This window comes from Oncorhynchus nerka, linkage group LG24 (assembly GCF_034236695.1).
Source record: "Oncorhynchus nerka isolate Pitt River linkage group LG24, Oner_Uvic_2.0, whole genome shotgun sequence".
Lineage (NCBI taxonomy): Eukaryota > Metazoa > Chordata > Actinopteri > Salmoniformes > Salmonidae > Oncorhynchus > Oncorhynchus nerka.
Window position 1 is genome coordinate 76,133,762 of NC_088419.1, and position 144,179 is coordinate 76,277,940.

Sequence of the window (144,179 nt, forward strand, 5' to 3'; positions counted from 1 at the left end):
ACTGACATGTTGAAAAGGTGGCATCCTATGACGGTGCCACGTTGAAAGTCACTGTGCTTTTAAGTACGTGCCATTCTAATGCCAATGTTTGTCTATGGAGATTGCATGGCTGTGTGCTCGATTTTATAAACCTGTCAGCAGCGGGTGTGGCTGAAATAGCCGAATCCACAAATTTGAAGGGGTGTCCACATAGTTTTGTATATATGGTGTAGCTAGAACTGTCTTTCTCTGTCGTTGAGTCACCAGCACGTCACATTTTATGCACAGCAGTGCTAGCTACCTGTAGCTTATGCTTTCAGTACTAGATTCATTCTCTGATGCTTTGATTGGGTAGACAACATGACAGTTCATGCTGCAAGAGCTCTGATAGGTTGGAGGAAGATCTCCGTAAATTGTCATAATGATTGTGTAAGTCTGTTGAAGGGGGTATAAACCATGAGCGTCCTAGGTTTTGTACTGAAGTCAATGTACCCAGAAAATGCCCTCTGCCTATACCATGGTGCTACCCCAGTTCTGTTGAGGCTACTGTAGAACATCAATGTTTTAATCAATTATTTGGTGAATATATTTAGTATAGTTTAATCTAAAAAATAATAACTTTTTAATGATACACTGAGGAGGATGGTCCTCCACTTCCTACTCTGAAGAGCATCTACTGGTTGACAGGAATAAGAAAATGAGAACATGTATGAGAATAGGAAAAGAGAACACGAAATGGTGATGAGAGAGAGAGAGAGAGAGACCAACACCACAGACTTTACTCTGGATTATCCCTGTGTGTGTAGTCTAAAAATATGACTTGCCAGTAGCTGGCTGGAGGTTGATATGACATTGATCAACAGATACTGGACTGGAGAACAGCCCACACACACACACTCACACACACTGGGGTGAAGTAGAATGGGGGCTGGTACTGTGTATAGTGTAATAATTCAGTGGTGGTTTGTATGCTGCCTAAGGCATTATCAACCTAAACACCAAACCACAGTCACATACTAACTGCATTGGTTCCTCCTGAAACCAGAGGGCGGCAGAGACCGCCCTAGAGACTTTTATTGGACTCAGGTGTGTCTTATTATTTCATGATTGTGTCCCTGCTAAAAGAGGTGTGTTTTCTGTGGTCATTTGAAGAAGCTTGAATTATTTACTGTGTGTTTGTTTCCTGAATAAGTTTGAGACTTAATGGTTTTTTTCAGGTATACTGTGATCCTGCGCCTACCATTTCTTAGTAAAGTATTATGTTTATCCTTAACCACTGATTCCTCTTCTGGTCTCTTCTCTGTACCTGGTTCCAACCTCACCATGTCACAGCAAGCTTCTGCCACAACATGGAGCCAGCAAAGATCACCCAGATCCGGTATGTGGTACCCCAACAAGGAGCACTGTTAGGATGGTAGCAAGAACAGCTCTCCCAAATCTCTGGGACCCTTCGGGCACTTGCCGAGTACCTCCAACCACGGCACGTCCCTAACCCAGGAGGAGCCAATGCCCAGGTCTCATTGCCCAGTGCTACAGACGTCATCGTGGTTCCTCCAGGGAACCTGCACCGGGAATACAAGATCCCAGCCCCCGAGCGGTATGATGGCCGCCCGCGAGGAAGCAAGGGGTTCCTCACTCAGTGTTCTCTGGTGTTTGAGCTATAGTCCTCCTCATTCCACACCGATCGCCTATATCATCTCTTTACTCTCGGGCAAGGCCCTAGCGTGGCCAACGGCGGTGTGGGAACAGCATCCACCATCTTGCAGATCCATAGTAGCCTTCACTGCGATGAGTCGTCGACCACCCAGTTGGTGGACGAGAAGCCGACTGTTCAACCTCTACCAAGGGAATGAGGAAGACTGTAACTCGAACACCAGAGGACTGTAGCTCGAACTTCCTCGAGGGTGGCCATCATACCGCTCGGGGGCTGGGATCTTGCATTCCCGGTGCAGGTTCCCTGGAGGAACCACGATGACGTCTGTAGCACTGGGCAATGAGACCTGGGCGTGCGTGTGTGTGTGTGTGTGTGTGTGGTTTCACTATCCTTGCGGGGAACAAGTCCTCACAAGGATAGTTAAACAAGGCACATTCGGACAAGTGGGGACATTTCGCTGGTCCCCACAAGGAAAAATACTATTTTAGGTTTAGGAGTTAAGGTTAAGTTTAGAGGTTTGGTGTTAGGTTTAGGATTTAGGGGGAAATAGGCATTTGAATGGGAATCAATTGTTTGGACAGAAAAGGACAATAAAACAAACATTGTATGTGTGTGTGTGTGCGTGTGCATGTTTTTGTAAAGATTTTGAATCCTTCTTGTACAATGAAAAGATAAAAACATGCAAAAAACATTTAATCTGTAATCCAAAGTATTCATATACAGGGTTATGGATAGTAGCATGTGTTTCAGAGACCACGCTCAAAAAATAACTACAGAAAATAAGATACAATCTGTACATATTTGTGTTTACAGTGAGTAGCCAATCAGAGATGAGAACCAGAAGAACAATAAGGCAGATGAATGGACAGAATCAACATATTCATCATCATCATCATCATCTTGGTTTAGTCAGAGTTGGGATCAATTCCTTTTTAAATTAGTCAATTCAGGATGTAAACTGAAATTTCAATTTCACATTATTCTCAGAGAAATATTGTGGAAAATTGGATTTGTAATTTCAATTTACTTCCTGAATAGACTGAAAATGAAATGGAATTTATCCCAACTTTTGATCGACTCCCCCGACCAAACCTCAGAGTATCAAAACAATATCTTTGCTACAATATATAGGACTGGTGACTCGTTTTAGTTTGCAACCTGCTGCATAAGTTAGAATGTGACAAAAAGCTTAAAGCAAAACAAAGAAAAAGACGGAAACTATCTAGAGTCTTTTATCATTTACTGTACATGTCTTCACTCAATGCTCTCGATCCAACAATGGGGAGTGTTCATCCTGTGTGTTTCCATGGCAATGATGATAGCATACACACTCAGTGAGGTGTAACCCAAACACACACACTTTCACACACTACACACACACATGGTGAAGCGTGAGTTCCTCATTTGAAACATCCTCTCTCTTACAGCCTGAAATCAGAGAGTCAGGACCTTGAAAGTCATGATGAACAGAAAACAGAAACAGAATCAAACGAATGTACAAAAAGGCACGTTTTACCCCAGTGCTTCTGTACTGTGAGATTCAAGTGTAACTGAGCGTCTTTAGTATCGCTAACCGCTGAGTGAGAGCCCAGGCTCTCTCATTCACTGTTAACCACCAGTCAAAGTACCAACGGTCAGTTTCGTTCCAATGTTGTCCTCTGAGCGTTGTGTCCCTAAGCATGTGGGCGAACACTCTGTTAGCCTCATTTAGCCTGTATACTAACAGGCTAAGTTAGCAGTCACCACACAAACAAACTCGAACTGTTAGCGACCCTTAGCATGTGGTCTAACACCCCACGCTATCCTCAATTATCCTCCATGCTAGCAGGCTAGGCTAGCAGTTGCCACACCAATGTACTCCATTTAGTTTCTGATCCTCTGTTCCAGTCCACCAAAATAAAAGTCCCTTCACAACCAGCACTCCTTCCATGGCAATGACTTAAAAAAGCCCCCCTCCCCGTTCACCCCCATCCCAACCACCAATCGCCCCTTCCCAGACCCCTCTCCGGCCCCAGCGACGGGCTAGTCTTAGTCGTCCCCTCCTCCGTAGAGGTCTGCCAGCTTGCGGAAGCGCGGGCCCCAGTCACTGAGGTAGTCGTAGTCCTGGTCTCCGCCGGAGGAAGACGAGTGAAGGGAGCTGAGGGAGCCGGCGGTGGAGCCGCTGCCCTCATAGTCAAAAACCAGCAGGCTGTCATAGGGGGGCGCCGTCGGGTCGTTATCAGCTGCCTTCAGACCCTGGGGAGGGGGAGAGGGGTGAGGATAGATGAGGGTTGAGAGAGAGAGAGAGAGAGAGAGAGAGACAAAATGAGAGGAGGGAGGAGAGATAGGTAAATAGAGAGAGAGTAAAGGAGAGATAGCATGACAGAGGGGGAGACAAATAGGGAAAAAGAGAAAGAGGTTGAGAGGTAAAGAGAGAGAACAAAGAAGAGACAGAAAGAGAGAAAAAGCAGGAAAAAAGAGGCGGAAGAGAATGAATGAGATTTAGGTAGTAGGAGAGCAAGGGAAGAGGAGAAGAAGGAGTGATTATGGAGGGAGGAGAGAAGAGAGGAAGGAGAGAAGAGAGGAGTATTTAGGTCAGGCTGGACAGATGCTGGGTAGTCTCTCTGAGGAGATTCAGCAGATTACACGCACGCACGCACCCACACGCACACGCGCCCTACTACACCACAACTGACAGAATTTATTATAACTTTGTCATAAAGTGTTATTATTGACTGACGTCTTGTCTCAGTGCTAAAACTAATAAAGCAAATCTGATAAGCTGAAGCTCTAGACATGTTTTGGGGATTTCTGCATGCCATACCCCCAACTGTCTTCTTCATTTGATTGATTTGAGGAGTGAGGCAGTGGAAGAAGCATCGGCATGTCATTTCTGCTAGATTAAGCTGTCTAGATCAGCTCGCCATGTATGACAGCTCGCCTCATTATTCAGAGCTGTGTTAAGCAGAAATCTCTATCCTGCCTGCCTAACCTAGTGACATACACACACTCAGCGTAGGAAGAACAACGTCATCAATTGGAAGACATGTATAAACAGCTCGACAAGCATGAACCTCATCTAGCTATAGACATAAACTCACATACAGTTGAAGTCGGAAGTTTACATACACCTTAGCCAAATACATTTAAACTGACTTTTTGACAATTCCTGACATTTAATCCTAGTAACAATTGCCTGTCTTAGGCCAGTTAGGATCACCACTTTATTTTAAGAATGTGAAATACGAATAATGTGAAATATACTCATTTACTATTTGGTAGCATTGGCTTTAAATGGTTTAACTTGGGTCAAACGTTTCGGGTAGCCTTCCACAAGCTTCCCACAATAAATTGGGTGAATTGTGGCCAATTCCTCCTGACAGAGCTGGTGTCACTGAGTCAGGTTTGTAGGCCTCCTTGCTCGCACACACTTTTTCCAGTTCTGCCCACACATTTTCTATGGGATTGAGGTCAGCGCTCTGTGATGGCCACTCCAATACCTTGACTTTGTTGTCCTTAAACCATTTGCCACAACTTTGGAAGTATGCTTGGGGTCATTGTCCATTTGGAAGACCCATTTCTGACTAAGCTTTAACTTCCTGACTGATGTCTTGAGATGTTGCCTCAATATGTCCACACACTTTTCCTTCCTCATGATGCCATCTATTTTGTGAAGTGCACCAGTCCCTCCTGCAGCAAAGCACCCCCACAACATGATGCTGCTACCCACGTGCATCACGGTTGGGATGGAGTTCTTCAGCTTGCAAGCATCCCCCATTTCCTCCAAACATAACGATGGTCATTATGGCCAAACAGGTCTATTTTTGTTTCATCAGACAGGAGGACATTTCTCAAAAAAGTACGATCTTTTTCCCCATGTGCAGTTGCAAACTATAGTCTGGATTTTTTTATGGCGGTTTTGGAGCAGTGGCTTCTTCCTTGCAGAGTTGTGTTGATATAGGACTCGTTTTACTGTGGATATAGAAAATGTGTACCTGTTCCTCCAGCATCTTCACAAGGTCCTTTGCTGTTGTTCTGGGATTGATTTGCACTTTTCACACCAAAGTACGTTAATCTCTAGGCGACAGAATGCGTCTCCTTCCTGAGCGGTATGACGGCTGCGTGCTCCCATGGTGTTTATATTTGCATACTATTGTTTGTACAGATGAACGTGGTACTTTCAGGCATTTGGAAATTGCTCCCAAGGATGAACCAGACTTGTGGAGGTCTACAATTTTGTTTCTTGGCTGATTTCTTTTGATTTTCCCATGATGTCAAGCAAAGAGGCACTGAGTTTGAAGGTAGGCCTTGAAATACATCCACAGGGACACCTCCAATTGACTCAAATGATGTCAATTAGCCTATCAGAAGCTTCTAAAGCCATGACATCATTTTCTGGAATTTTCCAAGCTGTTTAAAGGCACAGTCAACTTAGTGTATGTAAACTTCTGACCCACTGGAATTGTGATACAGTGAAATATAAGTTAATTATAATCTGTCTGTAAACAATTGTTGGAAAAAGTACTTGTGTCATGCACAAAGTAGATGTCCTAACCGACTTGCCAAAACTATAGTTTGTTAAAATAAATTTGTGGAGTGGTTGAAAAATGAGTTTTAATGACTCCAACCTAAGTGTATGTAAACTTACGACTTCAACTGTAAGTATTCAGACCCTTTACTCAGTACTTTGTTGAAGCACCTTTGGCAGCGATTACAGTCTTCTTGGGTATGACGCTGCAAGCTTGACACACCTGTATTTGGGGAGTTTCTCCCATTGTTCTCTGCAGATCCTCTCAAGCTCTGGTAGGTTGGATGGGGAGCGATGCTGCATAGCTATTTTAAGGTCTTTCCAGAGATGTTGGATCAGGTTCAAGTCTGGGCTCTGGCATGGCCCGTCAAGGGGACATTCAGAGACTTTTCCCAAAGCCACTCTTGTTGTGTCTTGGCTGTGTGCTTAGGGTCGTTGGCCAGTTGTAAGGTAAACCTTTGCCCCAGTCTGAGGTACTGAGAGCTCTGGAGCAGGATTTTATCAAGGATCTCTCTGTACTTTGCTCCGTTCATCTTTCCCTCAATTCTGACTAGTCTCCCAGTCCCTGCCTCTGAAAAACATCCCCACAGCATGATAGTGCCACCACCATGCTTTACTGTAGGGATGGTATTGGGCAGGTGATGAGCAGTGCCTGGTTTCTTCCAGATGTGACGCTTGGCATTCCAGCCAAAGAGTTCAATCTTGGTTTAATCAGACCAGGGAATCTTGATTCCCATGGTCTGAGAGTTCTTTCGGGGCCTTTTGGCAAACTCCAATTGGGCTGTCACGTGCCTTTTACTGAAGAGTGGCTTCCGTCTGGCCACTCTATCACAAAGGCCTGATTGGTGGAGTGGTGCAGAGATGGTTGTCCTTCTGGAAGGTTCTCCCATCTCCAGAAGAACTCTGGAGCTCTGTCACAGTGACCATCGGGTTCTTGGTCACCGCCCTTCTCCCCTGATTGCTCAGTTTGGCCGGGCGGCCAGCTCTAGGAAGAGTTTTGGTGGTTCCAAACTTCTTCCATTTACGAATGATGGAGGCCACTGTGTTCTTGGGGATCTTCAATGCCGCAGAAATGTTTTTGTACCCTTTCCCAGATCTGTGCCTCGACACAATCATGTCTCGGAGCTCTACGGACAATTCCTTCAACCTCATGGCTTGGTTTTTGCTCTGACTTACACTTTCAACTGAGGGATCTTATGTAGACAGGTGTGTGCCTTTCCAAATCATGTCCAATCAATTACATTTACCACAAGTGGACTACAATCAAGTTGCAGAAACATCTCAAGGATGATCAAACGAAACAGGATGCACCTGAGCTCAATTTCGATTGTCATAGCAAAGAGTCTGAATATAATTTAATCAATTTCAGAATAAGGCTGTAACGTAATAAAATGTGGAAAAAGTCAAGGGGTCTGAATACTTTCCGAATGCACTGTATTACTCGCTAATGTTTGGTTCCTGGACAATAAAGTAGACAAGCTTAGGGCGAACATCTCCGTCCAGAGATAATCAGGAATTGTAACATATTCTGTTTCAAGGATTCATACCTCTCTCCGGATATACTGTCCCTGTCCATACAGCCAGCTGGGTTCTCAGTACATCGCACAGACAGGAATAAAGAGCTCTCCCAGGAAAAAGAAAGGTGGAGGTTTCATGATTAACTACTCATGGTGCGATCGCGGTAACGTACAGGAAATCAAGTCCGGCATACACATATTTAGCAGATGTTATTGCGGGTGTAGCTAAATGCTTGTGTTCCTATCTCTGGGATACTAGTCAGGATCGAGGGAAAGATGAACAGAGCAAAGTACAGAAACATCCTTGATGAAAACCTGCTCCAGTTCGCTCAGGACCTCAGACTTCAGCACACAGCCAAAACAATTCAGGAGTGGCTTCGGGAAAAGTCTCTGAATGTCCTTGAGTGGCCCACCCAGATCCCGGACTTGAACCAGATCGAACATCTCTGGAGAGACCTTAAAATAGCTGTGCAGCAACACTCCTCATCCTACCTGACAACTTGAGAGGATCTGCGGGGAAGAATGGGAGAAACTCCTCAAATACAGGGGTGCCAAGCTTGTAGCATCACACCCAAGAAGACTCGCGTCTGTAATCGCTGCCAAAGGTACTTCAACAAAGTACTGATTAAAGGGTCTGAATAGTTATGTAAATGTTATATTTCAGTTTGTTTTGCAAAAATGTTTTTGCTTCGTCAATATGGGGTATTGTGTGTAGATTGATGAGGAGAAAAACACCAATTTAATCAATTTTAGAATACGGCTGTAACGTAACAAAATGTGGGAAAGGTAAAGGGGTCTGAATACTTACACTACAGACATACCCCAGCAGACATGCCACTATGAGTTTCTTCACTGTACCCAGACTAAAAACAGATTTAATACATCGCATTTAGGTAGAGCCATGTCATTATGGGATGCTCTGCCACAAGAGGTTACTCAGGCAAAAAGCAGTGTTTAAATTTGAAAAACAGCTAAAAAAAACATTGTATCACAGCACCTCTCATCTTTTTAAATATCTACTTCAACTGTACTGTATATAAGAATAAGAATATGTATATACGATATGATAGTGTCTAAATAGTCTTTTTTATATGTCTCTTGGTGGCTTTCCAATATATAACTTTTTATTTTATTTTGAATTTAATGTAATAGCTCATGTTCTTGTGTATAGCTGTTCTGTACTTTGTCATGTATATGTATGTTTCATGTGGACCCCAGGAAGAGCAGCTAAACAAAACCTTAAATTAGCCAGCAGGTCTGCCCATGTCTGTACCACGCTAATCTGCACTGTTAGAAAAGCTCATTAAAAATTACACATAGAGACAGGGATGCTCCCTCTCTTTCTGTGTCACACAGTGAGTCACATACACACAAGCATAAACACAATCTCATACACATAGTTTCACACACACAGTTTCACACAATGACACACATGCAAGCAAGCACAATAATGACACACACACACACACACACACACACACACACACACACACCCACCCACCCCAACAGAAAAAACACACACTCTGTAACTACCTCATGGATGAAGTCTCCTATATCTCCTGGGTGTGGTGCAGCAGAGCGGAGGGGGTACAGGTGGTCCTGGTGGAGGGGTCTCTCGTCCATACGCCTGATTCCCACCTTTACCATCTCTGGCTCCAACGCATCGGGCTGCTGCAGCTGGCTCAGGTCATAGTCCTGGAGAGGGGGGGATAGAGAGATGTGGGGAAAATAGAGAGAGAGGGTTGAAGGAGGGAGGGAGGAGAGAGGGGTGGGGAGGAAGAGATATAGAGAGGAAGAGTAGTTCAAGGTGGGTACTACACATGTGGAGGTCATCCATTCCCCTACCATGTGTCTCACAAAGAAATGGCAGTTTTAACCAGAGTGGGTGAGACAGAGTGAGCGAGAGAGAAAGAGAGATAGAAGATTAAGAGATATGTCCTCTGATCCTTTCTACTTTTGAATGGAGTGTCTGATTCATTGATGAATCATCCGGAAACACATGATGAAACATCAATCTCCAGGGGAAATGGACTAAATGACCCTTTTCAGGGATAATAAAACCTGGTCATGTAACCACCTTGGACATTGTTCACTGCAATAGCTAACCACTGAAACGATTTCAGGGGAGAAGTGTGAATGCCACAATAACATGATGGACAGAGAGAACAGGAGAGGAGGAGAGGAAATGGCGGGATAAATACAGATGGGTTTGTCCCTGGCCTTGGTTATATTGTTATTTTCCAGACAGAGGAGAAGAGGACCAGGCTGAGTCCCCAATTGCATTCATTTATTCTGCACTACCTTTGATCAGTGCCCATTGCACTAAAAAGTAGTGCATTGTATATGGAATAGGGTGCCATTTGGGATGTAGCCACAGCCATCTCTACAGCCAGCCAAGGAGCCATTGTAACTGGAGAAAAATAGCTGGGCGTTGTCACTGCTTGCCATGCTCAATCTTTGATACCAGGATGGTAGGTTAGGTTCACAAAAATCTGATGAAATTATATTACCACTTCAAAACGTAACATGTGCAGTGAGGGTGTGTGTTTTATTTGAGAGGCTGTTCTGTAACTGTATGCCTGGCTGTCTTTGTGTCAGAGAGGCCAAATGTCATCCTAATACGTTTATAGTGCACTACTTTGACCAGAACCCATAGGGATGCAACCGCCGCAACTGGCCTCAGTGTAGCACCAGTGAGCAAAGACCGCGTGACTGCTCCTGTAGCTGTCCCCGGCCTAGCCATGCCCCATAACCCCTCCCTACTAGGAGTTCCAGACAGACATTACTAATCCATCCCACAGCAGGGGGGTCTGATCAGGGGGAACTAGCCAATCCACTCTCCAACAGTTAATTTCCCAGCACTGCCGATTCCCCGATGCAACAGCGGAAGGGAGGGGAGTACCATCCACCGCAGTGAAAGATGGCCTCTCGCCCTAACCCCTACCTCCCATGCCAGCACCATGGCGATAAATGTTTATCACCCCCTCTCAGAGCTCAATTAATATCCAATGACTGGTTGGTTTGGTCCTACAACTGCCAATGTTACAGTCCCTCAGTGTATGTGTGTGTGTATCTGTGTGTCTGTGTGGCTATGCTACCATTATGCTAATGCTAGCAGCGTGATTAGCGTGCGTGCGTGTGGTCATACATGTGTGTGTCACTGGTACTTCTGTGTATGTGTGTGTGTCCATTCATCAGTGTGTGCGTCCATCTGTGTTTGTTTGCTTACTCTACCTGGTCCTCCTCTCCTCCTCCCTCTTCGTCGTACTTCAGTATGTTGTCTCTGACATCGTCCTCCGGGTCGATCAGCAGCTGCTTAGCCTGACGTTCCTTATCCCTCCTCTTCATCCACATCACAAAGAACAACACCATCACTACACACACAGAGAGAGAGAGAGAGAGAGAGAGAGAGAGAGAGAGAGAGAGAGGAAGGAACGAGGGGGAAGGAGGTAGGGGCAGGGTAGAAGAAAATAGAAAGAAGGTAAGAATGAATACCTATAAACAGACAATATGCAGCTTTAGTTTTAATTCAACCATATTTCTCTGCCATGTAAAGAGAATCAGGAGAGGAGTTTTAAAGCTTGACGGGAGCTTGATCAGTTTGCCTGGTTTGATCCACATAATCTGGGTGGATTTTCAGAGATTGACTGAGAGGAGGGGGTGGGGAGGCTGGTGGTAGGTGGGCGAGGCTGGGGGAGACTGGTGGAGACTGGTGGAGGGCTGTCAAGAGGCTGTCGTGAGGAGGGTTCTATGCAGTGGAGGAGGGGTACTTATCTCCTAAAGGGGGAGCTTACATTTGGGGAAGGCAGATTTAAGGATAGCTTTTAATGTAGCTACTGTAATCTACTGTAGCTGCTGTCTGGGAGGAGCAGCGAGGATGCCAAACGTTTACAGTACCAGTCAACATTTTGGACACACCAACTCATTCCAGGGTTTTTCTTTATTTTTTACTATTTTCTACATTGTAAACAATAGTGAAAACATCAAAACTATGAAAAAACACATGTAATCATGTAGAAACTAAAAAAGTGTTAAACAAATTAAAATATATTTAATATTTGAGATTCTTCAAAGTAGTAACCCTTTGCCTTGATGACAGCTTGGCACACTCTTGGCATTCTCTCAACTATCTTCATGAGGTAGTCACCTGGAATACTTTTCCAACAGTCTTGAAAGAGTTCCCACATATGCTGAAAATATTTTTTATTTGTTTTACACTTTTTTGGTTTCTACATGATATGTGTGTTATTTCATAGTTTTGATGTCTTCACTATTATTCTACAATGTAGAAAATAGTAAAAATAAAGAAAAACCCTGGAATGAGTAGGTGTGTCCAAACTTTTGACTGGTACTGTACATAGATGATGTTCTGTAGCTATAAGATGTGTGTGTGCCTGCATACAAACTGACTGACCTAGCATTATGATGATACAGATGAGGATGGCGATGATGGCTCCAGTGCCCAGGCCTGCTGCGATGATGCGTTCCATGTCCACACAATCTCCATGGTGATCACACTGACACACCTTGACCCTCAGGTAGGAAGTATTGGACATGGGCAGGTTGCCTGAGTCTGTGATGATGATTGGAACCTCGTAGATACCACTCTCCAGAAAACCTATCCGCAGCCTGATCTGAGCATATTCACCTGGGATTGAGAGAGAGAGAGAGTTAGGCAGGGAGGGGGAGTAAGAGAGAGAGAGAGTTATGGAGGGAGGGAAGGAGGGAGGGGGAGTAAGAGAGAGAGAGAGGGAGGGAGGGGGAGAAAGAGAGAAATAAAGAGACAGGATAGACAGGGAATGAGGGAGAGAGAAAAATAGAGACAGAGAGAGAAGTCAGGTTACCACTAGAAGTCTAGAAGTCAGGTTACCACAAGACGTCTAGAAGTCAGGTTACCACTAGAAGTCTAGAAGTTAGGTTATCACTAGAAGTCAGGTTACCTCTAGACGTCAGGTTACCTCTAGAAGTCAGGTTACCACTGGAAGTCTAGAAGTCAGGTTACCACAAGACGTCTAGAAGTCAGGTTACCACTAGAAGTCTAGAAGTCAGGTTACCACTAGAAGTCAGGTTACCTCTAGAAGTCAGGTTACCTCTAGAAGTCAGGTTACCACTAGAAGTCTAGATGTCAGGTTACCTCTAGAAGTCAGGTTACCACTAGAAGTCAGGTTACCACTAGAAGTCAGTTTACCTCTAGAAGTCAGGTTACCTCTAGAAGTCTAGAAGTCAGGTTACCACTAGAAGTCTAGAAGTCAGGTTACCACTAGTAGTCTAGAACTCAGGTTACCTCTAGAAGTTAGGTTACCACTAGAAGTCAGGTTACCACAAGAAGTCAGGTTACCAAAAGAAGTCTAGAAGTCAGGTTATCTCTAGAAGTCAGGTTACTAGAAGTCAGGTTCTAGAAGTCAGGTTACCACTAGAAGTCAGGTTACCAAAAGAAGTCTAGAAGTCAGGTTACCACCAGAAGTCAGGTTACCACTAGAAGTCTAGAAGTCAGGTTACCACTAGAAGTCAGGTTACCACTAGAAGTCAGGTTGGCTGGATGTCCTTTGGGTGGTGGACCATTCTTGATACACATGGGAAACTGTTGAGCGTGAAAAACCCAGCATCGTTCCAGTTCTTGACACGCTCAAACCGGTGCGCCTGGCGCAACTACCATACCCTGTTCAAAGGCATTCAATCTTTTGTCTTGCCCATTCACCCTCTGAATGGCATACATTCACAAGCCATGTCTCAATTGTCTCAAGGCTTAGAAATACTTCTTTAACCTGTCTCCTCCCCCTCATCTACATTGACTGAAGTGGATTTAAGAAGTGACATCAATAAGGGATCATAGCTTTCAACTGGATTCACCTGGTCAGTCTTTGTCATGGAAAGAGCAGGTGTTCCTAACGTTTTGTACACTCAGCTTAAGTGTTTACTTTGGCAATGTAAGTGTTTTACTTTCCATGTCAATTAAGACTTTACATGTCAGTATATTGAATTGAATTGAGAGAGAGTAATATAGGGAAGGTGAGAGAAAGAAAGAGACAGAGCGAGACGGGGAACAATTTTGAACAAGTTGTTTTGTCATGGCAATAAAGCATTTTTTAATTTCATTGAGGGCAATAGAGAAATGTAGTGACAGGGAGTGGAAGAAAGACAGGAAAGATAAAACACAGACACACACTAACCATTGAGGCGTGTGAGGGTCCAGTTTCGTCGTGCGTCTGCCGGCCGGTTGGCCAGTTCGAAGGCAAAGGGGCCGGCATTAGGGGTCAGATCTGGGTCGCTGGCGGTGATGTTGATGGCGTTGGGCTCAGGCTTCTCACACATCTCCACTTCCGGAGGGAAGACATGAGGAGCATTGTCGTTTATGTCTAAAAGGTACATCTGTAACGTACCCGTACCACTGGCAGGGGGGATGCCTGAGAGAGAGGATGGAGGGATGGAGGAGAGAGAGAAGGAGAGACCAGTGAGATAAGCAAAGAGGAGAAAAAGGCCCCTTAGATAGGAAGGAATATTACAAAAAATGACAAAAAGGCAAACTGTTTGGTGCAACATAGATACTGTACTGAACTATTTATATGTTTAGAGGAGATACCAGGGGTTGGAACCGGTTCAGAGAACAGAACATGAATACCGGAAAAAAACGTACATTTTCAAGGAATGGAAACCGACCCCGGAACGAAAGTGATCCATACTGTTCCGGAACAGAACTGTTATTTTAAATGCATGGGAACTGGCTAATAATGTTATTTTACGTTCCAGCCATCTAGTACAACAACAAAACCAACTAAGCGCCTAGGCAAAACCCTCACTCAAAAATGTATTCCAGTGTCTGCCTGCAAGCAAAAAATCTTTGCATGTTTAGGTTACCTTCCCCTCCCCCCTCTGAAGCATAGCCTACTGACTGTACTAACGTTACATTAATGCTTGATTCAGGAGATAGTGAGGCCAATTTTTTATTAGCTATAGAATAATGGATTCACTTTTTCAATGCTAGTTAAGGATACAACAGGCCTAGTTATCATGTTTCACATTGGATTTATTAACTACAAAAAGGTAAGATGTGTTTTTAATTCTGATACCACTCTGCACACTCAAGCTTGTTAGCTATCTCAAGCTATGTCAAAGGACATTCAAAGTTCCTCGATAGAAGCCACTCCTCCTCGGTATAATTCTGTAGACCTAATTCATATAATGTCGTAACAAGATGTCCATCGTTTCAAGTCTCCTCCTCAACCCTCTCTAACTCTTTCTCCACCTGCACATTTTCAGTCGTATCTTGCGCCATATGCTACACTTGTCTGTCCCTCACGCATGTAAACAACTAGCTTGTCTGCTCTAACCGCACTGATTGGTGAAGTCATTTAATGAGCTAAATGTAAAAACATTTGGTTTCACAGGTTAAAAAAGGAAAAGAAAGGAACAATATAAACAGTATGTTTTTTTGGTTCGAACCGGTTCAGAACTTTATTTTGCTGGTCTGAACAGTGGAACGAAAAACAAACAAAAATAGTGGGTCTGTTCAGAACGAAACGATTGGAAAATTTTGGTTTCAACCACTGCCAGAAACACAGCGTAATAAGAATCTCAAAGGCACATTACAGCATTCAAAACAAACAGGAATCATGCTGTCATACATAATATTACGCCACACCCAAAACCATTGTTCAACAACCAAACTTCTCAAAACAACACCCCATCAACAGCTACATCTGACCTCTTCTAAATAAGAGATGCAATAAGAGAAACATGTGATTCAAGACACTAGGAGAGTGAGTAAGGGAATGAGGAAGAGAGAGATCAGTATGTTAGGGAGGCTGTCTGAGGCACACATCTGTATATATATGTGTGTGTATGTGTGTGTGTGTATGTGTGTGTGTGTATGTGTGTGTGTGTGTGTGTGTATGTGTGTGTGTGTGTGTGTGTGTGTGTGTGTGTGTGTGTGCGCGTGCGTACATGTGTGTGAGCAGGAGGGTGTGCGTGTGTATTTGGCAAAAGCACAATGAAGAGCTCAGTCAGAATAAAGCTAAAACACAGCAGGGGCTCTGTGGTGTGTGTATGTGTGTGTGTGTGCATGTGACCGGGAGAGAGTGTTTTTGGAAAATGTGTATTAGAGCACTAGTTTGTATGCTCATCCGTATACATATCATTTTCAGAAGTAGTCCTGCCATTGTCATATGAGATTGTCTTAGAAGTTTGGGGGGATTTTGGCAACAACATATTTTTTATTATTGTGCCAAGAAAGTGATTCAGACTGAATGGATTGAAATTGAATTTAATGAATGTGAATAGTAAGATTGAGTCCCATCCCCCATCCTCCCAGATTAAACACAACTATAAACACAGGAAGCTCTAAAAACAGTATAGGCACACACACACACACACACACACACACACACACACACACACACACACACACACACACACACACACACACACACAACTCACCATTGTCAGAGGCCATGAAGGTGATGTTGTAGAGGTTATTCTTCACATAGGGAGACTCTCTGTCCAGCACAGCGATGGTGGAGATCCGCCCATTTACAGGGTCTATCTCCAACCAATTAGCAGGGTCAAACAGCTTTGAATACCTGGAAATCAACCAAAAGGATGAGAGAACACAATTACAATAGGAAGTAACATGACACTCTAATGCCTTTGAAACGTACACATTCAACACATATAAAACATATACTCCCCCCCTCTCTCCTCTCCGTACCGTATGTTCTGAAGCATGTATCTGTCAGGGTCCTGTGCTGTGAAGGTGGTGAGTAGCGAGCCGGCTGGTAGCCCCTCCTCCAGTTTGATGGCTTTAGGGTTGGGGGAGAACTCTGGGCTCTCGTTGACATCTGCAATGCGTACAGACACGGTAGCGGTGGACTGACGGGGCAGGTGGATACCACGGGCCAGGGCAACCTCATTCTCAGCCAGCACCGTCAACACAAAGGAGCGACTGACCTCATAGTCTATGGGCTGGAGATGGAGAGACACGTAAACATGCAAATACTCACCAGTTTGCCACGCTCATATATACAGACATACAGTTTGTTGGCCAGATAGACATAGGTTAGCCGCAGTGGAGGCTGCTGATGGGAGGACGGCTCATAATAATGGCTGGAACGGAGCAAAATAAATGGCATCAAACACATTTTTTGTAGTAAAAATAAATAAATAAATAACCTTTATTTAACATTGAAACCACGTGTTTCATGTATTTGATACCATACCACTCATTCCACTCCAGCCATTACCACAAGCCCTTCCTCCCCAATTAAGGTTCCACCAACCTCCTGTGATTAGCCGTTATAATGTGTGTGTTTATCTGTGTGTTGTTTGCATGTGCAGCATCTGTGTCTGTGTGTACATAAATATACAGAGAGGTACATGTTGTGTGCATAGCCCATGCACAACATATGTGTTGTGTGTATCTGTGTGCTGTATGTACAGTCTGTACTGTATGTATATGTGCTGTGTCCTACCTTGACCACAGTGACCAGTCCCTCATTGGTGGTGGGGTCAGTGGGGATGGAGAAGCGTCCAGTGGGGTCTCCAGCGGTGATCCTGTACACAGTCCTCCAGGCTGCAGTATGGGGCTGGTCCTTGTCTGTCACTGTCAGGTTAGCTACGATCACATTCACACGGTTCTCATGCACATCTCCATAAAACTACAGAGGGAGGGGCAGGGAGAGAGTGATGAGGGAGTGAGAGATGAAAAATGTATCAGTCTTTACATGGCGAAAAGACCAGGAATATAACATATACAGTACGTTTACAGGAAACTCACTCTACATCCTTAGATGAAGTTGCGTGGAAAAAGGAATGGGGTGGTGAAATCATTTTCTGTCATGGAAAAAGGCACTCAAAGGGTGTGATGATATTAATTAACAACAATTTCGATCTGAATGTGCAAATAATCAGGAATGATTCACAAGGAAGATGGATCCTTCTGAATATGAAAGTGGACGAAAAAGAGATTTGGCTCATTAATCTATATGGTCCAAATCAGGATGAGCCACACTTTTTCGAAAACATTTATACCAATTTATTGAACTTACAGGCAACAAATGATCTAATCATTATGGTAGGAGACTATAACACAGTGTTAATTACCTCAATAGACCGTAAAGGTAATCACTCTACAAACTATCATCATCGTGCTCTTAAGGTAATCACAAATATTATGGACACATTCTAAATAGTGGATATTTGGAGACTAAAAAACCCCAACCTAGTGAGATTTACATGGAGGAGACCTAATCAAGCTAGTCGTCTTGCCTACTTAGTCTCTTTCTCTCTGGCATCAAAGGTTCAAAAAGTTTTAATAGGAGACAGAATGTGATCGGATCATCATCTAATTGGCATTCACATAACTCATAGATTTTCCATGTGGACGGGGATATTGGAAATGTAATCAAAGTTTACTGGAGGACAACTTATTTTTAAGACAAAACAATTCATAACTGAATTTTTCCAGTATAATATAGGTTCAGCAAATCGCTTTATTGTTTGGAATACCTTTAAATCTACCTTCAGGGGTCATTCAATTCAATATTCATCAATAATTTAAAAAAGCAGTTTCTGGCTAAAGAAACAAAACTAACAAGGGGAATCCATGAACTAATAGTACAGGTAGATAGCAATAAAAACAATACTAAAATATAAAGTCTATCTAAAAAACTGGAGGCCCCTTACACTTCAATGTTGTGGTGCAAAAATACGAGCAAAATGCATAGCACTCAGAATTAAAAGGGTTTTACCAGGTATTGTTCATCCTGATCAGACAGGTTTTTTACATGGATGATACATTGGAGATAATATATGACAACTACTAGAAATAATAGAACATCATGAAACATATAAGAAGCCAGGAATGGTATTTATAGCAGATTTTGAAAGGCATTTGATAAAGTAAGACTGGATTTTATTTATAAATGCCTGGATTTTTTCAATTTTGGTAATTCTCTTATAAAATGGGTCAAAATAATGTATAGCAACCCCAGGTGTAAAATAGTAAATAACGGCTACTTCTCAGAGAGTTTTGAATTGTCAAGAGGAGTTAAACAAGGGTGTCCGCTGTCACCATATCAATTCGTTATGGCCATTGAAATGCTCGCTATTAAAATCAGATCCAATGACAACATTAGAGGATTAGAAAGCCAAGACTTAAAAACAAATGTGTCCATGTATGCCGGTGAGTCAAGTTTTATGTTAAGTCCGCAAGCTAGATCCCTGCAATGTCTCATTAAAGATCTAGATAACTTTTCTTTACTCTCTGGACTAAAACCTAATTATGATAAGTGTACAATATTACGTATTGGATCCTTAAAAAATACAACTTTTACATTACCCTGCAGCTTACCTATCGGTATTCATATCACAAAAGATATAAATAAGCTCTCCACAATGAATTTCAATAGAAAACGTGTAAAAAATAGACAAGATCCTGCAACCATGGAGAGGTAAATACCTGTCTATTTATGGAAAAATTGCCCTGATTAACTCCTTAGTCATATCTCAGTTTTACTCACTTACTTATGGCACTTCCTACTCCTGATGATTCGATTTTCAAATCATATCAGCAAAATATATTTTGCTTTATCTGGGACGCTATACCAGACAAGATAAAAACGAGCCTATCTATATAATGAATATGAATTGGGTGGGTTGAGATGATTAAATATAAAAGCACTAAAGCTCTCTCTAAAAGCTTCACTCCTTCAAAAGTTTTATTTGAACCCTAAATGGTTCTCAAGTAGATTACTAAGAAAAGCTCATCCATTGTTTAAAAATTGCCTTTTTGCCTTTGTGCAGATTGTTTGCCATGTCTCATTTTCGATTAAATTTTTTTTTTTCAAAGAATCTGTCTTTTTCAAACAAGCATTGCAGAGCTGGCTACAATTTCAAATTTCACCGCCCTGAAAAGATAGAACAAATATTACAACAAATATTATGGCTGAACTCAAATGTGCTGGTTGATAAAATACCTGTATTTATGGGAAAGATGTTTGAACAGGGAGTTTTGTTCTGAAATTATATTGCAAATTGTAATGGTAGAGTTATGTTCTTCATGGAGTTATCAGAATTGTACGGGAAGGTCTGCTAAATCCAAGAGTACAATCAATTGATTACAGCATTGCCCCAAAAATGAAGGAGGCGGGTGGCAGCGGAAGGTGGTAGGGAACTGGTCTGTCTGCCCAATATAAAGGATCAAAACTGGTGGAGGAATAAATATAGCATAAATAGGAAAGTTTACCAGTTTCATTTGAGGATCAGGATGTTGACAACTGTGCCATACAGATTGCAAAATAGTTGGGAAGAGATTTTGATGTACCGATTTCATGGTACAGGGTGTATGAGTTGATATACAGTATAAAACAACGCAAGATTCAAGACTTTGTGCTTTTCAGCTAAAATTATTATATACAATTCCTGCCTCCAACAAAATGTTGATTATTTGGGGCATAAAATCATCGAAGCTCTGCAGATTTTGTTGTGAGGTTACAGAATCAATAGACCATTTAGTTTGGTATTGCCCTCAGGTAGCCTGTTTCTGGTCTCAGGTTCAGGAATGGCTGAAAATGCATAGCATTGATCTAAAATTGACCCCAGAAATAGCACTGTTAGGAAATCTGGAGAGACCGGGTCAGTCAATTACTAATATACTAATACTCGTAGTAAAAGTATTTATCTTCAACACGCAATCTGTAGAGTCTATTCGATTAGATAGATTGAAATTGTACGCTAATCATCATAGCATAGTTGAAAGATATGTGTTGCGTAGAAACACGAAGTGGGTGTCCAGCAGAGATAGATGGGAGGGGCTGAGGGAAGCTGAGGGTGACCAGCAGAGATAGATGGGAGGGGCTGAGGGAAGCTGAGGGTGACCAGCAGAGATAGATGGGAGGGGCTGAGGGAAGCTGAGGGTTGGTATGTGGAATTGGAGAAAAGTGGGAGTGGAGTTGCTGTGTAAGAGAGAGAATCATGGTCAAAAGATAAAGGAGAAAAAAAGTCTAAATAAAACATAATAAAGTACATTTGAATGACACTAAGTGGCAGTGTTTTTACAACTAATGCCGGTTTGTGTGAGGCTGATGCCGAGCAGGTGTTTGTACACATGCATATACACACACTCTCATTCGAATAAACCCATACAAGAACACACACATACACACATACATATAATAGTGCCAGACATGCACGCAAACATATACAGTTGGCATTGCTGTTATGATTTCAGTTGTCCTTGATGTCTTTTGTTTTAAATATATTATTTTGTTTTTTTGCATTGTTTGCTGTTTTCTTCTGTCTTTTCCTTTTTTCTCTTTAGTTTATTATCTTGGTTGTTGGTGCATTGGGGGGTTCTTGGGGGTGGGGAATGGAATTAATTGTATTTTTATTTGTTCTCTATTTGGTATTGAATGGTTGAGGGACAGCTATTGGGGAACTGTGGGGGGGATCTTGGAGGGTTCGGGTTTCACAAGATTGTGATCATGAAAAAGGAAACTATGACATATATTTAATATCACTATCATGCACACACACCCTCACACATAAGGATGGCTCTGTTGCAGAAAGACTGATACATGTTTGATAGTGTCTTGATGCTGTATTGTTTGTCCTTTATGTTCTAATACTTTAATGTTACCCCTTCCTTGTGTTTTTTTGTAATAAAAAAAAATATAAAAACATATATATATATATTTGTTTTTGTTGAAAGATTGTTTCTGTGGTGTTCTTTGTGTGAGAAAGAAACTATTGTGTGAGTGTGTATTGTACTGTGTCTGTGTGTCTGTGTCTGTGTGTGTCTGTGTGTGTCTGTCTGTCTGTCTGTCTGTCTGTCTGTCTGTCTGTCTGTCTGTCTGTCTGTCTGTCTGTCTGTCTGTCTGTGACTTACTGTGTCAGCGGTGAACTCTGGGGGGTTATCATTGACGTCAGTGATCCTGATGATAGCTGTAGCTGTGTTAGACAGACCGTAGGTGGGGTTCCCCTCCATGTCAGTAGCCTGGATTATCAGTGTGTACTGAGGAACTTTCTGGAACGAGGAAGAGAAGAGGGGACAGGTTCAGATTACAGAGAATAACATAGACAGTCAGTATGTAAACACAAACTCATACACTATAAAAAATATAAAAAAATGTAAGTCCTGCTAATTTACTGGCAGCCTGTAAGTTACCTGTATATTACTGTAAAATGAGTTACAGTATGTTACCGTTAATTCCAAATAAACTCTGAAGTACAGTATTTTACAGGAGGGTGCCAGTAAGTTATGGTAGAAACAACTGGATTTTTTTTTTTTTACAGTGTACACATTGATACACATCACACGCGCACACACACGCGCACACACAGCCACCCACCTCTCTGTCGAGGCCTGCTGCTACAGTGATGATGCCTCCTGTCTTGTTGTTGATGGTGAACATGTTGGAAGAAGGACTCTCAGGGTTCTGAGATATAATCTTGTATCGGAGCATCCCATTGGCTGTCTTAGGGTCGTCCTTGTCCACTGATGTCACTGTCATCACAAAGGACCCTGGGAACACAAACCAAGCAGTCAAAAAAAAATGTACTGTGTGTTTGTGTGCGTGCATGTGTGTGTGAGTGTGTGCATGTGTATGTGTGTGAGTGTGTGTTGTTACCTGGTTTGGAGCCCTCTGGTACTGATCCGTTGTAGATGGTGTGTGTGAACTCTGGTCTGTTGTCGTTCATGTCTATGACATTGATGACAATGTCTATGGGGTTCTCTATCTGGTTACCATTCAGGTCCACAGCATGGGCTCGCAGCTAAATTGTCAGATAGAAGATCAGGTTTAGGACACAGATAGGGAATGACATGGAATGGGCTCACAGCTACAGTAGATGGTCGGATACAAGATCTGGGTTGGGATACAGTTAGAGAATGACATGGCATGGGCTCACAGCTACATGGTCAGATACAGGATCAGGGTTAGGACACAGTTAGGGAATGGTTGGAGCCAGTTTGCGCTGTTCTGCGAAGGGGGTAGTACACAGCATTGTACGAGATCTTCAGTTTCCTGGCAAAATCTTGTATGGAATAGCCTTCATTTCTCAGAACAAGAATAGACTGACGAGTTTCAGAAGAAAGAACTTTGTTTCTGGCCATTTTTAGCCTGTAATCGAACTCACAAATGCTGATGCTCCAGATACTCAACTAGTCTAAAGAAGGCCAGTTTTATTGCTTCTTTAAACAGCACAACTGTTTTCAGCTGTGCTAACATAATTGCAAAAGGGTTTTCTAATGATCAATTGGCCTTTTAAAATTATAAACTTAGATTAGATTAATACAACGTGCCATTGGAACACAGGAGTGATGGTTGCTGATATTGGGACCTCTGTACGCCTATGTAGATGTTCCATAGAAAATCTGCCGTTTCCAGCTACAATAGTCATTTACAACATTAACAATGTCTACACTGTATTTCTAATTAATTGTATTTAATTTGAATGGACAAAAAAATTGCTTTTCTTTCAAAAACAAGGACATTTCTAAGTGACCCCAAACTTTTGAACGGTAGTGCATATGAATTAACAAAGCTAACCGACTGAATTTCAATTTCTACTCCCCAAGAAATTTGAATTTCTGAGTCTTTCCCCTTTAAATTACCATAGAAACAACCCTTTTCAAGATTGATTGTTCGGGGTTAGAGGAATAGAAAGCCACGGATCTGGAGCTGAAAATGACGAGGTATCAAGTTGATTTGGATTCTGAAGCACAGAAACGCCCCCTAATGTTACCACCTCCCAAAATATGGAAGAGATGCAACCAAGAGCTGCGTTGTCTAAACTAGCAATGGTCACAAACTAACATTCCTATTTAACTTCTTGGATATAGGGGGCGCTCTTTTAATTTATGGATAAAAAACCGTTCCCATTTTAAACAAGATATTTTGTCACGAAAAGATGCTCGACTATGCATATAATTGACAGCTTTGGAAAGAAAACACTCTGACGTTTCCAGAACTGCAAAGATATTATCTGTGAGTGCCACAGAACTGATGCTACAGGCGAAACCAAGATGAAACTTCAAACAGGAAATGAGCAGAATTTTTGAGGCTCTGTTTTCCATTGTCTCCTTATATGGCTGTGAATGTGCCCTGAACGAGCCTACGCTTTCTGCCGTTTACCCAAGGTGTCTGCAGCATTGTGACGTATTTGTAGGCATATCATTGGAAGATTGGCCATAAGAGACTACATTTACCAGGTGTCCGCCCGGTGTCCCTCTAGTGGTGTGGGGGCTGTGCTTTGGCAAAGTGGGTGGGGTTATATCCTTCCTGTTTGGCCCTGTCCGGGGGTGTCCTCGGATGGGGCCACAGTGTCTCCTGACCCCTCCTGTCTCAGCCTCCAGTATTTATGCTGCAGTAGTTTATGTGTCGGGGGGCTAGGGTCAGTTTGTTATATCTGGAGTACTTCTCCTGTCCTATTCGGTGTCCTGTGTGAATCTAAGTGTGCGTTCTCTAATTCTCTCCTTCTCTCTTTCTTTCTCTCTCTCGGAGGACTTGAGCCCTAGGACCATGCCCCAGGACTACCTGACATGATGACTACTTGCTGTCCCCAGTCCACCTGGCCGTGCTGCTGCTCCAGTTTCAACTGACCTGAGCCCTAGGACCATGCCCCAGGACTACCTGACATGATGACTCCTTGCTGTCCCCAGTCCACCTGAACGTGCTGCTACTCCAGTTTCAACTGTTCTGCCTTATTATTATACGACCATGCTGGTCATTTATGAACATTTGAACATCTTGGCCATGTTCTGTTATAATCTCCACCCGGCACAGCCAGAAGAGGACTGGCCACCCCACATAGCCTGGTTCCTCTCTAGGTTTCTTCCTAGGTTTTGGCCTTTCTAGGGAGTTTTTCCTAGCCACCGTGCTTCTACACCTGCATTGCTTGCTGTTTGGGGTTTTAGGCTGGGTTTCTGTACAGCACTTTGAGATATCAGCTGATGTACGAAGGGCTATATAAATAAATGTGATTTGATTTGATTTGTCCTTTGTCGAAATGGGTGCGTAATCTCCAAGCTGCACGCATTCATCCATGTGATTCAGGGGAGAGAGGAGACTTCCACGAACGATATATCATCGAAGAGATATGTGAAAAACACCTTGAGGATTGATTCTAAAACAACGTTTACCATGTTTCAGTCGATATTATGGAGTTCATTTGGAAAAAAGTTCGGCGTTTTGATGACTGAATTTTCGGGGTTTTTTGGTAGCCAAACGTGATGTACAAAACGGAGCGATTTCTCCTACACAAAGAATATTTTTGGACAAACTGAACATTTGCTATCTAACTGAGAGTCTCCTCATTGAAAACATCCGAAGTCCTTCAAAGGTAAATGATTTTATTTGAATGCTTTTCTTGTTTTTGTGAAAATGTTGCCCGCTCAATGCTAACGCTAAATGCTACGCTAGCTATCAATACTGTTACACAAATGCTTGTTTTGCTCTGGTTGAAAAGCATATTTTGAAAATCTGAGATGACAGTGTTGTTAACAAAAGGCTAAGCTTGAGAGCTAGCATATTTATTTCATTTCATTTGCGATTTTCATGAATAGTTAACGTTGCGTTATGGTAATGAGCTTGAGGCTGTATTCACGATCCCAGATCCGGGATGGCTAGAATCAAGAGGTTAATTAACACTGTTATGTACAAGAATATTAAGGTTGTAATATTGTGGAGAACAATCTAATAATTCATTGTATGTGATTCATAATGACATAGGCTAAAGAAAACTAGGTTGAGACATACATTCAGCAGCACCCTGTATTTCGCTACATTCTAGAGCAGTGAGTGAACGCCCTACATATTGCTTACACTTCAGAGGGCAACATTTTGAGGGCAGAGAGAGGGGAAGGGTGCGAGGTATTGAGATTGGAATGGGGCCATTTACTGAGGTTAGTGTACACTTGGCCTCTCAAGGGTGGATCTAAAGACCCTTAAGTGTTTCTCTCCTAGGGCCTTTCAACTACTGCTCTCTAACAAGAGAGCACTACAGGGAAAAAGCAGAGTACCCTCCCCCAGTACCTGTCTCCAAACAGCCATGTTAGAGAAGCCTACCGCTAGGCAAGGAAAAGTAGCTGCCATAACATACTGCTGTTACAGTACCCTCACCCTGTACTCTGTCTCATAGCTGCTATACTGTGTGTGCTGCTCCCTATACCCGGTCTTCAGTAATGCCACGGCAACAGCTCATTAATATATTCATCACAGAGCTTCAGTGACTCTGACAACTACATCACACTATATGAATATTCATGAGGGAGCCCCACCCTTCATGCAAATGTCCTGCCTGCAGATATAGCCAGAGTTGCTTAAGTGTGTCTCTCTGTGTATGTGTGTGTGTGTGTGTGCGTGCGTGTGTGTGTGTGTGTGTGTGTGTGTGAGAGAGAGCCTATTTGTGTACTGCAGATCAAAGGTAACGTTCTCAGACTGATGTTTCCTGTCCAACTACCTCAGGGTGACGTTTCACAAATGTTTTACATACACCAGCAAAGAATGTGGTCAGAGGGATCCTCTATGTAGGATTCCCACCTGATTCAGGGAATCTTCCAACCAGGATTTCTGGAAAACCTGGGAAAGTTAGCAGAATCTTGAAACCCCCTACTACACACTTACATGGAAGTTGGAGATGTGTTCGCGGTCGAGGGGTTTGGTCACAGAGAGCTGACCAGAGATGGGGTTGATGATGAAGATCCCGGTTGGAGGCTGATCAGCACCGGGTCCAGTCACACTGTACCGGAGGAGACGGTTCTTATCACGGTCCGACCGGATCTAGACCACAGAGGGAAAGAGAGAGAGAGGGAGGGAGAGATATTCCCACTTTAGATACAGTTACGCAACAACACTTTTATTTGAAACATCTTCAGCTCCACTCAACACCATACACAGGCTATACAGTACAGACAGAAAGCATGTATACTGTCTCTCCACAGATTCTAATATAAATATCTTACCAGAAGGAGGAAATAGTGAGCACTACACACATACACTGTACATACCGTACATATACACAAAACATTTACACACGCGCGCACACGCACACACACGCGCGCGCGCACGCGCACACACACACACACACACACACACACACACACACACACACACACACACACACACACACACACACACACACACACACACACACACACACACACACACACACACACACACACACACACACACAATAAAACCCTCTGAGCTAGTGACCAAATGACAGACTTTGCATGACAGTGTGTTTGTCTTCTCTTGATTAGCCCCCCTGGGAAATGTGTGTGAAATGTGTCCTCTGAACTGTGTGTGTGTCGTACCCTGACTAGTTCCTCTGGGAACTGTCCTCGTGAGTTCTCAGGGACGTTGATGGGGGGGATGACCCAGTCCCTCTTCACCCGCCTCAGAGATCCATCACCCCTGACGACCACGCTACGCCATGGAAACATGATCACAGCTGCATCACTGGAGTTCACCTGCAGAGAAAAACATGTTACACACCAATATACAGACACAGACAAACAGTTGGATTTCTCAGACAAACCCACCCACATCAAGAAGTTATTCCAGAGAAACACCAGGAAGATATCTCTACCCCTCCATCTCTTTTCCTCCATCTCTTTTCCTCAACCTCTATCCCTCCATCTCTACCCCTCCATCTCTATCCCTCCATCTCTACCCCTCCATCTCTACCCCTCCATCTCTATCCCTCCATCTCTTTTCCTCCATCTCTATCCCTCCATCTCTATCCCTCCATCTATATCCCTCCATTTCTTTTCCTCCATCTCTATCCCTCCATCTATATCCCTCCATCTCTATTCCTCCATCTCTACCCCTCCATCTCTACCCCTCCATCTCTTTTCCTCCCTCTCTTTTTCCTCCATCTCTACCCCTCCATCTCTTTTCCTCCATCTCTACCCCTCCATCTCTTTTCCTCCATCTCTATCCCTCCATCTATATCCCTCCATCTCTTTTCCTCCATCTCTACCCCTCCATCTCTACCCCTCCATCTCTTTTCCTCCATCTCTATCCCTCCATCTCTATCCCTCCATCTCTTTTCCTCCATCTCTTTTCCTCCATCTCTTTCCTCCATCTCTTTTCCTCCATCTCTACCCCTCCATCTCTACCCCTCCATCTCTTTTCCTCCATCTCTACCCCTCCATCTCTTTTCCTCCATCTCTACCCCTCCATCTCTTTTCCTCCATCTCTACCCCTACATCTCAACCCCTCCCATCTCTACCCCTCCATCTCTTTTCCTCCATCTCTACCCCTCCATATCTTTTCCTCCATCTCTACCCCTCCATCTCTTTTCCTCCATCTCTACCCCTCCATCTCAACCCCTCCATCTCTACCCCTCCATCTCTTTTCCTCCATCTCTACCCCCATCTCAACCCCTCCATCTCTATCCCTCCATCTCTATCCCTCCATCTCTATCCCTCAATCTCTACCCCTCCATCTCTATCCCTCCATCTCTATCCCTCCATCTCTACCCCTCCATCTCTATCCCTCCATCTCTATCCCTCCATCTCTACCCCTCCATCTCTTTTCCTCCATCTCTACCCCCCATCTCTTTTCCTCCATCTCTATCCCTCCATCTATATCCCTCCATCTCTACCCCTCCATCTCTATCCCCCATCTCTATCCCTCCATCTTTACCCCTACATCTCAACCCCTCCATCTCTATCTCTCCATCTCTACCCCTCCATCTCTATCCCTCCATCTCTATCCCCCATCTCCATCTCTATCCCTCCATCTCTACCCCTCCATCTCTATCCCCCATCTCCATCTTTACCCCTCCATCTCTATCCCTCCATCTCTACCCCTCCATCTCTATCCCCCCATCTCCATCTCTATCCCTCTCCATCTCTTTTCCTCCATCTCTACCCCTCCATCTCTGTCCCTTCTCTATTTCTCTATACATCTATCCCCATCCTTCTCTCTCTCCTGCTTCCTTCACCCAAATCTCACTCTATCCGTTTTCTCTGCCTCTCACCAAACGCTCCCTCCCTTTTCTCAGAGTTTTCTGCTCCACCTGTCTGTTAAGAGAACTAGCTGACTAATAGCTGGCTAACACTCCACTGGTTACATTTCATCGCTTTTATTCACAGGTTTGATTTTGGTGGTGTTTTAAACAGCTTTTTCTTTTCTCACATTGTTTTCACTGCTCCCACAGAAGGCTGGGAGACTGTAATGGACACAGTAAGTGTATTGCACTGTACTATTTCTGGGACCATTTTTACTGGGAGATGTGAACGGGTCGCTGTAGTGGCTCTTTAATGTCTCCCCTTATAGAGACAACCTCCCTTTTTCTCTAATTTACACACAGCAGGCAGCAGCACCTGATGCTATGGCTGTGTCCCAAACAACACTTTATTCCCTGTATAGTGCACTACTTTTGACCAGGGCACCCATAGCGGTAGTGCACTATATAGGGAATGGGGTGCCATTTGGGATGCATCCTATACTCTAGCGAGCGCTGCCTTGTTTCTGTGGTTATCAGCACTTCACTGGCCATCAAAGGTTAACAGAGTGGGCTGTGAATTTTTATTTAGTACATTTAACATGAATGATTCCTTATAAATAAGTAAGAGTGGTCGTGAAACTTGGTTAATCGACTGGTGATGGATAATGTATTCTTATGATGAACTGCTCCTCTGACTTCCATCTCCACATCATAATTATTCATGTATTTTCTCCATACTTACACTCGTAGAAAAAAGGGTTCCAAAAGGGTTCTTTGACTGTCCCTACAAGAGAACCCTTTTTGGTTCCAGGTAGAACCCTTTAGGGTTCCATGTAGAAACCTCAGTGGAAAGGCTTCTACATGGAACCCAAAATGGTTATACCAGGAATGAGAAGGGTCACCTTGAATAGATAAAAACAACCATATTGTGATATTCTTATTTTATCCATACCTGTTTGTTGTGTTCTGTCGTCACCCCCTGTCCATCTGTCCGGAGGTGGAGGTGAACGCGTGTGTTCCACTCCTCCTTGGTTATCTGATCCCTCGCTCGCACCACCAGGAAGGCTCTCTTCCTGTCCGCAAGACGGAGGGAGTGCCGGGTGTACACCATGCCATCTTCACCCAGCCTGAAGTGCACCGCGTCGCCCACCTCCAACAGAACCCTGTCGCCCAGGCCGCAATCGGCAAACCTCACTGAAGGGAGAGAGAGAGGGGTGAGAGGGGTCAGCATGATATGAAAACATAGGAAGACAACTTAGAACAGGTCTATATATATATATACTGTATATATATATTTCACTCACTCAACCTCACTTGGGTCACTCCAAAGTCAAAGGCCTACACTTCCTAGGTCCTCTTCATATTTTATTGTAATCTCTATGTGACAATCCTTCACCTTATAACCTTATAACCTTGTAAATATTATAACATCAGCCGTCAACCATGTCTGTCTACTAAACAGACTGAATCACTTCTCACATAGTGTTTAGTAGTGTTTGGCTCACTCAGTTACGGCACTATCTTTTCTGTTATTTGAACAGACCGTGCACTCAGGCAGAAAGAGTCTGTCAGCAGGAAAATGTCAGCTCAAATAGCCAAACATTACTACATTACCCCCAACTCAGTGGGCAGGCAATGCAACTCCTCTAGCTACACAGAGAGGGTGTGAGGTAAGGAGAGAGAGAGAGGCAGAAAGAGAGAAAGGCACCGAAAGAGACAGAGACAGAAAAAGAGAGACAGAGAGAGACCATTACCTACAGAGAGATTAACCTAGAGAAGAGTCCCCTAAGCAAGCTGGCCCTAGGGCTCTGTTCACAAACACAAGAAGACCCCACAGAGCTCCAGGAAAGCAAAAAACAGAGCAAACTGGAACGCTATTTGGACCTTAACAGAGAGTAAACAGCGGCAGAATACCTGGCCACTGTGACTGACCCAAAGTTAAGGAAAGAGAGGCCGCTGTAGGCAGACCTGGCTCTCAAGAGAAGACAGGCTACGTGCACACTGCCCACAAAATGAGGTGGAAACTGAGCTGCACTTCCTAACCAACTGCCAAATGTATGACCATATTAGAGACACATATTTCCCTCAGATTACACAAATCCATAAAGAATTTGAAAAAAAATCTAATTTTGATAAACTCCCATATCTATTGGGTGAAATACCACGGTGTGCCATCACAGCAGCAATATTTGTGACCTGTTGGCACAAGAAAAGGGCAACCAGTGAAGAACAAACACCTTTGTAAATACAACCCATACTGATGTTTATTTATTTTTATTATTATCTATTCCACTTGCTTTGGCAATGTAAACATGTGTTTCCCATGCCAATAAAGCCTCTTAAATTGAAATTCAATTGAGAGAGAGAGAGAGAGAGAGAGAGAGAGAGAGAGAGACCGAGGTAAAAAGCCAATGTGAGATAGTGAGTGAAGAGGTAGAGGTAGTGGTAGAGGGATAAGAGCAGCCCACATTTGTGTCTGTGTGTGTGTCTGTGTGCGTGCCTGTGTGTGCGTGTGTCTGTGTGAGAGATGCGAAGGAGGGAGAGTGTAAAGAATGCTACATCTCTTGTATCTTTAAGTCCATGTTTGTCCTGCTGTCTGACCTAAATATGACACATCCTACGTTGGAATTCACTCACACAAAACATGTCTGGTGAAAGGGTGACTGCGTTTGTGAACACACACACACACACACACACACACACACACACACACACACACACACACACACACACACACTTTAGAGAGTATCTCTCTGCAGAGGGACAGGTGTCACTGGCAGGGCTGTGTAAATGTTCATTAATCATACATACAGAGAGAGATGTGCTGAAAGCTACATGGTGCAAAAGCAAAGTGCTCACTGCCATCTTATCCTCTTCTCTTCTCCAATATTCAGAATCTACTGTGGAGGAACTAGGGCAGTGAGTGTGTGTGTGTGTGTGTGTGTGTGTGTGTGTGTGTGTGTGTGTGTGTGTGTGTGTGTGTGTGTGTGTATGTTGTGTAGTGTAGAGTAGAGTACAGATACCAGTTATAAACAACATGGTTATAACAGCAGAAATACACACTCTCTCATATAGGAAGGGACAGTACACATAGAGGGGAGCTAAATGGAGGTGTAGAGTAGAGGGAAGGACTGCTGTTTCAATTAAAAAAGGCTCAGTAGAACTCCAATACACATAATTTTTGTGCCCTTTCTCCTTTGTGTCTGTTCCTCTTCCCCAGTCTGTTCTTCCTCTCCTCTCCTCCCCCTCCCTCTACCCCTCCGGTCTCTCTCACTCCCCCTTCCCCTCCCTTGTTTCCTCCCTCCTCATTTCCTCTCTCCACCAGTGTGATATCAGTGAGTGTCTGCCTCTGTTGTTTCTAAAGGTATTCTTATTTACTGCCGTTCTGGCAGTGAGTGATACACACACACACACACGCACACACAATCTTGTACAGTTCAACTTGTAGGGACAAATCCTATTTTCTCTAACCCCTAACCCTAACCCTAAACCAAAAACATAACTTTATTCCTAAACCTAACCCTAGCTCCTAACCCTGAAGCAAACCCTAGTTCCTAACCCTGACCCTTAACGTAATTCTAACCCTTAACCCTAAACCCCCTAGAAATAACATTTGAACTCGTGGGGACTAACAACATTTTTGTTCATTCACCAATCACAAGAATAGTTAAACACACACACACACACACACACAACAAAAGACACCCAGATACAGAGAGGGAATCAGTTATTATCCAGCCTAGTGGATTACATTATCATTAGATCAGAAGCACAGGACCTAAGGCAGAGACAGAAGTTAAACACTAAGCTAGTGAAACAGCACACTGACAAATGCTTAGGCATAGAAACAGCAGTGTGCTAAGCACTACAGCTACAGAAACAGCAGACTAGTAAGGAGTTTGACATAGAAGAAGCAGTGCACTAAGCACTCAAGAAACGACAACAAGTTGGCAGCTCTGCTTCTTGCTCCTAATGAACTATTTAGTTTTTGTGTGTTATTTCTTACATTATTAGCCCAGAACATGTATTGTGTGTTATTACATAAAGCTGGAAAGAACTTTTGGATATCAGTGTGACGGTAACTCACCAGCATTACGACCAAGAATACGACTTTCCTGAATCGGATCCTTTGTTTGTACCCCCCAGGGCAATTGAACTTATCCCAGAAGCTGCTCCAAGATGCCGCCAGTGGAGAAGATGTATTCAGAGTGGACTTCTAGTCCGACTCAGGATGCGTGCAAACCATCCACCGCTTCCGAGTATATTACTCGCTAATGTTCAGTCTCTGGACAATAAAATAGACAAGCTCAGGGCGAGGATCTCCTTCAAGAGAGACATCAGGGACTGTAACATACTCTGTTTCACGGAATCATGGCTGTCTCGGGATATACTGTCCCCGTGCAGACAGCCAGCTGGGTTCTCAGTACATCGCGCAGGGAAAAATAAAGAACTCTCTGGGAAGAAGAAAGGCGTTGGTGTATGTTTCATGATTAACCACTCATGGTGTGATTGCGATAACATACAGAAACTCAAGTCCTTTTGTTCACCCAACCGATAAAACCTCACAATCAAATGCTGACCGTATTACCTCCCAAGATAATGATCTTCAGTTACAGTCACATCCGTATATATTCATTCCCCCTCAAGCCAATACCAAGATGGACCTCAAGGAACTACACTGGACTTTATGTAAACTGAAAACCACATATCCTGTGGCAGCATTTATTGTAGCTGGGGATTTTAACAAAGCAAACTGAGGAAAACACTACCGAAATTCAATCAACACATTTACAGTAGTACTCGCTCTGGAAAAACATTCAACCACGGCTTCTCCCCTTCTGAGATGCCTACAAGGCCCTCCCACGGCCTCCCGTTGGCAAATCAGATCACAACTCCATTTTGCTCCTCCATTCCTATAGGCAGAAACACAAACAGGAAGTACCCATGTTATGGTCTATTCAATGCTGGTCTGACCAATTGGAATCCATGCTTCAAGATTGTTTTAATCACGCGGACTGGGATATGTTGCGAGTAGCCTCTGATAACAACATTGACGTATACACGGACACGGTGACTGACTTCATCAGGAAGTGTATAGGGGATGTTGTTCCCACTGTGACAATTAATACCTACCCAAACCAGAAATGGTAGATAGATGGCAGCATTTGCGCAAAACTGAAAGAGCGAACCACCACATTTAACCATTGGCAAGGTGACTGGCAATATGGTTCAATAGTGTATTTATTCCCTCCGTAAGGCAATCAAACAGGCAAAACATCAGTACAGAGACAAAGTGGCACAGCCACAAAGTCATAAAATCAGATTTTACACCTAACCCTAACATAACCTTAACCACACTGCTAATCCTAATGCCTATCCCTAACCTTAAATTAAGACCAAATAGCCATTTTTACAATATAGACAATTTTAACTTTGGAGCTGGCCCATTGCTCAGTTTTTCCTAAATGGCAAGATTCATGACAATAGAAATGTCAACCTGCGAGAATAAACTACATGGCAATAGCTTAACAGTGCTAAATAGACTAGGGCTGTGGAGATGCAATGCAGTGCAAAGTTCTACTGCTAGGGTACAGCTAACTGTGTGCTTAGCATGTAGAGACACACATATTTCCCACATTACAAACATACTAAGGGCAGTATAGGACAATAGAAATCTAGAGCAGATAAAGCTGTGTTTCAATCTCCTCTGATTTGTTTTGTTTGTTGCAAAAAATATTTCCATGGAACACATAGCTCAGGTATCTGTGGTAGCTACAGGTCAGGGACAGGGTAACCAGGTCTTAAACCAGGTTTGTTCAATGGATGAGTCATTATAGCAGCACAGCCAGCAGTCATAGTGTTTAGCTGCTCAGTGTTAAACGGCCTGAAGAGCTGCCTTTGATGTGCAGTACAGCAGCTCTGCTCAGAATAGAGCACACAGACACATTCACATTCACACACATGCAGTTGCACACACACACACACACACACACACACACACACACACACACACACACACACACACACACACACACACACACACACACACACACAGACAAACATTCACAATAGCAGACAAGCAACCACACTTGTAGGCTACAATTCAAAGTTTACATAGACATACAACAAACGTATTTAAAAAACAACAACTTATTTTTCGAAAAATAAGTTTAGCCTCTCAAAGCGCTTCAAGATGACATAAGTGAGTGCTACAAGGCGATAGTCATTTAGTCCAGTTACCTTAGCTTTCTTGGGTACAGGAATAATGGTGGACATCTTGAAGCAAGTGAGGACAGCAGACTGGGATAGGGAGAGATTGAATACGTCCGTAAGCACTCCAGCCAGCTGGTCTGAGCATGCTCTGAGGGCGCGGCTAGGGATGCCGTCTGTGCCGGCAGCCTTGCGAGGGTTAACACGTTTAAATGTCTTACTTACGTCGGCCACATGCTAGATTACGGACACATCATTTATAGATGGGCAGGTAAGGGTGCTCTCGAGCGGCTAGATGTTCATTACCATTCGGCCATCAGATGTGCCACCAACGCTCCTTATACGACACATCAAGGCACTCTATACTCCTCTGTAAACTGGCCATCTCTGTATACCCGTTGTATACATGTTATTTATAAAATCCTCTTAGGCCTCACTCCCCCCTATCTGAGATACAGTTGAAGTTGGAAGTTTACATACACCTTAGCCAAATACCTTTAAACTCAGTTTATCAAGAGTCCTGACATTTAATCAGAGTAAAAAATTCCCTGTCTTAGGTCAGTTAGGATCATCAATTTATTTTAAGAATGTGAAATGCCAGAATAATAGCAGAGAGAATGATTTATTGTAGCTTTTATTTCTTTCATCACATTCCCATTGGGTCAGAAGTTTACATACACTCAATTAGTATTTGGTAGCATTGCCTTTAAATTGTTTAACTTGGGTCAAACATTTTGGGTAGCCTTCCACAAGCTTCCCCCATAAGTTGGGTGAATTTTGGCCAATTCCTCCTGACAGAGCTGGTGTAACTGAGTCAGGTTTGAAGGCCTCCTTGCTCGCACACGCTTTTTCAGTTCTGCCCAGAAATGTTTTATAGGGTTGAGGTCAGGGCTTTGTGATGACCACTCCAATACCTTGACTTCTCTGTCCTTAAGCCATTTTGCTACCACACTGGAAGTAGGCTTGGGGTCATTGTCCATTTGGAAGACCCATTTGCGACCAAGCTTTAACTTACTGACTGATGTCTTGGGATGTTGCTTCAATATGTCCACATAATTGTCCTCCCTCATGATGCCATCTATTTTGTGAAGTGCACCAGTCCCTGCTGCAGCAAAGCACCCCCACAACATGATGCAGCCACCCCCGTGCTTCACTGTTGTGATGGTGTTCTTCGGCTTGTAAGCCTCCCCCTTTTTGCTCCAAACATAATGATGGTCATTGTGGCTAAACAGTTCTATTTTTTCTTTCATCAGACCAGAGGACATTTCTCCAAGAAGTATGATATTTGTCCCCAATGTGCAGTTGCAAACTGTAATCTGGCGGTTTTGGAGCAGTGGCTTCTTCCTTGCTGAGTGGCCTTTCAGTTTATGTCGATATGGGACTGGATTTACTGTGGATATAGATGCTTTTGTATCCGTTTCCTCCAGCATCTCCACAAGGTCATTTGCTGTTGTTCTGGGATTGATTTGCACTTTTCGTATCAAAGTACATTAATCTCTAGGAGACAGAACACATCTACTTCCTGAGCAGTATTTTTATTTTTTTAACCTTTATTTAACTAGGCAATTCTTATTATTACAGATTTGTACCTTGTCAGCTCGGGGATTTGAACTTGCAACCTTCCGGTTACTAGTCCAACACTCTAACCACTAGGCTACCCTGACGGCTGCATGGTCCCATGGTGTTTATACTTGTGTACTATTGTTGGTACAGATGAACGTGGTACCTTCAGGCATTTGGAAATTGCACCCAAGTTGCTCCCAAAGACTTGTGGAGGTCTACATTTTTTTTTCTGAGATCTTGGCTGATTTCTTTTGATTTTCCCATGACGTCAAGCAAAGAGGCACTGAGTTTGAAGGTAGGCTTTGAAATACTTCCACAGGTACACCTCCAATTGACTCAAATGATATCAATTAGCCTATCAGAAGCTTCTAAAGCCATGACATAATTTTCTGGAATTTTCCAAGCTTTTTAAAGGCACAGTCAATTTAGTGTATGTGAACTTCTGACCCACTGGAATTGTGATACAGTGAATTATAAGTGAAATAATCTGTCTGTAAACAATTGTTGGAAAAATGACTTGTGCTATGCACAAAGTAAATGTTCTAACCGATTTGCCAAAACTATAGTTTGTTAACAAGAAATTTGTGGATTGGTTGAAAAACGGGTTTTAATGACTCCAACCTAAGTGTAAGTAAACTTCTGACTTCAACTATATCTATTGCAGCCCTCATCCTCCACATACAACACCTGTTCTGCCAGTCACATTCTGTTAAAGGTCCCCAAAGCACACACATCCCTGGGTCGCTCCTCTTTTCAGTTCGCTGCAGCTAGCGACTGGAACGAGCTGCAACAAACACTCAAACTGGACAGTTTTATCTCAATATCTTCATTCAAAGACTCAACCACGGACACTCTTACTGATAGTTGTGGCTTTTTTGTGTGATTGTTGTGTGAGTGTATTGTTGTTTCTACCTTCATGCCCTTTGTGCTGTTGTCTGGGCCCAATAATGTTTGTGCCATGTTTTGTGCTGCTACCATGTTGTTTTGCTACCATGTTGTTGTTATGTTGTGTTGCCATGTCTTGAAGCCTTGCTATGAAGTTGTCTTAGGTCACTCTTTATGTAGTGTTGTGTTGTCTCTCTTGTGGTGATGTGTGTTTTGTCCTATATTGATATTGTATTAATTTTTATATTTAATTCCAGGCCCGTCCCCGCAGGAGACCTTTTGGTAGGCTGTCATTGTAAATAACAATTTGTTCTTAACTGACTTGCCTAGTTAAATAAGGGTTAAATATATATATTTTTTAAATATATCAATAATAATACAAAAACACAAATTAAACACACACACACAAACGGCGATAAAACATACACAGACACATGCCTTTTGGGCCCATGCCACTCCAGTTCACACCAATTAAAAAGCCTGGAATGGTTTTATTTAACACACATTAACAGATATTTCACGCGTCAGAGAGTGAGCATCTGCCAAGCATATACCAGGCACTGTACTGTGCTGCACCTGGTGCACACACACACATACACGCATGCACACGCACACACGTCACACACAAAGTTATTTATACCACTTAGCATGTGTGTGGGAGAGAGAAAGAGACAAAGAGGAAGAAAGAGAAAGAAAGAAAGAAAGAGGAAGAGAGCGAGATAAAGAGAGAGAAGAGTGAGAGATAGAGGACACAATCTGAAACAAAAAACTCACTTGCACACATCAGCCCTCTCTCCTACAGGCGGAGTCAGGAGTTTGGCGAAGACAAAGAGAACTCACTCAGCCCCTCCCTCCTGGGCCGGAGTGGGTAGAGTAGCAGTGTGTGTGGTGTGTGTTCCAGGCAGGCTTGACCCAACAAAAATTTTATATTGGGGAAAAAACCATGCAAACACATACACACACACACGGACAGAGCCCTGCTTTGCGGGCAGCAGCAGGTGGGGTCTTAGTGAGGATTAGACTGAAGCTCAGGGCTGATTGTTTTTCTTTGTTTTATCCAGACAACAGACAGAGCCGTTAGAGCCAGTCAGAAACCAGAGCTGCACGTCTTCTCCATTAGTTTGGCAGCAACTGACTATGGATCACCTCATTCGTCCCTGTCTTACTGTCTTATCTCTGGCTTCACTAATGAGGCACAGCAGAGCCAGAATGGCTGCTGCAGAATGTGTGAATGTGCGTAGTGGTGGAAACTGCCATTTCACACGGTTCTCCATAGAGCCGTATGGCACAAAGGTTTCGTATAATAGTCAAAAAAGCTGCATTTATTGCAGATGGGGATTCTGCCAAGCGAGTTTCTTTGGGTGCATGTTGATCAGGATTAATCTGATACATTTAGTGCTGGGCAGCAACAAAAGCTTGCACATAACCCGTACTGGACAAAATGGTGTGTGTTTTTCAGAGGTTAATAATGACACCGAGTGTCGACAAAAGGAAATTAGGTCAGAAATAGGGAAGTAAGACTGGAAATAGATTTGTGTGTGTGTAGGTGTGTGTATGTGTGTGTTGAATGTGCATGACTGAGCTTGTGTGTGTGTGTGTGTGTGTGAGACAGAATGAATTACATTCTCTAAAGCATAATGAAGTTTGTAGACAGTCTGCACGGCAATTGTTTCCACAGTGAATCTACAGATGACCCTGCTTCTCAATTTGACCCTGCTTCTCAAAGCAGGAAAATAACCCTGCAGCAACAGGGAATGTGAATTATTATATGGATTGTAATTAATATATCTTTTTATAGGGGTTGATACATTTCATGTTAGGGAAAATCAAGTCTGACATTTCTAATAGGACATTACAAACTTTAGATGCCTTTTTAAACCTTGAAACCTTTTAAACCTTTTAAACCTTTTAAACCTTGAATACACAAACATTTTCTGCGATAACAGAGTGATCAAATTAAGATTATACAACATGGTTGCCTACAAATATGCTATCTGTTCAAAAACAGCCTGTGCACTGTCCTCATCCACAAACAAAGATTTAATTTGACATTTTAATAATCTGTCCCCAAACAGAGATTAAAAGACAACAACAAAAGAGATCCACAAACAGGATGAATTACTCTGTTAAACCTCTTGCTTCTACCTGAGACGCTTGCGTCCCAACTAGAGCTCTGGAAATGCAAATGCGCTACGCTAAATGCTAATAGTATTAGTTAAAACTCAAACGTTCATTAAAATACACATGCAGGGTATAGAATTAAAGCTACACTCGTTGTGAATCCAGGCAACAAGTCAGATTTTTAAAATGCTTTTCGGCGAAAGCATGAGAAGCTATTATCTGATAGCATGCACCAATACACTACAACACAAAAGCCACACAGGGGACGTAAACAAAATAATTAGCATTTCGGCGTTACACAAACCGCACAATAAAATAGAAAACAGTCATTACCTTTCACCATCTTCTTTGTTGGCACTCCTAGATGTCCCATAAACACTATTGGGTCTTTATTTCGATTAAATCGGTCCATATAAAGCCAAGATATCGTTATATGTAGACTGTGTGATAAACGAAAAAAACAGCGTTTTCAAAACGTAACGTCATTTTTTAAAATTCAAAAAGAAGACGATAAACTTTCACAAAACACTTCGAAATACGTTTGTAATGCAACTTTAGGTATTAGTAAACGTTAATAAGCGATAAAATTCATCAGGAGGCGATGTAAAGATCATTAGCTGTCCGTCTGGAAAAATGTCCGGCTAGAAACTCAACGAAAATATCCGGTCCTAGACCTGAAGAAATACGGTGCCCTGCATGTGTTTGACCAAGAAAAAACTCGAAGGGAAATGACAAGACTCTAGACACCGTGTGGAAGCTGTAGGTACTGCAACCTCAGTCAATTAATTGTGGTTCACCTTTATCAATGGGTTCAAGTAGCGCATGGATATATTTTCCCATTTTCAGTGATCAGTTTTTCCTGTGCTTTTCGATGTAAATGCCGTTCTGGTAAAGCCACAGCAGTGATTTAACCAGTTTTATAAACGTCTGAGTGTTTTCTATCCACACAGACTAAGCAAATGCATATACTATATTCCTGGCATGAGTAGCAGGGCGCTGAAATGTTGCGCGATTTTTAACAGAATGTTCAAAAAAGTAGAGGGTAGAAGCAACAGGTTAAATCTTAGTGAACAATTTCCTATTTCCTATCAAGCACCTCACATTCTGACCTCAGATATTGCAGTGTGTGTGTGTGTGTGTGTGTGTGTGTACACGTGTGTGTGACTGTGTGTTTCAGCCAGGCGTCATGATGTTGGCCTGGGGGTAGGTTTATGACAGTCATAAATACCTCTTTCCCCCTTTTTCCCCTCTCTACCCTACTGATGTTACATTTGCAAAACCTTTGGTTAACATAGAGATTCTGGGAACATCAGAAGGTGGGGGGAAATTAACTATATTCTGGTACTCCGACCAATTGAACATATGCGGTGGTACTTAATGAATATGATGTCAGTTCGGTTGTCATCTGAGACATTCTCATCAATGATAAGATGACATAAACTCTACAGTGGAAAGTCTACACATCAGAGTTATCGGATTCACATGGAATTTAAATGTTTGAATATGAAATGATTCGTGATGGGATGAAATGTGATTTTAGTTTCTAAGATAGGGCTCTGCTCAATCAGTGGCTCGCCCCTGTGAAGGGACATGGGCTATAAAACTTTTCAAACATGCCCTCCTCTCCCTTCCTATATAAGCCCTTGACGACAATATAACCTCCTGTTCCGAGGATGTGGGGACGACGGTCCGATGTCAGAATGGTTTAGTTAATAACTACAGAACGAAGCCAACATCAGCGTGAGCTTTGGTTGCGAATGGTATGAACTTTGAACTCTTATTCACTACAGAAGTGACACTTCCTAGCCATTGAGTTAGCAACAGCCGCTGCAAACGAGGGTTAGGAAGGAACAGACAGAGTATCCCGTCTATCACACAACGACGTTACTACAACGTATCCAATTAACAACAAGAGACATTCTTCAAAGGACAAAGGACTCGGTTGGACAACACGGCCTTCCATCTACCACCAACCTACCGAAGCGCAGCTCAGAGTAAATATTTATTGCATAAGATACTGTATTTACGATAGGACGTTTTCCTTTATGACGTAATTTGTAATCAAGTTATGATTTAATTATGTGTATGTGTAATTCTGTGTGATTAGTTCGGTATTTAGTAAATAAATAATTAAACCCAATTTTGTATTGCTGATTTATCTTGTTAGCCAGGGTTCGTGGAGATAACCAAGAATTTACAACTTTCAGATGAGACTGAATTAAGATGACGATTAATATTGACTGCTATTGATGTAAAATATTACTAGGTCTTTAAGAGTTTATTCGGAAGATAACAGCACTATAAACATTATTTCGTGGTGCCCCGACTGTCTAGTTAATTACAGTTACATGATTAGCTCAATCAGGTAATATTAATTACAGATACATTATTTTAAGGAATAGCATGTCATATCACTTAATCCGGCATAGCCAAAGACACTACACATGTATTGATCATTGTAATCACTTATAGATCCTGTATATAAATGAATGATGGGTTTGTATAACAACTATATAATGTGTGTGTGTGTGTGTGTGTGTGTGTGTGTGTGTGTGTGTGTGTGCGCGTGTTTATGTACATGTGTGTGTACTTGTGTGTGTGTGACAGCTGGGGGTCAGTGTATGACAGATGAGAGAGCGTGAGCTCAGTGTCTCTAAGGACAAAGAGGACAGTCAACTCCCTCCCTCCCTCCCTCCCTCCCCCTCCCTCCCTCCCGTCAGAATGACTTACACAGCCCAAGTCACTATTCCCTGCCTCATAAACTCCACATTAACAAAACATGTCCAATTCAACTCCCACATACTACACTCTAAATGCTCCAACAACTTCCACTCAGAAAACTAGCTACAGTAGCAAAGCCATCACCAACTTACTTCATGTGTTTGTTGTTAAAAAGACCTCAGTCAGTCATCGCTGTCCCCTGCCACTGCCTGTGCCAAGAACACATAGACAGCATCCCAAATGGCACCCTCTTCACTATTTAGTGCATTGAGCTTAGCCAGGGACTGAGAGGAGCTGGTTGCTTAGTGCTACTTTGAAATGTGATGCCTTTCTCTGGTCCAGGGGGTGGGGCTGGGCATTTAGGGGGACGGGCCATGGCTCCATCATTCACTACCAGCTCCTCTGACACCACAGCACCATGGAAACCATGTCAAATCAATTGGCCACGCCCTGAAAAGCCAATATGGTGACGATAAACATGCCGTTAGGGAGTAGTGACCCATCACACATGCACGTGCACAAAGACTGTAACCACACACACAAACGCATGCACACACACACACCGAGCGCCTAGACCTGAGCTAATGTTGAATTTTTTTGATAATGATTTTTAAACTCATTGGGTAGGGCTTGTAAGCAAGTAAAGTCTACACCTGCCGCATGTGGCAAATAACCTGTAGTTTCCACCCAGCAGCATTACCATGTGAAGAAGCTGAAGAGGAGTCCTGATAAATACATACACCCACAGCTACACACAGCAGATACATCACAGTCAATAGAATAGAATAGCAGGGGATCCACTCAACAGCTAGCCTTCCCTCTATGCACTAGTAATGGTAGGGCCATTAACACTGTTCAAGGCCTAGCCATTTAAACATATATACTGCCTATCCATTTACATATTCAGTATCATAACATCCATCCAACAACCATTTGTGTGTGTGTGTGTGTGTGTGTGTGTGTACGAGTGAGTGAGTGTGAGTGTCTTGACACAGGCTAACATATCAGACAATGTGGGACTTTGTCTGTATCCCAAATGGCACCCTATGCCATATGGGACTCATCCATACATTAAGTCAGTATGGATTATAGTGGGTTTATGGAAGAGCAGCCAGACAATAAAGAAGCACTAGGCATGTGGATCATCAGGCATGTTGTTGTGACTAATGCAGTTTTGACCTTTTCATGTGTGAGTTCCAAATATCTCGAATGGTCACCCCCAGCATGAGTTTTCTAATGCGCATGATGTCAAAATGCACTCACTGGGCCTCCTGAGTGGTGCAGCGGTCTAAGGCACTGCATCCCAGTGCTTGAGGCGTCACTACAGACCCGGGTTCGGTCCCAGACTGTGTCACAACCGGACATGACCGGGAGTCATATCTTTAAAAACAAACATGGCGGCACGCACAAAACTACCCATCGTCAGATTAGTTCCGATTTTTAGAAAGTATTTTACTCAACTATTTCGATCAGTGGTGAGCTCACCCGTGATGTGATGAATTGTTAGTAGTAATTGCTATTAGCTAATTCATATTATAGTTTCTGCTCTCACTGCTCTCATTGAGGACAAAGTTGTAAAGACTGTGTTTGTGCAAAATGTTTCTGTAAAAATACAGTGTGGCCAGTTCAAGCACTGACTGCTGCGTCAATCGAAACTGAATGCTCTAAAAAAGCATTCTAATCTGTTACGCTCATCGTTTGAATGAGGAGACCAAGGTGCAGCGTGGTAGGCGAACATCTTACTTTTATTAAAATGAACACCGAAAACCAACAAAATACAAAACGAACGTAAAGTTCGGCAGGCTACACAGCAACTATACAAAATCAAGATCCCACCAACTAAGGTGGGAAAAAGACTGCCTAAGTATGATCCCCAACGATAGACAGCTGCCTCTGATTGGGAACCATACCAGGCCAAACAAAGAAATAGGAAAACTAGATTGCCCACCCTAGTCACACCCTGACCTAACCAAAATAGAGAATTAAAAGGATCTCTAAGGTCAGGGCGTGACATAATCACACCGGTTTGAGCTGCTGGGACCACTGTAGAATGATCACACCTGTGTGTTCATATGTGTCAAAGGGTTAACTAAACACATCAAGGATGTTTTTCTACATGGATCACTACTGTACTTAACTAAGATTAACTATGTTTTGACACGCAAGGGTATAGAGGGAGGCAGAGCACGCATACACAACCAGATACATCCACCATATCCCATAAACAACAATTATTTTTGCATAATGCTGCAAAACAGGAGCACATGAGACATGAGGAGATGATAGACAGGCTAGATAATACACAAAGAATATCTGCCATACCGTCATTGTAAATACGAATTTGTTAAATAAAGGTGAAATGGATCTAGGACTTTGTCTGTGGAGATGGTTGGAGAGTAGAAGACACTGACGATCCTACATTTCATAACCTGTAGTTTTCCTGTAAGATGTAATTATCACCTTCTGCACTCTGATAACACCCCACCCTACAGAGCACTGCACTCCTCTGCTTCACAAACACACGGACGCCCACACACATACACGTGTACACACTCACACACACAAGTACACGCACGCACACAATCTGCTCTGCTCCTCTCTGTTATGTGTGCCACAGGGAGGGTGTCTGAAAGCAGAGAGAGGAGACCCGGCCAGCCGGCTGGCTGACGTGTTGTTAGTGATGAACTCATCTCTGTTAATGAAGCTATTCACAGGTCCTCTATACAGCAGCACCGAGCTTCCGCGTCCCCAATGGCACCTACTTCTCTATATTGTACACTACTTTTGACTAGAGCCTATAGGGATCTGTTCAAAAGCCGTGCACTATATAGAGAATAGGGTGCAGTTTGGGATGCGGAGCTAAGCCTTTATCCTATTAACAGCCCAGGCCAAGGCCAAGGCATTCAGCCACATGCTAAGTAAAGCATGATAACTGGGTTTCATGCAGAGTTACCACACAAAGGCCATCTCAATGCATCTGAAGATAGCAAACTGACAATGATAAGGGATGCTGTGTGTGTATGTGTGTGTGTGTGTGTGTGTGTGTGTGTGCTTGCGTGTGTGTATGAGTATGTAGTGGACATTCACCAGCAGCAGCATATGGTAGCCTGTCTCTCTGTGTCTCATTATATAAAATGGCTGTGATTTATAACACCATAGTGTATTTTACTACGTCTAAGGTTATTTTATGAGTTAAGGTGGCCTGGTTTATGGGTGGTATGAGGTTGTTTTATGCTTCATGGTTAGGTATATGTTTCATACGGTGTTTGAGGTTGTTTTATGCTTCATGGTTAGGTATATGTTTCATACGGTGTTTGAGGTTGTTTTATGCTTCATGGTTAGGTATATGTTTCATACGGTGTTTGAGGATGTTTTATGCTTCATGGTTAGGTATATGTTTCATACAGTGTTTGAGGTTGTTTTATGCTTCATGGTTAGGTGTATATGTTTCATACGGTGTTTGAGGTTGTTTTATGCTTCATGGTTAGGTATATGTTTCATACGGTGTTTGAGGTTGTTTTATGCTTCATGGTTAGGTATATGTTTCATACGGTGTTTGAGGTTGTTTTATGCTTCATGGTTAGGTATATGTTTCATACGGTGTTTGAAGTTGTTTTATGCTTCATGGTTAGGTATATGTTTCATACAGTGTTTGAGGTTGTTTTATGCTACATGGTTAGGTATATGTTTCATACGGTGTTTGAGGTTGTTTTATGCTTCATGGTTAGGTGTATATGTTTCATACGGTGTTTGAGGTTGTTTTATGCTTCATGGTTAGGCCTATGTTTCATACGGTGATTGAGGTTGTTTTATGCTTCATGGTTAGGTATATGTTTCATACGGTGATTGAGGTTTTTTTATGCTTCATGGTTAGGTATATGTTTCATACGGTGTTTGAGGTTGTTTTATGCTTCATGGTTAGGCCTATGTTTCATACGGTGTTTGAGGTTGTTTTATGCTTCATGGTTAGGTATATGTTTCATACGGTGTTTGAGGTTGTTTTATGCTTCATGGTTAGGTATATGTTTCATACGGTGTTTGAGGTTGTTTTATGCTTCATGGTTAGGTGTATATGTTTCATACGGTGTTTGAGGTTGTTTTATGCTTCATGGTTAGGCCTATGTTTCATACGGTGATTGAGGTTGTTTTATGCTTCATGGTTAGGTATATGTTTCATACGGTGTTTGAGGTTGTTTTATGCTTCATGGTTAGGTATATGTTTCATACGGTGTTTGAGGTTGTTTTATGCTTCATGGTTAGGTATATGTTTCATACAGTGTTTGAAGTTGTTTTATGCTTCATGGTTAGGTATATGTTTCATACAGTGTTTGAGGTTGTTTTATGCTACATGGTTAGGTATATGTTTCATACGGTGTTTGAGGTTGTTTTATGCTTCATGGTTAGGTGTATATGTTTCATACGGTGTTTGAGGTTGTTTTATGCTTCATGGTTAGGTATATGTTTCATACGGTGTTTGAGGTTGTTTTATGCTTCATGGTTAGGTATATGTTTCATACGGTGTTTGAGGTTGTTTTATGCTTCATGGTTAGGTATATGTTTCATACAGTGTTTGAAGTTGTTTTATGCTTCATGGTTAGGTATATGTTTCATACAGTGTTTGAGGTTGTTTTATGCTACATGGTTAGGTATATGTTTCATACGGTGTTTGAGGTTGTTTTATGCTTCATGGTTAGGTGTATATGTTTCATACGGTGTTTGAGGTTGTTTTATGCTTCATGGTTAGGCCTATGTTTCATACGGTGATTGAGGTTGTTTTATGCTTCATGGTTAGGTATATGTTTCATACATTGATTGAGGTTGTTTTATGCTTCATGGTTAGGTATATGTTTCATACGGTGTTTGAGGTTGTTTTATGCTTCATGGTTAGGCCTATGTTTCATACGGTGTTTGAGGTTGTTTTATGCTTCATGGTTAGGTATATGTTTCATACGGTGATTGAGGTTGTTTTATGCTTCATGGTTAGGTATATGTTTCATACGGTGTTTGAGGTTGTTTTATGCTTCATGGTTAGGTATATGTTTCATACAGTGTTTGAGGTTGTTTTATGCTTCATGGTTAGGTATATGTTTCATACGGTGTTTGAGGTTGTTTTATGCTTCATGGTTAGGTGTATATGTTTCATACGGTGTTTGAGGTTGTTTTATGCTTCATGGTTAGGTATATGTTTCATACGGTGTTTGAGGATGTTTTATGCTTCATGGTTAGGCCTATGTTTCATACGGTGTTTGAGGTTGTTTTATGCTTCATGGTTAGGTATATGTTTCATACGGTGTTTGAGGTTGTTTTATGCTTCATGGTTAGGTATATGTTTCATACGGTGTTTGAGGATGTTTTATGCTTCATGGTTAGGTATATGTTTCATACGGTGTTTAGGTTGGCCTATGTTTCATACGGTGTTTGAGGGTTGTTTTATGCTTCATGGTTAGGTATATGTTTCATACGGTGTTTGAGGTTGTTTTATGCTTCATGGTTAGGTATATGTTTCATACGGTGTTTGAGGATGTTTTATGCTTCATGGTTAGGTATATGTTTCATACGGTGTTTGAGGTTGTTTTATGCTTCATGGTTAGGTATATGTTTCATACGGTGTTTGAGGATGTTTTATGCTTCATGGTTAGGCCTATGTTTCATACGGTGTTTGAGGTTGTTTTATGCTTCATGGTTAGGTATATGTTTCATACGGTGTTTGAGGTTGTTTTATGCTTCATGGTTAGGTATATGTTTCATACGGTGTTTGAGGTTGTTTTATGCTTCATGGTTAGGTATATGTTTCATACGGTGTTTGAGGTTGTTTTATGCTTCATGGTTAGGCCTATGTTTCATACGGTGTTTGAGGTTGTTTTATGCTTCATGATTAGGCCTATGTTTCATACGGTGATTGAGGTTGTTTTATGCTTCATGGTTAGGTATATGTTTCATACGGTGTTTGAGGTTGTTTTATGCTTCATGGTTAGGTATATGTTTCGGTGTTTGAGGTTGTTTTATGCTTCATGGTGTTTGAGGTTGTTTTTATGCTTCATGGTTAGGTATATGTTTCATACGGTGTTTGAGGTTGTTTTATGCTTCATGGTTAGGTATATGTTTCATACGGTGTTTGAGGTTGTTTTATGCTTCATGGTTAGGTATATGTTTCATACGGTGTTTGAGGTTGTTTTATGCTTCATGGTTAGGTATATGTTTCATACGGTGTTTGAGGTTGTTTTATGCTTCATGGTTAGGTATATGTTTCATACGGTGTTTGAGGTTGTTTTATGCTTCATGGTTAGGTATATGTTTCATACGGTGTTTGAGGTTGTTTTATGCTTCATGGTTAGGTATATGTTTCATACGGTGTTTGAGGATGTTTTATGCTTCATGGTTAGGCCTATGTTTCATACGGTGTTTGAGGTTGTTTTATGCTTCATGGTTAGGTATATGTTTCATACGGTGTTTGAGGTTGTTTTATGCTTCATGGTTAGGTATATGTTTCATACGGTGTTTGAGGTTGTTTTATGCTTCATGGTTAGGTATATGTTTCATACGGTGTTTGAGGTTGTTTTATGCTTCATGGTTAGGTATATGTTTCATACGGTGTTTGAGGTTGTTTTATGCTTCATGGTTAGGTATATGTTTCATACGGTGTTTGAGGCTTTGTTTTATGTTTCATACGGTGTTTCAGGTTGTTTTATGTTAGGTATATGTTTCAGGTTGTTTTACATGGTTAGGTATATGTGTTTGAGGTTGTTTTATGCTTCATGGTTAGGTATATGGTTGTTTCATACGGTGTTTGAGGTTGTTTTATGCTTCATGGTTAGGTATATGTTTCATACGGTGTTTGAGGTTGTTTTATGCTTCATGGTTAGGTATATGTTTCATACGGTGTTTGAGGTTGTTTTATGCTTCATGGTTAGGTATATGTTTCATACGGTGTTTGAGGACGGTGTTTGTTTTATGCTTCATGGTTAGGTATATGTTTCATACGGTGTTTGAGGTGTTTTATGCTTCATGGTTTTATGTTTCATACGGTGTTTGAGGTTGTTTTATGCTTCATGGTTAGGCCTATGTTTCATACGGTGTTTGAGGTTGTTTTATGCTTCATGGTTAGGTATATGTTTCATACGGTGTTTGAGGTTGTTTTATGCTTCATGGTTGGTTACGGTGTTTATATGTTTCATACGGTGTTTGAGGTTGTTTTATGCTTCATGGTTAGGTATATGTTTCATACGGTGTTTGAGGTTGTTTTATGCTTCATGGTTAGGTATATGTTTCATACGGTGTTTGAGGTTGTTTTATGCTTCATGGTTAGGTATATGTTTCATACGGTGTTTGAGGTTGTTTTATGCTTCATGGTTAGGTATATGTTTCATACGGTGTTTGAGGTTGTTTTATGCTTCATGGTTAGGTATATGTTTCATACGGTGTTTGAGGTTGTTTTATGCTTCATGGTTAGGTATATGTTTCATACGGTGTTTGAGGTTGTTTTATGCTTCATGGTTAGGTATATGTTTCATACGGTGTTTGAGGTTGTTTTATGCTTCATGGTTAGGTATATGTTTCATACGGTGTTTGAGGATGTTTTATGCTTCATGGTTAGGTATATGTTTCATACGGTGTTTGAGGTTGTTTTATGCTTCATGGTTAGGTATATGTTTCATACGGTGTTTGAGGTTGGATGTTTTATGCGGTGTTTCATGTTTGGTTAGGTATATGTTTCATACGGTGTTTGAGGTTGTTTTATGCTTCATGGTTAGGTATATGTTTCATACGGTGTTTGAGGTTGTTTTATGCTTCATGGTTAGGTATATGTTTCATACGGTGTTTGAGGATGTTTTATGCTTCATGGTTAGGTATATGTTTCATACGGTGTTTGAGGTTGTTTTATGCTTCATGGTTAGGTATATGTTTCATACGGTGTTTGAGGTTGTTTTATGCTTCATGGTTAGGTATATGTTTCATACAGTGTTTGAAGTTGTTTTATGCTTCATGGTTAGGTATATGTTTCATACGGTGTTTGAGGATGTTTTATGCTTCATGGTTAGGTATATGTTTCATACGGTGTTTGAGGTTGTTTTATGCTTCATGGTTAGGTGTATATGTTTCATACGGTGTTTGAGGATGTTTTATGCTTCATGGTTAGGTATATGTTTCATACGGTGTTTGAGGATGTTTTATGCTTCATGGTTAGGTATATGTTTCATACGGTGTTTGAGGTTGTTTTATGCTTCATGGTTAGGTATATGTTTCATACGGTGTTTGAGGATGTTTTATGCTTCATGGTTAGGCCTATGTTTCATACGGTGTTTGAGGTTGTTTTATGCTTCATGGTTAGGTATATGTTTCATACGGTGTTTGAGGATGTTTTATGCTTCATGGTTAGGTATATGTTTCATACGGTGTTTGAGGTTGTTTTATGCTTCATGGTTAGGTATATGTTTCATACGGTGTTTGAGGTTGTTTTATGCTTCATGGTTAGGTATATGTTTCATACGGTGTTTGAGGTTGTTTTATGCTTCATGGTTAGGTATATGTTTCATACGGTGTTTGAGGTTGTTTTATGCTTCATGGTTAGGTATATGTTTCATACGGTGTTTGAGGTTGTTTTATGCTTCATGGTTAGGTATATGTTTCATACGGTGTTTGAGGTTGTTTTATGCTTCATGGTTAGGTATATGTTTCATACGGTGTTTGAGGTTGTTTTATGCTTCATGGTTAGGCCTATGTTTCATATGGTGATTGAGGTTGTTTTATGCTTCATGGTTAGGTATATGTTTCATATGGTGATTGAGGTTGTTTTATGCTTCATGGTTAGGTATATGTTTCATACGGTGTTTGAGGTTGTTTTATGCTTCATGATTAGGTATATGTTTCATATGGTGATTGAGGTTGTTTTATGCTTCATGGTTAGGTATATGTTTCATACGGTGTTTGAGGTTGTTTTATGCTTCATGGTTAGGTATATGTTTCATACGGTGTTTGAGGTTGTTTTATGCTTCATGGTTAGGTATATGTTTCATATGGTGATTGAGGTTGTTTTATGCTTCATGGTTAGGTATATGTTTCATACGGTGTTTGAGGTTGTTTTATGCTTCATGGTTAGGTATATGTTTCATATGGTGATTGAGGTTGTTTTATGCTTCATGGTTAGGTATATGTTTCATACGGTGTTTGAGGTTGTTTTATGCTTCATGATTAGGTATATGTTTCATATGGTGATTGAGGTTGTTTTATGCTTCATGGTTAGGTATATGTTTCATACGGTGTTTGAGGTTGTTTTATGCTTCATGGTTAGGTATATGTTTCATACGGTGTTTGAGGTTGTTTTATGCTTCATGGTTAGGTATATGTTTCATACGGTGTTTGAGGTTGTTTTATGCTTCATGATTAGGCCTATGTTTCATACGGTGATTGAGGTTGTTTTATGCTTCATGATTAGGCCTATGTTTCATATGGTGATTGAGGTTGTTTTATGCTTCATGGTTAGGTATATGTTTCATACGGTGATTGAGGTTGTTTTATGCTTCATGGTTAGGTATATGTTTCATACGGTGTTTGAGGTTGTTTTATGCTTCATGATTAGGCCTATGTTTCATACGGTGTTTGAGGTTGTTTTATGCTTCATGATTAGGCCTATGTTTCATACGGTGTTTGAGGTTGTTTTATGCTTCATGATTAGGCCTATGTTTCATTGGGCTCCCGAGTGGCGCAGCGATAAAGGCACTGCATCTCAGAGCTAGAGGTGTCACTACAGACCCTGGTTCGATCCTGTGCTGTATCACAACCTGCTGTGATCAGGAGTCCCCCATAGGGCGGCACACAATTGTTTGGGTTAGGGGAGGGGTAGGCCGTCATTGTTAAAATAAGAATTTGTTCTTAACTGACTTGCCTAGTTAAATACAGGTAAAAAAAATCCACGTTTGAGGTTGTTTTATGCATCATGGTTAGGCCTGTTTCATATAGTGTTTTATGTTGTTTTATGGCCTGGTAAAGGTATGTCATGTCCCTGGCTAGTGGGTAATTCTAAACAGAGCATGTTGGGGAGGGGTAGGGGGATAGGGGGTAGGGGTTTTGAGGGCTAATTCTAAACAGAGAAGGTTGGGAAAGGGGTAAACAGTATAGGTCGGAAAGAGGTTAGGGACTTGACGAAGGGGGTAGGACTTTTGAGGGGTCATTCCAAACAGAGCAGTTTGGATAGTGGGACAGGGGTTAAGGGGCTTTGGGAGGGGGTAGTGGTAGGGGTTAGGGGTTTGAGTGGTAGGGGGGAGGGGTAATTTGGCGGATCTAAACACCAGTCCAGCTGTCAAGCTTGGGGAGCAGACCAAACAGATCAAACATACACAGACAGGAGACATACAGACAGAGCTAATCCTTATAGGACAGCTGTCATGGTACAGACCTCCCCCTGATACTGGCACGGACACACACACAACAACACACAAAGAGACACACACAAACACACAAACATTCCTGACCCTGAAAACGACAATAAGTTATGCCAGATGGGTGGTATAACCTACACACAGACTCAAAAGCATACACACACACACAGAAAGTGGTTTGTCATGCTGATGGGTTGGATTATCACTGACATGGATATAGGTTGTCTAAAAGGTGCCCCCCTAACCGGGTACTCTTACCCTAACCCTAACCTTAACCCAAAAACCTAACCTTAACCCCAACCCTAGCTCCTAACCCTAAAACTAACCCTAGCTCCTAACCCTAATTCTAACCTTAACCCTAAACCCCCTAGAAATAACATTTGACCTTGTGGTGACCAGTTGGTAACATTTACTATTCCTCACAAGAATAGTTAAACACGTCCCCACACACACACGTCCCCACACACACACGTCCCCACACACACACACACACACACACACACACACACACACACACTATAGCCTCCAGCAGCCAAAAACAGCAGGATGAGAGTAGAGAGGGGTAATGTCATGAACAGAGAGGAGTAATGTCATGAACAGAGAGGGTAATGTCATGAACAGAGAGGGGTAATGTCATGAACAGAGAGGGGTAATGTGATGAACAGAGAGGGGTAATGTGATGAACAGAGAGGGGTAATGTGATGAACAGAGAGGGGTAATGGCATGAACAGAGAGGGGTAATGGCATGAACAGAGAGGGGTAATGGCATGAACAGAGAGGGGTAATGTCATGAACAGAGAGGTGTAATGTGATGAATAGAGAGGGGTAATGTGATGAACAGAGAGGGGTAATGTCATGAACAGAGAGGGGTAATGTCATTACAGATCCCTGTGCTGTACTTTCAATGCCACCCACCCCTGAACCCAACACAGAGTCTGTCAGTGACTGTGCTTGTCTGAGGGCCTAGAGAGGCTGTCACTACAGATTAAACCAGAAACTCTCTGTGCCTCTAACAATATCATCTCTCCCTATCTCCTACCCCTGCCATCTCACACTCCCTCCCTCTCCCATTCTTCTCTCCATTCCCTCTCTCTGACAATCTTAACTCAATCGGATTTGCGTGTGCCTGCATTAATTAGCAGGAGAGTCTAGTGAGCGTGTGTGTGTGTGTGTGTGTGTGTGTGGGTGTTGGACCAGTGGGAGCAGTGATGAGGTCGTGACATGGTTGTGTGTGTACATGTTTATGTGTGTGTGCGTGTGTATATGTGTATGAATGTGTGTGTGATGATGATGATGTGGATGGAGGTCTAATAGACCTTGACAGGCCTAAACGCCACTGACATGCCCAACTGATTACATTTCCTCTCCATTAACTTAAGATACAGCCTGCCTCCCGAATGGCACCCTATTCCTTATTTATTGCATTACTTTTGACTAAAAAGTAGTGCATTATATATGGAATAGGGTGCCATTTGGGATGCAGGCACACCAGGATTTCTGTTATGAAAATGTGGCGCTGGACATTTGACTAGCTGCATTTTAATTTACCGGACATTTGCTAAAATTACCGTGCCCTGAGGCCTATGCATTGGGTGCGTAACCTAATTAGGGCATACACCTACGGTGCACAGAAGGAAATAAATCACATTTCGATTATGGTAATCAATTTGAACAGAACATGCAAGTCGAGGATGCAATGACGTGTGTTGTTCTTACCGTGCACTTTGAAGATGTTAGAATAAATGTCCACATTTACTTTTCCTCACAAACAAGATGAGTAACAAACAGCTAAATCACTAGCTTATGCATTGGCGGCTCCTGAGTTTCAAGTTTGGGGAAGCTAATTTTCACCATAAAAAGGCACCTTAGGGCCTCCTGGGTGGCGATGTGGTCTAAGGCACTGCATCGCAGTGCTAGCTGTGCCACAAGAGACTCTGTGTTCAAGCCCAGGCGTACTGTTGTTTGCTAAATTAAGTTGAGGATTGTATAGCTCAAAGACAGATTTGAGACTTGTCATTGTCTTCTCTTTACAGCAATAGCTATTTGCTTTCCAAACTATGTTTTCCTGCTATTTAATTTAGAAATATTGCGATATTCCTGGCTGGGCCTCTTTTCACTGACAGTAACAGCTCAAGCTCATATAATCCCCCATAGTAAAAAAGTATACCTATTCTATTCAAATCAAATCAAATTTTATTTGTCACATACACATGTTTAGCAGATGTTAGTGCGAGTGTAGAGAAATGCTTGTGCTTCTAGTTCCGACAATGCAGTAATAACCAACAAGTAATCTAGCTAACAATTCCAAAACTACTACCTTATAGACACAAGTGTAAGGGGATAAAGAATATGTACATAAAGATATATGAATGAGTGATGGTACAGAGCGGCATAGGCAAGATACAGTAGATGGTATTGAGTGCAGTATATACATATGAGATGAGTCTGTAAACAAAGTGGCATAGTTAAAGTGGCTAGTGATACATGTATTACATAAGGATGCAGTAGATGATATAGAGTACAGTATATACGTATACATATGATATGAATAATGTAGGGTATGTAAACATTATATTAGGTAGCATTGTTTAAAGTGGCTAGTGATATATTTTACATCATTTCCCATCAATTCCCATTATTAAAGTGGCTGGAGTTGAGTCAGTGTGTTGGCAGCAGCCACTCAATGTTAGTGGTAGCTGTTTAACAGTCCGATGGCCTTGAGATAGAAGCTGTTTTTCAGTCTCTCGGTCCCAGCTTTGATGCACCTGTACTGACCTCGCCTTCTGGATGATAGCGGGGTGAACAGGCAGTGGCTCGGGTGGTTGTTGTCCTTGATGATCTTTATGGCCTTCCTGTGACATCGGGTGGTGTAGGTGTCCTGGAGGGCAGGTAGTTTGCCCCCGGTGATGCGTTGTGCAGACCTCACTACCCTCTGGAGAGCCTTACGGTTGTGGGCGGAGCAGTTGCCGTACCAGGCGGTGATACAGCCCGACAGGATGCTCTCGATTGTGCATCTGTAGAAGTTTGTGAGTGCTTTTGGTGACAAGCCAAATTTCTTCAGCCTCCTAAGCATCTTCACGATGCTGTCTGTGTGGGTGGACCAATTCAGTTTGTCTGTGATGTGTACGCCGAGGAACTTAAAACTTACTACCCTCTCCACTACTGTTCCATCGATGTGGATAGGGGGGTGTTCCCTCTGCTGTTTCCTGAAGTCCACAATCATCTCCTTAGTTTTGTTGACGTTGAGTGTGAGGTTATTTTCCTGACACCACACTCCGAGGGCCCTCACCTCCTCCCTGTAGGCCGTCTCGTCGTTGTTGGTAATCAAGCCTACCACTGTTGTGTCGTCCGCAAACTTGATGATTGAGTTGGAGGCGAGCGTGGCCACGCAGTCGTGGGTGAACAGGGAGTACAGGAGAGGGCTCAGAACGCACCCTTGTGGGGCCCCAGTGTTGAGGATCAGTGGGGTGGAGATGTTGTTGCCTACCCTCACCACCTGGGGCGGCCCGTCAGGAAGTCCAGTACCCAGTTGCACAGGGCGGGGTCGAGACCCAGGGTCTCGAGCTTGATGACGAGCTTGGAGGGCACTATGGTGTTAAATGCCGAGCTGTAGTCGATGAACAGCATTCTCACATAGGCATTCCTCTTGTCCAGATGGGTTAGGGCAGTGTGCAGTGTGGTTGAGATTGCATCGTCTGTGGACCTATTTGGGCGGTAAGCAAAATGGAGTGGGTCTAGGGTGTCAGGTAGGGTGGAGTTGATATGGTCCTTGACTAGTCTCTCAAAGCACTTCATGATGACGGAAGTGAGTGCTACGGGGCGGTAGTCGTTTAGCTCAGTTACCTTAGCTTTCTTGGGAACAGGAACAATGGTGGCCCTCTTGAAGCATGTGGGAACAACAGACTGGGATAGGGATTGATTGAATATGTCCGTAAACACACCAGCCAGCTGGTCTGCGCATGCCCTGAGGGCGTGGCTGGGGACTCCGTCTGGGCCTGCAGCCTTGCGAGGGTTGACACGTTTAAATGTTTTCCTCACGTCGGCTGCAGTGAAGGAGAGTCCGCCTGTTTTAGTTGCGGGCCGTGTCAGTGGCACTGTATTGTTCTCAAAGCGGGCAAAAAAGTTATTTAGTCTGCCTGGGAGCAAGACATCCTGGTCTGTGACGGGGCTGTTTTTCTTTTTGTAATCCGTGATTGACTGTAGACCCTGCCACATACCTCTTGTGTCTGAGCCGTTGAATTGAGATTCTACTTTGTCTCTATACTGACGCTTAGCTTGTTTGATAGCCTTGCGGAAGGAATAGTTACACTGTTTGTATTCGGTCATGTTACCAGTCACCTTGCCCTGATTAAAAGCAGTGGTTCGCGCTTTCAGTTTCACGCGATTGCTGCCATCAATCAACGGTTTCTGGTTTGGGAATGTTTTAATCGTTGCTATGGGAACGACATCTTCAATGCACGTTCTAATGAACTCGCACACCGAATTCGTCAATGTTGTTGTCTGACGCAATACGGAACATATCCCAGTCCACGTGATGGAAGCAGTCTTGGAGTGTGGAATCAGAATTGTTCAGCTTGTTGAGAAAGAAATACGATAGATCCCAAATACAACCACTAGGCCTAGGCTACATTAAAATAAAGTTCAAAAGCAAAGAGTCTGATGCAACAGATCAGAACGTTTAGCTTAAAATGTTGAGAAACTATTATTTCTTCACATTATAAGTGCAGCAATGTGCACAAGACAGCAGCTGCACTCAATCATAATATAGTGGCATATCCATTTGTATCTGTCAATCCACTACACTCGCAGTTTTCATCTGTTGAAAGTACTACAATATATCTGCATATTAACATGTTGTTAATGGTAGGAACTAAGAAGCAAAGTAGAGGAAAGGAGAGGGATTAACGCACATCCACATTATTCACATGAGCTGAAGACTTTGAGAGCAGCGAGCGCACATTCCCTTTTCTTTTTCCAACTCTCCCTACTTCTCTCTCAAACACACACACACACACACACACTTCAGAGGGTCCATCACACACATTATGAGTTCAAATAATGATTAGGATAGATAAATGAATAGTGTAAACATGTGGACAGTCAGACAGACAGGCAGCAGCCACGCACCCACACAACAATAACTGCACTGGACGGCTGAGGGAAGGCTTTCAAAATGCTCAAATCAACTGATGATTAACGCACACCAGTGCAAAGGCACACACTCGACACACAAACAGACAAATAGGGAGGTAGAGAGGAAAGGAAGGAAAAACAGGAAGAGAGATAAAATAGAGGAGTAAAAAAGAAGTACACACACAAACAGAGGCATGCAGGGTAATCCTCACTCCCCCTCACTGGCAATCCTTACATATTTGTAGAGGTCTGCATGGCACGGCCTGGTGTTTCTCCTTCAGTCAAACACACAGACATATAATCAGAACCAGACCCAGTCAGAAGGCTAAACCCTTTCTACACACACACACACACACACACACACACACACACACACACACACACACACACACACACACACACACACACACACACACACACACACACACACAAACTCTGAACTGTATCTGGCTCTGCTCTGTGATAGCTCTGCGGTCACTAACCGTCTCCTGCACTCACATCACCTCTCACTGACCGTGAAAAGACCACTGTGACCTTCCTGTTACTCCAGCGCAGTCCAACTGCTGTGATCATACCTCAAAACAGAAACCGCCCAGAGCAGAGAGAGAGAGCATGAAACAGTCTCAGAGGAAAACATAGAGAAAGTATGGAGGGATGTAGAAGGAGAGAGAGGGGTGCTTTATGTTAACGGCTGCTGTCTACTATTAAGCAGTCTCAAAGGAAAAACATAGAAAGTGGAGAGAAAGTATGGAGAGATGAAGTAGAAAACAGGGGGGTGTTTTAGGTCTACTAATCAGACATGTGGAGTGATTGTGTTTGACAGAAGTCCCTCCTCTTTTAGGTAGTTCCCCTGAAGACCTGCACTAGCGCTTCCTTCTACCCACGCCAACATGTGTCACACACTCCCATACTGTACCCCAGATACATTAAACAGAGAGGGGGTGGAGGGAGGTAAGAGAGAAACAAAGAGTGGGAATGGAGACAGAGAGAGAGAGAGAGAGAGAGCGAGAGAGAGCGAGAGAGAGAGAGAGAGGGGGGGGCGAGAGAGAGAGGGGGGGAGCGAGAGAGAGAGTGGGGGAGCGAGAGAGAGAGGGAGCGAGAGAGAGCGAGAGGGAGAGCGAGATCTAAGCAAATCATGAGAAAACAAAAAGATAATTACTTGACACATTGGAAATAGACAGTACACAGTGGCAGAATACCTGACCACTGTGACTGACCAAAACTTAAGGAATGATATGACTATGTACAGATTCAGTAAGCATAGCCTTGCTATTGCCGTAGGCAGACCTGGCACTCAAGAGAAGACAGACTATGTGCACACTGCCCACAAAATGAGGTGGAAACTGAACTGCACTTCCTAACCTCCTGCCAAATGTATGACCATATTAGAGACACACATTTCCCTCAGATTACACAGACCCACAAAACAAATCTAATTTTGATAAACTCCCATATCTATTGTGGGAATACCAGTCTGCAATCACAGCAGCAAGATGTTTCCACAAGAAAAGGGCAACCAGCGAAGAACAAACACCATTGAAAATACAACCTATATTTATGTTTATTTATTTTACCTTTTGTACTTTAACTATTTGCACATCATTACAATGCCGTATATAGACATAATATGACATTTCAAATGTCTTTATTATTTTGGAACTTTTGTGAGTGTAATGTTTACTGTTCATTTTTTACTGTTCGTTTAACTTTTGTTTATTATCTATTTCACTTGCTTTGGCAATGTAAACACATGTTTCCCATGCAAATAAAGCCCTTAATTTGAATTGAAATGAGAGAGAGAGAAACAGAGAAATAGGAAGATTGGAGAGGAAGAGAGAAAGACGAAGATTAGAGAGGAAGAGAGAGAGAATGAAAGAGATAGAGCTCTCTGTCTCCAGTTCCCAAAATATGCAGCAGACAGAGACAGTGATGTATGGGGCAGACAGAGACAGTGATGTATGGGGTTGGGTGTAACTGGGACAGTCCCCCACACAGAGAAAAGAGAGAGAGCAGAGAGAATAAACAGAGAACAGAGAGGAGGGAGATAGTGTGGTCAGGCATGAATAAAATCTGTCTTCTGCTCCCAAGAGTTAGTGCAGTTGTGTGTGGAATTTCCATGTGTGAATGAATGGAAATTATACCATTGCACAACACACTGACTAGTGACCACTATATGACCGTAATACAACCCCTCACTCTATTTCTCTCTCTCTCTCCCCCTCCCTCCCTCTGTCTGTCTGTCTGTCTGTCTGTCTGTCTGTCTGTCTGTCTGTCTGTCTGTCTGTCTGTCTGTCTGTCTGTCTGTCTGTCTGTCTGTCTGTCTGTCTGTCTGTCTGTCTGTCTGTCCATCACCAGGAAGGATGAGCAGGGTTTGAGTCAACCAGCCTTCACTCCACTCCCCTAGTCTCTGTCAGCAGGGTGGTCAGGTGAATCATTGACCATAAATACACAGACACAGGGACAGTCATGACCACACATCAAACAGTCAGTTCCACAATATCTAAAAAAAACAGCCCCAAAACTCCCATGTCTATTTCTAAAGATTGCTGACGTCAACTTCCCCATACAGTGTGGTGAATCAGAAAAAGTCTGCATTGACCGGAGAGTGACCACTGGCTGACCACCATGTCCAAACAAACAAGCTGAGCCAACAGGCGAGCCAATCGCCCATAACCTAGACAGACAGCTCAATCAGCCAATCAGCTAATGCTTAGGTCAGGGTGAGAATAAGAGTACAGTCTATGAGGCAGCGGTGATCATCATGGTTCAGCAAAATAGAGATATAACCTATTCACCAGCCAGGAATGCCAGATCACCACAAGAAACAACAACCACAGAGAAGAACAGGAAAACATGGATACAAAGACCTTAGGATGTGGCCCATATGTGGAGCGTCTATGAACTTTCCCCCACCCTATCCCTGATGCACATCCCTCTCCTTACATCTTTTTAGTCTCTCCATCTCCTAATCCCTCTATTTCTCCCTCACCTAAACTCTACAGCATCCTAGCCCCTCTCTCCTCCCCTAAACCCTTTCATTGCTCCACCCCTCATCCTAGCCCCTCTCCTCTCCTCCCCTAAACCCTTTCATTGCTCCACCCTTCATCCTAGCCCCTCTCTCCTCCCCTTAACCATTTCATTGCTCCACCCCTCATCCTAGCCCCTCTCCTCTCCTCCCCTTAACCCTTTCATTGCTCCACCCCTCATCCTAGCCCCTCTCCTCTCCTCCCCTAAACCCTTTCATTGCTCCACCCCTCATCCTAGCCCCTCTCCTCTCCTCCCTAAACCCTTTCATTGCTCCACCCCTCATCCTAGCCCCTCTCCTCTCCTCCCCTAAACCCTTTCATTGCTCACCCCTCATCCTAGCCCCTCTCCTCTCCTCCCCTAAACCCTTTCATTGCGCCACCCCTCATCATAGCCCGTTCTTCTCCTCCCTAAACCCTTTCATTGCTCCACCCCTCATCCTAGCCTCTCTCTCCTCCCTAAACCCTTTCATTGCTCCGCCCCTCATCCTAGCCCCTCTCCTCTCCTCCCTAAACCCTTTCATTGCTCCACCCCTCATCCTAGCCCCTCTCCTCTCCTCTCCTCCCTAAACCCTTTCATTGCTCCGCCCCTCATCCTAGCCCCTCTCCTCCCTAAACCCTTTCATTGCTCCACCCCTCATCCTAGCCCCTCTCCTCTCCTCCCCTAAACCCTTTCATTGCTCCGCCCCTCATCCTAGCCCCTCTCCTCTCCTCTCCTCCCCTAAACCCTTTCATTGCTCCGCCCCTCATCCTAGCCCCTCTCCTCTCCTCTCCTCCTCCCTAAACCCTTTCATTGCTCCGCCCCTCATCCTAGCCCCTCTCCTCTCCTCCTCCCCTAAACCCTTTCATTGCTCCGCCCCTCATCCTAGCCCCTCTCCTCCTCCCCTAAACCCTTTCATTGCTCCCTCAAACCCTTTCATTGCTCCGCCCCTCATCCTAGCCCCTCTCCTCTCCTCCCTAAACCCTTTCATTGCTCCGCCCCTCATCCTAGCCCCTCCCCTCTCCTCCCCTAAACCCTTTCATTGCTCCGCCCCTCATCCTAGCCCCTCTCCTCTCCTCCCCTAAACCCTTTCATTGCTCCGCCCCTCATCCTAGCCCCTCTCCTCCCCTCTCCTCCCCTAAACCCTTTCATTGCTCCACCCCTCATCCTAGCCCCTCTCCTCTCCTCTCCGCCCCTCATCCTAGCCCCTCTCCTCTCCTCTCCGCCCCTCATCCTAGCCCCTCTCCTCTCCTCCCCTAAACCCTTTCATTGCTCCGCCCCTCATCCTAGCCCCTCTCCTCTCCTCCCCTAAACCCTTTCATTGCTCCGCCCCTCATCCTAGCCCCTCCCTAAACCCTTTCATTGCTCCGCCCCCTCCTAGCCCCTCTCCTCTCCTCCCCTAAACCCTTTCATTGCTCCGCCCCTCATCCTAGCCCCTCTCCTCTCCTCCCTAAACCCTTTCATTGCTCCGCCCCTCATTGCTCCCTCCCCTCATCCTAGCCCCTCATCCTAGCCCCTCTCCTCTCCCTAAACCCTTTCATTGCTCCGCCCCTCATCCTAGCCCCTCCCTCCCCTCTCCTCTAAACCCTTTCATTGCCCCTCATCCTAGCCCCTCTCCTCCTCTCCCTAAACCCTTTCATTGCTCCGCCCCTCATCCTAGCCCCTCTCCTCTCCTCTCCTCCCCTAAACCCTTTCATTGCTGCCCCTCATCCTAGCCCCTCTCCTCTCCTCCCTAAAGCCCCTCTCCTCCTCCTCCTCCCCTAAACCCTTTCATTGCTCCGCCCCTCATCCTAGCCCCTCCCCTCTCCTCTCCTCTCCTCCCCTAAACCCTTTCATTTTCCGCCCCTCATCCTAGCCCCTCCTCTCCTCCCCTAAACCCTTTAGCCCCTCATCTCCTCTCCTCCCCTAAACCCTTTCATTGCTCCGCCCCTCATCCTAGCCCCTCTCCTCCCCTCTCCTCCCTAAACCCTTTCATTCTCCGCCTCCAAGCCCCTCATCCTAGCCCCTAAACCCTCTCCTCTCCGCCCCTCATCCTAGCCCCTCCCCTCTCCTCTCTCCTAAACCCCCTCATCCTAGCCCCTCTCCTCTCCTCCCCTAAACCCTTTCATTGCTCCGCCCCTCATCCTAGCCCCTCCCCTCTCCTCCCCTAAACCCTTTCATTGCTCCGCCCCTCATCCTAGCCCCTCTCCTCTCCTCCCTAAACCCTTTCATTGCCCCTCATCCTAGCCCCTCCCCTCTCTCCTCCCTAAACCCTTTCATTGCTCCGCCCCTCATCCTAGCCCCCCCCCTCCCTCTCTAGCCCCCCTCTCCCTAAACCCTGCTCCGCCCCTCATCCTAGCCCCTCCCCTCCCTCCCCTAAACCCCTAGCTCCGCCCCTCATCCTAGCCCCCCTCCTCTCCTCCCCCTAAACCCTTTCATTGCCCCTCATCCTAGCCCCTCCCCCTCATCCCTAAACCCCTCCGCCCCTCATCCTCCTCCCCCTAAACCCTTTCATTGCTCCGCCCCTCATCCTAGCCCCTCTCTCTCCTCCCTAAACCCTTTCATTGCTCCGCCCCTCATCCTAGCCCCTCTCCTCTCCTCTCCTCCCCTAAACCCTTTCATTGCTCCGCCCCTCATCCTAGCCCCTCCCCTCTCCTCCCCTAAACCCTTTCATTGCTCCGCCCCTCATCCTAGCCCCTCCCCTCTCCTCCCCTAAACCCTTTCATCCCCACTCCTTATGATTTAAATTATGTCTCCTCTCCATCCCGTCATTAATAATTGACTATCTTCCTCCTGCTCCAATTAAATAATTAACTAAGCCTCCAGCTGTCTGTACCCCAGGGCAGTCTGTCTGTGACCCTCTATCTATCTGTTGGTCTCTGTCACTCCCTCTGTGTGTGTGTGAGTGAAATTTATTCCCATATTTTGGACTGGTGTGTGTGTGTGTGTGTGTGTGTGTGTGTGTGTGTGTGTGTGTGTGTGTGTGTGTGTGGATACGGTTTCAAAGCTACCGGTAAGTTACCGAAACATTCAGTCATTTTAGCAATTAACTGAAAATATTTGGCAATATATCATAACTTTGGTAATTTAAACTTGAATAACTTGTTGAAAATGTATTCATATATAGTATTCCTTTTTTATATCTGTGTCCGTATTGTCCATGAGTTTCTAGTAGACAGACCATGGTTAAAGAGAAAATAGCGTAGTTAATGACAAAAGCATAAAATCATCAATGGAATGATTTAACTCAACTCTCCCAACTACTGACTTTTCTTCACAACTGCCACCAGATCCACGTCAAAACATTGACAACAAATACATATTGACATAGTCAAATAAATAAACACCAATGTTATTCACTAAGTTGGCGGTTTATATTTAGGATAATATTTTACAGCTTTTTCATTCTATTTTTTATTTTTATAATTGTATTGAATTATTTCATATATTTGACATGTGATAAGGCCACACAGAGGGCCAGGGATAATTACAGACACCTGTGATAATTTGAAGTACCTAAAAGGGTCACTAGATGTCTTGTGAAAGATTACATAAAATCCATGAAAGATAATAAAATTCTTGCAGTTTACTGGTAAGTTTGAAGTGATATACCCTCCCTTTGCAACCCTATGTGTACAACACCTAATGGCTAATGTCCTGATACAAAGAACAGAGGAAGTGAATCAGCAGGACAATCAAAAGATCCTTACATCGTAACACACACACATATACACACAAACACACATGCACACACACAAATCCACACACACTCACTCACTAAATCCAGTCAGACTGTGGTATGTCATGCTCTGGTGTGAAATTCTTATTGGAGAGATGGGGAAGGGGGATGCTCTCTCTCTCCCTCACTCAGACCCCCTCTGTCTCTCAATTCAATTTCAATTTAAGGGCTTTATTGGCATGGGAAACATGTTTACATTGCCAAAGCACGTGAAATAGATAATAAACAAAAGTGAACTAAAAATATATATTTTTGACTCTCTCTCTCCCTCTCTAGCTCCCTATCCCTCCCTCCCTCCCTACTCCTCCCCCACTCTTTGTGTTTACCATAGCTTCCTGTTAGATCACTACCTTGCAAGAGTTTGACAGCTTCACAGGAGCCAATGAAATGTAAATAAAACAAAAAGTCAACAGACTAGAGACTAGAAAAGGACATCTAGCACAATAAACTGTGAATTAACCATCCTGAACACACAGACTCACAGCTAGGTCTGCCTCGGTATGCATCTGGCACTATCAACCGCACAGTTTAGTAACACTCATTCACACACGCGCACCCCGAGTGGATCACAGACAGAGGTCATTGATCAGAGGATGGATATAGGCTGGCCAGATCAATCTCATTGATCACACACTGTTTCATCAGCATGTGGAGTGTGTGTGTGGGGAAACACCCACTGTCAGTGTTTGCGTGTGTGGGTCAATGAGTGTGTGTGGGGAAACACCCACTGTGTGTGAGACGAGGTAGACGGTTTCAGCCCCTCCCCCACTCTGCCCCCAACCCCCACTCTGTCTCCCTGACACTCACATAATCTTCCCCCTCCCTCAGTGTTCACAAGGAAAAACTCCTCCATACTGTTGTGCAGACTCTACCCACTGACTGAGTGTGTGTGTGCATTCGACGTGTGTATCTGTGTGTGCTTATGTGCTCACACAGACAGGTGTTTGTGTGTGTGACGTACCGGTGAGGAGTGCTTGTCCCTCTCTCAGCTCCTTGTCCACGGCAATACTGTACTCCTCCTGGGAGAACCCTTGTGTGCACGGCAACGACCTCTGCGTCCGTGGCAACGACCCCACGGCCCCTCCGCCATGCACAGCAACCTGGAAAACAGAGAATTAGAACAGAAGGGTGTGATCTACAATAATCAATATAATCCTAGAGGGGTTACACATACTTTCAAATGTACGCACTCACTTCAATATAAACTGCTTTGGAAAAAGTGTCTGCTGAGTAGATTATATTGATAGAGGTAACAACAATGTAATAACCACTAAGAAATATCATGACAGGCAAGAGAAGAGACATTAACCAGCTCCAAATGCAATATAATATAGACTGCAAAAAAGAGACATATTCTAAATGTAATATAACAACATATAGGACTATATCTGTGTCAAATAAGAGCAACAATGATGGCACATTAGGAGGGGCCCTGCTCAGTGGCAGCGACAGAAGGCCACCTCTATATGCTCCCCTCCCTGCCCCCTACCTGATTTCCCCCCCCCCCCCACAGAGCAGCACAATGGCATATGTCACTCAGGCAGGTGATTAGAGTAATAAGGGTAAGGGTTAGCGGGTAGCATGATTAGCCTGTCGACATCCCAAATGGCACCCTATTCCTTATAGCGCTCTACTTTTGACCAGGGTGCCAATTGGGATCCAGACCCTGCTACTACAGAACTTCAGAAAGTAAACACACCCTCAACCTTCACCCTCGTGGTGATCACAGATCTGACATGGCTATATACAGGTGAAAGCTATGTATTAGAACCTATTGCTTTCACCTATAATATGCTTTTCAGTTCAGTCATTAGTTCAGGGGAGATATGAAGGAATAGGGTATTTCAGCAGTATTAAGGCATCGGTGAGGAGACGGAGACGAGACTTCGAATCAATTCTAGTCTGCAAAGTCTCTGCAATCACTCTATTCATTTGCTTCTCAGTTGTTTATCTTACTTTCCAAACATAAAACGTCTCTAGACATGTTTCAAATACCTATACTGTGGTAAATGAATACATGAACACAAGGAATATGCGAAACCAAATGGGTTGGGTAGCCTATAAACATGCTTTGAGGGGATGGGGTAGCTTTCGAGACAAACCCGGTGAATAAATATGAGTTACAATCCCACAATGTTTACTGGCACTGACATAACCGCGAGCTGAAATATAGTAAACTGTAGCCTACTCGATAGGCATTATAAATTTGTTCAGTTAATGTACTCCTCATTTAACAACGAGATAGGCATGAGCAATCTGTCCAGCGTCCTCATTTCACAACGTGTTAGCGAAGCGCACACTAATTCAACATTCAACAACATCCACCCTGATCGGGTGATTGACCAAGGCTTTGTTGTCGGCATGGGACTGACCCTAACCCGTGATTTTGGGGTTCACTCTAGGTCATCTCTGTAATTTTGATATAGGTTAGCAAATGAGGTTATGGTGTAGCCAACGGACTAAAAAACAATAAGATAACCATGTGCGTGTGTGTGTACCGTGCATGTGTTTTCAACCATTAGCATCTCTAAAAAAACATTCATCTGATCTGATTTGTGTTGCGGCAACGGGCGATTGTCCCGCGGCTACATTAATGTCCGTAAATTGTTACAGTTGTTGGTGACCCGTAACCTAAACATCCGATTCAGTTAATGGGTTCAACTTCAGCCTGGTGACGCGTCTACAAAAGTATACAAAAGTTCCAAATAGCCATAATAGCATTCCATATAGTAGCCTATAGATTCTGGATTATGGGAGAATACGGGGCAGACAAATGTGTCCCTCTGGGCAAAAACTGGTTGAATCAACGTCGTTTATACGTCATTTCAACAACAAAAATTAAATGCGATGATGTTGAACGTAGAAAGCTGATTGGATTTGCAAAAAGTCATCAATGTAAGGGAATAGCGTATTTTTTTCACCCAACTTTAAACCTAAATCCAATGGCATGGTGACATTTTTTTGTTGATTTCACGTTGAATATTCACGTTAGTTGACAACCCAACCAAATGTAAATCAAAATTAGACGCCGAACTATGACCTCTGCACAGTGGGGTAGCTCGATTATGAAATTCGGTAAATGCCTACCATCATCAGAGAGCAGTTCAAACTTCAAGTGTAGGCTACTATAACAAATAGGCTACCCTATCACTGCAAGCTCGAGGGCTAGACCACTTTTGTTATCACAAGCACAGATACATTTGAGCATAACGAAATCCTCAAATAGGCAACGTTTGAGCGAGATTCTAATGCATATTCAAAAATCAATATAAGCCAACGACCAAATATCGAGGCAATGTAGAGGGAAATAAATGCAGTCTATCCCCGCAGACAGAGTCAAAGAGAGCCAACTCATCAGACCACGTCCCACCACCACACACACCACTCCGACTACCAACACAGCGGTTTCCTACCTGCACAGCTGCCAGTAGCATCAATAGAGCGCCCGCAGTAAGAAACATGATACAAATTCCTTTTTCGAATGCGTTGTGAAAAGTCCCTCTTTCTTCGCGGTCCAATTTGAGAATGCCCACTAGGAAACGGGCGACAGCGGCATGTAGAAGGCAGCCTCTTAGCTCTCTATTCTCTGTCCCTGCTCTGTTCTGTGGTATGCTGCTGATCGAAGCGCACTCTTGACTGGTACTGAGGCTGAATGACTGACTACCAGTCGGGGCGACCAACAACACGGGCCTCAGTGTCTCCACCTAGCGGACAAGATCAAATATGGAAGGAATCAGACAAAAGGGCATTTCTTTCGCACGTTTTCTTCTCTCCTCTCCCGTTAGAGAATGACAGACCACGCCCCTCCTGTATAACACAATTTGAGTCCTCATCGTTATCCCTACTAGTGTTGTCACAATACCATAACTTTGACTTTGATACCGATACCATATTTACTATCACAATATTTGATACCATCACGATACTCAATAGCACCATACTAAATAGCAAATAAATGGTATATTAGCCAGTGACAGAATGGCACTTGATCCAGAGAGATTAATGCAGCTACTACTCTGTTCAATCAAATCCCCCATCCCCCCATTGGTGTGTACACATATTTTGCATATGTTATCACAGGTGCAGAAAAATGCTTATATTTCTAGCTCCAACAGTCCAGTAATAACAATACAAAACATGTTCAATAGGAGTGACTTATTGAGCTTGACAAACAATCTGTTTCCCTTCAATTTGAGACTTATTTCATTTTACTGATCAACAACATTTGCATAGAAATACCATATTTGATATAAGGTCTGTTTCGTGTAGGCTTATCCTGGCCTGACATTTTGATGGACATGTCATTCTCTCTCGAGCAAGGTGAGTTTTACCAATATATTAGCCTCAATTTAGTCAAATTCAAAATGCTAATTAGTAACAGAGTAGACATCAGCAAGACTACAAATTCCTGCAAGAAGCTCCTGCACGTCATCTCTAGTCGACACTCCCAGCTGCTTTTCACAACCCGAGTGGGGGACTTTGTCCAATTCATTCATTTTTTCCGTCCCCTTTCTCTGTCTTAGCTAGTCACTGACTACACTTTAGTTATCTAGTTAAGCAGAGCAGTAGATACAAAATAATAATTGGTTTTTACTTAGCCTAGATAATTGTTTATACAGTATGTCAACGTTGGTGTCTATTTAAAAAATAGTAAAAATAATAAAAAATTATTTAACCAGGTAGGCTAGTTGAGAACAAGTTCTCATTTGCAACTGTGACCTGGTCAAGATAAAGCACAGCAGTTCAACACATACAACAACACAGAGTTACACATGGAATAAACAAAACATACTGTCAATAATACAGTAGAAAAAAGAAAAATCTATATACAGTGAGTGCAAATGAGGTAAGATACAGGAGGAGGTAAGGCAATAAATAGGCCATGGTGGCGAAGTAATTATAATTTAGCAATTAAACACTGGAATGGTAGATGTGCAGAAGATGAATGTGCAAGTAGAGATACTGGGGTGCAAAGGAGCAAGATAAATAAATAAATACAGTATGGGGATGAGGGTAGTTGGATGGGCTGTTTACAGATGGGCTATGTACAGGTGAAGTGCTCTGTGAGCTGCTCTGACAGCTGGTGCTTAAAGTTAGTGAGGGAGATATAGGTCTCCAGCTTCAGTGATTTTTGCAGTTCGTTCCAGTCATTGGCAGCAGAGAACTGGAAGCAAAGGCGGCCAAAGTGGGTGTTGGCTTTGGGGGTGAACAGTGAGAAATACCTGCTGGAGCGTGTGCTACAGGAGGGTGCTGCTATGGTGACCAGTGAGCTGAGATAAGGCATGGCTTTACCTAGCAGAGACTTGTAGATGACCTGGAGCCAGTGGGTTTGGCAACGAGTATGAAGCGAGGGCCAGCCAACGAGAGCGTACAGGTCGCAGTGGTGGGTAGTGTATGGGGCTTTGGTGATAAAACGGATGGCACTGTGATAGACTGCATCCAATTTATTGAGTAGGGTATTGGAAGCTATTTTGTAAATGACATCGCCGAAGTCGAGAATTGGTAGGAGGGTCAGTTTTACAAGGGTTTGTTTGGCAGCATGAGTGAAGGATGCTTTGTTGCGAAATAGGAAGCTGATTCTAGATTTAACTTTGGATTGGAGATGTTTGATGTGAGTCTGGAAGGAGAGTTTACAGTCTAACCAGATACCTAGGTATTTGTAGTTGTAGTTGTCCACATATTCAGAGCCGTCCAGAGTAGTGATGTTGGACAGGTGGGCAGGTGCAGGCAGCGATCGGTTGAAGAGCATGCATTTATTTATACTTGTATTTAAGAGCAATTGGAGGCCACGGAAGGAGAGTTGTATGGCATTGAAGCTCCCCTGGAGGGTTGTTAACACAGTGTCCAAAGAAGGGTCAGAAGTATACAGAATGGTGTCGTCTGCGTAGAGGTAGATCAGACACTCACCAGCAGCAAGAGCGACATCATTGATATATACAGAGAAGAGAGTCTATCCAAGAATTGAACCCTGTGGCACCCCCATAGAGACTGCCAGAGGCCCGGACAACAGACCCGCCGATTTGACACACTGAACTCTATCAGAGAAGTAGTTAGTGAACCAGGCGAGGCAATCATTTGAGAAACCAAGGCTGTCGAGTCTGCCGATGAGGATGTGGGGATTGACAGAGTCGAAAGCCTTGGCCAGGTCAAAGAATACGGCTGCACAGTATTGTTTCTTACCGATGGAGGTTAAGATATCGTTTAGGACCTTGAGCGTGGCTGAGGTGCTGCCAGCATAGTGGAGAAGGTATGGTGGGGTTCGAAATGGTCGGTAATCTGTTTGTTGACTTGGGTTTCAAAGACCTTAGAAAGGCAGGGTAGGATAGATATAGGTCTGTAGCAGTTTGGGTCAAGAGTGTCCCCCCCCTTTGAAGAGGGGGATGACCGCAGCTGCTTTCCAATCTTTGGGAATCTCAGACGGCACGAAAGAGAGGTTGAAATAGGGGAATAGGGGAATAGGTGACAGGTGTGTGTAATGAAAGTTCCGGAGAGATATGTGACAGTTAAATTAAAAAGTGGTCAGATGAAGCAGATGGTGAATTACAGGACTGTTTTGCTAGCACAGACTGGAATAGGTTATGGGATTCTTCCGATGGCATTGAGCAGTACACCATATCAGACACTGGCTTCATCAATAAGTGCATCGATGACGTCATCCCCACAGTGACTGTACGTACATACCCCAACCAGAAGCCGTGGAATACAGGCAACATCCTCACTGAGCTAAAGGGTGGAGCTGCCGCTTTCAAGGAGCGGGACTCTAATCTGGAAGCTTATAAGAAATCCTACTATGCCCTCCGACAAACCAACAAACAGGCAATGTGTCAATACAGGACTAAGATCGAATCATACTACACCGTCTCCGACACTTGTCGGATGTGGCAGGGCTTGCAAACTAGTACAAACTACAAAGGGAATCACAGCCTGATGTCTGCCCAGTGACACGAGCCTACCAGACAAGCTAAATAACTTTTATGCTCGCTTCGAGGCAACTAACACTGAAACATGCATGAGAACATCTGCTGTTCCAGACGACTGTGTGATCACGCACTCCGCAGCCGATGTGAGTGTTATGTCTCTGACCTCTTTAATATGATGACAAGCTATTTATCAAATCGATTACCTAATGTTTGATTGATTACATGGTTGAATTAAACCATGCAACTATTAACTCGTTAATAACCTGGGTCAACACGGAAGAGTTAGTTTATATGGAGCGGCTATCTCCCTAATCCACTCTTAAAGATCTGAAGATCTTTTAAATCAATTGCAGTCAATCAGTCATTAATTCATCTTTACCTAATATCAGTCTCATCTGAACATCGTAAAATCTTGGTTATCTGCATGAACCCATCCTTTACTATGAATCATCCATACGCAAATTGGCTCAATTATTTATTCACTAACTAATTTAACAATGACAGAATGTACAATACATAATAACATTATACAGTAAATACCATCCCTAGTGGACTAAACAAAAACAGTTTGGTTATACCAAGATAGATTCAGAGAGGAAAGGGGGAAGGGGAGGGGGGTTGGAAGGAAGGAAATCTAAGGAATGGGTCTCTATCGGACATGGGAAGCTATTCTCACATAAATACATATGCCACTAACGATCGCTCGTTCGGAGGAAGGTAATGCATTGAATTTACGTGAAGCTGGCTTCGATAGTTGAGCTGGTGGTGTGAGGCTCTGTTTTACCCAGTCGAGGTCGCCATTGTCATTTGTAGATTCCTCCGGGTCGTCGTGGAGTGAGATGTTGTGGTTTCTGCGTTGGTCAATGTTCTTACTAGATTTGCTACCTTTCCAGTTGCAGTCTGTTAGGCTATAATCTAGGACTCACTTCTTCTTATAGTTTATAGATCAATAGTTCAGAGTTCATACCATTTCACGTGTGGAGCAAGCTCTCACGTTGTCTGGCTGGTAGAGTTGAAATTAGACTTAGCCTTTTTTAAATGTTATGGTATTTGGAACTGCGGTGACTTTTCTTCATGGGGGCCTTTATTCTAGAGTGGAAAAGGTGTTGTGGCGAAATCTGCACAGAGCCTTCACCATGCGCTGCCACTTTAAGAGCGCATGAGCAGTAAGGAAGGAGGAAATAAAGAGCGCTCGTTCAGCTCTTTGGGGAGGGGCTCTTGGGTGGCGCGACAGTTTGATTGTGTGGGCTGTGCTGTAGAAGTTTTGTTTGTTTTCAGCGTGTGTAGTTTATAAAGTATTTAACTCAATCATCGGTGTGATCGCTTTAGGTCGTGGTTGTTTTCGTTTGGGACCGCGCCCGTTATGGATCGCATGGATTAGTAGCAACCTTGTTGCGAAGCTTTAACATACAAACCAACAAACCATCGGAAGGTCAGACAGTACACCGGCAAGCCTGAAGACCACCGCTAAGATCTCTCTTGTTCTCTCTTTCTCTTCCCTCTATCATTCCAGTGCTTTACCCTGCAACAGACTCTCTATTTTTCAAATGCACTCCCCATTGATGTTCCTTAGAGCTGAACTATTATTGCCCTGCCAGAAGTATTTGGGTGGACATTTTAGTTAAAAGGGAGGTTGCTTGCAAGTTGTGTATTGTTATGTGAACTGTATTGAGGTGAGGTGTACTAATGACATGTGGCTGAGAATATTGTGGACATTTTTAAGGCCTTTGTGGTGTCTATGAATACCCCCCACATTCATACCCTCTGCACTCCTCCACTGGAAGATAATACAGATTATTGCAAATCCTATGTTGATGACTGGGTTCTTTCTTGTATGAAGTTGCTGTTAAATTGCTCTGCCATTATTATTATTATTATTATTATTATTATTATTAGTATTATTGTATGAGGTATTCTTGTTGGGGTTACCCCTGTGCTGTGATGTGGGTTTATATGGTGTGTATTCTCTTTTCTCTCCACTGGCTATCTGGTAAACAGGCTACACTCTAGGCAGTCTCTTCTGCTGATGTATGTGGGTCTGGTAGTGGTACTATCTTTATTCTACTATTTTCCTTACGGCATGGTTAATACCTGCCTGGCGCCCAAACAAAATCTTTCTTTACCCCTCTCCAATAAATACCGCTACAGGGTTGGTTCATAATTTCCAACCAATGTCTGTTCACTTGGCCGTGTCCGATGGCTGGACACGAGTTACCACAAAAACAAACACTTTTTAATTTTAGAAGACTTAAATCACATTGTAATCTTTTCTAAAGTATTCTTATACTTAGTCAAACATTTTATCCAACCTTTAGATGCAAGCCTCATAACGGACAACCTTGTATGAACAGAGTTAGGGTAATGTGGCTGTATTGTCTTTCACAAGGTCACAAAAATGAAACAAAACGGACAGGGTCGTAGCTTGTTTCCACATTCTCTATATTAGGAATAATGTTTAATTCTGCAATTCGGGGAGGTAGGAGTATTTTCCTTTGTCTTACAGTGAAACTCTTTCTTTACATACTGCATGGTGAAGGAGAGCAGAGTCTCTGCATGGAATTTATGACGTGGTTGTTAAAGTCATAAAACTGCCCCCTCCTAACAGGAGAGGGGGATTCACATCTCTGCTAGTGGGCTAGCGTCATGACATGAGTAAGACCTTTAAACAGGTCAACATTCACAAGGCTGTAGGGCCAGATGGATTACCAGGACGTGTACTCCAAGCATGCACTGACCAACTGGCAAGTGTCTTCACTGACATTTTCAACCTCTCCCTGTCTGAGTCTGTAATACCAACATGTTTCAAACAGACCACCATAGGCCATGTGCCCAAGAACACCAAGGTAACCTGCCTAAATTACTACCAACCCGTATAGCACTCACATCTGTAGCCATGAAGTGCTTTTAACGGCTGGTCATAGCTCACATCCACAACATTATCCCAGAAACCCTGGACCCAATCCAATTTGCATACCGCTCTAACAGATCCACAGATGATGCAATCTTTATTGAACTCCACACTGCCCTTTCCCACCTGGACAAAAGGAACACCTTTGTGAGAATGCTATTCTTTGACTATAGCTCAGTGTTCAACACCATAGCGCCCTCAAAGCTCATCACTAAACTAAGAACCCTCAGACTAGACACCTCCCTCTGCAACTGGATCCTAGACTTCCTGACGGGCCGCCCCCAGGTGATAAGGGTAGAAAACAACCAGGCTTGCATAGGGTCGGAAACTTTCCGGTAAATTTCTGTAATTTTTCCAGACATTTTCCATGGGAAGTTAAGCCCTGGAATTTGGGGAATTTTGCTTCAATTCATCAAAAAGTTTAGCTTATAACAAACCTTTTTTTGTGGGATACACATAAGGCAATTCTAGTACAAAATATCTCCAATTCAATGGAATTACAACCCTCCACATGCACAGTGTATTCTTCCATCACATGTACAGCTGATTCTCAAGATCTTGCACACTAATCAAATCAAATGTATTTATATAGCCCCTCTTACATCACAGTAGTTGTTGAGGGTGCAACAAGTCAGCACCTCAAGTCAGTTGGCTTTTCAGAGCCGATCATTGAGAGTATCTCTACCACTCCTGCAGTCTTTAGAGAGTTGAAAACAGCAGGTCTGGGATAGGTAGCATGTCCGGTGAACAGGTCAGGGTTCCATAGCCGCAGGCAGAACAGTTGAAACTGGAGCAGCAGCACGGCCAGGTGGACTGGGGACAGCAAGGAGTCATCAGGCCAGGTAGTCCTGAGGCATAGTCCTAGGGCTCAGGTCCTCCGAAAGAAAGAAAGAAAGAGAGAATTAGAGAGAGCATACTTAAATTCACACAGGATACCGGATAAGACAGGAGAAATACTCCAGATATAACAGACTGACCCTAGCCCCACGACACATAAACTACTGCAGAAAAAATACTGGAGGGTGAGACAGGAGGGGTCAGGAGACACTGTGGCCCCATCCGATGATGGAAGGATAAACAAACCGGCAGGATATAACCCCACCCACTTTGCCAAAGCACAGCCCCCACACCACTAGAGGTATATCTTCAACCACCAACTTACCATCCTGAGACAAGGCTGAGTATAGCCCACAAAGATGCTGTTGAGCCCACACTACTACACTGTCTGAGCCAAGGATTACATGCTTTCTGGTAAATTCTGATTACAATAGTGGGTGGGGTGAATATATTTTATAGGACATATATGATTTTTTGTTAACTTGTAAATTGTAGCCAACAGTAAAGTGTGTTTAAATAATTTCTAATTTGTTAACAATTACTGCTATTTACTTTTTGCTACCATGTGGGCTTTAGCTTCCTTGAGCCTGCGAACTGAGGAGTGTTAATTCACCTGTTTCCATACATGTTTCATTTGAAAACATTTATCTCACAAAGGAGTTGTTTAATCGAACTGCTTAACTATTTATCTGTACATGGAATTGCATTTGTAGTTTTTTTTACTCATTTATTTCTAATCTATACAGGAAAATGCCACGGGCACTATCTGATATGTGGAGACATTTCTCTGCAGCTAATGTAGAAGGAAAAGCTGTGTACATTTGCAAATACTGTGCCAAATCATATGTGAAGAATGCAACAAAGATGCAGAATTATCTGGCCACGTGGATAAAGTTCCCTCAGTGCTCACAACAAGCAACCTCTGATGAAAGTCCCTCTACTTCTATTCGAGGTGAAAATTATGAATCAGACACGTTATTGATAACAACAGTTCATGGTCCTCATGGAATCAGAAGTTTTTTTGACTCAATGGAGGAACGTGGTCAGAGAAATGCTGATGAATGTCTTGCTCGAGCTGTGTATGCAACTGGTTCACCTCTGATGCTCACAGGCAATGTGTATTGGGAGAGTTTTCTGAAAGTTTTTCGCCCAGCATACACGCCTCCAACCAGACATGTACAAGTGAAGGTCAAGTAAATCATAGAGAATGCAGACTGTATTGCAATCATCTCTGATGGGTGTTCAAATGTTCGTGGGCAATGAATAATTAACTACGTCATCTCCACACCTCAACCAATACTCTACAAGAGCACAGACACAAGGGACAACAAACACACCGGTCTACATTGCAGATGAGCTGAAGGCAGTCATTAATGACATTGGACTACAGAAGGTATTTGTCATGCTGACAGACAATGCTGTGAACATAAAGGCTGCTCGGTCTAAAGTGGAGGAGTCCTACCCTCACATCACACCCATTGGCTGTGCTGCTCATGCATTAAATCTGCACTGAAAACAATGGATGCACTCCACAAGAGAGCCAAGGAAATTGTTAGGTATGTGAAGGGTCATCATATAGCAGCAATCTACCTCACCAAGCAAAGTGAGAAGAATAAGAGCACCACATTCAGCTGCCCAGCAACACCGTTGGGGTGGTGTTGTCATCATGTTTGACAGTCTCCTGGAGGGGAAGGAGTCTCTCCAAGAAATGGCCAAATCACAGTCTGACGATATCAAGAGGATCCTCCTGGATGATATATTTTGGGAGAGAGTGGTAAGTAGCATGAAACTCCTGAAACTGCTGAAACCTATAGCAGTAGCCATTGCACGGATTGAGGGAGACAATGCCATCCTGTCTGATGTTCAGACTCTGCTTAAGAGAATGTAAGATAATAAATCTGTACTGCCCTGCCCACTTCACTGTTACTCCAAGCAGAAGAAACTGTAGTTCTGAAATACATCGAAAAGCGTGAAAACTTCTGCCTGAAGCCCATATACAGTATGCCAAGTATACTGGCAAGAGCATCCTGTTTGGTACAGAGATCAACAATGCCTATGTTGTCAGCACTACCGTGTCTCGCCACCTTGGCCTGGTTGAGGGCAAGGTTCTTGGCAGTCTGGTGAAGTACACTTCCAAGCAAGGGCTTTGGGATGGAGATGCAATACGGCAGTCGTGCCAACATATCTCATCAGTCACCTGGTGGAAGGGACTTTGTGAATCTGAGGCTCTTTCCCCTGTTGCCTCCATCATCCTCCAAATCCCACCAACATCAGTCACCTCAGAGCGCAACTGGTCCTTGTTTGGGAACACACACCAAAGTATGCAAAAGGCTGACCAATACAAGGTTTGAAAATTTGGTGGCCATCCTGGCAAATGTTTGACTTTTTGAGCCTGACAACGAGCCATCCTCAACAAGGTTGGAAAGTGACAGTGAAGATGAGGCCTCAGAGTGTGATGTTCAAGAGGTGGACATTGAGGAGGTCCAGGGAGAAGACATGGAAGCCTAAGAGGAAGACAAACAAAGCTTTAGTTTCTAGACTATCATTTTACAGATGTACAGTATGTTGAAAACGCTTTTGGGAGATGCGATGGATCATTGGAGATCACTAAATTTTCCCTTTCTTTTGTTGTTCAGTGAAATCATCCCATGTGAAGAGTCAACTCATTTAATTAAAGTTCAATTCGTAACTATTTAAAAAAAAAAACATTTCTATTGGAAGGATTTAATAATTTGTAATTAAGGTGAAAGGTTTATGTTTCTGTCTCCATATGATATCGTAAATATATCTTCTATGCAAAAAACACCTACATTTAAATGGTATTAATATTATTTTGCATATATTTCCATTAATTCCCATGTATTCCCGTTAATTCCCACAGAAAGCTTCCACCTCTGAATATTCCCCAAAATGTGCAACCCTAGTAACAACACATCCACCACGTTGATCCTCAACACGGGGGCCCCTCAGGGGTGCGTGCTCAGTCCCCTCCTGTACTCCCTGTTCACTCATGACTGCACCACCAAGCATGACTCCAACACAATCATTAAGTTTGCCGATGACAAAACAGTAGTAGGCCTGATCACCGACAACGACGCGACAGCCTATAGGGAGGAGGTCAGAGACCTGGCATTGTGGTGCAAGGACAACAACCTCTTCCCTCAACGTGATTAAGACAAAGGAGATGATTGTGGACTGCAGGAAAAGGATGACTGAGCACACCCCCATTCTCATCAACGGGGCTGTAGTGGAGCAGGTTGAGAGCTTCAAGTTCCTTGGCGTCCACATCACCAACAAACTAACACGGTTCAAGCACACCAAGACAGTCTTGAAGAGGGCACGACAAAACCTATTACCACTCAGGAGACTGAAAAGATTTGGCATGGGTCGTGAGATCCTCAAAAGGTTCTACAGCTGCACCATTGAGAGCATCTTGACTGGTTGCATCACTGCCTGGTATGGCAACTGCTCTGCCTCCGACCGCAAGGCACTACAAGGGTAGTGCGTACGGCCCAGTACAACACCAGGGCCAAGCTTCCTGCCATCCATGACCTCTATACCAGGCGGTGTCAGAGGAAGTCCCTAAAAATTGTCAAAGACTCCAGCCACCCTAATCATAGACTGTTCCCTTTGCTACTGCACTACAAGCAATAACGGAGTGCCAAGTCTAGGTCCAAGAGGCTTCCAAACAGCTTCAACCCTCAAGCCATGAGACTCCTGAACATCTAATCAAATGGCTACCCATACCCGACTATTTGCATTGCCCCCCCCCCCCCTTCTACGCTGCTGCTACTCTCTGTTGTTATCCATGCATAGTCACTTTAATCAAATCAAATCAATTTTATTTATATAGCCCTTTGTACATCAGCTGATATCTCAAAGTGCTGTACAGAAACCCAGCCTAAAACCCCAAACAGCATGCAATGCAGGTGAAGAAGCACGGTGGCTAGGAAAAACTCCCTAGAAAGGCCAAAACCTAGGAAGAAACCTAGAGAGGAACCAGGCTATGAGGGGTGGACAGTCCTCTTCTGGCTGTGCTGGCTGGAGATTATAACAGAACATGACCAAAATGTTTCGAATGTTCATAAATGACCAGCATGTTCAAATTAATAATAATCACAGTAGTTGTCGAGGGTGCAGCAAGTCAGCACCTCAGGAGTAAATGTCTGTTGGCTTTTCATAGCCGATCATTAAGAGTATCTCTACCACTCCTGTTGTCTCTAGAGAGTTGAAAACAGCAGGTCTGGGACAGGTAGCACGACCGGTGAACAGGTCAGTCGCAGGCAGAACAGTTGAAACTGGAGGAGCAGCAAGGCCAGGTGGACTGGGATCAGGTCCTCCGAGAGAGAGAAAGAAAGAGAGAGAATTAGAGAGTGCATACTTAAATTCACACAGGACACCGGATAAGACAGGAGAAGTACTCCAGATTTAACAAACTGACCCTAGCCCCCTGACACATAAACTACTGCAGCATAAATACTGGAGGCTGAGACAGGAGGGGTCAGGAGACACTGTGGCACGATACGATGATACCCCCAGAAAGGGTCAAACAGGAAGGATAATAACTCTACCTACATGTACATATTACCGCAATTACCTTGACTAACCGACAACCCCTGTATATAGCCTCGCTATTGTTATTTTACTGCTGCTCTTCAATTATTTGTTACTTTTCATACTTTATTTTCTGAAAACTGCATTGTTGGTTAAGGGCTTGTAAGTAAGCATTTTACTGTAAGATAGGCCTGTTGTATACGGCGCATGTGACAAATAAAGTTTGATTTGTGTAACCAAGAGGCGTAGAAGTTGGACGTGTGTTTGCTTGTCCCGTGTAAATAGTAAATAGTCTGTTTCTTCGTTTTTTTGTATATATTTTAATCTCACTTTCTAACTACGACCTAAATATACTTTCCTGCAACCCACCTCACCCAATGTGGTACGGATCTGACATTTCTATACTTTATAAATGGAACCTACATCAGAAGCTAGCCAGCTAACTAGCCACTAGCCATTAGTTATTGCTAGCCATGGCTATCTGTCTTCACCTTTAGCTCGCACACCTGCCAGTCTGCACAGCGCGATATCAACCCAGAGCATATCAGACTGCTTTTCTCTACCACATCACCGGATTCCTGCCCCAAGCTCTGGACCATTACACCGGATCATCGCAGCTAGCTCGATGCAACCGAGTGGGTATTGTTGGCTAACGCCTCTGTCCCAAAGCAAGCACCAGTTAGCCTTGAGCTAGACTCGAGCTAGGCCCATCTCCGGCTAGCCGATGAAGAATACTAGCTAATTCCTGGGCTACAACACCTCTTTTGCTAATTAGCCTGGACCCTTTATTGTTGAGACGGAGCCCTGCCGATCCATCACGACTGGTCTGGTCGATGTGGTTTCAACAGGCTTTTCCGTTGCGATGTCTCCGAAGACCCATCTGCTCATCCCGGCCCGCTAGCTTTCTGAATGCTGTGTCTCCCACTCGCCTTGCGTAGTAGCAACTACCGAACGACTCCCTAACTCACCTATTACTGCTCATTGCTGCTCATATGATCACTCGGCTACACAGCTAAAGCCTGCTGGACTGGTCACTAACACGGTATCTCATTGTGTTTATCAGTTGGCCCCAGCCTCAAACTCAGGTCCTGTGTGTATCTAACTGACACTCTCTGCCCGTTCATTGCCATTTACCCATTGTTGTCTTAGCTCTCCTGATCAACACCTGTGATTACTTTATGCCTCTCTCTAATGTCAATGTTTATTTTTAAATTTTTATTCGACCTTTATTTAACTAGGCAAGTCAGTTAATAACAAATTCTTATTTTCAATGACGGCCTAGGAACACTGGGTTAACTGCCTTGTTTAGGGGCAGAATGACAGATTTTTACCTTGTCAGCTCAAGAATTCGATAATGCAACCTTTCGGTTACTAGTCCAACGCTCTAACCACTAGGCTACTTGCCACCCCAAACTTCGAAGTTTGTAGAAATGTATGAGACAATAACACAATTGATATAGCAGGTGAAAACCCAACCTGAACTTTTCTTTTTGAGCTTCCAGGCTATGGGTTCTATGTAATTCCAGCTCCCAGATTGCAATTCATATGGCTTCCACTAGGCGGCAACAGTCTTAGTTTATTGTTTCATGCTTGTTTCTTCAAAAATGAGCAAGAATTTTGAGTTTTTGTACAAAGAGTCCCGATACAGTATCAGTCTGTTGGCGCAAGACGAAGAGGATGCGCGCTTACTAATTTTACTTTCTATTGAACATACTTCTTTCCTTATGAAAAATTATAGTTTATTTACATTTTAGGATAACTGATGATTAAATAGAAACGTAGTTTGACTTGTTTGAACAAAGTTTAGTGGTAGCTTTATGGACTCCTTTAACTGCATGTTGAACGAGTGGATTACTGAAATCGATGGCGCCAACTAAACAAACGTTTTGGTATATAAAGAAGGATTTTATATAACAAAACGACCATTCTTCTTGTAGCTGGAACCCTTGGGATTGCAAACATAGGAAGATCTTCAAAGTAAGTAATTATTTAATCGCTATTTGTGATTTTATGAAGCCTGTGCTGCTTGAAAAATATGTTGATGTGGGGGATCATTCTCAAACAATTGCATGGTATGCTTTCGCTGTAAAGCCTATTGTAAATCGGACAATGCAGTTAGATGAACAAGAATTTTAAGCTTTTAAACGATATAAGATACTTGCATGTTCATTAATGTTTAATATTTCGATTATTTATTTGAATTGCGCACCCTCCAATTTCACCGGATGGTGTCCCACTAGAGGGATGCATAGTCTTATACAACCTCTCTTTCGTATCGTCTGAGATTCCTAAAGATTGGAAAGCTGCCGCAGTCATCCCCTCTTCAAAGGGGGAGACACTCTATACCCAAACTGTTACAGACATATATATTTCCTGCCTTTCTAAAGTCTTCGAAAGCCAAGTTAACAAACAGATCACCGACCATTTTGAATCCCACCGTACCTTCTCCAATATGCAATCTGGTCATGGGTGCACCTCAGTCATGCTCAAGGTCCTATACGATATCATAATCGCCATCGATAAAAGACAGTACTGTGCAGCCGTCTTCATTGACCTTGCCAAGGCTTTCGTCTCTGTCAATCATCGCATTCTTATCGGCAGACTCAATAGCCTTGGTTCTCAAATGACTGCCTTGCCTGGTTTACAAACTACTTCTCAGATAGAGTTCAGTGTGTCAAATCGGAGGGCCTGTTGTCAGGACCTCTGGCAGTCTCTATGGGGGTGCCACAGGGTTCAATTCTCGGGCCAACTCTTTTCTCTGTATATATCAATGATGCCGCTCTTGCTGCTGGTGATTCTCTGATCCACCTCTACGCAGACCATTCTCTACGCAGACCACACCATTCTGTATACATCTGGCCCTGTTTTGGACACTGTGTTAACAAACCTCCAAATGAGTTTCAATGCCATACAACTCTCCTTCTGTGACCTCCAACTGCTCTTAAATGCTAGTAAAACTAAATGCACGCTCTTCAACAGATTGCTGCCCGCACCTGCCCGCCCAACTAGCATCACTACTCTGGATGGTTCTTTAGTGAGATACCCAATGGGCTGGATGATTCTCTTTTCATCACTCATCTTGAAAAATGTATACTTAAAAACATGGAAATTAATCATTAATCGGCTATCATTAACACAATGGAAAAATCAAATGATTTATTTTTTAAATATTGAAATAGCATAGGCGACCGAGAAAAACAAATGGATATCATTTAAGGCCAAGTGGCAAACAATTATGCAGGCACTAGGGATGAAATTGTGAGCATGGGGGTCTGGACAGATGAGATGTAGTCTTTGTTTGTGTGCATTTATTTTATTTATTATTTATTTTATGATTTTACAATGAGATTTTATTTCTCCCATTCATTTTAATTTATTGTCAAAATGTTGTTTTAATTTGTCTAAAAGCTGGCTAACGGAACAGCCAGGTCACCCGGGATACAAGTCAGTATTAGACATCCATCCATGTCTGAGGACGTTGGGAGATAACGTGGAAACCGGCCACTAGGGACAGCAGTGAGCGCTGTTACCTTCAAGTAGGTTTCAGCTTTGCTAGGGCGTTGCAGACAGGGTTGGCGGATGGGTGTAAGCATCTGCCTCTGATTCCAAAGTTTGCAAGTCCTGATCTAGCAATAGAAAGTTTTTTTTTTAATGTTTTTATTTTAAGCTTATCCCTAACCTTAACCTTTACCTTAACCATTTGGAGTTAACGCCTAACCTTACAAACTTGGAGTTACGGCCTGAACTTAACCCTAACCATATAAATGCAGAGATAATTCCTAAACTTACCTTTAAACACTTCGAAATTTGACTTTTCAGAAACATGGATGAACGTCTAATTCTGACTGTGAGAGCTTGTTGAACAGAAACTCTGACACACACGCACGCACACACAATAACTTTGTTGGGATTGCAAGGACATTGCAGGTATGTTAATTATAGGCTAATTGTTGATTTGTGTGTGTGTGTTCTCATTAGTATGGCCTGTTGTGTGTGTGTGTGTTCTTGTAGGATGCTCCATGGCACGCTGTGTGTGTGTGTGTGTGTGTGAGTGTGTGTGTGTTTCCATGCGGTGTCTCAGTGAAGCAGAAAGCTTTCAGCAGCTCCACTAAGTGGGGTCACAGCCCCATGCTGATCACTACACTTCTGCATCTCTCTCTCTCTCTCTCTCTCTCTCCCTCTCTCCCTCTCTCCCTCTCCAAGCAAAAGAGAAATTAACAAGGGAAACATTACACTCAAAAGTTTTAAAATAATTTAGTTATTTCAAATGTTATATTATTGGCCATGTACAATGTTGTAACTATGTGCAAATAGTTGAAGTATGAAAGGATAAATATATAAACAGAAAAATAAAGGTTGTATTTACAATGGTGTTTGTTCTCCACTGGTTGCCCTTTTCTTGTGGCAACAGGTCACAAATTTTGCTGCTATGGTGGCACACTGAGATATTTCACCTAGTAGATATGGAAGTTTATCACGATTGGATTTGTTTTCAAATTCTTTGTGGGTCTGTGAAATCTGAGGGAAATATGTGTCTCTAATATGGTCATACGTTTAGCAGGATGTTAGGAAGTGCAGCTCAGTTTCCACTTCATTTTGTGGGCAGTGGGCACATAGCCTGTCTTCTCTTGAGAGCTAGGTCTGCATATGGCGGCCTCTCTTGATTTCAAGGCTACGCTCATGGAGTCTGTACATAAGTCAAAGTAATTTTGTATGTATTCTCTCTTTAGGGCAAAATAGGGCCAAATAACCAAATCATGTTTTCAAATCATGTTTTCTCTCTCTCTCTCTCTCTCTCTCTGAATATTCAATCTCTCTTAATTGCTTTTTTCTGAATTTTAATAATTAGCTGGAATCCTCCGAATTGTGCTCTGCATGCGTTATTTTGTATTTTAGGTTGTACATGGAGGATTTTGTTGGTAGAATTCTGCATGCAGTCTCATTTTGGTGTTTGTCCCATTTTGTGAGTTATTGGTTTGTAAGTGGACCCCAGACCTCACAACCAAAGGGCAATGGGTTCTATACAGTGGGGCAAAAAAGTATTTAGTCAGCCACCAATTGTGTAAGTTCTCCCACTTAAAAATGTGATAGAGGCCTGTAATTTTCATCATAGGTACACTTCAACTATGACAGACAAAATGAGAAGAAAAAAATCCAGAAAATCACATTGTAGGATTTTTTAATGAATTTATTTGCAAATTATGGTGGAAAATACATATTTGGTCACCTACAAACAAGCAAGATTTCTGGCTCTCACAGACCTGTAACTTCTTCTTTAAGAGGCTCCTCTGTCCTCCACTCGTTACCTGTATTAATGGCACCTGTTTGAACTTGTTATCAGTATAAAAGACACCTGTCCACAACCTCAAATGCTCCACGCAAGATCTCACCCCGTGATGTCAAATAGATTACAAGAACCACACGGGGGGACCTAGTGAATGACCTGCAGAGAGCTGGGACCAAAGTAACAAGCCTACCATCAGTAACACACTACGCCGCCAGGGACTCAAATCCTGCAGTGCCAGACGTGTCCCCCTGCTTAAGCAAGTACATGTCCAGGCCCGTCTGAAGTTTGCTGGAGAGCATTTGGATGATCCAGAAGAAGATTGGGAGAATGTCATATGGTCAGATGAAACCAAATTATAACTTTTTGGTAAAAACTCAACTCGTTGTGTTTGGAGGACAAAGAATGCTGAGTTGCATCCAAAGAACACCGTACCTACTGTGAAGCATGGGGGTGGAAACATCATGCTTTGGGGCTGTTTTTCTGCAAAGGGACCAGGACGACTGATCCGTATAAAGGAAAGAATGAATGGGGCCATGTATCGTGGGATTTTGAGTGAAAACCTACTTCCAACAGCAAGGGCATTGAAGATGAAATGTGGCTGGGTCTTTCAGCATGACAATGATCCCAACCACACCACCCGGGCAACGGAGGAGTGGCTTCGTAAGAAGCATTTCAAGGTCCTGGAGTGGCCTAGCCAGTCTCCAGATCTCAACCCCATTGAACATCTTTGGAGGGAGTTGAAAGTCTGTGTTGCCCAGCAACAGCCCCAAAACATCACTGCTCTAGAGGAGATCTATATGGAGGAATGGGCCAAAATACCAGCAACAGTGTGTGAAAACCTTGTGAAGACTTACAGAAAACGTTTGACCTCTGTCATTGCCAACAAAGGGTATATAACAAAGTATTGAGATAAACTTTTGTTATTGACCAAATACTTATTTTCCAACATAATTTGCAAATAAATTCATTAAAAATCCTACAATGTGATTTTCGGGATTTTTTTCTCTCATTTTGTCTGTCATAGTTGAAGTGTACCTATGATGAAAATTACAGGCCTCTATCATCTTTTTAAGTGGGAGACCTTGCACAATTGGTGGCTGACTAAAAACTTTTTTGCCCCACTGTAACTGATTAAAGTATTTTTAACCAGATCCAGATTCAGAACCAGATCCTGTCAAATGTTGTGTTCCTTTTGATAGAATAAAATGTACTTTTTTGCCTTGTCTTTCAGATCATTCACAGCTTTGTGGAAGTTACCTGTGATGCTGATGTTTAAGAACGAGGTAGTTATAGTTTTTTTGTGTGCTGTAAAGCAACAGTGTCTCGGTGGAATTTGTATTTGTGGTCCTGGCAACTGGACCTTTTTTTGAACACTATTATTTTTGTCTTACTGAAATTAACTGTCAGGATCCAAGTGTGACAGAATCTGTCCGGAATATCTAGGTGCTGATGTAGGTCCTCATTGGTTGGGGACAGATGATCTGCAAACAGTAAACATTTGACTTCAGAGTCTACTAGGGTGAGGTCGGGTGCTTCAGACTTTTCTAGAGCCCTCGCCAAATTGTTGATATATCCAGTACCAGTTTGGACACACCTACTCATTCAAGGGTTTTTCTTTATTTGTACTTTTTTCTACCTTGTTTAATAATAGTGAAGACATCAACACTATGACCGTAGCACATATGGAATCATGTAGTAACCAAAAAAGTGTTAGACAAATCCAAATCCATTTTATCTTTTAGATTATTCAAAGTAGCCACCCTTTGCCTTGATGACAACTTTGCACACTCTTGGCATTCTGTCAACCAGCTTCATGAGGCGGCAGGTAGTCTAGTGGTTAGAGCATTGGACGTGTAACTGAAAGGTAAACAGAAGATAGCCCTTTTTTGTAAAAGACCAAGTCCATATTATATCATCAACAGCTCAAATAAGCAAAGAGAAATGACAGTCGCAAAAACCATCAAGCACTATGATGAAACTGGCTCTCATGAGGATCACCACAGGAAAGGGAGACCCAGAGTTACCAGTCTCCGAAATTGCAACCCAAATACATGCTTCACAGAGTTCAAGTAACAGACACATCTCAACATCAATGTTTAGAAGAGACTGCGTGAATCAGGCCTTCATGGTCGAATTGCTGCAAAGAAACCACTGCTAAATGACACCAATAAGGAGAGACTTGTTTGGGCCAAGAAACACAAGCAATGGACATTAGACCAGTGGAAACCTATCCTTTGGTCTGATGTGTCCAAATTTGAGATTTTTGTTTCCAACCGCCATGTCTTTGTGAGACGCAGAGAAGGTGAACGGATGATCTCGGCATATGTGTTTTCCACATGAAGCATGGAGGAGGTGTGATGGTGTGGGGGTGCTTTGCTGATGACACTGTTGGTGATGTATTCACTAAGCACAAATCAGATGGGATGGTAAATCACTGCGGATTGCTGTGGTAGCCATGCTTGTTAAGTGTGCCTTGAATTCTAAATAAATCAAGGACATTGTCTCCACTTTAGTAGATTGGGGTGATCAGTCCTTGGTTCCAATTATTGAGGAAGATGCCAGAGCTGAGGATATAGTTAAACAGATTACGTATAGCCAACTGGTATTTGTGGTCTGTATATTTCATAATTTCATTTAGGATACCTTCAATACCACAGGCTATTTTGGTTTGAAGGGTTTGTATTTTGTCCTGTAATTCATTTCATGAAATTGGAGAATCCAGAAAATATGTGATTCTTGTTGCTAGGCTACCAGTTACAGTGCTGTTAGCTTGCGGTTATGCAGAGGGAATACAAAATTATAGCTATTGTCTGAAAAAATTATATGGATTTAATGTTTGTGAAATTATTAAGCATGTCCTCATAACTCAGAAATGCATCAGAAATAGTCCTTATTTTCAGCATATCAAAAAGCATATCAAGATACTGATATGACCTCCATCAAGACTATATGTATTTATGTGCTGAGAAAATGATGTATAATATGTAGGCCTACAGTTAGTATTTGTCATCATATAGAGAAAATAACATGTCCACATAGGCCTACCTCAGGATATCTAATAAGTCAATATACGGCCATATCATGTATGATATCCAAAAATGATATGTGTATGAAAGAAAAATATGGATTTCATATTTGTCAAATTATTGAGCAGGTGCTGAAAACCCCAAAAATGCATCAGAAATCGTCCTTATTTTCAGCATATTAAGATTTGGATATGGACCTCAGCCAAGAGAAGCCTATCTGGAATGAATATAGCTTAATATAGTGAATGTGCTGAGAAAACACAGATATGCATTGTACACAGTCAGTATTTGTCAACATGAAGAGGGAAAATAGGATGCCACATATCACAGGATACTGAATGAGTCCATATTCAGCCGTAAGTATGTCCATGTGTGACATTCAGAATAATCCCAATATCATGTCTAAAAGACATCTGGATTCAGAATTTGTCAGGATGTGATGCATATCCAGAAAACTCAAAATATGCATTGGAAATGGTCTGTGTTCTCTAAAATATAAGTGTCCCCTGATATAGACCCTTTTCGCTCAGTGTGAGTTCTGGTAATCTTTAATAGCTGACTCTAAGATTTTTAATTGGTCATGTACTGTATATGTTTTTGCTGTTTGTTCTTAGGGCCAAAAAGATTTGAGAAGTGGTTTATCCACACTCTAATTTGGATAGACGGCTCTTATGTTGTTGTATGTTTACTGTGTTCCAATATTCCCAGAAGTGGTTAGATTCCATGGATTCTTCAATTACATTGAGCTGATTTCTGATGTGCTGTTCTTTCTTTTTCCCTTCGTGTATTTCTGTACTGTTTTAGTGTTTCACCATAGTGAAGGTGTAGGCTCAGGTTTTCTGGATCTCCGTGTTTTTGGTTGGATAGGTTCCTCAATTTCTTTCTTAGGTTTTTGCATTCGTCATCACTCTCTCGCTCTCTCTCTCTCTCTCTCTCTCTCTCTCTCTCTCTCTCTCTTGCTCCCTCTGTCCTTCCTTCTATCTCTCTCTGCCTCTTGCTTTCTCTATATGCCTTTACTCTCACTCTCCCCCTGTGCCTCCCTCTCTTCCCCTCTCTCTCTACATCGCTCCTGCCACCTCTCCTCCATTCTTAATCTCTCTTTTTTTCACTTTACCCAGTACTTCTGCACCCACTCCCCACTCCCTTGTCCTTTAAAGATATTCTTCCACCACTCTCTTTCTCTCTCGCAAGGTTAAGTCTACCTCTCTGTCTCTTTGCATTCCTTGCTTACCCTTCTGTCTTGGCAATCCCCTTTTGCTCTCTCTACCTCTTTCTCTCTCTGCATTTACCACCATCTCTTTTTTTCTTTCCCACCTACACTCATGCCCACTTTTTTCCTCTATCCCTCATCTGTCTCTCTGATTACTCCTCTGTCTCATCTTGATTACTATCTGTCTCCTCCAATCACTCCAAGGATCTAACTAAGGTGTTGTGGTGGGTTAGTAAAGTGTGTGTGTGTGTGTGTGTGTGTGTGTGTGTGTGTGTGTGTGTGTGTGTGTGTGTGTGTGTGTGTGTGTGTGTGTGTGTGTGTGTGTGTGTGTGTGTGTGTGTGTGTGTGTGTGTGTGTGTGTCGGAGAGGGGTGCCTGGGGACAGAAGGGTTTTATGATGTTGCTCTGCTATCTCTCATAATTATCTGTCTAATAAAAATGGTTTGATCTGTTTCACTGCTTGTGTAAGATTTTGGCTGTGGTCTCTGTCAGTAGCACTGAAAAAAAAGATGCAAAACCATATTCCTTTCACTCTGAACCCCAGTCTCACGATGTTTGATGATTTTAGCTCCAGTTTATATATGAGATCTGGACTAATTCTGCCGAGGGCCGGAGGGGTTAGTGAGCTAAATGGCTAACCGCTTTGATGAGAGGAACCTGACAGATAGCCCTAGGCTCTTGCACTTGTCTGGCCTGGGGAATGAGCTGCAGTCAGTCCTGTCTGTGGAGGTCAGCACTGATACATTCTCACTTAGCACTGTTAGCATTAGCTTCAATCCTAGCTGTGTGTTCATAGTAACTAGCCTAGCATAACCTAGCGTAACATTAACCCCGCAAATATAGGCTTGGTACAGTAATATGCTCACTGTACTGTAATTAGCGCTTTAGCTCTGACACTGAAGGCTTTCTAATGGGGTCCGGGACAGGCCTGCGTTGTTAAATCCTCATCCATATCCTCCCTGCTCTCAGCACTCAGCCAGCAATTACGTGTTGCCTACACATGAACATTTGTGAACATTAGTGAGCAGAGCTCAGAACTCCCCTCCAACCATACTGTGACATTGTTACAGTATGGTTGCATCACAAATTGTACCCAATTCGTATATAGTCCACTACTAGTATGCTATGTAGGAAATAGGGTGCCATTTGTGATGCAGCCTGTGAGGGACCGCCTTACCCTTACCCACACTGCACTGGGGTGCTCTTTACATGTTCTCACTAATGGATACTCCTCGTCGTTCGACTCATACCCTAAGGGCCTCTTGTTCAAATGCTACCCTGAGGTGGGTTTGAGCTGATGTGGATTGTAGTCTTCCACTATCTCTCTCTGACTCTCTCTTTGGCTTCATCTCTCCGTTCATTTCTTCTTCCTCTGCCTTTAAGGGAAGTAGACACTTAGGATTTCTAGAAATCTCCTGCATGTACATGCATTAGTCCCACTAGAGGTTAGTTAAGTGCTCTTCGCTCCTCTTCACCATTTCAAATCCCGTTCACTCTCAAATTGATGAGCAATATCACATATACAGTACACTCCAATCCATCAAACTGTCTTCAAGCTTCGAGTTTTAGATTCACTTGAGAAACTTTATGTAGTTCCACAAAACATCTCCCATCCTATGTAATTATCTATCGAACCACTCCTTTGTAGCATGGCTGGATTGGACACACACACAATAGCCACTTACTCCCAATACAGTCTCTCTCTCTCTCTCTCTCTCTCTCCACTTAAATAATGCTCTGTGATGTTCTTTAAACACACATCATCAGATGCGTGGGCAGGTGCCCAAAAACCCTGTGGAGATGTAAGGTATATAATCACTCACTGCTGGGCCTCCTTCTGCTGACTTGCGCCTTTCACCAGTCTAGACTTTAACTCAATAAAGAGAGATCATACGCAATAAAGCTCACATTTAACTCCCAGAGATGTCTTCTCTATGTCAGTTATAAAGCCTGGAGCTGGTATATGGTTATATTGCCAGTCTCTTGTGAAGTGGACTCTCACGCTCTGTAGGCGTCTGTGCAGCTGTGGAAGACTAACCTTGAATGAGCCATACACATGTGTCTGTTTGACCCCCCCCCCCCTCTCTCTCTCTCTCTCTCTCTCACACACACACACACACACACACACACACACACAATATGTGAGAAACGTGAGAAATTTGTTGTTTTTATCATCTGTCTGACTATGGCATTGCTTTAGACAAAAGCCATTTATTGAGGCAATGCACAGTAACCTGCAGAGGAATTCAGTACTGCATAGCAGCAGTTGTTGAAAAAATACCTCATCAATAGCTTTGGACTGATACAGTACTGTATTCAGATATCAGCTGGAATTAATTTTATTAAGACAAAGGCAATTTTTTGAATTATATTTGTTGCAAGAGAGGAAGAATGGTGTCAGAGGGGATGGCCACCGTTTTACAGGCTCCTGACTAATTGTGCTACCTTGTGCTACTTTGCCCTACGAAACAGGGTGAAGATAGACTCAGCCGCAAGCGACCTAGTAACATGAGCCTACCAGACGAGCGAAATGCCGTGTATGCTTGCTTCGAGGCAAGCAACACTGAACCATACATGGGAGCACCAGCTGTGCTGGATGACTATGTGATCCCGCTCTCAGGGGGCGATGCGAGTAAGACCTGAAACAGGTTAACATTCACAAGACCACAGGGCCAGACGGATTACCAGGACACATACTCAGAGCATGCGCTGACCAGCTGGCAAGTGTCTTCACTGTTATTTTCAACCTCTCCCTGACCCAGTCTGTAATACCTACATGTTTCAAGCAGACCACCATAGGCTCTGTGCCCAAGAATGCCAAGGTGACCTGCCTAATTGACTACCGGATGTAGCACTCACATCTGTAGCCATGAAATGCTTAGAAAGGCTGGTCATGGCTCACATCAACACCATCATCTCAGAAACCCTGGACCCACTTTAATTCACATACCGCCCCAACAGATCCAGGGATGACGCAGTCTCTATTGCACTCCACACTGCCCTTTCCCACCTGGGCCAAAGGAACACCTACGTGAGAATGCTGTTCATTGACTACAGCTCAGCATTCAACACCATACTGCCCTCCAAGCTCATCAATATTTTAAGGACCCTGGGACTGAACACCTCCCTCTGCAATTGGATCATGGACATCCTGACGGGCCACCCCCAGGTGGTGAGGGTATGCAAGAACACATCCGCCACATTGATCCTCAACACGGGGGCACCTAGGGGTGCGTGCATAGTCCCCTCCTGTACTCCCTGTTCAGCCATGCACAACACAATCATTACTTTTGCTGACGACACAACGATGGAAGGCCTGATCACCGACCACGATGAGAAAGCCTATAGGGAGGAGGTCAGAGACCTGGCCATGACAACAACCTCTCCCTCAACGTGAGCAAGACAGAGGACCTGATCATGGACTACAGGAAAAAGAGGACGGAGCATGCCCCCATTGACATCGGTGGGGCTGCAGTGGCAAAAGTTGCGAGTTACTCTGTGTCCACATCACTAAGGACATATCAGGGTTCAAACACACCAACACAGTCGTAAGGAGGGCACGACAATGCCTGTTACACCTCAAGAGGCTGAAAAGATTTGGCATGGTTCCTCAGATCCTCAAAATGTTCTACAGCTGCACCATCGAGAGCAACTGGTTGTATCATTTGATATGGCAACTGCTCGGCATTTGACCGCAAGGCGCTACAGAGGTAAGTGCGTACGGCCGAGTACATCACTGGGGCCAAGCTCCCTGCCATCCAGGACCTCTATACACACACACACACACACACACACAGACATACATATTGACGCCACACACATACATACACACACAAACATGCATATAGACGCCACATGTAACAGTATAACTTTAGTCCGTCCCCCTCCCCGCCCCAACCTGGGCTCGAACCAGGGACCCTCTGCACACATCAACAGTCACCCTCAAAGCATCGTTACCCATCGCTCCACAAAAGCCACGGCCCTTGCAGAGCAAGGGGAACCACTACTTCAAGGTCTCAGAGCAAGTGACGTCACCTATTGAAATGCTATTAGCGCGCACCACCGTTAACTAGCTAGCCATTTCACATCCTTTACACACACACACACACACGCATATTGAAACCACACACACATGTATATTGACACCACACACACACAAGCATGCATGCACACACACACACATTCCTTCACACAGGCTGCTGCAACTCTCTGTTTATTATCTACAGTATGCATAGTCACTTTACCCCTACCTACATGTACAGTACCATTCAAAAGTTTGGGGTCACAGGGCCTCCCTGGTGGCGAAGTGGCTAAGGGTGCTGTATTGCAGCGCCAGCTGTGCCACCAGAGACCCTGGGTTTGCGCCCAGGCTCTGTCGTAACAGGGTGAAGATAGACGCGCCACGACCGGGTGGGCCATGGGGCGACGCACAATTGGCCTAGCGCCGTCTGGGTTAGGGAGGGCTTGGCCGGTAGGGAAATCCTTGTCTCATCACGCACCAGCGACTCCTGTGGTGGGCCGGGCGCAGTGCGCGCTAACCAAGGTTGCTTTCGCATTCCGGTCGCATTCCGCGTCGCTCCACAGGTAGTATCACTTTTTCATTTCATTTCATTACAGTCCCAACGGTGTGATTTGTTTGATCGTAGCTAGCTACATAGCTAGCTACATAGCCGTCTTTGTTTCAAAGATAATTGTGTAGTCTAGAGCGATTTTCTAGGTTAGCTAGCCAGCTATTGTCGTTCTCCTAACGCAACGTAACGTAACCAACACTGCTAGCTAGCCAGCTAGCTCCCGATAAGCAGCACTGTAGAAACTTCACACTCAACGGTACGACTTGATTAGGGTAGTGTCAACAACGCAGCTAGCCTACCCCAGCAGTACTCTATCATTTTAATCATTTTAGTCAATTAGATTCTTGCTACGTAAGCTTAACTTTCTGAACATTCGAGACGTGTAGTCCACTTGTCATTCCAATCTCCTCTGCATTAGCGTAGCCTCTTCTCTAGCCTGTCAACTATGTGTCTGTCTATCCCTGTTCTCTCCTCTCTGCACAGACCATACAAACGCTCCACACCGCATGGCCGCAGCCACCCTAATCTGGTGGTCCCAGCGCGCACGACCCACGTGGAGTTCCAGGTCTCCGGTAGCCTCTGGAACTGCCGATCTGCGGCCAACAAGGCAGAGTTCATCTCAGCCTATGCCTCCCTCCAGTCCCTCGACTTCTTGGCTCTGACGGAAACATGGATCACCACAGACAACACCGCTACTCCTACTGCTCTCTTCGTCCGCCCACGTGCTCTCGCACACCCCGAGAGCTTCTGGTCAGCGGGGTGGTGGCACCGGGATCCTCATCTCTCCCAAGTGGTCATTCTCTCTTTCTCCCCTTACCCATCTGTCTATCGCCTCCTTTGAATTCCATGCTGTCACAGTTACCAGCCCTTTCAAGCTTAACATCCTTATCATTTATCGCCCTCCAGGTTCCCTCGGAGAGTTCATCAATGAGCTTGATGCCTTGATAAGCTCCTTTCCTGAGGACGGCTCACCTCTCACAGTTCTGGGCGACTTTAACCTCCCCACGTCTACCTTTGACTCATTCCTCTCTGCCTCCTTCTTTCCACTCCTCTCCTCTTTTGACCTCACCCTCTCACCTTCCCCCCTACTCACAAGGCAGGCAATACGCTCGACCTCATCTTTACTAGATGCTGTTCCTCCACTAACCTCATTGCAACTCCTCCAAGTCTCCGACCACTACCTTGTATCCTTTTCCCTCTCGCTCTCATCCAACACTTCCCACACTGCCCCTACTCGGATGGTATCGCGCCGTCCCAACCTTCGCTCTCTCTCCCCGCTACTCTCTCCTCTTCCATCCTATCATCTCTTCCCTCTGCTCAAACCTTCTCCAACCTATCTCCTGATTCTGCCTCCTCAACCCTCCTCTCCTCCCTTTCTGCATCCTTTGACTCTCTATGTCCCCTATCCTCCAGGCCGGCTCGGTCCTCCCCTCCCGCTCCGTGGCTCGACGACTCATTGCGAGCTCACAGAACAGGGCTCCGGGCAGCCGAGCGGAAATGGAGGAAAACTCGCCTCCCTGCGGACCTGGCATCCTTTCACTCCCTCCTCTCTACATTTTCCTCCTCTGTCTCTGCTGCTAAAGCCACTTTCTACCACTCTAAATTCCAAGCATCTGCCTCTAACCCTAGGAAGCTCTTTGCCACCTTCTCCTCCCTCTTGAATCCTCCTCCCCCCTCCTCCCTCTCTGCAGATGACTTCGTCAACCATTTTGAAAAGAAGGTCGACGACATCCGATCCTCGCTTGCTAAGTCAAACGACACCGCTGGTTCTGCTCACACTGCCCTACCCTGTGCTCTGACCTCTTTCTCCCCTCTCTCTCCAGATGACATCTCGCGTCTTGTGACGGCCGGCCGCCCAACAACCTGCCCGCTTGACCCTATCCCCTCCTCTCTTCTCCAGACCATCTCCGGTGACCTTCTCCCTTACCTCACCTCGCTCATCAACTCATCCCTGACCGCTGGCTACGTCCCTCCCGTCTTCAAGAGAGCGAGAGTTGCACCCCTTCTGAAAAAACCTACACTCGATCCCTCCGATGTCAACAACTACAGACCAGTATCCCTTCTTTCTTTTCTCTCCAAAACTCTTGAACGTGCCGTCCTTGGCCAGCTCTCCCGCTATCTCTCTCAGAATGACCTTCTTGATCCAAATCAGTCAGGTTTCAAGACTAGTCATTCAACTGAGACTGCTCTTCTCTGTATCACGGAGGCGCTCTGCACTGCTAAAGCTAACTCTCTCTCCTCTGCTCTCATCCTTCTAGACCTATCGGCTGCCTTCGATACTGTGAACCATCAGATCCTCCTCTCCACCCTCTCCGAGTTGGGCATCTCCCGGCGTGGCCCACGCTTGATTGCGTCCTACCTGACAGGTCGCTCCTACCAGGTGGCGTGGCGAGAATCCGTCTCCTCACCACGTGCTCTCACCACTGGTGTCCCCAGGGCTCTGTTCTAGGCCCCTCTCCTATTCTCGCTATACACCAAGTCACTTGGCTCTGTCATAACCTCACATGGTCTCTCCTATCATTGCTATGCAGACGACACACAATTAATCTTCTCCTTTCCCCTTCTGACGACCAGGTGGCGAATCGCATCTCTGCATGTCTGGCAGACATATCAGTGTGGATGACGGATCATCACCTCAAGCTGAACCTCGGCAAGACGGAGCTACTCTTCCTCCCGGGAAGGACTGCCCGTTCCATGATCTCGCCATCACGGTTGACAACTCCATTGTGTCCTCGTCCCAGAGCGCTAAGAACCTTGGCGTGATCCTGGACAACACCCTGTCGTTCTCAAATAACATCAAGGCGGTGGCCCGTTCCTGTAGGTTCATGCTCTACAACATCCGCAGAGTACGACCCTGCCTCACACAGGAAGCGGCGCAGGTCCTAATCCAGGCACTTGTCATCTCCCGTCTGGATTACTGCAACTCGCTGTTGGCTGGGCTCCTGCCTGTGCCATTAAACCCCTACAACTCATCCAGAACGCCGCAGCCCGTCTGGTGTTCAACCTTCCAAGTTCTCTCACGTCACCCCGCTCCTCCGCTCTCTCCACTGGCTTCCAGTTGAAGCTCGCATCCGCTACAAGACCATGGTGCTTGCCTACGGAGCTGTGAGGGGAACGGCACCTCAGTACCTCCAGGCTCTGATCAGGCCCTACACCCAAACAAGGGCACTGCGTTCATCCACCTCTGGCCTGCTCGCCTCCCTACCACTGAGGAAGTACAGTTCCCGCTCAGCCCAGTCAAAACTGTTCGCTGCTCTGGCCCCCCAATGGTGGAACAAACTCCCTCACGACGCCAGGACAGCGGAGTCAATCACCACCTTCCGGAGACACCTGAAACCCCACCTCTTTAAGGAATACCTAGGATAGGATAAAGTAATCCTTCTCCCCCCCCCCTTAAAAGACCTAGATGCACTATTGTAAAGTGGCTGTTCCACTGGATGTCATAAGGTGAAAGCACCAATTTGTAAGTCGCTCTGGATAAGAGCGTCTGCTAAATGACTTAAATGTAAATGTAAATGTAAATGTTGCACGGTGTTTCCCCCAACACATTGGTGCAGCTGGCTTCCAGGTTGGATGCGTGCTGTGTTAAGAAGCAGTGCGGCTTGGTTGGGTTGTGTATTGGAGGACGCATTACCTTCAACCTTCGCCTCTCCCGAGTCCGTACGGGAGTTGTAGCGATGAGACAAGATAGTAGCTACGAAATTGGGGAGAGAAAGGGGTAACTTTTTTTTTTTAAACAAAAATAAATAAACAGTTTGGGGTCACTTTGAAATGTTCTTGTTTTCAATGAAAACATACATGAAATGAGTTACAAGGCTATAAATAATGATTTTAAATTTAAATAATAATTGTGTCCTTCAAACTTTGCTTTCGTCAAAGAATCCTCCATTTGCAGCAATTACAGCCTTGCAGACCTTCGGCATTCTAGTTGTCAATTTGTTGAGGTAATCTGAAGACATTTCACCCCATGCTTCCTGAAGCACCTCCCACAAGTTGGCTTGATGGGCACTTCTTACGTAACAAACGGTCAAGCTGCTCCCACAACAGGTCAATAGGTTTGAGATCCCGTGACTGTGCTGGCCACTCCTCTGTCCAGTGTCTGTGTTCTTTTGCCCATCTTAATCTTTTATTTTTATTGTCCAGTCTGACATCTGGCTTTTTCTTTGCAACTCTGCCTAGAAGGCCAGCATCCCGGAGTCGCCTCTTCACGGTTTAAGTTGAGACTGGTGTTTTGCGGGTACTATTTAATGAAGCTGGAAGTTGAGGAATTTTGAGGTCTCTGTTTCTCAAACTAGACACTCTAATGCACTTGTCCTTTTGCTCAGTTGTGCACCGGGGCCTCCCACTCTTTCTATTCTGGTTAGAGCCAGTTTGCACTGTACTGTGAAGGGAGTAGTCCACAGCGTTGTACAAGATCTTCAGTTTCTTGGCAATTTCTTGCATGGAATAGCCTTCATTTCTCAGAACAAGAATAGACTGAAGAGTTTCAGAAGAAAGTTATATGTTTCTGGCCATTTTGAGCCTGTAATCGAACCCACAAATGCTGATGTTCCAGATACTCAACTTGTCTAAAGAAGGCCAGTTCTGTTCTATTGCTTCTTTAATATTGATTCTTTAATTAGCACAACAGTTTTCAACTGTGCTAATGTAACAGTTGTTAAAGTACTATGTGAATTTCACCAGGTTCATATATTAATATGTTGTGTTGATTTGTTATGCATGCCTGCATCCTGGGAGAAGGGGAGTGTGTACTTACGTTTTGCCCTGCGTGCTCAAATCATGTTGATGCACTGAGAGAGGTAGGCACGCTTTTTCTGTCTTCAGAAAAGTTTGATTCTTTTAGTAGAAAGTCATACACACAGTGTTTTGTTCATGAATAATGATGTATATTTAGAGGTTACTCATAAGTGGATGGTATTGTTAAGATGCACTTGTAATTGTACTTTTTAGGATGATATCAACATTCTGAATTCAACATGTGGTTAATAGCTAGCTAAGGTATTAGCAGGCTATTGTATGTGTGAACGATGGCTAGCCCCTCGAATGATCCCAGTCCCTCCTATTGTGCATCTGTTGTAGAAAGAGGGGACGATTCTCAGAACATATGTGCTCTACAAATGTTTTATTTCCTCTTGGATGCAGGTATGTGGTTTTATCCATGTCAAATATGTTACGTATAATAAGGAGAAAGTGTATTAATTGTTGTATTAGAAAATCATTTTGATGCACTGAGAGAGAAAGAGGCGACGATTCTCAGAACACATGTGCTCTACAAATATTGTATTTCCTTTTGGATGCAGATGCAGGATGCAGAGAGTGAGTTCTGCTTGATTAAAACTACCTGATCTCCAAAGTCCACGTCTATAGTCTCAATCAACCACACACAACGCAGAGTTACAGCGGTGCAGTATAGCACCGGCTACACTAACATAATTGCAACAGGGTTTTTTCTAATGATCAATTAGCCTTTTAAAATTATAAACTTGGATTAGCTAACACAACGTGCCATTGGAACACAGGAGTGATGGTTGCTGATAATGGGCCTCTGTACACCTATATTTACAACATTAACAATGTCTACACTGTATTTCTGATCAATTAGATGTTATTTTAATTGACAAAAAATAACATCAAGTGACCCTAAACTTTTGAACGGTAGTGTACATATTACCACAATTACCTGTACTACCCCTTACCCCTGCACATTGACTCGTTACAGGTACTCCTTGTATATAGCCTTGTTATTGTGTTACAATATTTCCTATAGTTTAGCAAACTTTTCTTGCTTACCTTTTTAAAACTCTGCATTGTTGGTTAAGGACGCGTAAGAAAGCATTTCGCCTGTTGTTTTTTGGCGCATGTGACAAATATAATTGTATTTTATTTATTTGTGCTGTGCTAACACTGTATGTCGTTTACCAATACATTTCCAAAAATTCTAGATGTACACACATACCCCACCTTCTCTTCATACATATTTTTCTCTCTCTCCCTCCCTCTCTCTTAATACATATTTTCTCTCTCTCTCTTTATACATATTTTCTCTCTCTCTCTTTATACATATTTTCTCTCTCTCTCTCTTTATACATATTTTCTCTCTCTGTTTTTCTCTGTCTCCCTAATACCCTTCTCTCTCTCGTTCTCTTTATACATATTTTCTCTCTCTCTCTCTCAATTCAATTCAATTCAATTCAAGGGCTTTATTGGCATGGGAAACGTGTTAACATTGCCAAAGCAAGTGAGGTAGACAACATACAAAGTGAATATATAAAGTGAAAAACAACAAAAATTAACAGTAAACATTACACATACAGAAGTTTCAAAACAGTAAAGACATTACAAATGTCATATATATATACAATGTACAAATAGTTAAAGGACACAAGATAAAATAAATAAGCATAAATATAGGTTGTATTTACAATGGTGTTTGTTCTTCACTGGTTGCCTTTTTCTCGTGGCAACAGGTCACAAATCTTGCTGCTGTGATGGCACACTGTGGAATTTCACCCAAAAGATATGGGAGTTTTTCAAAATTGGATTTGTTTTCGAATTCTTTGTGGATCTGTGTAATCTGGGGGAAATATGTCTCTCTAATATGGTCATACATTGGGCAGGAGGTTAGGAAGTGCAGCTCAGTTTCCACCTCATTTTGTGGGCAGTGAGCACATAGCCTGTCTTCTCTTGAGAGCCATGTCTGCCTACGGCGGCCTTTCTCAATAGCCAGGCTATGCTCACTGAGTCTGTACATAGTCAAAGCTTTCCTTAATTTTGGGTTAGTCACAGTGGTGAGGTATTCTGCCGCTGTGTACTCTCTGTGTAGGGCCAAATAGCATTCTAGTTTGCTCTGTTTTTTTGTTAATTCTTTCCAATGTGTTAAGTAATTATCTTTTTGTTTTCTCATGATTTGGTTGGGTCTAATTGTGCTGTTGTCCTGGGGCTCTGTAGGGTGTGTTTGTGTTTGTGAACAGAGCCCCAGGACCAGCTTGCTTAGGGGACTCTTCTCCAGGTTCATCTCTCTGTAGGTGATGGCTTTGTTATGGAAGGTTTGTGAATCGCTTCCTTTTAGGTGGTTGTAGAATTTAACGGCTCTTTTCTGGATTTTGATAATTAGTGGGTATCGGCCTAATTCTGCTCTGCATGCATTATTTGGTGTTTTACGTTGTACACTGAGGATATTTTTGCAGAATTCTGCGTGCTGAGTCTCAATTTGGTGTTTGTCCCATTTTGTGAAGTCTTGGTTGGTGAGCGGACCCCAGACCTCACAACCATAAAGGGCAATGGGCTCTATGACTGATTCAAGTATTTTTAGCCAAATCCTAATTGGTATGTTGAAATACACTCTCTCTCTCTCTCGTTCTCTTTATACATATTTTCTCTCTATCTCTCTCTCTCTCTTTATACATATTTTCTCTCTCGTTCTCTTTATACATATTTTCTCTCTCTCTCTCTCTTTATACATATTTTCTCTCTCTCTCTTTATACATATTTTCTCTCTCTCCCTCTCTTGTTCTCTTTTATACATATTTTTTCTCTCTCTCTCGTTCTCTTTATACATATTTTCTTTCTCTCTCTGTTCTCTTTATACATATTTTTTTCTCTCTCTCTCTGTTCTCTTTATACATATTTTCTCTCTCTCTCTTCTTTATACTCTCTCTCTCTCTTTATACATATTTTTCTCTCTCTCTCTCTCGTTCTCTTTATACATATTTTCTCTCTTGTTCTCTCTCTCTCTTGTTCTCTTTATACATATTTTTTTCTCTCTCTCTCTCTTTATACATATTTTCTCTCTCTCTCTCTCTCGTTCTCTTTATACATATTTCTCTCTCTCTTTATACTCTCTCTCTCTCTTTATGTTCTCTCTTTATACATATTTTCTCTTTATACATATTTTCTCTCTCTCTCTTTTATACATATTTTTTCTCTCTCTCTCTCTCGTTCTCTTTATACATATTTTCTCTCTCTCTCTCTCTCTTGTTCTCTTTATACATATTTTCTCCCTCTCTCTTTATACTCTCTCTCTCTCTGTTCTCTTTATACATATTTTTCTTTCTCTTCTCTCTCTCTCTACATATTTTGTTCTCTTTATACATATTTTTCTCTCTCTCTCTCTCTCTGTTCTCTTTATACATATTTTTTTCTCTCTCTCTCTCTTGTTCTCTTTATACATATTTTCTCTCTCTCTCTCTCGTTCTCTTTATACATATTTTCTCTCTCTCTCTCTCTTGTTCTCTTTATACATATTTTCTCTCTCTCTCTTTATACATATTTTTTCTCTTCTCTTTATACATATTTTCTCTCTCTCTCTCTCGTTCTCTTTATACATATTTTTTCTCTCTCTCTCGTTCTCTTTATACATATTCTCTCCCTCTCTTGTTCTCTTTATACATATTTTTTCTCTCTTTATACATATTTCTCTCTCTCTCTCTTTATACATATTTTCTCTCTCTCTCTCTCTCTCGTTCTCTTTATACATATTTTTTTTCTCTCTCTCTCTCTTTATACATATTTTCTCTCTCTCTCCCTCTTGTTCTCTTTATACATATTTTCTCTCTCCCTCTCTCTCCCTAATACCCTTCTCTCTGTTTATCTTTATACTTTATATTTTCTATTTCTCTCTCTCTCTTATCTCTCTTGTTCTCTTTATACTTTATCTATTTTCTCTCTCTCTATTTCTCTTATACTCTCTTTCTGTCTCTCTCTCTTTCTCTCTTTGTCCCTCTCTTTATACATATTATTATTTTCTCTCTCTCTCTCTGTTCTCTTTATACATATTTTTCTCTCTCTCTCCTCTCTCTCTCGTTCTCTTTATACATATTTTTTTTTCTCTCTGTTCTCTTTATACATATTTTCTCTCTCTTTATACATATTATTTTCTCTCTTCTTTATACTCTCTCTCTCTCTGTTCTCTTTATACATATTTTCTCTCTTCTCTTTATCTCTCTCGTTCTCTTTATACATATTTTTCTCTCTCTCTCTCTCTTGTTCTCTTTATACATATTTTCTCTCTCTCTTTATACTCTCTCTCTCTCTTCTTTATTTATTTTCTCTCTCTCTCTCTCTCGTTCTCTTTATACATATTTTCTCTCTCTCTCCTCTATTTTCTCTCTCTCTCTCTCTTCTTTATACATATTTTTCTCTCTCTCTCTTGTTCTCTTTATACATATTTTCTCTCTCTCTCTCTTTTCTCTCTTGTTCTCTTTATACATATTTTTCTCTCTCTCTCTCTTATTTCTCTCTCTCTTGTTCTCTTTATACTCTTTATCATATTGTTCTCTTTATACATATTTTCTCTCTCTTCTCTTTTATACATCTCTTTATACATATTTTCTCTCTCTCTCTCTCTCGCTTCTCTTTATATACATTTTCTCTCTCTCTCTCTGTTCTCTTTATACATATTTTCTCTCTCTCTCCCTCTCTTGTTCTCTTTATACATATATTTCTCTCTCGTTCTCTTTATACATATTTTCTCTCTCTCTCTCTCTCTCTCGTTCTCTTTATACATATTTTCTCTCTCTCTCTCTCTCGTTCTCTTTATACATATTTTCTCTCTCTTTATACATCTCTCTCTCTCTCCCTCTCTTGTTCTCTTTATACATATTTTCTCTCTCTCTTTATACATATTTCTCTCTCTCTCTTTATACATTTTCTCTCGTTCTGTTTATACATTTCTCTCTCTCTCGTTCTCTTTATACATATTTTCTCTCTCTCTCCCTCTCTTGTTCTCTTTATACATTTTCTCTTATCTTTCTCTCTCTCTGTTTTTCCCTATCTCTGTCTCCCTAATACCCTTCTCTCTGTCTTTATTTATCTTTCCATCACTCTTTCTGTCTCCCTTTATCTGTCTCCTTTCATCTCTCTCTATTTCTCTCCCTCGCTTTAATTCTAACTCTCTCTCTTTCTGTCTTTATCTCTCTCTCTCTCTCTCTCTTTGAATCGCTCTCTTTAATTATCTCTCTCTTTAATTAACTCTTTATCCCCCCTCTCTCTTTCCCTCTCTCTCTTTAATTATCTCTCTCTTTATCTCTCTCTCTTCTCGCGCTCTCTTTTTATCGCTCTCTTTCTCACACGTACTGGTACACCCACATGCACCTTTAAGATCCATTAAACTGATCAACAGAGGCAGTGAGATACTGTCCTTTTTAGGTTGTTGGGTTAATAATTAACTCTGAAGGCAATTCATGCCTTCCAGGCCTACCCTTGATTAGACATGAACACCAAACTAGCCAACAAATGGTAAACTCAATATTATTGAATACATCAGGGTAAGTGTATAGAGTTTTGTCTCTATAGAGTTTTGTCATAGCCATTATTTTTCCCAGGAGCAGTATTGGATAGCCCTTATGTCTGATGCAGTGTATTTACGCCAGTGAGTTTAGAGACCGAAAATAATTCTGTGAGTGCTGCATGCATGTGTAGTGTGCCTGTGTGTACCTGTACGTGTCTATGTGCTGTCTTAGTATGGTCCCGGTCGTATCCAGCAAGGCCTTATATATACAGTGGGGAGAACAAGTATTTGATACACTGCCGATTTTGCAGATTTTCCTACTTACAAAGCATGTAGAGGTCTGTAATTTCTATCATAGGTACACTTCAACTGTGAGAGACGGAATCTAAAACAAAAATCCAGAAAATCACATTGTATGATTTTTAAGTAATGAATTTGCATTTTATTGCATTTTAATAAGTAATTGATACATCAGAAAAGCAGAAATTAATATTTGGTACAGAAACCTTTGTTTGCAATTACAGAGATCATAGGTTTCCTGTAGTTCTTTCAGCTCCCTCCAAAGATTTTCTATTGGGTTCAGGTCTGGAGACTGGCTTGGCCACTCCAGGACCTTGAGATGCTTCTTACGGAGCCACTCCTTAGTTGCCCTGGCTGTGTGTTTCGGGTCGTTGTCATGCTGGAAGATCCAGCCACGACCCATCTTCAATGCTCTTACTGAGGGAAGGAGGTTGTTGGCGAAGATCTCGCGATACATGGCCCCATCCATCCTCCCCTCAATACGGTGCAGTCGTCCTGTCCCATTTGCAGAAAAGCATCCCCAAAGAATGATGTTTCCACCTCTATGCTTCACGGTTGGCTGGTGTTCTTGGGGTTGTACTCATCCTTCTTCTTCCTCCAAACACGGTGAGTGGAGTTTAGACCAAAAAGCTCTATTTTTGTCTCATCAGACCACATGACCTTCTCCGATTCCTCCTCTGGATCATCCAGATGGTCATTGGCAAACTTCAGACTGGCCTGGACATGCGCTGGCTTGAGCAGGGGGACCTTGCGTGCTCTGCAGGATTTTATTCCCTGACGGCATAGTGTGTTACTAATGGTTTTCTTTGAGACTGTGGTCCCAGCTCTCTTCAGGCCATTGACCAGGTCCTGCCGTGTAGTTCTGGGCTGATCCCTCACCTTCCTCATGATCATTGATGCCCCACGAGGTGAGATCTTGCATGGAGCCCCAGACCGAGGGTGATTGACCTTCATCTTGAACTTCTTCCATTTTCTAATAATTGCGCCAACAGTTGTTGCCTTCTCACCAAGCTGCTTGCCTATTGTCCTGTAGCCCATCCCAGCCTTGTGCAGGTCTACAATTTTTTTTCCCTGGTGTCCTTACACAACTCTCTGGTCTTGGACATTGTGAAGAGGTTGGAGTCTGTTTGATTGAGTGTGTGGACAGGTGTCTTTTATACAGGTAACGAGTTCAAACAGGTGCAGTTAATACAGGTAATGAGTGGAGAACAGGAGGGATTCTTAAAGAAAAATTAACAGGGTCTGTGAGAGCTAGAATTCTTACTGGTTGGTAGGTGATGAAATACTTATGTCATGCAATAAAATGCAAATTAATGACTTAAAAATCATACAATGTGATTTTCTGGATTTTTGTTTTAGATTCCGTCTCTCACAGTTGAAGTGTACCTATGATTTTAAAAAATACAGACCTCTACATGCTTTGTAAGTAGGAAAACCTGCAAAATCTGCAGTGTGTTAATACAAAAAGGAAGAAGCTGACACTTTCAGGTCATGACGGGTCATGGTGAAAGCTTGAGCTTTGAGTCCATTTGTGACTGACTGCTTTGAATCGGTCTTATGTAAAAATATTAAAAATTGTGTTTTTTTACATTGGATAAAATGACTCAGGGCTACAAAATAGTATATCATACACTGCATTTGAGGAACAATGGAAAAGTAATTGTGCTTTGAAAGTTGTTAAACTTTTAACCCCACTTTTTGAGAAAATGGCCCTTGAATGTTTTGGTACACCTACTGGAGAGCTTTTTTGTGCTTTTTTGTGTACACCCATTTAGCATTGATCACACCCTCTTAAGCCTTAGCCCCACCCATCTCTTTACATATTCACATGTGTGGCATGTGCCACTGCTGTATAGCACTCTACTGTACTGTTCACTGCTGTATAGCACTCTACTGTACTGTTCACTGCTGTATAGCACTCTACTGTACGCTACTGTATAGCACTCTACTGTACTGTTCTCTGCTGTATAGTACTGTACTGTACGCTACTGTATAGCACTCTACTGTACTGTACGCTACTGTTCTCTACTGTATAGCACTCTACTGTACTGTTCTCTGCTGTATAGCACTCTACTGTACTGTTCTCTGCTGTATAGCACTCTACTGTACTGTTCACTGCTGTATAGCACTCTACTGTACTGTACTCTGCTGTATAGCACTCTACTGTACTGTACGCTACTGTTCTCTGCTGTATAGCACTACTGTACTGTTCTCTGCTGTATAGCACTCTACTGTACTGTTCTCTGCTGTATAGCACTCTACTGTACTGTTCACTGCTGTATAGCACTCTACTGTACTGTTCTCTGCTGTATAGCACTCTACTGTATTGTTCTCTGCTGTATAGCACTCTACTGTACTGTTCACTGCTGTATAGCACTCTACTGTACTGTACTCTGCTGTATAGCACTCTACTGTACTGTTCTCTGCTGTATAGCACTCTACTGTACTGTACTCTGCTGTATAGCACTCTACTGTACTGTTCTCTGCTGTATAGCACTACTGTACTGTTCTCTGCTGCTGTATAGCACTCTACTGTACTGTTCTCTGCTGTATAGCACTCTACTGTACTGTTCACTGCTGTATAGCACTCTACTGTACTGTTCTCTGCTGTATAGCACTCTACTGTACTGTTCACTGCTGTATAGCACTACTGTACTGTTCTCTGCTGTATAGCACTCTACTGTACTGTTCACTGCTGTATAGCACTCTACTGTACTGTTCACTGCTGTATAGCACTCTACTGTACTGTATTACATTTACATTACATTTAAGTCATTTAGCAGACGCTCTTATCCAGAGCGACTTACAAATTGGTGCATTCACCTTATGACCTCCAGTGGAACAGTAGTGCATCTAAATCTTTTCAGGGGAGGGGGTGAGAGGGATTACTTTATCCTATCCTAGGTATTCCTTGAGGTGGGGTTTCAGGTGTCTCCGGAAGGTGGTGATTGACTCCGCTGTCCTGGCGTCGTGAGGGAGTTTGTTCCACCATTGGGGGCCAGAGCAGCGAACAGTTTTGACTGCTGAGCGGGAACTGTACTTCCTCAGTGTAGGGAGGCACAGGCCAGAGGTGGATGAACTCAGTGCCCTTGTTTGGGTGTAGGGCCTGATCAGAGCCTGGAGGTACTGAGGTGCCGTTCCCCTCACAGCTCCGTAGGCAAGCACCATGGTCTTGTGCGGATGCTTGCTTCAACTGAAGCCAGTGGAGGGAGCGGAGGAGCGGGGTCTGAGAGAACTTGGGAAGGTTCTCAGACGGGCACTTTCTGATGAGTTGTAGGGGTTTAATGGCACTCAGGGAGCCCAGCCAACAGCGAGTTGCAGTAATCCAGACGGGAGATGACAAGTCTGATTAGGACTGTTCCTGCTGTAGGGGTCACTCACTGTTGTAGAGCATGAACCTACTGAACGGGCCACCGCCTTGATCTAGTTGAGAGCGACAGGGTGTTGTTCTCCTGTTCTTAGCGCTCTGGGACTGACACAATGTTGTCTGCTGTGATGGCGAGATCATGGAGCGGGCAGTCCTTCCCGGGAGGAAGAGCAGCTCCGTCTTGCCGAGGTTCAGCTTGAGGTGGTGATAAGTCATCCACACGGATATGTCTGCCAGACATGCAGAAAAGCTGGTCTCAGAAGGGGAAAGGAGAAGATTAATTGTACTGTCGTCTGCATGCTACTGTATAGCACTCTACTGTACTGTTCACTGCTGTATAGCACTCTACTGTACTGTGCTCTGCTGTATAGCACTCTACTGTACTGTTCTCTGCTGTATAGCACTCTACTGTACTGTACTCTGCTGTATAGCACTCACTGTACTGTTCTCTGCTGTATAGCACTCTACTGTACTGTTCACTGCTGTATAGCACTCTACTGTACTGTTCACTGCTGTATAGCACTCTACTGTACTGTACTCTGCTGTATAGCACTACTGTACTGTACGCTACTGTTCTCTGCTGTATAGCACTATTGTACTGTTCTCTGCTGTATAGCACTCTACTGTACTGTTCTCTGTTGTATAGCACTCTACTGTACTGTTCACTGCTGTATAGCACTCTACTGTACTCTGCTGTATAGCTCTACTGTACTGTACGTACTGTTCTCTGCTGTATAGCACTATTGTACTGTTCTCTGCTGTATAGCACTCTACTGTACGCTACTGTATAGCACTCTGCTGTATAGTACTGTACTGTACGCTACTGTATAGCACTCTACTGTACTGTACGCTACTGTTCTCTGCTGTATAGCACTACTGTACTGTTCTCTGCTGTATAGCACTCTACTGTACTGTTCTCTGCTGTATAGCACTCTACTGTACTGTTCACTGCTGTATAGCACTCTACTGTACTGTACTCTGCTGTATAGCACTGTTCACTCTGCTGTATAGCACTCTACTGTACTGTACGCTGCTGTTCTCTGCTGTATAGCACTACTGTACTGTCTCTGCTGTATAGCACTCTACTGTACTGTTCTCTGCTGTATAGCACTCTACTGTACTGTTCTCTGCTGTATAGCACTCTACTGTACTGTTATCTGCTGTATAGCACTCTACTGTACTGTTCACTGCTGTATAGCACTCTACTGTACTGTACTCTGCTGTATAGCACTCTACTGTACTGTACTGTTCTCTGCTGTATAGCACTACTGTACTGTTCTCTGCTGTATAGCACTCTACTGTTCTCTGCTGTATAGTACTGTACTGTTCTCTGCTGTATAGCACTCTACTGTACTGTTCTCTGCTGTATAGCACTCTACTGTACTGTTCACTGCTGTATAGCACTCTACTGTACTGTTCTCTGCTGTATAGCACTCTACTGTACTGTTCTCTGCTGTATAGCACTCTACTGTACTGTTCACTGTATAGCACTACTGTACTGTACGCTACTGTATAGCACTCTACTGTACTGTACTGTATAGCACTACTGTACTGTTCACTGCTGTATAGCACTCTACTGTACTGTTCTCTGCTGTATAGCACTCTACTGTATTGTTCTCTGCTGTATAGCACTCTACTGTATTGTTCTCTGCTGTATAGCACTCTACTGTACTGTTCTCTGCTGTATAGCACTCTACTGTACTGTACGCTACTGTATAGCACTCTACTGTACTGTTCTCTGCTGTATAGCACTCTACTGTACTGTTCACTGCTGTATAGCACTCTACTGTACTGTTCTCTGCTGTATAGCACTCTACTATATTGTTCTCTGCTGTATAGCACTCTACTGTACTGTTTCTGCTGTATAGCACTCTACTGTACTGTTCTCTGCTGTATAGCACTCTACTGTACTGTTCTCTGCTGTATAGCACTCTACTGTACTGTTCTCTGCTGTATAGCACTCTACTGTACTGTTCTCTGCTGTATAGCACTCTACTGTACTGTTCACTGCTGTATAGCACTCTACTGTACTGTACGCTACTGTATAGCACTTACTGTAATTGTTCTCTGCTGTATAGCACTCTACTGTACTGTTCACTGCTGTATAGCACTCTACTGTACTGTACGCTACTGTATAGCACTCTACTGTACTGTTCTCTGCTGTATAGCACTCTACTGTACTGTTCTCTGCTGTATAGCACTCTACTGTACTGTACTCTGCTGTATAGCACTCTACTGTACTGTTCTCTGCTGTATAGCACTCTACTGTACTGTTCTCTGCTGTATAGCACTCTACTGTACTGTTCTCTGCTGTATAGCACTCTACTGTACTGTTCACTGCTGTATAGCACTCTACTGTACTGTACTCTGCTGTATAGCACTCTACTGTACTGTACGCCACTGTTCTCTGCTGTATAGCACTATTGTACTGTTCTCTGCTGTATAGCACTCTACTGTACTGTTCTCTGCTGTATAGCACTCTACTGTACTGTTCACTGCTGTATAGCACTCTACTGTACTCTGCTGTATAGCACTCTACTGTACTGTACTCTGCTGTATAGCACTCTACTGTACTGTACGCTACTGTTCTCTGCTGTATAGCACTATTGTACTGTTCTCTGCTGTATAGCACTCTACTGTACTGTTCTCTGTTGTATAGCACTCTACTGTACTGTTCACTGCTGTATAGCACTCTACTGTACTCTGCTGTATAGCACTCTACTGTACTGTACGCACTGTTCTCTGCTGTATAGCACTATTGTACTGTTCTCTGCTGTATAGCAGCACTGTACGCTACTGTATAGCACTCTGCTGTATAGTACTGTACTGTACGCTACTGTATAGCACTCTACTGTACTGTACGCTACTGTTCTCTGCTGTATAGCACTCTACTGTACTGTTCTCTGCTGTATAGCACTCTACTGTACTGTTCTCTGCTGTATAGCACTCTACTGTACTGTTCTCTGCTCTATAGCACTCTACTGTACTGTTCACTGCTGTATAGCACTCTACTGTACTGTACTCTGCTGTATAGCACTCTACTGTACTGTACGCTACTGTTCTCTGCTGTATAGCACTACTGTACTGTTCTCTGCTGTATAGCACTCTACTGTACTGTTCTCTGCTGTATAGCACTCTACTGTACTGTTCACTGCTGTATAGCACTCTACTGTACTGTACTCTGCTGTATAGCACTCTACTGTACTGTACTCTGCTGTATAGCACTCTACTGTACTGTACGCTGCTGTTCTCTGCTGTATAGCACTACTGTACTGTTCTCTGCTGTATAGCACTCTACTGTACTGTTCTCTGCTGTATAGCACTCTACTGTACTGTTATCTGCTGTATAGCACTCTACTGTACTGTTCACTGCTGTATAGCACTCTACTGTACTGTACTCTGCTGTATACCACTCTACTGTACTGTACGCTGCTGTTCTCTGCTGTATAGCACTACTGTACTGTTCTCTGCTGTATAGCACTCTACTGTACTGTTCTCTGCTGTATAGCACTCTACTGTACTGTTCTCTGCTGTATAGCACTCTACTGTACTGTTCTCTGCTGTATAGCACTCTACTGTACTGTTCACTGCTGTATAGCACTCTACTGTACTGTTCTCTGCTGTATAGCACTCTACTGTACTGTTCTCTGCTGTATAGCACTACTGTACTGTTCACTGCTGTATAGCACTCTACTGTACTGTACGCTATAGCACTCTACTGTACTGTTCTCTGCTGTATAGCACTCTACTGTACTGTTCACTGCTGTATAGCACTCTACTGTACTGTTCTCTGCTGTATAGCACTCTACTGTATTGTTCTCTGCTGTATAGCACTCTACTGTATTGTTCTCTGCTGTATAGCACTCTACTGTACTGTTCTCTGCTGTATAGCACTCTACTGTACTGTACGCTACTGTATAGCACTCTACTGTACTGTTCTCTGCTGTATAGCTGTACTGTTCACTGCTGTATACTGTACTTCTCTGCTGTATAGCACTCTACTGTATTGTTCTCTGCTGTATAGCACTCTACTGTACTGTTCTCTGCTGTATAGCACTCTACTGTACTGTTCTCTGCTGTATAGCACTCTACTGTACTGTTCTCTGCTGTATAGCACTCTACTGTACTGTTCTCTGCTGTATAGCACTCTACTGTACTGTTCTCTGCTGTATAGCACTCTACTGTACTGTTCACTGCTGTATAGCACTCTACTGTACTGTACGCTACTGTATAGCACTCTACTGTACTGTTCTCTGCTGTATAGCACTCTACTGTACTGTTCACTGCTGTATAGCACTCTACTGTACTGTTCACTGCTGTATAGCACTCTACTGTACTGTTCTCTGCTGTATAGCACTCTACTGTACTGTTCTCTGCTGTATAGCACTCTACTGTACTGTACTCTGCTGTATAGCACTCTACTGTACTGTTCTCTGCTGTATAGCACTCTACTGTACTGTTCTCTGCTGTATAGCACTCTACTGTACTGTTCTCTGCTGTATAGCACTCTACTGTACTGTTCACTGCTGTATAGCACTCTACTGTACTGTACTCTGCTGTATAGCACTGTACTGTACGTACTGTTCTCTGCTGTATAGCACTATTGTACTGTTCTCTGCTGTATAGCACTCTACTGTACTGTTCTCTGCTGTATAGCACTCTACTGTACTGTCACTGCTGTATAGCACTCTACTGCTGTATAGCACTCTACTGTACTGTACTCTGCTGTATAGCACTCTACTGTACTGTACGCTACTGTTCTCTGCTGTATAGCACTATTGTACTGTTCTCTGCTGTATAGCACTCTACTGTACTGTTCTCTGCTGTATAGCACTCTACTGTACTGTTCACTGCTGTATAGCACTCTACTGTACTCTGCTGTATAGCACTCTACTGTACTGTACGCTACTGTTCTCTGCTGTATAGCACTATTGTACTGTTCTCTGCTGTATAGCACTCTACTGTACGCTACTGTATAGCACTCTGCTGTATAGCACTGTACTGTACTGTATAGTTACTGTACTGTACGCTACTGTTCTCTACTGTATAGCACTCTACTGTACTGTTCTCTGCTGTATAGCACTACTGTACTGTACTGTACTGTTCACTGCTGTATAGCACTCTACTGTACTGTACTCTGCTGTATAGCACTCTACTGTACTGTACGCTACTGTTCTCTGCTGTATAGCACTACTGTACTGTTCTCTGCTGTATAGCACTCTACTGTACTGTTCTCTGCTGTATAGCACTCTACTGTACTGTTCACTGCTGTATAGCACTCTACTGTACTGTACTCTGCTGTATAGCACTCTACTGTACTGTACTCTGCTGTATAGCACTCTACTGTACTGTACGCTGCTGTTCTCTGCTGTATAGCACTACTGTACTGTTCTCTGCTGTATAGCACTCTACTGTACTGTTCTCTGCTGTATAGCACTCTACTGTACTGTTATCTGCTGTATAGCACTCTACTGTACTGTTCACTGCTGTATAGCACTCTACTGTACTGTACTCTGCTGTATACCACTCTACTGTACTGTACGCTGCTGTTCTCTGCTGTATAGCACTACTGTACTGTTCTCTGCTGTATAGCACTCTACTGTACTGTTCTCTGCTGTATAGCACTCTACTGTACTGTTCTCTGCTGTATAGCACTACTGTACTGTTCTCTGTACTGTACTGTTCACTGCTGTATAGCACTCTACTGTACTGTTCACTGCTGTATAGCACTCTACTGTACTGTTCTCTGCTGTATAGCACTCTACTGTACTGTTCTCTGCTGTATAGCACTCTACTGTACTGTTCACTGCTGTATAGCACTCTACTGTACTGTACGCTACTGTATAGCACTCTACTGTACTGTTCTCTGCTGTATAGCACTCTACTGTACTGTTCACTGCTGTATAGCACTCTACTGTACTGTTCTCTGCTGTATAGCACTCTACTGTATTGTTCTCTGCTGTATAGCACTCTACTGTATTGTTCTCTGCTGTATAGCACTCTACTGTACTGTTCTCTGCTGTATAGCACTCTACTGTACTGTACGCTACTGTATAGCACTCTACTGTACTGTTCTCTGCTGTATAGCACTCTACTGTACTGTTCACTGCTGTATAGCACTCTACTGTACTGTTCTCTGCTGTATAGCACTCTACTGTATTGTTCTCTGCTGTATAGCACTCTACTGTATTGTTCTCTGCTGTATAGCACTCTACTGTACTGTTCTCTGCTGTATAGCACTCTACTGTACTGTACGCTACTGTATAGCACTCTACTGTACTGTTCTGCTGTATAGCACTCTACTGTACTGTTCACTGCTGTATAGCACTCTACTGTACTGTTCTCTGCTGTATAGCACTACTATATTGTTCTCTGCTGTATAGTACTGTACTGTTCTCTGCTGTATAGCACTCTACTGTACTGTTCTCTGCTGTATAGCACTCTACTGTACTGTACTGTGTACTGTTCTCTGCTGTATAGCACTCTACTGTACTGTTCTCTGCTGTATAGCACTCTACTGTACTGTTCTCTGCTGTATAGCACTCTACTGTACTGTACGCTACTGTATAGCACTCTACTGTACTGTTCTCTGCTGTATAGCACTCTACTGTACTGTTCACTGCTGTATAGCACTCTACTGTACTGTACGCTACTGTATAGCACTCTACTGTACTGTTCTCTGCTGTATAGCACTCTACTGTACTGTTCTCTGCTGTATAGCACTCTACTGTACTGTACTCTGCTGTATAGCACTCTACTGTACTGTTCTCTGCTGTATAGCACTCTACTGTACTGTTCTCTGCTGTATAGCACTCTACTGTACTGTTCTCTGCTGTATAGCACTCTACTGTACTGTTCACTGCTGTATAGCACTACTGTACTGTACTCTGCTGTATAGCACTCTACTGTACTGTACGCTACTGTTCTCTGCTGTATAGCACTATTGTACTGTTCTCTGCTGTATAGCACTCTACTGTACTGTTCTCTGCTGTATAGCACTCTACTGTACTGTTCACTGCTGTATAGCACTCTACTGTACTCTGCTGTATAGCACTCTACTGTACTGTACGCTACTGTTCTCTGCTGTATAGCACTATTGTACTGTTCTCTGCTGTATAGCACTCTACTACGCTACTGTATAGCACTACTGTACTGTTCTCTGCTGTATAGTACTGTACTGTACGCTACTGTATAGCACTCTACTGTACTGTACGCTACTGTTCTCTACTGTATAGCACTCTACTGTACTGTTCACTGCTGTATAGCACTCTACTGTACTGTACTCTGCTGTATAGCACTCTACTGTACTGTACGCTACTGTTCTCTGCTGTATAGCACTATTGTACTGTTCTCTGCTGTATAGCACTCTACTGTACTGTTCTCTGCTGTATAGCACTCTACTGTACTGTTCACTGCTGTATAGCACTCTACTGTACTCTGCTGTATAGCACTCTACTGTACTGTACGCTACTGTTCTCTGCTGTATAGCACTATTGTACTGTTCTCTGCTGTATAGCACTCTACTGTACGCTACTGTATAGCACTCTACTGTACTGTTCTCTGCTGTATAGTACTGTACTGTACGCTACTGTATAGCACTCTACTGTACTGTACGCTACTGTTCTCTACTGTATAGCACTATTGTACTGTTCTCTGCTGTATAGCACTCTACTGTACGCTACTGTATAGCACTCTACTGTACTGTTCTCTGCTGTATAGTACTGTACTGTACGCTACTGTATAGCACTCTACTGTACTGTTCTCTGCTGTATAGCACTCTACTCTACTGTACTCTGCTGTATAGCACTCTACTGTACTGTACGCTACTGTACTCTGCTGTATAGCACTCTACTGTACTGTACGCTACTGTTCTCTGCTGTATAGCACTCTACTGTACTGTTCTCTGCTGTATAGCACTACTGTACTGTACTGTTCACTGCTGTATAGCACTCTACTGTACTGTTCTCTGCTGTATAGCACTCTACTGTATTGTTCTCTGCTGTATAGCACTCTACTGTACTGTTCACTGCTGTATAGCACTCTACCGTACTGTACTCTGCTGTATAGCACTCTACTGTACTGTTCTCTGCTGTATAGCACTCTACTGTACTGTACTCTGCTGTATAGCACTCTACTGTACTGTACGCTACTGTTCTCTGCTGTATAGCACTCTACTGTACTGTTCTCTGCTGTATAGCACTCTACTGTACTGTTCTCTGCTGTATAGCACTCTACTGTACTGTTCTCTGCTGTATAGCACTCTACTGTACTGTTCTCTGCTGTATAGCACTCTACTGTACTGTACTCTGCTGTATAGCACTATTGTACTGTTCTCTGCTGTATAGCACTCTACTGTACTGTTCTCTGCTGTATAGCACTCTACTGTACTGTTCTCTGCTGTATAGCACTATACTGTACTGTTCACTGCTGTATAGCACTCTACTGTACTCTGCTGTATAGCACTCTACTGTACTGTACGCTACTGTTCTCTGCTGTATAGCACTATTGTACTGTTCTCTGCTGTATAGCACTCTACTGTACGCTACTGTATAGCACTCTACTGTACTGTTCTCTGCTGTATAGTACTGTACTGTACGCTACTGTATAGCACTCTACTGTACTGTACGCTACTGTTCTCTACTGTATAGCACTCTACTGTACTGTTCTCTGCTGTATAGCACTCTACTGTTCTCTGCTGTTCACTCTACTGTACTGTATAGCACTCTACTGTACTGTACACTGCTGTATAGCACTCTACTGTACTGTACGCTACTGTTCTCTGCTGTATAGCACTACTGTACTGTTCTCTGCTGTATAGCACTCTACTGTACTGTTCTCTGCTGTATAGCACTCTACTGTACTGTTCACTGCTGTATAGCACTCTACTGTACTGTTCTCTACTGTATTGTTCTCTGCTGTATAGCACTCTACTGTACTGTACTCTGCTGTATAGCACTCTACTGTACTGTACTCTGCTGTATAGCACTCTACTGTACTGTTCTCTGCTGTATAGCACTGTACTGTACTCTGCTGTATAGCACTCTACTGTACTGTACGCTGCTGTTCTCTGCTGTATAGCACTACTGTACTGTTCTCTGCTGTATAGCACTCTACTGTACTGTTCTCTGCTGTATAGCACTCTACTGTACTGTTCTCTGCTGTATAGCACTCTACTGTACTGTTCACTGCTGTATAGCACTCTACTGTACTGTTCTCTGCTGTATAGCACTCTACTGTACTGTTCTCTGCTGTATAGCACTCTACTGTACTGTTCTCTGCTGTATAGCACTCTACTGTACTGTACGCTACTGTATAGCACTCTACTGTACTGTTCACTGCTGTATAGCACTCTACTGTACTGTTCTCTGCTGTATAGCACTCTACTGTACTGTACTCTGCTGTATAGCACTCTACTGTACTGTACGCTGCTGTTCTCTTCTGTATAGCACTACTGTACTGTTCACTGCTGTATAGCACTCTACTGTACTGTTCTCTGCTGTATAGCACTCTACTGTACTGTTCACTGCTGTATAGCACTCTACTGTACTGTACGCTACTGTATAGCACTCTACTGTACTGTTCTCTGCTGTATAGCACTCTACTGTACTGTTCACTGCTGTATAGCACTCTACTGTACTGTACGCTACTGTATAGCACTCTACTGTACTGTTCTCTGCTGTATAGCACTCTACTGTACTGTTCACTGCTGTATAGTACTGTACTGTACTCTGCTGTATATCACTCTACTGTACTGTTCTCTGCTGTATAGCACTCTACTGTACTGTTCTCTGCTGTATAGCACTCTACTGTACTGTTCACTGCTGTATAGCACTCTACTGTACTGTTCTCTGCTGTATAGCACTATTGTACTGTTCTCTGCTGTATAGCACTCTACTGTACTGTTCTCTGCTGTATAGCACTCTACTGTACTGTTCTCTGCTGTATAGCACTCTACTGTACTGTTCTCTGCTGTATAGCACTACTGTACTGTTCTCTGCTGTATAGCACTCTACTGTACTGTTCTCTGCTGTATAGCACTCTACTGTACTGTTCACTGCTGTATAGCACTCTACTGTACTGTTCTCTGCTGTATAGCACTGTTGTACTGTTCTCTGCTGTACTGCACTACTGTTCTCTGCTGTATAGCACTCTACTGTACTGTTCTCTGCTGTATAGCACTCACTGTACTGTTACTGTATAGTACTACTGTTCTCTGCTGTATAGCACTCTACTGTACTGTTCTCTGCTGTATAGCACTACTGTACTGTTCTCTGCTGTATAGCACTCTACTGTACTGTTCTCTGCTGTATAGCACTCTACTGTACTGTTCACTGCTGTATAGTACTGTACTGTACTCTGCTGTATATCACTCTACTGTACTGTTCTCTGCTGTATAGCACTACTGTACTGTTCTCTGCTGTATAGCACTCTACTGTACTGTTCTCTGCTGTATAGCACTCTACTGTACTGTTCACTGCTGTATAGCACTCTACTGTACTGTTCTCTGCTGTATAGCACTCTACTGTATTGTTCTCTGCTGTATAGCACTCTACTGTACTGTTCACTGCTGTATAGCACTCTACTGTACTGTACTCTGCTGTATAGCACTCTACTGTACTGTTCTCTGCTGTATAGCACTCTACTGTACTGTACTCTGCTGTATAGCACTCTACTGTACTGTACGCTGCTGTTCTCTGCTGTATAGCACTACTGTACTGTTCTCTGCTGTATAGCACTCTACTGTACTGTTCTCTGCTGTATAGCACTACTGTACTGTTCTCTGCTGTATAGCACTCTACTGTACTGTTCACTGCTGTATAGCACTCTACTGTACTGTTCTCTGCTGTATAGCACTCTACTGTACTGTTCTCTGCTGTATAGCACTCTACTGTACTGTTCACTGCTGTATAGCACTCTACTGTACTGTACGCTACTGTATAGCACTCTACTGTACTGTTCGCTACTGTATAGCACTCTACTGTACTGTTCACTGCTGTATAGCACTCTACTGTACTGTTCTCTGCTGTATAGCACTCTACTGTACTGTACTCTGCTGTATAGCACTCTACTGTACTGTACGCTGCTGTTCTCTTCTGTATAGCACTACTGTACTGTTCTCTGCTGTATAGCACTCTACTGTACTGTTCTCTGCTGTATAGCACTCTACTGTACTGTACTCTGCTGTATAGCACTCTACTGTACTGTTCACTGCTGTATAGCACTCTACTGTACTGTTCTCTGCTGTATAGCACTCTACTGTACTGTTCACTGCTGTATAGCACTCTACTGTACTGTACGCTACTGTATAGCACTCTACTGTACTGTTCTCTGCTGTATAGCACTCTACTGTACTGTACGCTACTGTATAGCACTCTACTGTACTGTTCTCTGCTGTATAGCACTCTACTGTACTGTTCACTGCTGTATAGTACTGTACTGTACTCTGCTGTATATCACTCTACTGTACTGTTCTCTGCTGTATAGCACTATTGTACTGTTCTCTGCTGTATAGCACTCTACTGTACTGTTCTCTGCTGTATAGCACTCTACTGTACTGTTCACTGCTGTATAGCACTCTACTGTACTGTTCACTGCTGTATAGCACTCTACTGTACTCTGCTGTATAGCACTCTACTGTACTGTTTACTGCTGTATAGCACTCTACTGTACTCTGCTGTATAGCACTCTACTGTACTGTACGCTATTGTTCTCTGCTGTATAGCACTCTACTGTACGCTACTGTATAGCACTCTACTGTACTGTTCTCTGCTGTATAGTACTGTACTGTACGCTACTGTATAGCACTCTACTGTACTGTACGCTACTGTTCTCTACTGTATAGCACTCTACTGTACTGTTCTCTGCTGTATAGCACTCTACTGTACTGTTCTCTGCTGTATAGCACTCTACTGTACTGTTCACTGCTGTATAGCACTCTACTGTACTGTACACTGCTGTATAGCACTCTACTGTACTGTACGCTACTGTATAGCACTCTGTACTGTACTCTGCTGTATAGCACTCTACTGTACTGTTCTCTGCTGTATAGCACTCTACTGTACTGTACGCTGCTGTTCTCTGCTGTATAGCACTACTGTACTGTTCTCTGCTGTATAGCACTCTACTGTACTGTTCTCTGCTGTATAGCACTACTGTACTGTTCTCTGCTGTATAGCACTACTGTACTGTTCTCTGCTGTATAGCACTCTACTGTACTGTTCACTGCTGTATAGCACTCTACTGTACTGTTCACTGCTGTATAGCACTCTACTGTACTGTTCTCTGCTGTATAGCACTCTACTGTACTGTTCACTGCTGTATAGCACTCTACTGTACTGTACGCTACTGTATAGCACTCTACTGTACTGTTCACTGCTGTATAGCACTCTACTGTACTGTGCTCTGCTGTATAGCACTCTACTGTACTGTGCTCTGCTGTATAGCACTCTACTGTACTGTTCTCTGCTGTATAGCACTCTACTGTACTGTACTCTGCTGTATAGCACTCTGTACTGTTCTCTGCTGTATAGCACTCTACTGTACTGTTCTCTGCTGTATAGCACTCTACTGTACTGTTCACTGCTGTATGCACTCTACTGTACTCTGCTGTATAGCACTCTACTGTACTGTACGCTACTGTTCTCTGCTGTATAGCACTATTGTACTGTTCTCTGCTGTATAGCACTCACTGTACTACTGTTCTCTGCTGTATAGCACTGCTGTATAGCACTCTACTGTACTCTGCTGTATAGCACTACTGTACTGTACGCTACTGTTCTCTGCTGTATAGCACTATTGTACTGTTCTCTGCTGTATAGCACTCTACTGTACTGTACGCTACTGTTCTCTGCTGTATAGCACTCTACTGTACTGTTCTCTGCTGTATAGCACTCTACTGTACTGTTCACTGCTGTATAGCACTCTACTGTACTGTTCACTGCTGTATAGTACTGTACTGTACTGCTGTATATCACTCTACTGTACTGTTAGCTGTATAGCACTCTACTGTACTGTATAGCACTCTACTGTACTGTTCACTGCTGTATAGCACTCTACTGTACTGTTCTCTGCTGTATAGCACTATTGTACTGTTCTCTGCTGTATAGCACTCTACTGTACTGTTCTCTGCTGTATAGCACTCTACTGTACTGTTCACTGCTGTATAGCACTGTACTGTACTCTGCTGTACTACTGTACTGCTGTATAGCACTACTGTACTGTTCTCTGCTGTATAGCACTCTACTGTACTGCACTCTGCTGTATAGCACTACTGTACTGTTCACTGCTGTATAGCACTCTACTGTACTGTTCTCTGCTGTATAGCACTCTACTGTACTGTTCTCTGCTGTATAGCTACTGTACTGTTCTCTGCTGTATAGCACTCTACTGTACTGTTCTCTGCTGTATAGCACTCTACTGTACTGTTCACTGCTGTATAGCACTGTACTGTACTCTGCTGTATAGCACTCTACTGTACTGTTCTCTGCTGTATAGCACTACTGTACTGTTCTGTACTGCTGTATAGTACTGTACTGTACTCTGCTGTATATCACTCTACTGTACTGTTCTCTGCTGTATAGCACTACTGTACTGTTCTCTGCTGTATAGCACTCTACTGTACTGTTCTCTGCTGTATAGCACTCTACTGTACTGTTCACTGCTGTATAGCACTCTACTGTACTGTATTGTTCTCTACTGTATTGCTGTATAGCACTCTACTGTACTGTTCACTGCTGTATAGCACTCTACTGTACTGTACTCTGCTGTATAGCACTCTACTGTACTGTTCTCTGCTGTATAGCACTCTACTGTACTGTACTCTGCTGTATAGCACTCTACTGTACTGTACGCTGCTGTTCTCTGCTGTATAGCACTACTGTACTGTTCTCTGCTGTATAGCACTCTACTGTACTGTTCTCTGCTGTATAGCACTACTGTACTGTTCTCTGCTGTATAGCACTCTACTGTACTGTTCACTGCTGTATAGCACTCTACTGTACTGTTCTCTGCTGTATAGCACTCTACTGTACTGTTCTCTGCTGTATAGCACTCTACTGTACTGTTCACTGCTGTATAGCACTCTACTGTACTGTACGCACTGTATAGCACTCTACTGTACTGTTCTCTGCTGTATAGCACTCTACTGTACTGTTCACTGCTGTATAGCACTCTACTGTACTGTTCTCTGCTGTATAGCACTCTACTGTACTGTACTCTGCTGTATAGCACTCTACTGTACTGTACGCTGCTGTTCTCTTCTGTATAGCACTACTGTACTGTTCTCTGCTGTATAGCACTCTACTGTACTGTTCTCTGCTGTATAGCACTCTACTGTACTGTACTCTGCTGTATAGCACTCTACTGTACTGTTCACTGCTGTATAGCACTCTACTGTACTGTTCTCTGCTGTATAGCACTCTACTGTACTGTTCACTGCTGTATAGCACTCTACTGTACTGTACGCTACTGTATAGCACTCTACTGTACTGTTCTCTGCTGTATAGCACTCTACTGTACTGTCGCTACTGTATAGCACTCTACTGTACTGTTCTCTGCTGTATAGCACTCTACTGTACTGTTCACTGCTGTATAGTACTGTACTGTACTCTGCTGTATATCACTCTACTGTACTGTTCTCTGCTGTATAGCACTATTGTACTGTTCTCTGCTGTATAGCACTCTACTGTACTGTTCTCTGCTGTATAGCACTCTACTGTACTGTTCACTGCTGTATAGCACTCTACTGTACTGTTCACTGCTGTATAGCACTCTACTGTACTCTGCTGTATAGCACTCTACTGTACTGTTTACTGCTGTATAGCACTCTACTGTACTCTGCTGTATAGCACTCTACTGTACTGTACGCTATTGTTCTCTGCTGTATAGCACTCTACTGTACGCTACTGTATAGCACTCTACTGTACTGTTCTCTGCTGTATAGTACTGTACTGTACGCTACTGTATAGCACTCTACTGTACTGTACGCTACTGTTCTCTACTGTATAGCACTCTACTGTACTGTTCTCTGCTGTATAGCACTCTACTGTACTGTTCTCTGCTGTATAGCACTCTACTGTACTGTTCACTGCTGTATAGCACTCTACTGTACTGTACACTGCTGTATAGCACTCTACTGTACTGTACGCTACTGTATAGCACTCTACTGTACTGTACTCTGCTGTATAGCACTCTACTGTACTGTTCTCTGCTGTATAGCACTCTACTGTACTGTACGCTGCTGTTCTCTGCTGTATAGCACTACTGTACTGTTCTCTGCTGTATAGCACTCTACTGTACTGTTCTCTGCTGTATAGCACTACTGTACTGTTCTCTGCTGTATAGCACTACTGTACTGTTCTCTGCTGTATAGCACTCTACTGTACTGTTCACTGCTGTATAGCACTCTACTGTACTGTTCACTGCTGTATAGCACTCTACTGTACTGTTCTCTGCTGTATAGCACTCTACTGTACTGTTCACTGCTGTATAGCACTCTACTGTACTGTACGCTACTGTATAGCACTCTACTGTACTGTTCACTGCTGTATAGCACTCTACTGTACTGTGCTCTGCTGTATAGCACTCTACTGTACTGTGCTCTGCTGTATAGCACTCTACTGTACTGTTCTCTGCTGTATAGCACTCTACTGTACTGTACTCTGCTGTATAGCACTCTGTACTGTTCTCTGCTGTATAGCACTCTACTGTACTGTTCTCTGCTGTATAGCACTCTACTGTACTGTTCACTGCTGTATAGCACTCTACTGTACTCTGCTGTATAGCACTCTACTGTACTGTACGCTACTGTTCTCTGCTGTATAGCACTATTGTACTGTTCTCTGCTGTATAGCACTCTACTGTACTGTACGCTACTGTTCTCTGCTGTATAGCACTCTACTGTACTGTTCTCTGCTGTATAGCACTCTACTGTACTCTGCTGTATAGCACTCTACTGTACTGTACGCTACTGTTCTCTGCTGTATAGCACTATTGTACTGTTCTCTGCTGTATAGCACTCTACTGTACTGTACGCTACTGTTCTCTGCTGTATAGCACTCTACTGTACTGTTCTCTGCTGTATAGCACTCTACTGTACTGTTCACTGCTGTATAGCACTCTACTGTACTGTACTCTGCTGTATAGCACTCTACTGTACTGTTCTCTGCTGTATAGCACTCTACTGTACTGTACGCTACTGTTCTCTGCTGTATAGCACTCTACTGTACTGTTCTCTGCTGTATAGCACTCTACTGTACTGTTCTCTGCTGTATAGCACTCTACTGTACTGTTCACTGCTGTATAGCACTACTGTACTGTACACTGCTGTATAGCACTCTACTGTACTGTACGCTACTGTATAGCACTCTACTGTACTGTTCTCTGCTGTATAGCACTCTACTGTACTGTTCACTGCTGTATAGTACTGTACTGTACTCTGCTGTATATCACTCTACTGTACTGTTCTCTGCTGTATAGCACTCTACTGTACTCTGCTGTATAGCACTCTACTGTACTGTTCTCTGCTGTATAGCACTCTACTGTATTGTTCTCTGCTGTATAGCACTCTACTGTACTGTTCACTGCTGTATAGCACTCTACTGTACTGTACTCTGCTGTATAGCACTCTACTGTACTGTTCTCTGCTGTATAGCACTCTACTGTACTGTACTCTGCTGTATAGCACTCTACTGTACTGTACGCTGCTGTTCTCTGCTGTATAGCACTACTGTACTGTTCTCTGCTGTATATCACTCTACTGTACTGTTCTCTGCTGTATAGCACTACTGTACTGTTCTCTGCTGTATAGCACTCTACTGTACTGTTCACTGCTGTATAGCACTCTACTGTACTGTTCTCTGCTGTATAGCACTCTACTGTACTGTTCTCTGCTGTATAGCACTCTACTGTACTGTTCACTGCTGTATAGCACTCTACTGTACTGTACGCTACTGTATAGCACTCTACTGTACTGTTCACTGTATAGCACTCTACTGTACTGTTCTCTGCTGTATAGCACTCTACTGTACTGTACTCTGCTGTATAGCACTCTACTGTACTGTACGCTGCTGTTCTCTTCTGTATAGCACTACTGTACTGTTCTCTGCTGTATAGCACTCTACTGTACTGTTCTCTGCTGTATAGCACTCTACTGTACTGTACTCTGCTGTATAGCACTCTACTGTACTGTTCACTGCTGTATAGCACTCTACTGTACTGTTCTCTGCTGTATAGCACTCTACTGTACTGTTCACTGCTGTATAGCACTCTACTGTACTGTTCACTGCTGTATAGCACTCTACTGTACTGTATGCTACTGTATAGCACTCTACTGTACTGTTCACTGCTGTATAGCACTCTACTGTACTGTGCTCTGCTGTATAGCACTCTACTGTACTGTTCTCTGCTGTATAGCACTCTACTGTACTGTACTCTGCTGTATAGCACTCTACTGTACTGTTCTCTGTTGTATAGCACTCTACTGTACTGTTCACTGCTGTATAGCACTCTACTGTACTGTTCACTGCTGTATAGCACTCTACTGTACTGTACTCTGCTGTATAGCACTCTACTGTACTGTACGCTACTGTTCTCTGCTGTATAGCACTATTGTACTGTTCTCTGCTGTATAGCACTCTACTGTACTGTTCTCTGTTGTATAGCACTCTACTGTACTGTTCACTGCTGTATAGCACTCTACTGTACTCTGCTGTATAGCACTCTACTGTACTGTACGCTACTGTTCTCTGCTGTATAGCACTATTGTACTGTTCTCTGCTGTATAGCACTCTACTGTACGCTACTGTATAGCACTCTGCTGTATAGTACTGTACTGTACGCTACTGTATAGCACTCTACTGTACTGTACGCTACTGTTCTCTGCTGTATAGCACTCTACTGTACTGTTCTCTGCTGTATAGCACTCTACTGTACTGTTCTCTGCTGTATAGCACTCTACTGTACTGTTCTCTGCTCTATAGCACTCTACTGTACTGTTCACTGCTGTATAGCACTCTACTGTACTGTACTCTGCTGTATAGCACTCTACTGTACTGTACGCTACTGTTCTCTGCTGTATAGCACTACTGTACTGTTCTCTGCTGTATAGCACTCTACTGTACTGTTCTCTGCTGTATAGCACTCTACTGTACTGTTCACTGCTGTATAGCACTCTACTGTACTGTACTCTGCTGTATAGCACTCTACTGTACTGTACTCTGCTGTATAGCACTCTACTGTACTGTACGCTGCTGTTCTCTGCTGTATAGCACTACTGTACTGTTCTCTGCTGTATAGCACTCTACTGTACTGTTCTCTGCTGTATAGCACTCTACTGTACTGTTATCTGCTGTATAGCACTCTACTGTACTGTTCACTGCTGTATAGCACTCTACTGTACTGTACTCTGCTGTATACCACTCTACTGTACTGTACGCTGCTGTTCTCTGCTGTATAGCACTACTGTACTGTTCTCTGCTGTATAGCACTCTACTGTACTGTTCTCTGCTGTATAGCACTCTACTGTACTGTTCTCTGCTGTATAGCACTCTACTGTACTGTTCTCTGCTGTATAGCACTCTACTGTACTGTTCACTGCTGTATAGCACTCTACTGTACTGTTCTCTGCTGTATAGCACTCTACTGTACTGTTCTCTGCTGTATAGCACTCTACTGTACTGTTCTCTGCTGTATAGCACTCTACTGTACTGTTCTCTGCTGTATAGCACTCTACTGTACTGTTCTCTGCTGTATAGCACTCTACTGTACTGTTCACTGCTGTATAGCACTCTACTGTACTGTTCTCTGCTGTATAGCACTCTACTGTACTGTACGCTACTGTATAGCACTCTACTGTACTGTTCTCTGCTGTATAGCACTCTACTGTACTGTTCACTGCTGTATAGCACTCTACTGTACTGTTCTCTGCTGTATAGCACTCTACTGTATTGTTCTCTGCTGTATAGCACTCTACTGTATTGTTCTCTGCTGTATAGCACTCTACTGTACTGTTCTCTGCTGTATAGCACTCTACTGTACTGTACGCTACTGTATAGCACTCTACTGTACTGTTCTCTGCTGTATAGCACTCTACTGTACTGTTCACTGCTGTATAGCACTCTACTGTACTGTTCTCTGCTGTATAGCACTCTACTATATTGTTCTCTGCTGTATAGCACTCTACTGTACTGTTCTCTGCTGTATAGCACTCTACTGTACTGTTCTCTGCTGTATAGCACTCTACTGTACTGTTCTCTGCTGTATAGCACTCTACTGTACTGTTCTCTGCTGTATAGCACTCTACTGTACTGTTCTCTGCTGTATAGCACTCTACTGTACTGTTCTCTGCTGTATAGCACTCTACTGTACTGTTCACTGCTGTATAGCACTCTACTGTACTGTACGCTACTGTATAGCACTCTACTGTACTGTTCTCTGCTGTATAGCACTCTACTGTACTGTTCACTGCTGTATAGCACTCTACTGTACTGTACGCTACTGTATAGCACTCTACTGTACTGTTCTCTGCTGTATAGCACTCTACTGTACTGTTCTCTGCTGTATAGCACTCTACTGTACTGTACTCTGCTGTATAGCACTCTACTGTACTGTTCTCTGCTGTATAGCACTCTACTGTACTGTTCTCTGCTGTATAGCACTCTACTGTACTGTTCACTGCTGTATAGCACTCTACTGTACTGTACTCTGCTGTATAGCACTCTACTGTACTGTACGCTACTGTTCTCTGCTGTATAGCACTATTGTACTGTTCTCTGCTGTATAGCACTCTACTGTACTGTTCTCTGCTGTATAGCACTCTACTGTACTGTTCACTGCTGTATAGCACTCTACTGTACTCTGCTGTATAGCACTCTACTGTACTGTACTCTGCTGTATAGCACTCTACTGTACTGTACGCTACTGTTCTCTGCTGTATAGCACTATTGTACTGTTCTCTGCTGTATAGCACTCTACTGTACTGTTCTCTGTTGTATAGCACTCTACTGTACTGTTCACTGCTGTATAGCACTCTACTGTACTCTGCTGTATAGCACTCTACTGTACTGTACGCACTGTTCTCTGCTGTATAGCACTATTGTACTGTTCTCTGCTGTATAGCACTCTACTGTACGCTACTGTATAGCACTCTGCTGTATAGTACTGTACTGTACGCTACTGTATAGCACTCTACTGTACTGTACGCTACTGTTCTCTACTGTATAGCACTCTACTGTACTGTTCTCTGCTGTATAGCACTCTACTGTACTGTTCTCTGCTCTATAGCACTCTACTGTACTGTTCACTGCTGTATAGCACTCTACTGTACTGTACTCTGCTGTATAGCACTCTACTGTACTGTACGCTACTGTTCTCTGCTGTATAGCACTACTGTACTGTTCTCTGCTGTATAGCACTCTACTGTACTGTTCTCTGCTGTATAGCACTCTACTGTACTGTACTCTGCTGTATAGCACTCTACTGTACTGTACTCTGCTGTATAGCACTCTACTGTACTGTACGCACGCTGTTCTCTGCTGTATAGCACTACTGTACTGTTCTCTGCTGTATAGCACTCTACTGTACTGTTCTCTGCTGTATAGCACTCTACTGTACTGTTATCTGCTGTATAGCACTCTACTGTACTGTTCACTGCTGTATAGCACTCTACTGTACTGTACTCTGCTGTATACCACTCTACTGTACTGTACGCTGCTGTTCTCTGCTGTATAGCACTACTGTACTGTTCTCTGCTGTATAGCACTCTACTGTACTGTTTCTGCTGTATAGCACTCTACTGTACTGTTCTCTGCTGTATAGCACTCTACTGTACTGTTCTCTGCTGTATAGCACTCTACTGTACTGTTCACTGCTGTATAGCACTCTACTGTACTGTTCTCTGCTGTATAGCACTCTACTGTACTGTTCTCTGCTGTATAGCACTCTACTGTACTGTTCACTGCTGTATAGCACTCTACTGTACTCACGCTACTGTATAGCACTCTACTGTACTGTTCTCTGCTGTATAGCACTCTACTGTACTGTTCACTGCTGTATAGCACTCTACTGTACTGTTCTCTGCTGTATAGCACTCTACTGTATTGTTCTCTGCTGTATAGCACTCTACTGTATTGTTCTCTGCTGTATAGCACTCTACTGTACTGTTCTCTGCTGTATAGCACTCTACTGTACTGTACGCTACTGTATAGCACTCTACTGTACTGTTCTCTGCTGTATAGCACTCTACTGTACTGTTCACTGCTGTATAGCACTCTACTGTACTGTTCTCTGCTGTATAGCACTCTACTGTACTGTTCTCTGCTGTATAGCACTCTACTGTACTGTTCTCTGCTGTATAGCACTCTACTGTACTGTTCTCTGCTGTATAGCACTCTACTGTACTGTTCTCTGCTGTATAGCACTCTACTGTACTGTTCACTGCTGTATAGCACTCTACTGTACTGTACGCTACTGTATAGCACTCTACTGTACTGTTCTCTGCTGTATAGCACTCTACTGTACTGTTCACTGCTGTATAGCACTCTACTGTACTGTACGCTACTGTATAGCACTCTACTGTACTGTTCTCTGCTGTATAGCACTCTACTGTACTGTTCTCTGCTGTATAGCACTCTACTGTACTGTACTCTGCTGTATAGCACTCTACTGTACTGTTCTCTGCTGTATAGCACTCTACTGTACTGTTCTCTGCTGTATAGCACTCTACTGTACTGTTCTCTGCTGTATAGCACTCTACTGTACTGTTCACTGCTGTATAGCACTCTACTGTACTGTACTCTGCTGTATAGCACTCTACTGTACTGTACGCTACTGTTCTCTGCTGTATAGCACTATTGTACTGTTCTCTGCTGTATAGCACTCTACTGTACTGTTCTCTGCTGTATAGCACTCTACTGTACTGTTCTCTGCTGTATAGCACTCTACTGTACTGTTCTCTGCTGTATAGCACTCTACTGTACTGTACGCTGCTGTTCTCTGCTGTATAGCACTACTGTACTGTTCTCTGCTGTATATCACTCTACTGTACTGTTCTCTGCTGTATAGCACTACTGTACTGTTCTCTGCTGTATAGCACTCTACTGTACTGTTCACTGCTGTATAGCACTCTACTGTACTGTTCTCTGCTGTATAGCACTCTACTGTACTGTTCTCTGCTGTATAGCACTCTACTGTACTGTTCACTGCTGTATAGCACTCTACTGTACTGTACGCTACTGTATAGCACTCTACTGTACTGTTCACTGCTGTATAGCACTCTACTGTACTGTTCTCTGCTGTACAGCACTCTACTGTACTGTACTCTGCTGTATAGCACTCTACTGTACTGTACGCTGCTGTTCTCTTCTGTATAGCACTACTGTACTGTTCTCTGCTGTATAGCACTCTACTGTACTGTTCTCTGCTGTATAGCACTCTACTGTACTGTACTCTGCTGTATAGCACTCTACTGTACTGTTCACTGCTGTATAGCACTCTACTGTACTGTTCTCTGCTGTATAGCACTCTACTGTACTGTTCACTGCTGTATAGCACTCTACTGTACTGTTCACTGCTGTATAGCACTCTACTGTACTGTATGCTACTGTATAGCACTCTACTGTACTGTTCACTGCTGTATAGCACTCTACTGTACTGTGCTCTGCTTATAGCACTCTACTGTACTGTTCTCTGCTGTATAGCACTCTACTGTACTGTACTCTGCTGTATAGCACTCTACTGTACTGTTCTCTGTTGTATAGCACTCTACTGTACTGTTCACTGCTGTATAGCACTCTACTGTACTGTTCACTGCTGTATAGCACTCTACTGTACTGTACTCTGCTGTATAGCACTCTACTGTACTGTACGCTACTGTTCTCTGCTGTATAGCACTATTGTACTGTTCTCTGCTGTATAGCACTCTACTGTACTGTTCTCTGTTGTATAGCACTCTACTGTACTGTTCACTGCTGTATAGCACTCTACTGTACTCTGCTGTATAGCACTCTACTGTACTGTACGCTACTGTTCTCTGCTGTATAGCACTATTGTACTGTTCTCTGCTGTATAGCACTCTACTGTACGCTACTGTATAGCACTCTGCTGTATAGTACTGTACTGTACGCTACTGTATAGCACTCTACTGTACTGTACGCTACTGTTCTCTGCTGTATAGCACTCTACTGTACTGTTCTCTGCTGTATAGCACTCTACTGTACTGTTCTCTGCTGTATAGCACTCTACTGTACTGTTCTCTGCTCTATAGCACTCTACTGTACTGTTCACTGCTGTATAGCACTCTACTGTACTGTACTCTGCTGTATAGCACTCTACTGTACTGTACGCTACTGTTCTCTGCTGTATAGCACTACTGTACTGTTCTCTGCTGTATAGCACTCTACTGTACTGTTCTCTGCTGTATAGCACTCTACTGTACTGTTCACTGCTGTATAGCACTCTACTGTACTGTACTCTGCTGTATAGCACTCTACTGTACTGTACTCTGCTGTATAGCACTCTACTGTACTGTTCTCTGCTGTATAGCACTCTACTGTACTGTTCACTGCTGTATAGCACTCTACTGTACTGTACGCTACTGTATAGCACTCTACTGTACTGTTCACTGCTGTATAGCACTCTACTGTACTGTTCTCTGCTGTACAGCACTCTACTGTACTGTACTCTGCTGTATAGCACTCTACTGTACTGTACGCTGCTGTTCTCTTCTGTATAGCACTACTGTACTGTTCTCTGCTGTATAGCACTCTACTGTACTGTTCTCTGCTGTATAGCACTCTACTGTACTGTACTCTGCTGTATAGCACTCTACTGTACTGTTCACTGCTGTATAGCACTCTACTGTACTGTTCTCTGCTGTATAGCACTCTACTGTACTGTTCACTGCTGTATAGCACTCTACTGTACTGTTCACTGCTGTATAGCACTCTACTGTACTGTATGCTACTGTATAGCACTCTACTGTACTGTTCACTGCTGTATAGCACTCTACTGTACTGTGCTCTGCTGTATAGCACTCTACTGTACTGTTCTCTGCTGTATAGCACTCTACTGTACTGTACTCTGCTGTATAGCACTCTACTGTACTGTTCTCTGTTGTATAGCACTCTACTGTACTGTTCACTGCTGTATAGCACTCTACTGTACTGTTCACTGCTGTATAGCACTCTACTGTACTGTACTCTGCTGTATAGCACTCTACTGTACTGTACGCTACTGTTCTCTGCTGTATAGCACTATTGTACTGTTCTCTGCTGTATAGCACTCTACTGTACTGTTCTCTGTTGTATAGCACTCTACTGTACTGTTCACTGCTGTATAGCACTCTACTGTACTCTGCTGTATAGCACTCTACTGTACTGTACGCTACTGTTCTCTGCTGTATAGCACTATTGTACTGTTCTCTGCTGTATAGCACTCTACTGTACGCTACTGTATAGCACTCTGCTGTATAGTACTGTACTGTACGCTACTGTATAGCACTCTACTGTACTGTACGCTACTGTTCTCTGCTGTATAGCACTCTACTGTACTGTTCTCTGCTGTATAGCACTCTACTGTACTGTTCTCTGCTGTATAGCACTCTACTGTACTGTTCTCTGCTCTATAGCACTCTACTGTACTGTTCACTGCTGTATAGCACTCTACTGTACTGTACTCTGCTGTATAGCACTCTACTGTACTGTACGCTACTGTTCTCTGCTGTATAGCACTACTGTACTGTTCTCTGCTGTATAGCACTCTACTGTACTGTTCTCTGCTGTATAGCACTCTACTGTACTGTTCACTGCTGTATAGCACTCTACTGTACTGTACTCTGCTGTATAGCACTCTACTGTACTGTACTCTGCTGTATAGCACTCTACTGTACTGTACGCTGCTGTTCTCTGCTGTATAGCACTACTGTACTGTTCTCTGCTGTATAGCACTCTACTGTACTGTTCTCTGCTGTATAGCACTCTACTGTACTGTTATCTGCTGTATAGCACTCTACTGTACTGTTCACTGCTGTATAGCACTCTACTGTACTGTACTCTGCTGTATACCACTCTACTGTACTGTACGCTGCTGTTCTCTGCTGTATAGCACTACTGTACTGTTCTCTGCTGTATAGCACTCTACTGTACTGTTCTCTGCTGTATAGCACTCTACTGTACTGTTCTCTGCTGTATAGCACTCTACTGTACTGTTCTCTGCTGTATAGCACTCTACTGTACTGTTCACTGCTGTATAGCACTCTACTGTACTGTTCTCTGCTGTATAGCACTCTACTGTACTGTTCTCTGCTGTATAGCACTCTACTGTACTGTTCACTGCTGTATAGCACTCTACTGTACTGTACGCTACTGTATAGCACTCTACTGTACTGTTCTCTGCTGTATAGCACTCTACTGTACTGTTCACTGCTGTATAGCACTCTACTGTACTGTTCTCTGCTGTATAGCACTCTACTGTATTGTTCTCTGCTGTATAGCACTCTACTGTATTGTTCTCTGCTGTATAGCACTCTACTGTACTGTTCTCTGCTGTATAGCACTCTACTGTACTGTACGCTACTGTATAGCACTCTACTGTACTGTTCTCTGCTGTATAGCACTCTACTGTACTGTTCACTGCTGTATAGCACTCTACTGTACTGTTCTCTGCTGTATAGCACTCTACTATATTGTTCTCTGCTGTATAGCACTCTACTGTACTGTTCTCTGCTGTATAGCACTCTACTGTACTGTTCTCTGCTGTATAGCACTCTACTGTACTGTTCTCTGCTGTATAGCACTCTACTGTACTGTTCTCTGCTGTATAGCACTCTACTGTACTGTTCTCTGCTGTATAGCACTCTACTGTACTGTTCTCTGCTGTATAGCACTCTACTGTACTGTTCACTGCTGTATAGCACTCTACTGTACTGTACGCTACTGTATAGCACTCTACTGTACTGTTCTCTGCTGTATAGCACTCTACTGTACTGTTCACTGCTGTATAGCACTCTACTGTACTGTACGCTACTGTATAGCACTCTACTGTACTGTTCTCTGCTGTATAGCACTCTACTGTACTGTTCTCTGCTGTATAGCACTCTACTGTACTGTACTCTGCTGTATAGCACTCTACTGTACTGTTCTCTGCTGTATAGCACTCTACTGTACTGTTCTCTGCTGTATAGCACTCTACTGTACTGTACTCTGCTGTATAGCACTCTACTGTACTGTACGCTACTGTTCTCTGCTGTATAGCACTATTGTACTGTTCTCTGCTGTATAGCACTCTACTGTACTGTTCTCTGCTGTATAGCACTCTACTGTACTGTTCACTGCTGTATAGCACTCTACTGTACTCTGCTGTATAGCACTCTACTGTACTGTACTCTGCTGTATAGCACTCTACTGTACTGTACGCTACTGTTCTCTGCTGTATAGCACTATTGTACTGTTCTCTGCTGTATAGCACTCTACTGTACTGTTCTCTGTTGTATAGCACTCTACTGTACTGTTCACTGCTGTATAGCACTCTACTGTACTCTGCTGTATAGCACTCTACTGTACTGTACGCTACTGTTCTCTGCTGTATAGCACTATTGTACTGTTCTCTGCTGTATAGCACTCTACTGTACGCTACTGTATAGCACTCTGCTGTATAGTACTGTACTGTACGCTACTGTATAGCACTCTACTGTACTGTACGCTACTGTTCTCTACTGTATAGCACTCTACTGTACTGTTCTCTGCTGTATAGCACTCTACTGTACTGTTCTCTGCTCTATAGCACTCTACTGTACTGTTCACTGCTGTATAGCACTCTACTGTACTGTACTCTGCTGTATAGCACTCTACTGTACTGTACGCTACTGTTCTCTGCTGTATAGCACTACTGTACTGTTCTCTGCTGTATAGCACTCTACTGTACTGTTCTCTGCTGTATAGCACTCTACTGTACTGTTCACTGCTGTATAGCACTCTACTGTACTGTACTCTGCTGTATAGCACTCTACTGTACTGTACTCTGCTGTATAGCACTCTACTGTACTGTACGCTGCTGTTCTCTGCTGTATAGCACTACTGTACTGTTCTCTGCTGTATAGCACTCTACTGTACTGTTCTCTGCTGTATAGCACTCTACTGTACTGTTATCTGCTGTATAGCACTCTACTGTACTGTTCACTGCTGTATAGCACTCTACTGTACTGTACTCTGCTGTATACCACTCTACTGTACTGTACGCTGCTGTTCTCTGCTGTATAGCACTACTGTACTGTTCTCTGCTGTATAGCACTCTACTGTACTGTTCTCTGCTGTATAGCACTCTACTGTACTGTTCTCTGCTGTATAGCACTCTACTGTACTGTTCTCTGCTGTATAGCACTCTACTGTACTGTTCACTGCTGTATAGCACTCTACTGTACTGTTCTCTGCTGTATAGCACTCTACTGTACTGTTCTCTGCTGTATAGCACTCTACTGTACTGTTCACTGCTGTATAGCACTCTACTGTACTGTACGCTACTGTATAGCACTCTACTGTACTGTTCTCTGCTGTATAGCACTCTACTGTACTGTTCACTGCTGTATAGCACTCTACTGTACTGTTCTCTGCTGTATAGCACTCTACTGTATTGTTCTCTGCTGTATAGCACTCTACTGTATTGTTCTCTGCTGTATAGCACTCTACTGTACTGTTCTCTGCTGTATAGCACTCTACTGTACTGTACGCTACTGTATAGCACTCTACTGTACTGTTCTCTGCTGTATAGCACTCTACTGTACTGTTCACTGCTGTATAGCACTCTACTGTACTGTTCTCTGCTGTATAGCACTCTACTATATTGTTCTCTGCTGTATAGCACTCTACTGTACTGTTCACTGCTGTATAGCACTCTACTGTACTGTACGCTACTGTATAGCACTCTACTGTACTGTTCTCTGCTGTATAGCACTCTACTGTACTGTTCTCTGCTGTATAGCACTCTACTGTACTGTTCTCTGCTGTATAGCACTCTACTGTACTGTTCTCTGCTGTATAGCACTCTACTGTACTGTTCTCTGCTGTATAGCACTCTACTGTACTGTTCTCTGCTGTATAGCACTCTACTGTACTGTTCTCTGCTGTATAGCACTCTACTGTACTGTTCACTGCTGTATAGCACTCTACTGTACTGTACGCTACTGTATAGCACTCTACTGTACTGTTCTCTGCTGTATAGCACTCTACTGTACTGTTCACTGCTGTATAGCACTCTACTGTACTGTACGCTACTGTATAGCACTCTACTGTACTGTTCTCTGCTGTATAGCACTCTACTGTACTGTTCTCTGCTGTATAGCACTCTACTGTACTGTACTCTGCTGTATAGCACTCTACTGTACTGTTCTCTGCTGTATAGCACTCTACTGTACTGTTCTCTGCTGTATAGCACTCTACTGTACTGTTCTCTGCTGTATAGCACTCTACTGTACTGTTCACTGCTGTATAGCACTCTACTGTACTGTACTCTGCTGTATAGCACTCTACTGTACTGTACGCTACTGTTCTCTGCTGTATAGCACTATTGTACTGTTCTCTGCTGTATAGCACTCTACTGTACTGTTCTCTGCTGTATAGCACTCTACTGTACTGTTCACTGCTGTATAGCACTCTACTGTACTCTGCTGTATAGCACTCTACTGTACTGTACGCTACTGTTCTCTGCTGTATAGCACTATTGTACTGTTCTCTGCTGTATAGCACTCTACTGTACGCTACTGTATAGCACTACTGTACTGTTCTCTGCTGTATAGTACTGTACTGTACGCTACTGTATAGCACTCTACTGTACTGTACGCTACTGTTCTCTACTGTATAGCACTCTACTGTACTGTTCACTGCTGTATAGCACTCTACTGTACTGTACTCTGCTGTATAGCACTCTACTGTACTGTACGCTACTGTTCTCTGCTGTATAGCACTATTGTACTGTTCTCTGCTGTATAGCACTCTACTGTACTGTTCTCTGCTGTATAGCACTCTACTGTACTGTTCACTGCTGTATAGCACTCTACTGTACTCTGCTGTATAGCACTCTACTGTACTGTACGCTACTGTTCTCTGCTGTATAGCACTATTGTACTGTTCTCTGCTGTATAGCACTCTACTGTACGCTACTGTATAGCACTCTACTGTACTGTTCTCTGCTGTATAGTACTGTACTGTACGCTACTGTATAGCACTCTACTGTACTGTACGCTACTGTTCTCTACTGTATAGCACTATTGTACTGTTCTCTGCTGTATAGCACTCTACTGTACGCTACTGTATAGCACTCTACTGTACTGTTCTCTGCTGTATAGTACTGTACTGTACGCTACTGTATAGCACTCTACTGTACTGTTCTCTGCTGTATAGCACTCTACTGTACTGTTCTCTGCTGTATAGCACTCTACTGTACTGTTCACTGCTGTATAGCACTCTACTGTACTGTACTCTGCTGTATAGCACTCTACTGTACTGTACGCTACTGTACTCTGCTGTATAGCACTCTACTGTACTGTACGCTACTGTTCTCTGCTGTATAGCACTCTACTGTACTGTTCTCTGCTGTATAGCACTCTACTGTACTGTTCACTGCTGTATAGCACTCTACTGTACTGTTCTCTGCTGTATAGCACTCTACTGTATTGTTCTCTGCTGTATAGCACTCTACTGTACTGTTCACTGCTGTATAGCACTCTACCGTACTGTACTCTGCTGTATAGCACTCTACTGTACTGTTCTCTGCTGTATAGCACTCTACTGTACTGTACTCTGCTGTATAGCACTCTACTGTACTGTACGCTGCTGTTCTCTTCTGTATAGCACTACTGTACTGTTCTCTGCTGTATAGCACTCTACTGTACTGTTCTCTGCTGTATAGCACTCTACTGTACTGTACTCTGCTGTATAGCACTATTGTACTGTTCTCTGCTGTATAGCACTCTACTGTACTGTTCTCTGCTGTATAGCACTCTACTGTACTGTTCTCTGCTGTATAGCACTATACTGTACTGTTCACTGCTGTATAGCACTCTACTGTACTCTGCTGTATAGCACTCTACTGTACTGTACGCTACTGTTCTCTGCTGTATAGCACTATTGTACTGTTCTCTGCTGTATAGCACTCTACTGTACGCTACTGTATAGCACTCTACTGTACTGTTCTCTGCTGTATAGTACTGTACTGTACGCTACTGTATAGCACTCTACTGTACTGTACGCTACTGTTCTCTACTGTATAGCACTCTACTGTACTGTTCTCTGCTGTATAGCACTCTACTGTACTGTTCTCTGCTGTATAGCACTCTACTGTACTGTTCACTGCTGTATAGCACTCTACTGTACTGTACACTGCTGTATAGCACTCTACTGTACTGTACGCTACTGTTCTCTGCTGTATAGCACTACTGTACTGTTCTCTGCTGTATAGCACTCTACTGTACTGTTCTCTGCTGTATAGCACTCTACTGTACTGTTCACTGCTGTATAGCACTCTACTGTACTGTTCTCTACTGTATTGTTCTCTGCTGTATAGCACTCTACTGTACTGTACTCTGCTGTATAGCACTCTACTGTACTGTACTCTGCTGTATAGCACTCTACTGTACTGTTCTCTGCTGTATAGCACTGTACTGTACTCTGCTGTATAGCACTCTACTGTACTGTACGCTGCTGTTCTCTGCTGTATAGCACTACTGTACTGTTCTCTGCTGTATAGCACTCTACTGTACTGTTCTCTGCTGTATAGCACTCTACTGTACTGTTCTCTGCTGTATAGCACTCTACTGTACTGTTCACTGCTGTATAGCACTCTACTGTACTGTTCTCTGCTGTATAGCACTCTACTGTACTGTTCTCTGCTGTATAGCACTCTACTGTACTGTTCACTGCTGTATAGCACTCTACTGTACTGTACGCTACTGTATAGCACTCTACTGTACTGTTCACTGCTGTATAGCACTCTACTGTACTGTTCTCTGCTGTATAGCACTCTACTGTACTGTACTCTGCTGTATAGCACTCTACTGTACTGTACGCTGCTGTTCTCTTCTGTATAGCACTACTGTACTGTTCACTGCTGTATAGCACTCTACTGTACTGTTCTCTGCTGTATAGCACTCTACTGTACTGTTCACTGCTGTATAGCACTCTACTGTACTGTACGCTACTGTATAGCACTCTACTGTACTGTTCTCTGCTGTATAGCACTCTACTGTACTGTTCACTGCTGTATAGCACTCTACTGTACTGTACGCTACTGTATAGCACTCTACTGTACTGTTCTCTGCTGTATAGCACTCTACTGTACTGTTCACTGCTGTATAGTACTGTACTGTACTCTGCTGTATATCACTCTACTGTACTGTTCTCTGCTGTATAGCACTCTACTGTACTGTTCTCTGCTGTATAGCACTCTACTGTACTGTTCACTGCTGTATAGCACTCTACTGTACTGTTCTCTGCTGTATAGCACTATTGTACTGTTCTCTGCTGTATAGCACTCTACTGTACTGTTCTCTGCTGTATAGCACTCTACTGTACTGTTCTCTGCTGTATAGCACTCTACTGTACTGTTCACTGCTGTATAGTACTGTACTGTACTCTGCTGTATATCACTCTACTGTACTGTTCTCTGCTGTATAGCACTACTGTACTGTTCTCTGCTGTATAGCACTCTACTGTACTGTTCTCTGCTGTATAGCACTCTACTGTACTGTTCACTGCTGTATAGCACTCTACTGTACTGTTCTCTGCTGTATAGCACTATTGTACTGTTCTCTGCTGTATAGCACTCTACTGTACTGTTCTCTGCTGTATAGCACTCTACTGTACTGTTCTCTGCTGTATAGCACTCTACTGTACTGTTCACTGCTGTATAGTACTGTACTGTACTCTGCTGTATATCACTCTACTGTACTGTTCTCTGCTGTATAGCACTACTGTACTGTTCTCTGCTGTATAGCACTCTACTGTACTGTTCTCTGCTGTATAGCACTCTACTGTACTGTTCACTGCTGTATAGCACTCTACTGTACTGTTCTCTGCTGTATAGCACTCTACTGTATTGTTCTCTGCTGTATAGCACTCTACTGTACTGTTCACTGCTGTATAGCACTCTACTGTACTGTACTCTGCTGTATAGCACTCTACTGTACTGTACGCTGCTGTTCTCTGCTGTATAGCACTACTGTACTGTTCTCTGCTGTATAGCACTCTACTGTACTGTTCTCTGCTGTATAGCACTACTGTACTGTTCTCTGCTGTATAGCACTCTACTGTACTGTTCACTGCTGTATAGCACTCTACTGTACTGTTCTCTGCTGTATAGCACTCTACTGTACTGTTCTCTGCTGTATAGCACTCTACTGTACTGTTCACTGCTGTATAGCACTCTACTGTACTGTACGCTACTGTATAGCACTCTACTGTACTGTTCGCTACTGTATAGCACTCTACTGTACTGTTCACTGCTGTATAGCACTCTACTGTACTGTTCTCTGCTGTATAGCACTCTACTGTACTGTACTCTGCTGTATAGCACTCTACTGTACTGTACGCTGCTGTTCTCTTCTGTATAGCACTACTGTACTGTTCTCTGCTGTATAGCACTCTACTGTACTGTTCTCTGCTGTATAGCACTCTACTGTACTGTACTCTGCTGTATAGCACTCTACTGTACTGTTCACTGCTGTATAGCACTCTACTGTACTGTTCTCTGCTGTATAGCACTCTACTGTACTGTTCACTGCTGTATAGCACTCTACTGTACTGTACGCTACTGTATAGCACTCTACTGTACTGTTCTCTGCTGTATAGCACTCTACTGTACTGTTCACTGCTGTATAGTACTGTACTGTACTCTGCTGTATATCACTCTACTGTACTGTTCTCTGCTGTATAGCACTATTGTACTGTTCTCTGCTGTATAGCACTCTACTGTACTGTTCTCTGCTGTATAGCACTCTACTGTACTGTTCACTGCTGTATAGCACTCTACTGTACTGTTCACTGCTGTATAGCACTCTACTGTACTCTGCTGTATAGCACTCTACTGTACTGTTTACTGCTGTATAGCACTCTACTGTACTCTGCTGTATAGCACTCTACTGTACTGTACGCTATTGTTCTCTGCTGTATAGCACTCTACTGTACGCTACTGTATAGCACTCTACTGTACTGTTCTCTGCTGTATAGTACTGTACTGTACGCTACTGTATAGCACTACTGTACTGTACGCTACTGTTCTCTACTGTATAGCACTCTACTGTACTGTTCTCTGCTGTATAGCACTCTACTGTACTGTTCTCTGCTGTATAGCACTCTACTGTACTGTACACTGCTGTATAGCACTCTACTGTACTGTTCTCTGCTGTATAGCACTCTACTGTACTGTACGCTGCTGTTCTCTGCTGTATAGCACTACTGTACTGTTCTCTGCTGTATAGCACTCTACTGTACTGTTCTCTGCTGTATAGCACTACTGTACTGTTCTCTGCTGTATAGCACTACTGTACTGTTCTCTGCTGTATAGCACTCTACTGTACTGTTCACTGCTGTATAGCACTCTACTGTACTGTTCACTGCTGTATAGCACTCTACTGTACTGTTCTCTGCTGTATAGCACTCTACTGTACTGTTCACTGCTGTATAGCACTCTACTGTACTGTACGCTACTGTATAGCACTCTACTGTACTGTTCACTGCTGTATAGCACTCTACTGTACTGTGCTCTGCTGTATAGCACTCTACTGTACTGTGCTCTGCGTATAGCACTCTACTGTACTGTTCTCTGCTGTATAGCACTCTACTGTACTGTACTCTGCTGTATAGCACTCTGTACTGTTCTCTGCTGTATAGCACTCTACTGTACTGTTCTCTGCTGTATAGCACTCTACTGTACTGTTCACTGCTGTATAGCACTCTACTGTACTCTGCTGTATAGCACTCTACTGTACTGTACGCTACTGTTCTCTGCTGTATAGCACTATTGTACTGTTCTCTGCTGTATAGCACTCTACTGTACTGTACGCTACTGTTCTCTGCTGTATAGCACTCTACTGTACTGTTCTCTGCTGTATAGCACTCTACTGTACTCTGCTGTATAGCACTCTACTGTACTGTACGCTACTGTTCTCTGCTGTATAGCACTATTGTACTGTTCTCTGCTGTATAGCACTCTACTGTACTGTACGCTACTGTTCTCTGCTGTATAGCACTCTACTGTACTGTTCTCTGCTGTATAGCACTCTACTGTACTGTTCACTGCTGTATAGCACTCTACTGTACTGTACTCTGCTGTATAGCACTCTACTGTACTGTTCTCTGCTGTATAGCACTCTACTGTACTGTACGCTACTGTTCTCTGCTGTATAGCACTCTACTGTACTGTTCTCTGCTGTATAGCACTCTACTGTACTGTTCTCTGCTGTATAGCACTCTACTGTACTGTTCACTGCTGTATAGCACTACTGTACTGTACACTGCTGTATAGCACTCTACTGTACTGTACGCTACTGTATAGCACTCTACTGTACTGTTCTCTGCTGTATAGCACTCTACTGTACTGTTCACTGCTGTATAGTACTGTACTGTACTCTGCTGTATATCACTCTACTGTACTGTTCTCTGCTGTATAGCACTCTACTGTACTCTGCTGTATAGCACTCTACTGTACTGTTCTCTGCTGTATAGCACTCTACTGTATTGTTCTCTGCTGTATAGCACTCTACTGTACTGTTCACTGCTGTATAGCACTCTACTGTACTGTACTCTGCTGTATAGCACTCTACTGTACTGTTCTCTGCTGTATAGCACTCTACTGTACTCTGCTGTATAGCACTCTACTGTACTGTACGCTGCTGTTCTCTGCTGTATAGCACTACTGTACTGTTCTCTGCTGTATATCACTCTACTGTACTGTTCTCTGCTGTATAGCACTACTGTACTGTTCTCTGCTGTATAGCACTCTACTGTACTGTTCACTGCTGTATAGCACTCTACTGTACTGTTCTCTGCTGTATAGCACTCTACTGTACTGTTCTCTGCTGTATAGCACTCTACTGTACTGTTCACTGCTGTATAGCACTCTACTGTACTGTACGCTACTGTATAGCACTCTACTGTACTGTTCACTGCTGTATAGCACTCTACTGTACTGTACTCTGCTGTATAGTACTGTACTGTACGCTGCTGTTCTCTTCTGTATAGCACTACTGTACTGTTCTCTGCTGTATAGCACTCTACTGTACTGTTCTCTGCTGTATAGCACTCTACTGTACTGTACTCTGCTGTATAGCACTCTACTGTACTGTTCACTGCTGTATAGCACTCTACTGTACTGTTCTCTGCTGTATAGCACTCTACTGTACTGTTCACTGCTGTATAGCACTCTACTGTACTGTACGCTACTGTATAGCACTCTACTGTACTGTTCTCTGCTGTATAGCACTCTACTGTACTGTACGCTACTGTATAGCACTCTACTGTACTGTTCTCTGCTGTATAGCACTCTACTGTACTGTTCACTGCTGTATAGTACTGTACTGTACTCTGCTGTATATCACTCTACTGTACTGTTCTCTGCTGTATAGCACTATTGTACTGTTCTCTGCTGTATAGCACTCTACTGTACTGTTCTCTGCTGTATAGCACTCTACTGTACTGTTCACTGCTGTATAGCACTCTACTGTACTGTTCACTGCTGTATAGCACTCTACTGTACTCTGCTGTATAGCACTCTACTGTACTGTTTACTGCTGTATAGCACTCTACTGTACTCTGCTGTATAGCACTCTACTGTACTGTACGCTATTGTTCTCTGCTGTATAGCACTCTACTGTACGCTACTGTATAGCACTCTACTGTACTGTTCTCTGCTGTATAGTACTGTACTGTACGCTACTGTATAGCACTCTACTGTACTGTACGCTACTGTTCTCTACTGTATAGCACTCTACTGTACTGTTCTCTGCTGTATAGCACTCTACTGTACTGTTCTCTGCTGTATAGCACTCTACTGTATTGTTCACTGCTGTATAGCACTCTACTGTACTGTACACTGCTGTATAGCACTCTACTGTACTGTACACTGCTGTATAGCACTCTACTGTACTGTACGCTACTGTATAGCACTCTACTGTACTGTACTCTGCTGTATAGCACTCTACTGTACTGTACTCTGCTGTATAGCACTCTACTGTACTGTTCTCTGCTGTATAGCACTCTACTGTACTGTACGCTGCTGTTCTCTGCTGTATAGCACTACTGTACTGTTCTCTGCTGTATAGCACTCTACTGTACTGTTCTCTGCTGTATAGCACTACTGTACTGTTCTCTGCTGTATAGCACTACTGTACTGTTCTCTGCTGTATAGCACTCTACTGTACTGTTCACTGCTGTATAGCACTCTACTGTACTGTTCACTGCTGTATAGCACTCTACTGTACTGTTCTCTGCTGTATAGCACTCTACTGTACTGTACGCTACTGTATAGCACTCTACTGTACTGTTCACTGCTGTATAGCACTCTACTGTACTGTGCTCTGCTGTATAGCACTCTACTGTACTGTGCTCTGCTGTATAGCACTCTACTGTACTGTTCTCTGCTGTATAGCACTCT

The 144,179-nt window shown here is 43.2% G+C and overlaps 1 protein-coding gene across 1 annotated transcript; it reads right to left on the minus strand.

Annotated features, from left to right (window-relative positions):
* Positions 1-2,311: 2,311 nt before the first annotated feature.
* Positions 2,312-67,976, minus strand: cdh2 (cadherin 2, type 1, N-cadherin (neuronal)). The gene is made up of 16 exons (XM_029647670.2): positions 67,753-67,976; positions 65,301-65,439; positions 29,562-29,803; positions 26,967-27,122; positions 26,275-26,430; positions 22,279-22,423; positions 22,000-22,172; positions 21,537-21,674; positions 17,122-17,307; positions 16,362-16,615; positions 16,091-16,233; positions 13,828-14,061; positions 12,072-12,305; positions 10,892-11,031; positions 9,191-9,352; positions 2,312-3,868 (listed from the first exon to the last, which is right to left on the minus strand). The coding sequence occupies exons 1-16, from the start codon at positions 67,798-67,800 to the stop codon at positions 3,662-3,664; spliced, it is 2,757 nt and encodes a 918-aa protein (XP_029503530.1). The 5' UTR covers positions 67,801-67,976; the 3' UTR covers positions 2,312-3,661.
* Positions 67,977-144,179: the final 76,203 nt, after the last annotated feature.

Coding starts and splice junctions, on each gene's coding strand:
- cdh2 (XM_029647670.2), bottom strand. CDS start 67,800: ATGTTTCTTACTGCGGGCGCTCTATTGATGCTACTGGCAGCTGTGCAG. Junction 27,123..29,561: donor CGACAGAACACAACAAACAG/GTATGGATAAAA, acceptor TTTTCTCTGCAG/GTGAACTCCAGTGATGCAGC. Junction 22,424..26,274: donor AACACATCTCCAACTTCCAT/GTAAGTGTGTAG, acceptor CTGACAATTTAG/CTGCGAGCCCATGCTGTGGA.